Source organism: Calypte anna, chromosome 3 (genome assembly GCF_003957555.1).
Source record: "Calypte anna isolate BGI_N300 chromosome 3, bCalAnn1_v1.p, whole genome shotgun sequence".
Lineage (NCBI taxonomy): Eukaryota > Metazoa > Chordata > Aves > Apodiformes > Trochilidae > Calypte > Calypte anna.
Window position 1 is genome coordinate 54,691,426 of NC_044246.1, and position 112,485 is coordinate 54,803,910.

General features: G+C 43.4%; 1 protein-coding gene across 3 annotated transcripts; it reads left to right on the forward strand.

Moving 5' to 3' along the window:
• Positions 1–9,271: 9,271 nt before the first annotated feature.
• Positions 9,272–60,979, forward strand: TP53BP2 (tumor protein p53 binding protein 2). Of its 3 annotated transcripts, none has more exons than XM_030447314.1 (18): positions 9,272–9,288; positions 30,432–30,579; positions 34,784–34,897; positions 36,657–36,736; positions 38,828–38,929; positions 43,021–43,195; positions 44,607–44,788; positions 45,183–45,347; positions 45,760–45,997; positions 47,417–47,545; positions 47,949–48,085; positions 48,868–49,357; positions 49,681–50,462; positions 52,230–52,367; positions 52,901–53,034; positions 54,076–54,242; positions 57,244–57,443; positions 59,948–60,979. In XM_030447314.1, the coding sequence occupies exons 2-18, from the start codon at positions 30,432–30,434 to the stop codon at positions 59,987–59,989; spliced, it is 3,423 nt and encodes a 1,140-aa protein (XP_030303174.1). In that variant the 5' UTR covers positions 9,272–9,288; the 3' UTR covers positions 59,990–60,979. The 3 variants fall into 3 exon arrangements, with proteins under 3 accessions (XP_030303174.1, XP_030303172.1, XP_030303175.1); XM_030447312.1 differs by lacking the exon at positions 9,272–9,288 and adding an exon at positions 9,389–9,635; XM_030447315.1 differs by lacking the exons at positions 9,272–9,288; positions 30,432–30,579 and adding an exon at positions 9,389–9,635.
• The last annotated feature ends 51,506 nt before the right edge of the window (positions 60,980–112,485 follow it).

Genomic DNA, 112,485 nt, shown 5'->3' on the forward strand with positions numbered 1-112,485 from the left:
TTGAAAAGCACAAATGCGCTTATTTGCTCAGAAATATGTTAGCAGGTAAAATTTCCTAATGGAGACATAACAAAATTGTGCATATTTCGCCTGATGTGAACCTGTTTGTTGATTCCCATGCATAAAGCTTTGGCTTTAACAACTGTCACATTGTGCTTTTCACACTTCCTATTCAAAACAGGACAGACCCAACAAGCTACCCAGCCACCTGCTGGTTATTCAGGATGCCAGAAAATCAATCTGTGTATATTAAAAAAAATATTATAGTTCATTAAATAGTTTTTTAATTGTCATCTGGACATGGAGTAAGATTTTCCAGGATTAGGAGCAGGACAAAAATAATATGCTTTTTGCTCAGTACCGGGTGCCGTAGGATCTGATATTGGTATCAATTTACATAAGGGGGTTATAAAATCTGGATCCCCTTGTGTTACCTGTGAACTTTTCAAGTTATGTCAGGGACCATTCAAACGGTTGGTGGTGTTCATTTCCAAAACTTCGGCCAGCAGGATTGAAGTGATCAAGGTAATTAATATTAGGTTCCCCATTATATGTCCAAGCCTCACTCCATGAAGAACAACTTGAAAGTTAAACAATAGAATCATAGAATGGGTTTGGGTAGGAAGGGACCTTTAAAAGTCGTCTAGTCCAATCCCCCTGCAGTGAGCAGGGACATCTTCAAGTTGAGCAAGTTGCTCAGAGCCCCATCCGACCTGAACTTGAATGTTTCCAGGGATGGGGCATCTACCACCTCTCAGGGCAACCTTTTCCAGTGTCTCACCACCCTCATTGTAAAAAAATTCTTCCTAATATTTAGTCTGTATCTACTCTCTTTTAGTTTGAAAACATTACTTCTTGTCCCACTGCAACAGGCGCTACTAAAAATCTGTGCTTTTCTTATAAGCCCCCTTTAAGTACTGGAAACCTGCAATAAGGTCTTCTTGGAGCCTTCTTCTGTCCAGGCTGAACAACCCCAACTCATTCTGGCTGTGTTCCAGATGCCTGATCATTTTTATGGCCCTCTGGACCTGCTCCAACAGGTCCATGACTTTCCCATGCTGAGAACTCTAGGGCTGGATGCAGTACTTCAGGTGGAGTCTCATTAAAGGGGAGAATCACCTCCCTCCACCAGCTGGTCACATTTCTTCTGATGCAGCCCGCCGGGATATGTTTGGTTTTTTGGGCTGTGAATGCACATTCCTGGCTCTTGACCAGCTTTTCATGCACCATTACCCTCAGGTACTTCTCTACAGGGATGCTCTCAATCCCTTAACGCCTCAGCCATATAGATACAAGGGGGTTTCCCAGACACAGGTGCATGACCTTGCAGCATATATATGTACATATATGCAAATGTTTCTTTAACACTGACTGGCTTGGGGCTGTGACCCCTTCCAGGGGAAGCCCATTCCTGTGCCAGAACACCCTCTCCTTAACCTGAATTTCCCCAGAGACAGCTTTATGCCATCTCCTCCCCCCCTGTGGCTAGACAGGGTGGAGAGATCAGCACCTCGTTCTCCATGCCCCCTCCTAAGGAAACGGTGTGAGAATAACATGTAAAAACTCCATCACTGCTGTTGCTCAGGAGCAGTCTGGTTGAATTACAGTGGGGCAGCTACAGGGCGGAAACTTACCTCTGCAGCTTGTGAGGTGCCACTACCTACTTCTTAAAAATGTAATCCCAGCTTCCCTTCCCTTCCACTCCCCTCTCCCATTCCATTCCATTCCATTCCATTATGTGTAGATGGGTGAGCATCTCTTTATTGTGTCCAGCCTGAGGGGGACCTTACCAAGCTGGGTGAGCAGTGGGTGTGCAGGTCTGCTGTCAGCCTTTGGAAAAAACACAGCTGCCCACAAACCACTGTTTGGAATCAAATGTTATTGAGGAGGCAAAACACGCAGAATAAACTAAATTCTGCTCTTGCCCTTAATCCTATATATTCTGGATAATTCTTGTATGTAATAGCTGGGTCAGCAAAGGGATGGGACCAAGGTGTGTTTCTAGAACATTTATTTGTGGTTCTGAGCATGGTCACAGACACACTGTAGTTTCACAGTCATTTTACAGAACCTAGCGCAGCCATTGAAGAGTGTGGTGCCAGGCTCCTCTCTGCCTTCAGCTGCTGCCACTACTTTTTCACATCTGTTGTGTTGAGTGTGTGTGCTTGACTGAGAACCAGTGCTACCAAAGAGTGACTTACCAAAGAAAATAACTGGGCAAATACCTGAAGTGGCAGTAGCAAAGTGTGTGGGAACAAGCTGTAAAATGTTTTGGGAGAACAGCACCACTTGTTTAGGCACCCACACCAAGGGACTATAGCTTAATGTATTACAGGACTAAAGCTTTAGCTGCTGCAGCATTGCTGTATATTTTTTCCAGCCATTCTTCTTCTCTATTGAAAGTTCATCTTGACCCATTTCTCTCAAGTGCAACTTCCCCCTTTCCTTGGAAACCCACCTGCAACCTTCCCTCGCTCCTCAGCTCAGCAGTGTAGTTGGAAAATGATCTGGCTATCTTGGAACAAGGGTTTTATTGTGCATGATTTTAGGACCTGATCTTTCACATGCACACTCAGCAGTCTAAAATGGAGTCAGGAGATTTTTTTATAGGCCTATAACATGGTGGATGAAATTTGGTCTGGCAGTCCATTAATGCTTTAAAAGCAAGTGGTTAATTCATCCTACCTAAGTACATATAATTTAAGATAGTTTTAAGAACACTTTTCATAATATAATTTGAAAAAAATCGAGTTTTTAAGATACAGTTTTATGTTTACTAAATATAATCTTTTTATTCTTCATTTTTATTCTAAGTAGAATATATTAATATCCACAATATATATTTTATATTATTAACTACATCTATAGCTTTATAGTTAATAAGTCTACTACAGTAAGCAGACTCATTCTTCTGCCTTCCAGATTCTGAATCACATTCTTCCCCAATGTACCCTGTGTTATTTTTCTGAGCATGCACCAATTTTCAAAAACTATAAACTGCACAGTTTCACAAAATTATCACGACAGACTCTGTAGTGGCCTAGATTTCCAGTTACTTTAAGTTTCAGAATATTTGAAGCCAGATAACTAGATAATACTTCCTGAAAGGGATGAAATAGTTATGTAGAGTCTATTACATGTCAAGTAACATGCACACTCTGTTGCAAATACTTTCAGTGCAGGATAAATACCTAATTTGCCTTATTTGGGTTACTACTCATTCAGATTTCTGCAGTGCTTGTAAGGTTTAAAACAAATCTTGAAATAGCCTAGCCTCAAGACTGATCTTGAGTAGCTTTTGAGTGCTCAGCATGTTGCACAGTCAAACTTTCATTAAATATATTTTTCAGTTTCAAATTTAAATAAGCAATATTTAATAAAAGCATTTTCAACTCCACAAGACAGTAGGAGACACCTCCTCCATTTGGTTTTCTATTTTTTTGGTTTCTATTTCTATGTTGCACAGTCAAACTTTCATTAAATATATTTTTCAGGTTCAAATTTAAATAAGCAATATTTAACTAAAAGCATTTTCAACTCCACAAAACAGTAGGAGACACCTCCTCCATTTGGTTTTCTATTTTTTTGGTGTCCAAAGTGGGACACCAAGGAATTAGTTTCTGCCATACCCTAGGGGCTTGTTTTTCCTGCTGGTTACTTTGATGTTGAGTTCTAAGGAATTCCCTTGATTTTAGTATATTACCATATATTTACACTATGATAAAGAGAGCTTAGTGAAGATATTGGTAATGTCTCATCAGTTAAGCTCAGTGGAACACCACTGCAATGACAAATTTCACCAATAATGTTGACTTATAAGAAAAAGACAGTTCCCAAAGTGTCTGTTGTGCCTTACAGACCCTGTGCCTATGTCTGCCAGGGTTATCTAAAGCAGAGCTTAACTTACTGGACTATAGCCCTATGTAAGAATATCCACAGAAATCGGTACATTGACCAGGAGAATATGTCAACAAAGATGTGGTCTGTTCAGTCCTGCAGTCACTTAACAAAAAAAGAAATCACAAGGAGCTGATCTTGAAATACTTTTGCATTTTCTTAAATCCTAATGGTTTCATTCTCTCTTGCCTCCAGAGGGACAGCTAGCAAGAAGGCTGTCTTCTTGGCAGCTGAGAAACTGGGACAGGAAACAGTAAATTGGCACTGCTCATTTAACTCTCCACTTTTCTCTGAATGTCCAGCTGGGATGAAGGTTCAGCATCACAGTGTGACCTATCAAAGTCTTGATGTTTCTGGTAAAGAGTGGAATTGTGATCGCAGAATTCCTGCTTGCAAAATCTGAACGTATATGTGCTTAATGAGCATATGTTTTAGTTCCTTTCCTGTTAATCCTCACTGACCAACTCCTTTATGGGGCTACGTAAGTGGCTGCAGGCAGATATGGCTTTCTTGCATTGCTATTACTGCTAAACAGACATTCTGTTACAGAGGGCCTTCTATCAGAAAGTTTGCTGAGATAAAGTGACAGGGATTCAGAGTGAGTCTAGTGAATATAACTTCGTGATTGAAAAGAATGGCAGCTGTATATGATTCATACAAAACACTAATTTGTGACAGCCTACATTTTTTCAAAGATGCTTAGGACTAATGGAAGAGGAAGGTTATTTCTCTTTTAAAGACTCAGCGCAGACTTGCTCTAGCTGGCTGATTCTTAAATTATGTGTGGAAAAAAGTCTGAATTTAATTTACATTGGAAAAGAATTCTGAGTGAGGAAATTAGAATTTTCTTCTAGCAAGTAACTAGAGAAATTGGAGAAACTTTGTTTTTCTGTAGTTAAATAATTCCTGGTTGATCTGGAATAAGTGGAGTAAATGCTTTCACAAGGCAAGAGACTGGCATTCATGCCTCTAAGTGAGGGAAGTCCTTGTGTTAGGCAGGTTTAGTTGAGCTGTGTTTAGATTTTAAATTAGTATCCCCTGTTTGTGAATAAGGAAGTACATGCCACTGCCAAAATATATTTTGACACCAAAACGTACCTTTCCACAAAACACACACTGTTTAACGTATGGGACTGGTGATGTTGTTCATTAAGCAATGCACTTATGTGATAAACTCAGGAAAGTAGGTTGATCACAGATAAAGAGAGTAATTTCAGTTGCCAGGTTCACATGTTTTAGAAGGATGTAGATCATCACCAGAAGGAAGGTATGTCTGTTATAGCTCTCCTCAATGTGTAAGAAAACCTTTACACTTCAAAAATTGGACTTGACAGAAGTTGAGGCAAACCACTGTGTCTTTATTTAAAACTTGTATCTGCTACATGCTTCTTGATTTAGTCTTTTGAATGTGGTGTAGAGTAAAGGCTTTTGATTTGGAAGCAGCCACTGGGATAATATGGGATGTCCTAGCTGGTATGGTTAGCAGATTCCTTTAAGGATTAATGAATATCAGCTGCAGACTTTGGAACTAGTAAGCTTCTTTCTCCCATCTATGAGATGGACTTTGTTGTTGCTGCACATTTTCCCCAAGATGGTTTCCACTACAAAATCCATGATCACATTTAAAACAAATTAAATACTAAAATTGCAACATTAAATTTTGAAAATTAATTTTAACTACCATCAGAGGATAGTTGATGGATCAGTAGAACTGTATGTAGGTGCTGAATATATAAACCCCTCAGTTTGCTTCTATATAGCTACTTTTTTTCTTTGTGAGGAAATTTGACAGCACTGACTAGTGGAGACCTTAGCTTTGAATCACTCTCTGGAAAAGCCTTACCTTCAGCTGGAGAGTAGCTGTATAGATTTGGTACCAAAAATTGCTGGGAAGAATCCAATCTTGTGAAGCTGCTGTGCTATGCCTCAGCCCGCTGAGTTTAGGTGAGCAATTCTCTTGGCATGTTCTTTAGTTTTATTTTTGTTTCTTCTCCCCAGAAATCTCATTTCCAAAGGTTCCCCTCCTTTTTGCCCTTTTAAACTGCATCCCTCAGAAACACTACAGTTCAGAAGTTTTTTAACAGTAGGTGGCGGTGGACAGCAAATCTAAACCAGCTGACCTCCAGCTCCTCTGACATTGGTGTCGTTGTGTTGAGAAATGACTGCTTCAGAAACAGCGTAAGGATCAGGATTCACCATCTTTTTGCTGAAGAATTGAAAAGATTATTAAACTATAAACAACTTTCAGGAACAGTTTTTAAATAAAATTATTTCTAAGTATTGCAGAAGAGGTGCTGCTTGATAAGCCTTCTAATCATGGCAGGACAGTAAAAGAAGACTTGACACATCTGGAGTCTGCTTTATGCAGACTAATAGAAAATATGATAAGATACTATTCAAATTGCTTAAATACAGCACTGAAAGAATTATCTGAAGTTTTTGAGTTTTAAGTGTTCTGAAGGCATGAGATACAGCAGTATCTTCCCCGGCCCCAGCCTCCCAATTCTGAGTATGACAAGATTAATGACAAGAAAAGATGCTATTGATTTCTACTGACTATCTCTTGTTTGTTAAGTCTTTCTGCTACTGCATATTTCTGTGACTCAAAAAGTAGATCTTTCATGGACAGATGAAGAATAATTCTGCTAAATTTTAGTGTGGTTAATTTTTTCCCCCCCTTTCTTGAATGCATTTAAAGTAATTCCATGAGTATTAACTTCCCAGGGACCGTTGCTGTGACTACTTCTAGGGAACTCCATGTGGTCCTGGTCAGCTGGAGCATGCTCTGGACAAGCTGCCAAGAGTAGTGGGAACCAGGGAGGAGGTGCAGAACTTCAGCTATTTGTGCCATCGGCTTCAGGTCCTCTGCATCTCATCTCTTCCTTTTTGTGACAGCTCTGCATATGCAGCACTCAGAACTGTTTCCCTTTGCCAGTTCTCCTGTGCGTGACTCGGTTACCTCCAACTGTTGACACTCTGGAGATTGAACCCGTGGTCAGCAACTTTTATGTGTTTCTTCCTACTGGCGGGGGGGGGGTAGGAACAATCTACTCCCTGCTCATAAACCCAATCTTTCCTGTAATTAGTAACCTTGTGTGGGAAATTCATCTCATTCTTATCCAGTGAAGAATTGTCTGAATTGCTGTAAGAGGAAGAAATGTGGCATGCGATAGGGAAGGTGAGAAATGCTGCTGAGATATGCACAGGTACAAGAGGTTTTGACCTCACTTTATCTGCAGACTTGGTGTTTTCTCCTCACTTGGAGTGAAGCTGTGTTCTAAAGCGTGTGGCCAGATGGCATGGAGAGCCTTTGCCACAGTGTATGAGTCACAGAGCCTGGACAAAAACTGGAAAAAAATAGATGCACCCCTTGGAGCTTCATTTCCTTAGCAGGGATGGGGCTGTAGTTTTGTGCGGAAGATGTAAAAAATTGAAGTTTTGCCAACAGAGACTTCTGTGGATTAACCTGCAAGAGGCATGCACTAACAAAATAAAGGTACATACTCACATCTAAAACCTGCTTTTTAATGAAACATTTGCAGGCTTATTTTATAGGCTTAGAATGTGTATTTATTCTAATATTCCAATTATTGTTAGAAATAATTTGTACTTGGATTGGGAGCATACATTAAAAGATCAGACTCCTTATTTTATCTTTTACCAGCTAGATACTCCTAAAAATCCAACAGAGATTTGCAGAGGAATTTTAGCTCTCCAGTGCCATGTGTTTTGTCCTGAAACGTTTTTATCTTATAAAATAAGTAAACAATCTGAGTTTATAGAAAACTGCCAAATGAAAACTGGGATTATAAACCATCTGTACGTAGATTGATTAATTTATCAGGGAAGTGGACACGGTGACGCAGTAACGTTGTGCTTTGCACACAGTTTTGGGGGGCGTTTCCAGCCCTTCAAACAAGCGCGCGGATATAAATCGGCTCGGCTCGGCTCGGCTCGGGTGGCGGTGCCGTGACGCCACAGGCGTTGCTGGGAAACGTGGCTGTATTTTCGCCAGGTCCCCAATAGGCGCTGCGGTCGGTGATGTCATCCTCCGGCCGCGTCTTCTCATTGGTCAGTGCGGCAGAGAGGGCGGGGAGGCGGCGGCGGCGAAGAACCCCGCGCTGAGGGGGCGGCTGCGGGCGACAAGGAGTAGCCTGAGGTGCCGTGGACAGCGCCTCGAGTGGAAGGAAAATGCAGTGGGAGGCGCGGGGGAAATAAAAGTTGGTCAGAGCTGCGGTGAAACAGCCGGGCTCGAGCACCCAAACCCCCCGTCCCTCCTGTTTCTGAGGGTGGTTCTTCCGAATGTGCGCCCGTAGGTGTGAGGCGGCGCCGGACAGACTTCGTACAGCAGGTTTTCAGCTGCTGCGGGACACTTCTGGGACAGACTTTAAGTAGTTGTTGTATTTCAAAACGCTGTTGGGGGAAAAAAAAAAGTCTTTTGTTTTTCTTTGCTGTAATTCTGCAACTTCAGCTATAAAAATAGCTTTTTTGTTGTTGTTGTTGCTCTCCCCAGTTGCAACAGTGTTGTATTAAACAATGCATGATTATCGCAAAGGAGTTTCCGGGGTTTTAATCAATGCTTTTCAAGTTTCTTTACTGCTTTAGACAAAGATATATTTGTACACAAATTGGGTCTTCGGTTTTGTTCTGCCTTCATCTGGGAATTTATAATCCACTTCCCTTTTATCGTTTTTCATTACTGGAAAGATTCTAGTACAAGTAGAAAAAACAGATGCAGCTCGTTTTCCTGCAGAGAGAGCCCCGTAACAGCGTCGATGTAGCATGCTTTCCTTCCTTGAGCTTTTGGAGTGCTACTAGCTAAGTGCCTGAGTGTTTGAAACGTTTATCCCGCAATCTGGTTCAGGAAAGTGATTTTTTTCCCTTTCTTAAGTAGGTGTAAAAGGTACGTGATGATGTTTTTTTCGGACAGCCCAACCTTAACGTGGGTCTCTACGACTTTGGCAACTCAACGTTTTCCTGCGAGGTTTGACTAACTGGACGGCCAGGTCTAACCTAAAACTTGCAAATAAAGTAAAGCGTACTTTAAGCAGGAATGCTAAACTGGCCGCGTAGATAAGGAGCTAAAGGACATTACCGGTGGGACCACCCGTTTTGTGGGGGAGAAATGGCAGGGACTCGCAGACCAGATTGAGGGAGGCTCCAATTTTTGAGCCTGGCCTTGCCCGGTTTCTTCCGCCGCCGGGCCAGGAAGGCTCCGTGGGGAGGGGACTAGTGCTGTGTGTGGCCCTGTCCTCCATAGGCCAATGAGTTTCGGAGGGCTGTGCTGGACGAGGTGACTCCTGGGGACTCACGATTCTCGTACTGCCAGAACCCCTCAGGACTGACCCCTGCCGCACCGGCCGGGGGAGGCTGAGCTGACAGCAGGCCGAGGTGACGGTACCCCCTCCAGGCAACCGGGGCCGGGGCGGGCGAAGGAGGAGGCCCGTCCCCCGCGGGAGTCTCGCCGGCCCCTCCCGGGGGTGGGAGGCAGGCGGGGCGCGGCGGCTCCTCCTCTCCGGGCCGGGGTTAGTTTCGGAGCGGAGCCTGGGCCACGGCAGCGACAGTGGGAACAAAGCGGAGAGCGGGCGGCGAGGTCGGGTCGAGAGCCTCTCGCAACAGGTCTCTCTGCCCGCCCGAATCGGCGGCACTACAGGCCTCCTCAGGTCGCTGGTCTCCCGCTCCGGGCGGCGGGGCTGGCACCGTTCGCCCCCATGCGGTTCGGCTCTAAGATGATGCCGGTGAGTCCCGGGAAGGCAGGGCCCCGGGGGTCGGAGCGGAGCGGCGCGACGGAGGGCGGCCGGGGCCGTCCGAGGGGCGTGGAAAGTTGGAGCGGGGCAGTGAGAAGGAAAATGGATCCCGCGGACGTGGAGGGGGGGCGGGAAGGCGACTCATTCCTTTTTTCCTCCCTCCCTTCTCCCCCAACTCCGGCCTTCTCGCTCTCGTCCCAGGGCTCCGCAGCCGCGGTACGGCCGCGCGGGGACCTCCTCTCTCCCTCATAGGTCTTTTCCCCCTTACCTTTTCATTTTCTTCCTTTTTTCACTCCGAGATGAACTTGTTCGACGAACCCCCTGGAGCAGACACAGCGCGGGCGAAAGGGGAGCCCCGGGGCGGTGGCGAGGGGTTCGCAGCGCCCGGGAGCGTCCCCCTTCGTCCCACTCGTGGGAGGCACACAAAGCTGCCCTGCCGGGGCCGTTCGCTCCTCGCCCCGCGGGGTAAACGTGCACCTCCTCTGAATCCTGCTATTTTAATTTTCTTCAAATCATATTAACTACTTAAAGTTGGATTGAAAGGAGCCGTGCCTGCTCGTTGCTCTGGCGGGTGGTAGTTTTGGTTTGGAGTGCCGGGACTCGAGGAGGAAGATGGTGTCCATAGTGATTACGTTTCAGAGTCATTAGGAGCTTTCGGGGGTTGGTGTTCCCCTTCCCGGCTGGGAGAGTTTCAGGAGCTGTTCATGGCGGTGTGTGTTAAACCTGCTCTGCTCAGGGAGGCGTCTTTGTTCTGACGCTTTCTAAAGGGACAGAGAGGATCAACTCCTATCGGGCTTTTGACGTGGATTTTAGAATTACATCGTTTTTGTCAGCTGAAGTTGGATAAAAGCATAGCACAACAGCTTTGCTTAGTTTTCAGCACAAAAGGAGGATGACATAAAATAGTTTTCTTAAAAAGTACGCCTGACTGAATACTTGGTTTTGCCAGCAGCAGTGCCCCATGAAGTCCAGAATCTGTTGTTCCGAGAGACTGAAGTACGTACAGAAAATCTCAGCAAGTTTAATACCTACCTTGTCCGAGTTGAGGGTGCTTTAAAATGTTCTCTCTGTCATCCTCCCCGGTGTGACATGGCTTTACTTGCTGCTCTTGATACCTCTTGGTATACATAGGTCGTCCTTTAATCCTTCTATTAAAGATTATATCCAGTTTAACTGTGCCAGGAGGTGACTTATCAAGTGAGGAACTGTACTGGGAGGTGAAACTGGGAATCCGTGCTGGAAGGATGTGGGTGTTAGAGGGATGCTTATTTTGCTATTTGTGTGTTCTTCCTCTGCATTAGGAGGAAATAATGACTGATAGTTTTATCTCGCAGAACACTAGAGAAGGCTGGGTGGCTATTGCTCTTACTGATGAGAGACAAACAGAATATGAGCCTAGCTCATATAACCAATGTGTTATGCAACTGTGGTGTTGTCTGCTTATGAAAAACTAAGAAAAACAAGCAGTAAATATAATGTGTTAATTCACCCCATGTCAAAACTGAGTTAGGTAAGCACCCTCGCATAACAGAAAAATCTCCAAGATTCTTCAGGACTGCTATTCCTGACCAGTTGCCTTGTCACTGGGTTCAAATAACAGAGAAAAAACCCCAGGAACAGTCTTATAATGTAATCATGTGTGAGTTGTGGTGTATGCATTTTCCTGGTGGTTCAGACTTTTCTTTGGTTGATGACTCAACTCATTAGTGATTCTGTTTTTTAACCTATAAATAAAGGGATAGGTACAGCCTTTCGTTATTCAGACCGTGAAAGTTTTGTGAGGACTGAATGTGCCTAAAGTAAGTTAAAATATAAGCATTAGGCGTACTAGAACTTTAATTCGCAACTCTGAGTTCTAGTATAATTGAGGAATAAGATGTCCAACAGTTATATTAAACAGTGGAAAAGGATGTTAAAGTGCTGTGGCCCATTGGCTGATGGGCAAATAAACAGCCACTTGATGCCACTTTGAAAACATTTTACAGTAATGTGAATCTGACAGTGTGGAAAAAACAATGTCAAAATAAATTCTTACTCTTTATATTTTTGTAAGTATTTTTACCAGTTTCCCTCATATTTTTCTTCCCCTAAACTAATTCTCATTTTTCTTTATAGAGATTAAATGAGTTTTGGATGGGAAGAGGAGGGAGCAGGACATCTGAGTGCCCTTTTATTTGTGTACTATTGAGGTGATCATGGACTTGAGTATCTTTAGCTGCCTTGTTTGAATGAGAAGTAGTAGCAGGTCCTAAACCATCTGTGAAATATTTTGGGTTTTAGTGTGCCTTTTTCTTTCCCACCCTCTAAATAAGATTTTTCTGTGTAAGATTTTAAGTCGCTGCCATGGGTCCAGCTCTCCTCTGTTCCAGAAGGTAGCATGGACAAGAGATTAAGCAGCACAGGAGGAGGTCTCATGAGCACAAATGGGAAATACAGCAAACATGAGCCCAGTGAAAAGCCTGGAAACTGCTGAAGCAGCAAAACTACTTGAGCTCTTGGGAAACTACCCTGAAACGGTGTTTTCCTTGTGGTGATGACAGGTGCTAAACTGCTGCCATATGTGTGTAACCATATGTGATTAAAAGTCTGCATAAGGGTGTATTATGAAGTAAGTTGTGTGTAGCTGTTCTGATGAAGGTAATAACAGGATTAATGCTGTTGAGTTGTGTGAAGTTGTCTCACTTTTCATCTGGTAAGGCTTGTGTGACTGGAGTGTGACTGGTACTGTTAAGGAGTTAAAGGAACTGGAAACGCTTTCAAAAATAGCATCTTTTTCTGCAGCATTAGTGGTCTCTCCAGCTTCTTTTACATTATTACCCTAAGGATTTGCATGTATTGAGAAATTATTTGTGTCATTATGCACGCTGGATAACTGACTTTTCAAAAACAGTAGCAGATAATACATTGACCTGTTCTTTAAAGACCAGTGAAATTTTTGGATCAAAACCCTTTGATGGTCTAGCTAAGGGTCCATTTTGCAATTTCTTATGTGTTACTGGGAGCCTCCTTGAAATCGGGTTGGATTCAGACATGCAGATACATTGCTAGGGTTAGAGACTGACTTGGCGAATTGGAAAATGCTTACATGCCTAAATTAGTTTTGTCTTCTGTTGTCAGAAGTGGCTTAAATTTCTGAAACTGTTTTCCCCAATAATCGTGTGTTATTTTCTAATGAAATTAAGCAACACTTTAAGTGTAAGGCTGTGATGTTGATACCATAAGGAGTTGTGGTTTCCTCCTAAGCTCTGCTGAATGCCTTTCTAAGCTGTAGGCATTGGACTTAAAGAATATATGTTTTCAATGCAGAATACTCCCTACTTTTTAGATGTATTTAAAAAAAAATAAAATCTATTTTTAACCTTTAAAAGCCTTATGGTGTTCTTTTGCTTGTCCCATTAGGCATTTAATTTGAATTGCCATATGGATTCTGAATTACTGAAATAGTGTAGTAGTAACCCATCTTAGGCAATTTTCTTGGAAAACACCTCATGCTGCTTAAAGAAACTTTAACATAAATAAATCTCATGTGCTTTGTAAGAGCAGTTTGTAAGATTATACAGAAACTCTCTCCTTCCCTACATTCATATTGTTACAAGATTGATTTGTTTTGTCTCACAAATAGTCCCATTTTATTCCTGAAATAGTTTTAAATGCGTTTAACTTCTGAGATGGCTTTTGTAATACATTAGCCCCCCATCTGCAATTTATGTTATATTGTGCTGCACTACATTAAATATCTTGGCTTCTTGGGTGGCTTTTATCAGAAACGGGGTAAGGCCGATATTATGAATTCCTACCAGATCATGCTGGGGCCATGGGAGCAGCTAATTATGCTGCTTCTGATCTATTCAACCATTCAGGTTGTTAGTGCCTTGTGGGGCCCTTGCATTTAGTTTGTCAATGGCTTGGATGCAGCAATGGAGTTTAGAATGGTTGGATAATTCACAGGATTTCCTTTTCCTCCCCCTCTTCTCCCCCCCCCCCTGATTGTGGCCAGACAAGATCTCCGCTTTATTAGCAAGCAGGTCTGCTTTGGAAGATTAATTTATATGCAAGTCAGTTGGACTTCAAAAGACATAGATAGAAAGGTTATTTCAGCAGAATAAACTAGCAGAATGGCAATGTGCCTAGCATTCCATTCAAATTATTGATTAAGAAACTGTCTTGAAAATGCTCCATTTGTCTAGCCGCTGTCCTCGTTAGTGGTCTGCTCCAGGTCTCTCCTTTCTCTTCCACTGTGAATGTTACTGACCTTGTTTAACTACAAGGCAGAGTTTTGCTTTACTGCTATACCATTTCTCTGAAGGGGGTGCTGGGTAACTCCAAGAACACGACTTAAGATGCCTCCCATGGCTTGGTGGCTCAGCTGCAGGAGGACTTCTCTGCCTTCTGGCAAAGGAATCCCCAGATCCTTTTAATCCATAGGCTGTTGACTTCCTGTGAAGTGTAAAAACTTATTTAATGCTCTGGAAACTGGAAAGTGGTCATATTCATGAAGTAATGAGCAGATAAAACCTTTTGCTTCTCTCCTAGTTTTATAGTTTTATTATCTTTATGCCTGGTTTCTCTCAGCTTAGTGAGACTGACTGGTGAGTCAGTCAGTTTCTTTTTAATCTTCAGTTCTCACAGTTGGATAGATACTGTGTATAAAGGTCACTAGAAATCCTGGACATCGTGTGAAGTACACTTAATTAACTTAGTCACTGTTGCTTAACTGTTTTGGGCTTGGCTGTGGAACATGAAAGACCTGAAACATTGTTTGAAACGTTGTTTGATAACTATTGCTGTAGTTTGGGATAAATGTTCATGGAGAATGAACTGTAAGCGAATCAGAGAAAGAACAGCAATCGTGTCACTGGAGATATTAAAAGGCAGAAACCAGTCTCCTGCTTGGTTTTGCTATTTGCTTTTTGTTAATCATTAATATTCTGGATCTTGTTGCTGGTGTTTAGAGTTTATCATCAGTTGTTTCTCTGCAGCAGTGGCATTATTTGGATGTTTAATGCTGTTGTGTATAAAAGAAGAGCCATTTGTTTTTTGTTGCTGTGGCATTATTATCAAGAATTTTATTACCAAGGTGCTAATGTAATTTCTGTATCTATTTCTTCAATGCTGCAGTGATGCTTCCAGATCTGAAGATGATATCTTTTGGTAGATGGCTGTGTGCAGTGCCCTAGCTTTTATTTGCATTTATTTTAAAAAAGAGGATTAGGGGAACACTTTTTGCCTTTTCCTTGATTTTTTTTTTTAAATTTTTTTCTTTAGTCCTCTTATATCTTTATTTTATCCATTTACAAAGTAAAGCATATACATTTTAAAATCAAGATCCCTTGTTCTGCATGGTTCTCTTGATTATCTGCAGTATGACTGGTTTGTAGTTATAGACCAAAACTCAAGTGAAAACATGGACACTTAACATTGCTGTATTGAAAGCTTCTGACATTATTTTGTGTTATTAAATATCAAACATCTGATTTGTAAAATAACTGCCATAGATCCAAGTATTTAATACTGTGAGCAGAAGTTACAGGAAGTTAAGCTACTTGTTAAAAATCATGCAGTGAGTTCATCCTGGGATTTGGGAGACTGATAGAGACAAACCAACGGGCACATACATTGTGGTGCTGCTGCAATAAAAGTCTGTCATATCTAATGTTAAGTATTAAATGGTATTACTTAATTTCATCACCTGCATCCATACATCTGTGGGGTGAATTGTGAATGGGGAGAGAAGTGTGATGGTAGTTTATTCTGTTCTACACTTGAGGAGAGTCCCTGAAAATGATGCTTGTTCATAAATCATTTATGTGTGTGTAAAGTGAATATTCCTTTATCACTGTTTAAGGAATATCTTGGATATCATCATCATCATCATCATGGGGGTTTTATTTTGTTGTGGTTTTGGTTTGGTTTTTTTCTTTTTAAATTAAGATATTATATTTGTCTCTTGATATTATTATTTTGTGAGGCTTAACTGCTTAAGGAACAATTTAGATCCGAGATTAGTTTACTATTTTTCCTTTCTGTTGAAACAGAGTGTTAAAATCCATTGTTTCTTTAATTTAAAGCTAAGGGAGAGTGTGTGTCTTTATTACCTTCAGTTTTCTTTTGTTCTTTAAGTGAGGAAAATCAGTCTCTTCTTCAGTGGATTCTTGTTGTAATGCTGCTCTTGTTATCCCATTTTAACTCTATTCTGCACCAAAGCACCTGTGTGCTCTGGTACTTCAGTAGTGCAGCAGCCTGCAGGTCTGTGAACCTGATGCAGCTTTAATGGGTGTGAATAAGGAGATGGAAGACAACACTGGTGTAGAATTGACTCCTTGCATTCTTAAGGTTTGGAGGCTTGGCCTTCTGCAAAGTGACTGTCCCCTTCTTGGTTTTCAGTAGCCATGAGCCTTTACAGCAATACCTACAAGTATCTTGCCCCCATATTTTTAGTTTTTCTGGGCAAAGTTGAAATTGTGCAGATTGGCTGGGCTAGCAAATCACAGAGAAATGTACAGGAAAGCTCTGACTCCATGCAGCTGAAACTCATTTAGTTTTTTCTGTCATACCTGTGCACAGCATACCTCTGTGGCGATTTCCTTGCTGCTTGAGAGGAGTGGCTTGTCTAGTGTGCTTTTCTTTTTTCCATTAAAGTGCATGTAAACACTTTTTTCACCCTGGTCTTATCCTACATAACTATATGCTGCCCTGAATGCAGAACTTCACCCAGATCAGTATCTGGGCCATGCAAAACAGTGATTGATGTCTCCTGCCCTGGATATCTGGAAAATGAAACCCATTCTCACCATCTTTGGGCATCCCAGGGCCAGGAGGAGCCTCCAAATTATGGTATTCCTGGAATTTGTTAGAGGTTCTCTGATCTCTGCTGTAGTAAGGCTCTGTGTGTGTCTCAACATACTGAAAAGTTCAGGAAAAGCTGATATAGCAGGGAATGTGACTGATTCCTGACTGAAAAAGAGGGAGGGAGGTGTTGTTGATTTGTGAAAGGCAGGATGTGTAGGGACTAGGCAAAAAGTACTCCAGACCTCCTTGGAGAATGCCATAAAGCTCTTGTGAAATACCAAAAATGACAAAGTGACTGCCATGGATCACGGATGAGCTGTGTGTTTGCCTGCTTGTCATGCTATGCTATAGCCACTTTATTAACAATAGCCACCCTGTGTATTCCAGACTTTTCAGAACAAGTCTTACTACACATAAAAAGGTTTGTGGGGAGAAGCTGTGGAAGTGGCACTATCAGCTTCTTCCTCTGTATGCAGGTCTTGCCTACTTAGTTTTTCTGACAAAATTAAGGTAATTTAGAGTGCTTCTTTTGCAAATAGCAGTGAGATGGGGTTAGAGAAGTTTTCTACCTCCAGGAAAGCTAAATGAGTGGCCAAATAGAGGGTGGCTGAGAGGGATTTTTTAATTTCCCCCCCCCCCCCCCAGTTCTTGGGGCAAAAAAAGTCTCTTTAGGGGCCCAGCACAATACAAATGTTGATTTGATTAAACTAGTCTCTGTTTAATTAATTTAAAATGGCTGTCACATCACCTCAGTGACCATCATTTCATATAAGGTCACCTACAAAGGTCACTATCATGACTTTGCTGGTGACAAGTAGAGCCACCCAGCAAGCCTGCTGCCTTGCTCTGATCAGCTGCTCTCCTTTCCTTCACTTCTCAGCTGGTGTGTCTTTGTAGAGCCTGGTGTTGCCTAGAAAGCTCTGGAAAGTGAGTGGCACTTAAATAGAACCTGTCAGACAGTTACCAACTGTTCAACCTTCCACTCTTCTGCAGGTTCTGTTCTAGTAGCTGAGTGTTTCCTGATGCAAGTTAAAGTATGTAGAGCTCCCCCTTACAGGAGCAAAGGTAAGATTAAGTGGGGTGCTTGGTGGGCTAATGGCTGACTGCTGGGCAAGCTTTCTCCTGCTCAGTTCTGCTGTAACTGTACACATCCTATTATAATGTAGTTGACCAGAACATCTGACTATCCATACTTTCCAGTGTCGAATAGCCCAACTGGTCCATTTTAACTTGCAAAATAACAAGATCCGTCTGTTTTGATGCAAAAGCTCTATGTGTCTTCTGTGCCAGTTGAATGCACACTGCTGTAGTGTTACATTCTTAGTTATCTGCACAGTTACTGATGACCTCCTGTGTGCTTGCAGCCCATAAGTGGCAGGACAGAAACCTTTCTTTAGGGCTTTGAATAATATCTATTTGACAACAGCTGAAGTTATGATCACCAAGTGATGGCATTTCATGGTGGTTATCTTTGGCACTGATGGTGGCTGTGCTGGTTGTCTGCATTGCTGTGCACAGTGACAGCTTACTCACAGTCAATCTGGGTCTGACAAGCAAAAGCATACTTCAAGGTATACTTTGATTGCAACAGGACCCACCTACGACTGGTGGTGAATCGGAAAGAGGCACCCTTCTTCAAAGGTATGGTGTGATGTTATACCTAATTAATTTAATGGGATGCTGCTCAAATGTCTTGTTCCTTTGGTTTCCACCCCTGCCTGTTTGTCTTTTGTATCTTCCCCTGGAGTTTAGTAAGGAGTTGAGTGATGGGAGGAAATGCTACCTGCTCTGAAAGCAAAAAGTAACAGAAAGGCTGATATTGTTGAAGTGATTTGCCATGTGGCTGCATAATCAGACATAATGGGGGAGGGGTTTGAGTAAAGCATGGCTTGCCTCCATTAGCCCACTATTTAGGTCAGCTAAGATGTAGCAGTTGGATGATACCTTCTGCTTCCCTTAACCTCCCTGTTGTCTTTAGAGATGGTGATAGAGGGGAATTCTCACTCACTGTGAGAGTTGGAGTAACAAAACCATATTTATCTTGGTGGAATTGAGAAACCTGTATAGCCTCTGCTTCCTAGAGGCAAGCATATAGGAAGCTAGAGCTGACCTTGAAAGAAGTGAAGCGCACAGACCTGTGCTATGAAATTTCTGGTGGGGATTAGTTTCCATTTTGCTTGTCCAGAAGGTTGATGGCTGAACAGCTTAATGAAGATATTGCCCTCTGGTGTGGTAGAGTGCCCCTGAAAGTCACATTGTAGAAATGTACTTCAGAACACCAAACTGCTCAGTAGCCAGTGCCACAGAACAGCCCAGCAGAAGATTGTGTGACTTCCCCTGTGCTGCAATTACACACGTGGTTAAATGTGTCATTGTTTGCACTGGCAGAAATGGTGTGTCCTCTGACCTACCTGCGCATGTCATGAGTCTCTTGGTTGGTCATAGTTCTGTTTCATGGAGGTGGGACACAGATTTTGGCACAGATTTTCCTGGAGGAGTGAGTAGCATTATGTAAGGAATAGAGTTTTCAAAAGCGTGACACTGAGCTCGGTGAAATCTCTGGGACTGGAGTATACTCGGGTTCTACACTTCTTTTTTTTTCTAACTTGCTACATGATTTGTTTTGTGTTGTTATTAAATTACAAAACTTCTGCTCTCTTGTTCTTTCCTGTATATTTATTTTTTAAACTGTTTGAGATGAATGTTGACTCACAAAAAAACCAAACCAAAACAAAAAAATATCCTCTTTTCTGCCCCCTCCATGATTGCTCCTAGGAGCACAGATCCCTGTTGCCAGTAAATTGAAGGTTTACTTTGTGTAGTGAGGTACTTGTTGCTTGATAAACCTGAATTTGACTGGCAGTTCTGGTGGGATGAGGTCAAATGCTTCCTAGTGTGAATGTTGATTGTCTTTTTATTGGTGAGAGTCTTATATGTTGGCTGGGAAAGCCCAGAATGAATATTTTTAAACCCAGTAAAGAGCTGGTGTCTTAGGGAGTGGGTGGTGTGGTATGGGTTGTATAGGTGCCAATTAACTGTGGTAGCTCATTTTATTTAGGTGTAGGTTGTGTTAAATGTTCTTTCATAGAATCATAGAAAGTTAGGGGTTGCCAGGGACCTCTAGAGATCACCTAGTCCAACCCCCCCCTGCCAAAGCAGGGTCACCTGTGGGTCACACAGGAACACATCCAGGTGGGCTTTGGATGTCTCCAGGTGGGCTTTGGATGTCTCCTATATTTGGATGTCTACCTGCAACCTCCCTGGGCAGCCTGGACCAGTGCCCTGTCACCCTCATAGTGAAAAAAAATACTTCCTAGTATTTATACAGAGATGCCTATGCTCCAGTTTATAACCATTGCCCCTTGTCCTATTGTTAGTCACCCCGAGAAAAGCTTGGCTCCATCCTCCTGGCACTTGCCCCTTACATATTTATAAACATTAATGAGGTTGCCCCTCATTCTCCAAGCTGAAGAGCCCCAGCTCCCTAAGCCTTTCCTCATAAGGGAGGTTTTCCACTCCCTTCATCATCTTGGTTGCTCTGTGCTGGACTCTCTCAAGCAGTTCCCAGTTCTTCTGGAATTGAGGGGCCCAGAACTGGACACAATATTCCAGGTGTGGCCTCACCGGGGCAGAGAAGACGGAGAGAAGAACCTCTCTTGACCTACTAAGCACTTCCTTTCTAATGCAACCCAGGATGCCATTGGCCTTCTTGGCCACAAGGACACATTGTTGGCTCATGATCATCCTTCCATCCACCAGCACCTCACATCCTTTACTCCCTGATATGGATCCCTTTGCTTTTCTCTGTGAAGGGTCCTGGCTTGTACAAGATTGTTTTTGAGGAAAAATATGAGTCTTTCTTTTAATTGTAAGAATATACATGCATCTTAAGTGGGAGGTGTAATTCTCAAGTGTCCTGACAGGCAGCATTTAAGACTCTGGCTGTATAGGAAGCTAGGAGAGCAGTAACACTTATTTCCCAATGGAGGGGATGCACAGCCAAAAGCAGCAAGAATAGCTTAGTTTCTTTTTTCTTTACTTTTATTTAGTTCCTTTTTTTTTTTTTTTTTTTTTTTAAAAGTACAGTAGCTGCCTACCTGCTTGATATAAGTGTAAAAAATTCAGATTTTGGCTTAAGTTTGAGTTCATAACCCCACTTATTATATTTGGATGTTGCCTTGGCTTCAGGCTCTTGTTATGTGCCCTGAAAATAAGTTTGTTTTTTTGTCTCTTGTGCACCAAGTGTTTGTAACTCAATGTTGGATGCAGAAGATGAAGCAATCTGTCTGCCTGGACAGGTAAGCCTCCAAAGACCCACCCAGGAGGTGGAGAAGCAAAGTCCAAGTAGAACGCCAACAGTGCAAGTTATGTATAGGTTTGCTTTCAATGGTGGGTTTTGGTGAAGTGTCCAGCAGAGCAAAAGATGGTTCTAAGTAGCCATGAATAAAGATTTGCAGAGAAAATGGAAGAGTACTTGGGCCAGGGGGGGAATGGAGGTTAGTGTGTGGAAGAGTGGAACTTCACAGGTGGCAATGGGAAGAGATATGTGAACATGCTGCTGTGTGGTACAATATGAAGACTGTATTTAGGTTTGTTTACTCTGAATTCCTGCATTTGTTTAACTAAACTCTTGAAAATTCAAGTGTGGATTCGGGCCTGAGCAGACTGAGCTGTACATGATGTGTTGGCAAATGTGGGTGTGCAGTAAAAGGCTGTGGTTTTCTACATGTGTTACTGATGAAACCAATTTAGTTTATTTATCTTAAAAAACAACCCAACATCTTTTAGAATATTTTCTTTTACATAATGCTGATATCCTCAGTGCAAAATTGTAAGTAATTTGAGACATTCTTGTCTTCAGTACTATGTAGCAAAGCAAAGAAGCATGAAGTATATTGCTGCTTTGCTTACCATTAATCCAAAGTAGTGAAATCCATTGGCATGGACCTTTCTCTTTTAGATGTCTAGATTATGGGAGGACTTTTGCTCTTATATAATATAACAGAATGATTGAAGAAAAACACAGTGAGAAAAAGTAACTTGGATTTGAAGTGGAAGTAATGATGATGATGATCATTTTCTGTAACGTTTGACAGGAAGATTGCATCTTTTTAATTTTTAAGTCTGAACTGAAGCATTGAGTTCTGCCTTTGATGTTGCAATCCAATAAGTAGGAGGATTGTGGACCTACAGCCATTAATTTCAGATGACAAGAATGGCCAGAAATCTGGACTGTTTTCCTTGAAGCTCTGCAGTTTCCCTTGATGATCATTCAGATACATGCCTGATAGTGAAATGTAATTTGGCGTTTGTTCTATAGTGTTTGCCCAGTTTAACTAATATTTACCAAAAGCAGATGATTTTCATTCTCTTCTCTCTACAGTAGGGAAAAGAAGAATAAAGAAAGGAAGGGTAGGGAAAGACTTCCTTTTTGCCATTTCCAGCTCTTTTTCCACATCCCCCCCCCAGAGATGTGGGTAAATATAGATTGTATTTTAAAATCTGGGGAAAAAAAAAAGATATTTTAAACAAGGTGAAATACAATTACATGATAAACTTATCTCCAAAATAATCTATATAAGTATGAACTACCATGCCTTTGAAAGTAAAGGCACAGCCTTGTTTCCTCCAGTGGTGCAACTGAAAGGGAAAAGGGCTGAGCTTTATACAGACTAGGAATAATCTGAACAATGCCATAATGCTTCCTACTGTACTCCACCTACCTTGCATCATAACTTCCTTTCTCGCTTTTATGGCCAGAAACCAGTACAATTTAAATGGGATAGTGTGTGCCGTGGGTGAGATGGCAAGACTCTAACTCCATGCATTTGGGCATAGCTATAGGCAAATATCAAATCTTGCATTTCTGTTGAACCTAGATTTACTGAACAGCTGAATATGAACAGGACTGGGGGTAGCAATCATCCCATGTGACTGTCTTCTAGTAAGTGTGTTACAGTCTTTTGTTTACCTTAATCTGAGGAATTTGCAAAAGAATTGCTGAATTGCTTTCTTATTGAAGTATTCTTTGCATTAAATGAAGAGCTATAACTGTGCACCAGCTCAGTATGCTGCTTATAAGAACAGGAAAATGTGCTGTTGTGCAGGCTGTCTTCTGTTGTTTAGAAAGTTACATCAAGTCAGCACAAATACCTATTTTAGCAGCTGATCTCTTTGCTGCTATCTGGGAAGGTGCAGACTCAGTGTTCCTGCTATGTAAGATGCAAGACTTTAATACTCTTTGTTTGGAATAATTCTGTATTTATCAGGAAAAACTCATTTGTGTTTAAAACTGTGGATACTTGATCTCTTGGTGGAAGCAGTTATTTCTCATTTCTGTCATCTGTACTTGAAATTTGATAGTCAATATATTATTTCTAAAAAAATTACATTCCTCTTTTCTCAGCTAAAATTAAATCTTAAAACTATATTTTAGTTCCAGTTGTAAATTATGTTATAATTAATTTCCACCCCATGCAGTGTTTAAAAAAAGCTATTTTTGATACTTGTGAAATTTGTTTTCTTTACTGATGTATATTGCTGCCATGTAACCACACTGTGTAGAAGAGTCATTGAAGGGAATGCTGTGAGTTCCTTTTTGGAGGCTTGTTTATACAGCACTTCAGGGGTGCATGCTCTGCGTATTTTAGGAAGATAAATTGTCAGTTGAAACATTTCAGTGTAATAGAATATGTGTAAGTCAGATAACAGTGAGAATATTACTGAAAAGCATTGCATCGTTAACCTTAAGAGTGACTTTTAGTGCCTCTTTGAAAATGAGAGCCAAGAATACTTTTTTGCAAGCAGACCATTACTTAGCTGTGTTATGGAAATACAGCAACTCCCAACTACTGTTATGTAGGTCAAAGATATTAGGTTTCAGTCTAAAATGCAGAGAATGTGGTACAGAATTACGTTTTTTCTTCTAATGCAAGGTAATGAAATAATGATTTCCAGAGACAGTATGTGTGTTTGGCTACCAGTTTATGTTCTTGTCTCTGTCTTTGCCTTTTCATATGCCCCAGTTACTCTGCTTGTAAAGCAGGAAACTGCTTGCTTGTGTTAAAATTTCCTGATCATAAGATGCTTTGAAGATGAAAAATGCTATGTGAATACACACTCCAGTTTCTGTTGCTATGTAGGTAGACTGCATCAAGTCACGAATTCAACAGATAGTGAAAACCATGGTTAAGTTACTTTTTTTTCTTGTGGTTGGCTTTTTTTTTTATCTTTGTTTTACAAGACTTTATTAGGGACCAAGGACTGGATTTTAGTTTGGAAGGTAATTGTTGTTGAAAATTTCATGGTCTAAATTACATCTTTCACTAGAAACTGTTGGAGGAAAAAATATGTTCGTTCTTTTAACTCCTGGTGGTTTCAGCAATCAGCAAAGTCTTTGTATTTCACTTGCATCATGCACAATAATAGAATTTTCCCCTGGATACTTACCTCCTGAGTAATTTGAATATTATTAGTATATTGATTAGAAAATGTACAATTTAAATGTCTTTTAATACCCAAGGTGTACGATGCCAGTTTTATAGGAAGTATGGAGTAAGAGAAGTTTGAGCCTTACAGAAACAACATCAAAGCTGAAAAATAAAATTGCATTTCTCTTTATCTTTCCTCCCCTTAATCAATTGACATCTTCTGATCTTAGGAGAAGATTGATATGAAGTCTTTGTTATGAAACAATATCTTGGATGGATGTAAAATTTAAGGCATGTGTTTGCTCAGGTTTGTATTCCAAACAGGTTTAGAAGCTGGTTTTAGTTGTGTGGGGTTTTTTGGGTTTTGTTTGTTTGTTTGTTTTTTTATGCCCAAAATGTAGCCTAGCACTTCTGTAGAGCTAGCTATACTTAAGTATTTTACTTTCAATTAAAAACTTACAGATGTCAAGACCTGTTATGCCATATTAAATATCAGAGCAACTGTATGAAATTATCCTTTTGATGAGCTTAACAACAAATGAATCACATTTGTGGGCAAATACAAGACTATTTGGGACTGATGTGTGAGAGGGAGATGGAGGATTATAAAGTGGGGTGTGACTTGCTTTTGTCTATTCCCTCTTCTGCCCACATTTGGTTGCTTTTCTAGCTATGTTCTTTTCCTGCTCCTGGACAGATTACAGCCCAGACTGAATGGGCTGTAGGTATTTGGAGGTGATGTGCTAGTAATATGGGTTGAAATAAAATGATATATTTCATGCTGAGAGGACTCGAAGTAGTAACGCATACCTATTTTTTAGACAGGCTTTTTTGAGACAAAGATCTTTATTTTCAGTTATGCAGTTGTTTGCAAGTCATATGTCATTGTCAGTCCTTGCAAAAACACTCTTGCTTTAACTCTGGTGTCCTTGTGGTCATATATATGACAGCCTTGGTGTGTCCAATTGAACTGCCTCAGTTGGTGGCTCCAAAACTGCAAAATTTCATTTTCTAAGCTGTAGCAGAGTCAGCTGAAATCTGTGATGTGATTTTTAAAAGGAACTGCTTCAGTAGTTAGCCTTGCTTGAAACTGATTTTTTACATGTTGTTGGTTTTTTTTTTTTCTTTTCCTTTTTTCCTTCTGTCTTAATTCCTGGATGCCTATGTGTAACTGTCTTAATATCTTCAATTTTAAGTAGGAGCCAGAAACTGTACGTTACAGTCAAGCTTGATGCAATCTACAGGATTCAAAGTTCTGAACAAGGAAGGTGTCTTGAGTATTCTTGTTTCTTTTTCACTGCCAGGCAGTGATCAAATATCAATATAAGCTGTCTGGTAGGGTTGTTTAGTAACCACTGGATTGTTCCCAGGTGGTGCAAGCCACAGTAGCCACCAAGGGTTACAAGAAGTGCCAAGAAGCCGTAGCTGTTTTGGTTTTTTTTCCACACCAGCTTCTTGACATTTTCCACTCCTCTCTGGGGAGAAAACACATCTCTGTGATGAAACCTCTCTGCTCAGTGCTTGCCTTAGGCTTCAGTGTGGCCAGACAGAGAGTAGGCTACCCCAGGAGGCTTTGCAGATGTGTAGGCAATAGGAGCAGGCAGGGCTAGCTCCTTGCTTCTCCTCTTCAAGGTGGTAAGTTACAGCCATTTGGATGGGAGAGAGGAGACACAGCTACTTACAGAACTTCTCAATCATCTCGTCGTTGTCCATCTAGCTAAAGTGAAGTAGGATTAGGAAGCTGCAAAGGTTGTGTCAATCTTGTACCCTTTCAGTTGCTTTAGAGTCTTAAGTCTTTGAAGTTTGGTTTTAGGGAATTTGAAGTTGCTTTTTTTCCCTTCCAGTTCCTAGAATAGGCGGGGTAGAGGATAATCCAGGCACTACTAGGTCTCAGAAATGGCTTGCACACAGCAGGTTGAGTGCTTTTGGCTTAATGTATTAGTAATTATCCTGAGCATTGTGCTTAGAAATGGAAACGTGATCCTTCCTGCATAGTTGTCTGTATTGGCAAATCTTAGGGATTGACAGCTGGATATAATCAGGCACACTGAAGAGCCTGCTAGGGTCAAATTAGGTCTGCTTTGTGTATAATACCATGGGTTTAATAATCTTCTTTTAATTCCATCTGTTTGCTCATCTTTTAAAGCTAAAAAATATTACAGCAGATACACGGCCTTTGTGATATAGTGTTCTGAATACAAGGTTATGTAGTATTAAATGTGAAGTGTTGATGTGTTTTATTTACCTATGTAACACTTAAATAGTTAACACTGTAAAGCTATTTGTGAGCCTCTATTTTATCCTTTTCTGCACAAATTTTTCTCGTTAAATGGTATTCTTACCCGGTTGTACATGGCATCCCCCACTGTAGGCCTTCTCTAGAAACACTATAGCTGAAAGACAGCATGTTAAGTGACCGAAGATAAAAAGATGAGTATCAGAGTTCCTGCTTGGGGAGCTTTGTCTCTTGGATTTAGGTCACTACTTCTGTGATGTAAACAGCACAAGGGTTGCTCCCATCTTTGCTATATAAGTGTCTCTGGTAAGCTGATACTGTCTGACTGCCTGTCATGCAGTTCTGGCTCACACAAAGCTTACCAGAGAGGGATAAGCATTAAAACAAATTCACTGCCACCTGTGGGTGAGCATCTGTGACCCTGGCTGACAGGTGGGATGCTCTGCTCCAGGATAAGAAAAGAGTAAGCAGCATCTTTGATTCTCCTCCTTGATCTCGTGAGACCTCACCTGGAGTGCTGTGTGCAGTTCTGGAGCCCTCAACACAGGGGACACATGGATCTCTTGGAGCAAGACCAGAGGGAGGCCACAAAGATGATCAGAGGGATGGAACACCTCTCCTATAGGAACACAGGCTGAAAGGTTGGGGTTGTTCAGCCTGGAGAAGAGAAGGCTCTTGGGGCAGCTTTCCGGTATTGCTGCCTTCCATTGGTCTGTAAGAGGAATCTTGGTGCTGCCTTTGCATTTTCCACACTTTGTCTCCTAATTCCTCTCCTTACAAGCCACAAGTGTGTGTTTGTCTTTGCCATGTGACAAGGAAATGGCTGGGGGGCTCTGAACATTTTCTAAGGATTACAGGCAGTTCTGAGCTCTCTTTTAGCAGTTGTTTTTTTTCTGCTCAGTGAATATTTGTAAGAAGGTCTTCAGGAATTTATCAGAAACTGCTGTCTCAATGAGCTGGGCCAAACCAGAGATCAGAAACTCTGCATGCTTTTGGTGCTAAATCTGGTGTAGTGCCAGGGCCCAAAATACTGTTTGCAAGTGTTTATACTGCCACACGTGGGATAAGTATTTACACTAAATAACAAGACATATTGAGTGTGGAGTACTTTCACAGAAGATTTCAAAAGAATAAAGGCAGCTTCTCTCCTAGGGTTTGAAGGGATCTTGGCATTTGAAAGAGCCCTGGAAAGGCTTTGGACATATCAGGGATGCGCACGTGCATTGGTTATATTCTGGGAGAATCCCTAAGAAGGGGTTCTAAAAACTGTGAAGAAGATGAGGCTAAATTTCATTTTGTAGTGGCATCAAAAATACCTGTAATACTTGTTCTAGAGTATTCACTCTAAAGTCACTGAAATAGTACTTGCGTTATTGCTGGTTCTGGGTTTTTTGGGGGGTTGTTTTTTTGGTTTGGTTGGTTGGGTTTTTTTCGTTATATTTAAGGATTATATATTTAAAGCTCTCTCTTGCATTGCTTGATTTGGCAGTGTGGTGGTTTTTTTCATGTTTGTTTTTTGGGTTTTTTTAAGTTTTGGCCTTTTATCTGTAAGGATGTATATGCCTTTTACTTTCTAAAAATGAGGACAGGCAAGGATTTGTGTCTTTTCCTGCAAGAATGTTTTTTTCTGCTGTGTGAATATAGACTTTTTCATGTAGCCAGTGTTTCTATTGCTTGAAATTCTTAGTTGAGTAATTGCTTTCTGGAGACATTTGAATGATTTTCTGTGTTGCTGGAAGTTGTGCAACAACCAGCCAGCAGATAATAGGTCTTAGAAGGGAATTAAGATTAATTTTTGACTAGCAACTAAACTTTCATAGCAAATATCAAGGCATAGAGTGAGGTGGTGTTCAGCGGCAATAATCATAATATTTTCTGTGATTTTTAAAATGTGTGCTTTATGGTTGTGGCAGGAAAGACAAAAGCAAGAATAACATCTAGCTGTGTGGTGTGTTTATACAGATTAACAAAAGATCAAGGATACTTCTACAGCAGTGAAGAAGAAGCAAAGTAAAATATTCTTATTTTCCTATGAATGGTGGGGAGGACCTTGTATTCAGAGGCTAAGGATGCAGCAAGTTAATGTGTTTCTAAGAAACCTCAAGGTGAAGGGTGTTGTAAAAATGCAAAGTATGTTTCTACTTCACTGCCTGTGTAGTATAGTATATGTAGCCATATGTATGTCTTCCCTACAGATGTAATTGTCATAATTTTTCCCTATAAAGAGTATCTGTAAGCTCTAGATGGCTGTCTCCTGCTGCATCAAGTAGGAGCAGTATGTATGTGTAGTAATGTGGGAGGAGTTCTGAAACACCACCTTCAAAGAGAAGGAAGGAGCAGTAAGTCCAAATTTAAAACCAAATCATCCCTCATCCTACCACTATAGGCTCTTGCAAACAGGTAATTTTAGTGTGGTCCCTTCAGATACTGGAAGGTTGCTATTAGGTCTGCCCAGAGCCTTCTTTTCTCCAGCCTGAACAATCCCCAGCTCCCTCAGCCTGTCTTCATAAGAGATGTTTCAGCTCCCTGATCATTTTTGTAGCCTTCCTCTGGACCTGCTCTATCAGGTCCATGTCTTGCCTGTATTGAGGGCTCCAGAGCTGGATGCAGTACTCCCGGTGAGGTCTTACCAGAGCAGAGTAAAGTGGCAGAATCACCTCTCGATTTGCTGACCACACTTTGGTGCAGCCCAGGATGTGATTTGCCTTCCAAGTTGCAAACTTGCAGTGTTGGCTTGTGTACAGCTTTTCATCCACCAGCATCCCCAAGTCCTTTTCTCTTGGGCTGCTTTCTAAAGCCTCATCCCCAAGCCTCTACTGATTGTGCAGATTGTTCTGACCCAGGTGCAGGACCCTGCACTTGGTCTTGTTGAAGCTCATGAGCTTCACCTGGGCCCACCTTTCCAGTTTGTCCAGGTCCTTCTGGATGATATCCTCTCCCTCTGGCTTATTGATAGCACCACTCAGCTTGGTTTCATCTGCAGTCTTGCCGATGGTGCACTTGATCCCACTGTCTATATCATTGATGAAAACATTAAACAGTACAGATCACAGTATGGAACCCTGAGGGACACCACTTGTCACTGATATCCATCTGGACTTTGAGCTGGAGACCACTATCCTCTGGATGCAACCATTCAGCTAGTTCCTTATCCACTGAACAGTTCACCCATCACCCATCAAATCCATATTTCTCCAACTTGATGAGTAGGATATTGTGGGGGACTGTGTCAGAGGGCTTGCAGAAATCCAAATAGATCATGTTGATAGTTATTCCTTGTGCACTGATGTAGGTACCCTATCATAAAAACCCACTAGGTTCTTCAGGCAGGATTTGCCCTTTGTGTAGCCATGCTGGCTGTCTTGGATCACCTACCTGTCCTTCATGTGCCTTATCAGACCTTCTAGGAGGATCTGTTCCATGATCTTCCCAGGCACAGAGGTAAAGCTGACAGGTTGGTAGTACCCAGGGTCCTCCTTACCACCATTTTTAAAAATGGGTATGATGTGTCCCTTCTTCCAGTCACCAGGGACTTCACCTGACTGCCATGATTTCTCAAATATCACAGAGGGGGGCTTGGTGACCACATCCACCAATCCTCCCAAGGCTCTGGGATGCATCTCATCAAGTCCCATAGACTTATGTATGTTCAAGCTCCTCAGGGGGCACAGACTTGATCTTCACATACAATAGGAGGGACTCCAATGCCCTTGTCCCCTCCTTGTGCTTTATTATTTTGGGAGAGAGGTTGCCAGCGAAGACTGAGGAAAAAAAAGTTGTTGAGAACCTGAGCCTTTTCCTTGTCTGTTGTTACTAGCTGGACAGACTTTCTCTTTGGGGTGTGTGTGTGTGTGTGTATGTTTTCTTTAATGTTCCTTTTTTCATTGATGTAGTTGTAGAATCCCTTCTTGTTATTCTACACATCCCTTGCCAGGTTCAGCTCCAGCCATGCCCTGGCTTTCCTGGCCTCATCTCTACACAAGCGGGCAGTATCTCTGTACTCTTCCCCATATACCTGTTCCTGCTTGAACTGCCTGTGCAGTTTCCTCTTGCCTTTTAGTTTGAACAGCAGGTCATGGCTCAGCTACTCTCGTTTCTTCCCTTCCTTACTAGATTATTTACACCTGGGGATCAAGATCTCTTGTATTCTACGGACAGTGTCCCTGAAGATCTGCCAGCTCTGTTCTGCTCCCTTATCCCCAAGGACATTTTTTTATCATGTCATTTTGAGTAAACTTGAAGCAGAGAATTACTTTGGTTGTGTCTCACTTGCTTGTACCTTAAAAAGCAATGTGGTTTTGTTTTGAAATTCTTTGCCTTTACCTTTTCCAGATGTTTCTGACTGTGTACCTCAGTAACAATGAGCAGCACTTCACTGAGGTGCCAGTCACACCTGAAACAACCTGCAGAGATGTGGTGGAGCTGTGCAAAGAGCCTGGTGAGAGCGAGTGCCACCTGGCTGAAGTATGGTGTGGCTCAGGTAGGTTCACCTTCATTTTTTAATTGCAGGATGTTTGCCATTCCTAACAAGGCAGTGCAGGAAGACCTGATAGATGTGGTCCTGTCCCAGTGGGTTTCTCCTTTGCAGTTTTGTTAATCTCTTCATCAGACCTGCTGTATGATAATGTATCTACAGAAAGGCTCACACATGCAGAAATTAGTTACAAGCAAAAGGAGACTCCAGCATGCATATGCTTTTTGTGTGAAACCCTTCTCTGACTCAAATGAGTCTTTAAGGGGGGTGGTGGACTTGTTTTCTCTTGCTGGTTCTGCCCACAATGGGATCCCAGTGGCCTTTGAAGTAGTGGGGTTTTTGAAGTAGTGTGAACAGTTCTGTGACCCAGTTATTTCTTTAACCCCATAGTCATCTTCACTTGTAGTGACAAAGCAAGACTTCTTTATGACACCTTCATTGTTCCTGATTGCATTAATCGAGTTTGAAGCTCTCTAAAGAAGGTGGGTGGGAGAGAGGACATAGAAATGATTTTGCCCTGTCCTGTTAAACCTGGGGAAGAGGGTTTTATTTATGTTGTTGGTTGCAGCTTTTTTTTTTTTTTTTTTTTCTTCTCTTTTCTTCTTCTGTGTTCTTGATGATTTTTGCCATGGAAGTTCAAATCTCCCCAACTTGCAGTATTCCACTGGAACTGGAGAACTTGTCAACAAACAAATGCAAACAAATGAAAACCTGAAGTATGGCTAACTTTTTAAGGCTTAAATGGTAAAGGCTATCTCAGGTCTCTGTGATACTTGTTAGATACTGGTAGCCATTCAGATGTGCAACATAGATGAATCATAGTGAGGATTGAATAATGAAAAATAATGGTATTTGAGCCAGTGTTTTGAGATGTTTCAAGAAGTTTCAAGAAAATTACAAAGGAATTGGATGATAAGGACTTATGTCTGGTTGTTTTGTGGTTGTTTGCATTTTTGGTTTCTTTTGCTTTGGTTTTGTTTGTTGTTGTTGTTGTTTTTTCTGTTAACTCACCTCATACCTTTTCAAAGAAAGAAAGAAATCTTTGGTGAGCTGAATATTTATTTAATAGCATGAAATACCTGAACTATCTTTAGATTTTTAGCCCTTTCTGAGAGTTGTAATGATTCTGTTATTTTTAAGTTTTTCAAAAAATGCAACAGAAATTGTTTTCTTCTCCTTAGTAAAGAATGATTCTTTATAAATGATAATAACATAAAATCAACAATCCAGCACGCAAAAAGATCTTTCAGGAAAGTCTTACTGTTTTTTTTGGGTTTTTTTGGTCCAAATCTGTCTAAATCAACACAATATCAAAGTCTACCATGAAAGACAAGTAAAATAGAGGTTTTTGTAAGATGTCTGAATTTACAGTTAGCCTTAACCTCACACCCTGTTAAAGAGCATGCATGGTGGTGGTGAGGGACAGGGTTTTCTTGTCACCAAAGATGGAGCCCTGGTAGTATGGGCAGTTCTTCTTGTATTTTCAGAACCTGTATTCTTGATTGACTTTTTATATATTGATGTAGAATATGCTAGAAAGGCAGCTGAGATTATCCTGAAGTTGAGGGAAAGCACCTATACCAAGAGGCAAGTGAAATCTCTCAGTATTTCATTCCAAATGGTCTTGTTACACTGAAAAGATAATTTCTCAGTGAGTGGGACAATATAATAATTGGAGGTTTACTTGTAAAATGAGTTTGTCAGCCTCTCTGGTACTCAAGGAGATGTAAGAAAATAATCTGGATGCAGAAACAAGGTGAAGCAGAGTATTTTTTCTGGGATTAGTCTTTGCAGAGACCTTGTGAGATATCTAAGAAGAACAATCAAGAATCTAAGTGTTACTTGTACATCTATTGTCATAAGACAAAAAAAAATTAATCTATTTATACAGTGAAAACTTTGGGTATTGTTTCAGAAGCTAGATTATTCTTGTCCCTTTACTGGTCCTGTCATATTTACTAATTTTTACTTCTATACACAAACACTGATTTGTGTGTATAAACTGTACAGAGTTTCAAATTGTACTTGGTAACAAAAAATGCAGTAGTCTTAAATCATGTAACATTAAAAGACTTGAGCCTTGGATGCATGTTGTTTCCAATAATATATGCACTTTGTTAAGCATCTCTTATAGCATCCAGTAGCAATCATTTGCCAGGTATGTTTTCATGTATCTCTTGGATCTTTTTTGAGGGGCAAAGGCCGGGGTGGGGGAGAAATACTTACCGCTTTTACCTAATCTCATTTTAGATGTCAGCAAAGTTTGCTATCTTGTTATTCCAAGATAAGTCATGACTTATTTTGTTTGCATTTTACAAATTAACAAAATAAACTTTATTTTTAGAATAAACATGGCAAACAGCAGCTAGCCCTGTGGGGTAGAAACAAAAGATTTAGTTTGGAAAATAACTTCTCAGAGTTCAATTACTGGCATCCTTCTTAGATCACTTGTTTCTCTAGATCTTTTTCTTGCTTGCTCAGAAATTCTAGCTTCTGTTGTCATACCTTATTAAGCCTGCTTTGAAAGATTGCTCCAAGTGCGCTTGAGGCATTCTGCTCCCTGAATGGGGCAAGTTTACTACGTTCCCTATCCTCTTGGTTTTTGCTTGAAATCTGATTATTATTCAGGCAAACTTTATTGATCTTTCCACTATTGCCAAAATTCTGCTTCCAATTATTGCCAGAATTTTGTTAGGTGACTACCTTTGCCACTGTGGAAAGCAGTCAAAAGGTGTGTGCATGTATAAAGATTTTTTCCTATGAGGCAGGGAATACCAAAAAGTCTGGTTGTTTGTCCTTTCCTCTTGAGCTTCCCAAATGTAGTTTTGTTTGGTATCTGAAAAATCTCTTTCACATTCCTTTGAAATCACTGAGTGGTATTGATAGAATCCTTGTGTAAAGGGCATTTCCCTTGATTGTAGAGTTTCAGTTGAAGTATTGCCATGCTGCTAGAAATCTCTCCTAAGCCTGCTGTATATTCTTTCAGATGGAAATGTGACAGTGGCACTGTTTTTTTTCTTTGTTTTTGTTTTTTTTTCTTGAATTAAGGTTTAACAGATGAAGAGCTTTTTTAGTTGTCTGGACAAGTAACTGCCAAGAGACAGCTTTTTCTGTAACAGTGACCTACTTGCTTATTCTGTAAAGTTAATCTCTCTTGACAGTGACTCTAGAAATTTTCTTTCCTAGAACGCTTGAGCACAGCTGCAGCATTTTCATTTAAAGAAGCACTTATATGTTGAAAGGAGCTTTTCACACACTGAAAACATGTTCATAGCTTCTCTTTTTATTAAACTAAAAACATTTATGCTTAGCATCAACAATTTTTTCTTCTGAAATAATATTTTCATGTTAACATAGAGACTTTGAAGCACTGAATGTGAACTACTCTCAGATTTGTTCATCCCTCCCCCTTTTTTTTTTTTCCCTTGAGCTGTCACTCCCAAGTAGTTTAGCTTTTCCAGTTTTATCAGGAATGGGGCTTTCAAAATATGTAATCTGAACTTTGAAATTTGCTGTTCTGTGGCTGACAGGCGCTGTAGAGAAACACTTGAAAGTGACAGGAGCTGTAGTGGTTTGCTGAGGACCAGGCCCATGGGTACTGTTCAGAAGCTTTTTCAGGCTTGGGTGCTTCTGCCTGACCTTGAACACAAGGGCTGGAGTCCAGCATTTGATTGCAATCTTTAGGAAGCGATAAGAGAAGAATTATCTGAGTTGCGTCCCTCTTAATTCTCATCTGAATAGGAAATAAATGAGTCCCTCTAGGTACTGGGGCAGAGGATGGGGAAAATGACTGAGAAATAAGTTTGTCTGAAGTACCACAGAAGTGGAGCAGGAGGTACACCAGCACATTCCCTGTGGTGGTAAGTAAGTTGATTTCCACAAAGCAATGGTACTAGACCTGAAAGCTCTAAATTGCCTTTTTTGCTTCCCTTTGGACTATGATGGTACCTCAGCTTCTCCCTTCAGGGGTAGGCTTTTAAAGGGCTGTATCTGCTTTTTAGAGGTGTTGATTTACTTTCAGAAGCAGGGAGTGGTACAATGCCTTCCTAAGGGAAAGGTAAAAATGCCTTGGCTGAAGGCAAGGTTCAGGTGCACACAATGTACTTGAGTCATAACAGGTGTTCAAGTGGAAGATGATGGACAGATACTTTTGTTTTGGTATGTGCCCAAGGTGCCTAGGTATGTAACAGCTGCCTTTTTACCTTTTCAGAGCGTCCCATAGCAGATAATGAACGAATGCTGGAAATTCTGCAGAACTTTGGGATGCAGAGAAGTGAGGTTCGTTTCTTTCTTCGACATGAATGCTTTCCCTGCCAGGAAGCAGGTAGGTGTTCACCTTGCCCAGTTCATTTGTCTGAGTTGCATTGAAGTTCTCAAGGTTAAGAAAACAGCTTGCATGTGTTATTTATTCATGTTGGTTGTCAGTATGGCATTACAGCCTTTTTTTATATGACTGCTAGTGTCTAGTAATGGAAAACTTGTTTGTTTTGTTGGTTTTGTTTTGTTTTTTTAGTAAATACTTCATCCTGCCTTGCCAAATCTGGGAACATTAAATCCAAATTGAAATTTTTGCAGGTTTTCTAGAGTTGGGCTTTACCAAAGCATCCAAATGCATTCTATGTTAAATGTATTAGCCACAGCTAAGTATCCAGAGATCTGCGGTAGTCTCTTAACCCTAGTAAGCAAGCTGTTGTTCAGTAGTGTAATTTATTATTTGGGCTTAGGCTGTTTCACATAGATAATACCAGGGTGATAAACTTAGAATTCTTGGAGGATAAAGTTTATATATGTTTCTCCCACAATCTACACATTTGTATTAGTTTCAGGGATAGCATTAAATGAACTGCCTAGTCAAGTTCTTTGAGAATGTAATATCTGTGCTTTGTAAATCTAAATGTCAAACTTATAAAGAAAATGACTTTTTTGCTTTTCAAGGTTTTTCTGTACACCCCATATTAATCTCTCCAGTAAAATCCTTAATATTTTTACCTTTAAGTCAGTCTACTGGATTCTTCTTCCTCTTCTTTTTCTGTTTTCATCTTTGGTAATCTTTCTTCATGTTAGAAATACTGCATTTGTGTTGACTGGCATGGTACCCAGCATATTTTAGCATGGCTAAATGTGTCTTGATGTTTGAAATGTATGTTGATGATAGAATGAGTAACTGAGAAGTTAAACCTGTGCTATTTCTATCTTCTAAGGATCTTACAGTGCAGTTTAGTTGTCAGGAGGTAATTTTTCAAGTCCAGGGTGGTCATAGTATTTGGATTATTGGCATTTTATTGACTACAGCATTGCTGCAGAGTATGTTTGAGGAAGTTAGAAGCTCTGCAGTTAGTCTTGCAGGAATGTGATCTTGTAAAGCTAACAGGCATGGCTTCATCCTGTAGTACATGTATGTCCTAGAGGGAAATGAGTGAGGTTGGTATTTGGTGTGTGAACACAGTTAGTACATAATTTGATGGAAACATTAAAGGAGGATTCTAATTAAGTATCATATTTACTGTCACTATGACTGCCGGGAAGAAGAAAAAAAAGCTTTTAAACTTTGTTACGGGCAGATAACCAGCTGTAGATTAAATGGCATGTCTTTCATGATAGGAGACTAACCCTAATTGTTGTTATTCATGTTCTCTGAGGCAATTGAGGAAGGCATAGCAGAACATCTAGATACTAGCTTTAGAACACGGGTGCAAATGCCTCTCTGTGAGCTAACCAATTAGTTCAAAGGGAACACCTTTTTTTGATTGCATCTGTAATGCAGACTGAGTAGAGGCCAACTGCTTGTTGACTGTGGAAAAAATATTGAAATAGCATACTGTTGGTTAAGCTTTTTTTGATTGTCTGTTTGAAACAGTTCTATATTAAAATAAATGTTGACATTTAACAGCAACCTCTTTATAGAAAGTCTTGTGTCATAAGTTTATCTTAATGGTAAGCACTTGGGAAGAAGGGGTTTTCAGATTATAAAACAAAATGATTGTGTACCTTTTCTCCTTTTATATTAAATGTTATGTCTAAAGGAGTAAAAAAAATCTGGAAGTACTTTATCCATCTTTGACTATTCCTGTATTTCTTTCTAGGCACTGGACAAAGGTCTCAAGATGCAGCCTTAGAAAGAAATGATGTGAAAGTGTCTGGTGATCAAAGAATAGAGAATGGAGTAAGTGCTTGATGCAATGGCCATTATAGTAAAAATGAAGGCTTTCCGTCTTTCGAGTTACAAGTGCAAATTTTAACCTGAAAACTAAGAAACTGGTCTGGAGAGGTTGATAACGACTCCTTTAAAACAGGCATAAATCCTTTAGCAATTATCAACCTTGCTTACAGTTAAGATGTCTCTGAGATTGGTTGGCTGCAGTTTCTGTGTACAGGTGCACTCATGAGAGCAGCAAATTCAGCATCTTTTCCCTAATTTTCTCTCTTTTCCTTCACTTCTGTCATGGCTTGGCACTTTGGGCAGACTCCAAACCCAAGAGCAGAAATCCTCTCTTTCCCCCTCCTCCACACACAGAAGGAACATAAAAGGGGAATAAAGTCAGGAGATTTTAAGTTGGAAACTGAAAACAATTGGATACAGATTTATTGACACAGGGGAAAGGTAATATAAGGGATACATAAGGGTAACATAAGGGATAAAGTAACAAAGAATACAAATATATACACTGCAGCACAGCCAGCAGCAAGCAGAAAGAAAAAGAGGAGGAGCTGCTGGCATTCCTGAACTTTAGAGTATGGTCAGGAAATAGGAGGGAATAGACCCTTCTGTGTTCCACCCCTCTCAGAGTCTGAAAGCCCTCCTGCTTTGGTTCGGCCTGTTCAAACGGTGACATTCCACCTCTTATTCCATTCCATTTCTCTTCATACTCATTCACTTGGCAATGCTCTGTCTTTTAAACAAGACTTTTTATTAATTCCAGGCTGCAGGTGCTCATCATGGCAGCTTCTCAAAGCGAGACAGATGGTACAGGGTCTGCAGGGTTCATGCCCTCACATGCTGCAAACTCTTCCTGAGACTCTTGGACACCACTGCATTATTCTGGGGAAAAAACACTTAATACAACTAATTACTGTTGTAAAACAATTAAAACTATACAAAGTGAAACTAGATGCTCTCAGCTAGAATTAAGTTCCCCTATGGTGTATAATGGACTTGCCCATCCTGCTGCATAAGCCACCAAGTGTGCCCTGGACCTTGAGCAGAAACAACCCCATGGACAGGTTTGTCTTGGCCCAAAGCTGGATAGACCCAAACAGTTTTTCCCAACAGGTTATATTCACACAACAACAGGGACTTTATCCACAGTATGTAAAAGGTCTGAAAGAGCAGGACTGTCTTGATTGATAGATCCCCCAGCATTAACTAGCCAGGTGGCTTCTGTGAAATGCATATTCCAATTGTTTGAAATTCCCACCACCCATTGCTTTCAGGGTGGTTTTCAGCAAGCTATTGTAGCATTACATTTTTCCAGATGCTGGTCTGTGTTAGGGGATATGGTATATCCACTCTACACTATGCTCTTTAGCCCAATTGTTTAACATAAGGGTTAAAGTAACAAAGAATATAAATATGTATATATACAGCACAGTAGATATTGGCTCTGATAAGCATGCGGTGAACTGGTGGTAAAGAAGTGCAGGGTAACAGCAACACAGCCAGCAGCAAGCAGAAGGAAAAAGGGGAGGGGCTGCTGGCATTCCTGATCTTTTTATTGAGTATGGGAAGGAAATGAGAGGTAATTGACCCCTCCTTTGCTGTTTTGCCCATTAGAGTCAAAGTTCCTCATGTTCAAATGATTATGACTTCTTTCCTTTTTTTCACTATGTCTAAACTTTCAAGTTTTTACAACCTACATTGAAGTGTTTTGAATTGTAACAATACACCTATGACCACAGATCTGTGTGATGTTTGTTGATCATTTTTGGCTCAGTCAGAGAAAGCTGATTCATGCTGATCGTAATGATAAAGGGCTTTGAAAGACCTTTTTAAAATGCTGCTGGGATTTTGCTAGAAATATTAATGTTTAAAGAGATGCACCTTATGCATTGCTGGATTGGGTTACTCGTGTATTTGAGGGTACAACTATTTCATTACCATAGAAATGCACCATTTCTTTCTATTTATTGGATACTCAGTTGTTGTTACTATTGTTTTAAAAACCTTAATCATACTTTTCTGCAGTAGCTCTACTTAGTTACACACTAGTCAAATTGAAAATTCTATACTTATCAGTCTTTGGTTTATCTTTGACAGGTCACTGCTCCAAGGATGGATATGACACTGGCTGAACTTCAAGAAATGGCATCACGCCAGCAGCAACAAATTGAGGCTCAACAGCTAATGCTGGCTAACAAGGTGAGTTAGGAATGAGACTGTTTACAGTTAGGAGCAAAGGTTGTAATATTCAGATGAGGTGGAGGGAGGGTTGGCAATTTTAATTTGTTTTTTTTTTTTTCACCTCTTTTAAACAGAGGGCTCCCTTTCTTTAGCTCTCTTTCTTTAAATTTGAAAGTCAACCTATGGAAATATCGAGTAGTAAAGCATAAAATAATGTCAGTGATCACTATATCGATAGAGCACACAGACTGTCATTTGTTCTTGTGGTTCTGCCAGCTCTGTTTGTGTTCTGTGTGGTTTCCAGCCAGTCACCTGTTTGACCACTGAATGACGCTTTTGTCTCTGGATATAATGCTGTCCTGTAATAGTATCTTGCTTTTTCCTGATACAGTTCAATGTGCCTGGTTTCCTGGGGCACCTGTCTGGAAAGATGGCATGTATGTGATGAAAGTAGCTAGGAGGATGATTTACAAAATACTTGCTGAATAATAATGGAAAAGCTAATCGAAGTACACAAGGTGCTCCTGAATCACACAGGAGAAAAAAATAGTCTGAATGACTCTGCAGAATGGTGGCATAGATTTCATATTTTACTTAAGTGTTGTTGGTACACACTGCTCTTGAAAGTACAATGGAAAGCCCTGCTTTTGGTGGGGAATTGTTAAATGTGAGCCCTTCCTGAAGAGCACTTGATTGTAAGCTCCATCTCCTTCTCCTTCTGAGATCTGCTGGGTCATGTTGTGCCCCTGTCCCCTCTGTCCTCCTTCACAATGTGTTTAAGTATCTTGTTCAGTTCCCTTGGCTTTCAATAATTGTACTTCTGTGGAGTGCTTCAAACTTTGGCTTTCTAATGGCTCTGTAGCACTTGCAAAGTAATACTATAGCCTGTAAAAGTAGTCATTAAACTATATTTCTATTTTACAGTAAGAAGAGATATGAAGAAGGTGAAACTATAAATATAAGAAATCAGTGAATCAACCAAGTGATTAGTTTTGACTGTAAGATTAACAGCACAGCTAATACCTATTATGCCCTAATTTGACAAAGCAAAATGTTCCAACTGAGATGTGTTAAATATGAGAGAAGCCTAAATGTTCATAACTTTTGCCTGTTTCACTCATAGGTGATGGTAATAGATATAGTTTTATAAATAACACTGTAATCACTAAATATATGATATCAGAAATAGGAAATTTATGTATATTTGCTGTAAAGGGAGTTCTAAAAGATTTAAAAATAAAAAATTATGGTTTGAGTCTGAGTAGCTATTCATCACGTAAGTATCTGCTGCCTACACTTTGAAGAACAACAGCCTTACTGGTGTCCCACAAGGAGAATTTTTAATTTAAATGTGCCTCTCTGGATCAGATCAGCTCTCCTAGAAACCCTCTCAAAATGAGTCTTTTCATTGCTTCTTTCCTACCTTCTGAAATCACATGCAGTATTAAAAATAGACTCTCAGTGCAAAAAATGCACTTTCTTTTTAGACATGAGCTGTAAGATCTATTTTTGACATTTTTCTGTGTGGGATTGACTAAATGAGTGCATATACACTGTAGGTGTTACCTGTTTTTTTCTGGAAGGCAAGCTCACATTTTCTTCTTCCCTTTGTATTCAAAGTGCACAAGAATCCCTGTTTCTAAATGAGTGATGCTGCTTCTTTTTTTTTTTTTAAGAAGAGTTGAGTACAACTGTTAGTTATTAAGCAGTGTGCCATGGTTTGACCAGGAAACACTAAAGCAGGAGGGTTTTGGGACTCTTGAGAGGGGTGGAATGCAAAGGGAGGGATCTGTTCCCTCCCATTTCCTTCCCTTCCCATGCCATACTATATAAAAACCTTGGAAGTCAGCAGCTCTGCCCTCTTTTCTTTCCACTTCCAGCTGGCTGTGCTGCTGTTTGTTAGTACCAGCTGGCCACCTGCTATCTATGAGGTTGTGTGTGTGTGTATATACATATATATATGTGTGTGTGTGTATTTGTATATATTTGCATATATTTGTATTCTTTGTTGCTTTTTCCCCTATGTTTTTACCTTTCCACTGTGTTAGTAAATCTGTATTAATTTGTTTTCTGTTTCCAACTTAAAATCTCTGGTCTTTGTTCCCCTTTTATCTTCCCTTTGTGTGTGGGGGGAATAGTGAGTAAAACTTAGGTTTGTGGTCCACCTGAACACAGTGGTAGACATGGCTTTTAGTGTGTTCTAGGGAAAGTCTTCCTACCACTGGAACAACCTGTCATCTCCAGAACTGGAAGACATGTAATTGGCAGCAAATTAAAGGAAGATTATATAGGTGACCTAGTGGTTCCTTTTAGCTCTAAACAATAACCATCTGTATATGGAGACTGATAGCACACCCTTTTGCTCTTATACTCTTGGAGTGATGGATCTTCTCCACTGAGACAATATCTGTTGTATAAATGGGGGACAGGTTACTTTAAAGGTTTTCATACAATCACAGAATGATTCAGGTTGAAAGGGACCTTAGAGATTATCAATCTCCAACAAATATTTTTGATGCCACTACAAAATGAAATTTAGCCTCATCTTCTTCACAGTTTTTAGAACCCCTTCTTAGGGATTCTCCCAGAATATAACCAATGCACGTGCGCATCCCTGATATGTCCAAAGCCTTTCCAGGGCTCTTTCAAATGCCAAGATCCCTTCAAACCCTAGGAGAGAAGCTGCCTTTATTCTTTTGAAATCTTCTGTGAAAGTACTCCACACTCAATATGTCTTGTTATTTAGTGTAAATACTTATCCCACGTGTGGCAGTATAAACACTTGCAAACAGTATTTTGGGCCCTGGCACTACACCAGATTTAGCACCAAAAGCATGCAGAGTTTCTGATCTCTGGTTTGGCCCAGCTCATTGAGACAGCAGTTTCTGATAAATTCCTGAAGACCTTCTTACAAATATTCACTGAGCAGAAAAAAAACAACTGCTAAAAGAGAGCTCAGAACTGCCTGTAATCCTTAGAAAATGTTCAGAGCCCCCCAGCCATTTCCTTGTCACATGGCAAAGACAAACACACACTTGTGGCTTGTAAGGAGAGGAATTAGGAGACAAAGTGTGGAAAATGCAAAGGCAGCACCAAGATTCCTCTTACAGACCAATGGAAGGCAGCAATACTGGAAAGCTGCCCCAAGAGCCTTCTCTTCTCCAGGCTGAACAACCCCAACCTTTCAGCCTGTGTTCCTATAGGAGAGGTGTTCCATCCCTCTGATCATCTTTGTGGCCTCCCTCTGGTCTTGCTCCAAGAGATCCATGTGTCCCCTGTGTTGAGGGCTCCAGAACTGCACACAGTACTCCAGGTGAGGTTGGGGTAGGAGAGTATCACCAACCTTGGCCTTCTGGCTCTGCTTCTGTTGATGTGGCATGATACAGTTGGCATTTTTCCTGTGTCTTGAGTAATCCTGTGCCATGATAGCAGTGATCATTTTCAGGAAATTGTAGATTTTCAGAGCTTTGGTGTGTGCCATGATCCCTCGTCTCAAGGAGGTTCTAGCAGAGCTAGTGAAAGTACAGAAAAGTGATGAAAATTGTCAGCAGTTTATGGATTGCCTTCTACATAAAGAACATCTGATATTCTCCTGCATAACATAGATGTTTAAAAAGTGACATGATAGAGATCTGTAAAGTACGAGCAGTTATGAAGAAAGTAGAGGGTAAATAATCATTAGCTTTTGCAACTTGAGAGGAAAGTAGTGAGTAAATAAAATTAGAAAATGGCACGGAACATAAATGCTAACATTTTTCTTAGACTTCAAAGGGTTTTGATATTTTTCATGGAAGAAGGATTTACCAAGGGCTCTTAGGGATACCATGTCTGTTTCAGTCGGTGCTTGTGCCACAGAATGGTTGTACCTGGAGGGTTGCATTGGAACAGTATCAATATGTGCTTGCTCTTTTCTCTCAAACCTCCTTCAACACTCTTAAGAAGTCAGCGTACTGGGTACTGGGTTCATCTAAGATGCTGTGGTTTTCATTTTTAAGTTTTGAGAATTTCTGTCAGTATCATACCATCACCTAATTTAAAAAAAACAACTGAATAAGCAAACAAGCAAAACAACAAAAAACCCACAACTACTTCTGTTGTCTTGTCTGTAGGAACAGCGTCTGAAATTCCTCAAACAACAGGATCAGCGACAGCTGCAGCAAGCTGCTGAGCAAGAAAAACTGAAACGCCTGAAGGAAATTGCTGAGAATCAGGAAGCCAAACTTAAGAAAGTGAGAGCACTGAAAGGCCATGTAGAGCAAAAGAGGCTCAGCAATGGGAAACTGGGTGAGTTGCTGCTCGGGGAATTGGTCTGTGATTTTTCATGAAACATGATTCTTGGAACTCTAAAATTTCTGGTGATTTCAGTGATTCAGAGGAGGTATTTCCAGTATAAATTTGACAATCTCGCATCTTGTAATTATCAAGAAAACTTCTGAATGATCTAGAACAACATATATTTTTGTACTGTCTTTTAAAATATCCCAAAAGGGCACCCTGTGTTTTGAGTGTGGCATATCTGCTCTTTAATTACAGCATAGGTTTTTTTCCTTACTTGAATACTTTTGTGTACCACATTTAGTTTTTCCATCCTTGATGTTTGCGCCTCACATATTTGGAGCTTATTTTCTTTTTGGGTTGTAGCAAAGCTTGGCATGATACTCATGTTGCCTCTTAAGCAAGAGGTAACTTAATAGCCAGAGAGGCTGAATATTTACTTTTTAATTATGTAAATCCAGATAGTTTTCAATAGTACTACAACATTTGCTTGCAATTCAACATGTTGATGCAACATTGAGTATTTTATTTCAGGCTTCATATCAACACACATTTTTCTGCCTCCCTTTTCATTCTCCCTCTATACATACTGTAAAGAACCATTTCCACATGGACTCAAATGAAAATATATTGGTTTATTAAGGCAAAATAGAATTATATGGTTTTATGCAGAATCATGGTGCTTTTCAGATAAAGCAAAAAGTGGTTTCTATGGGGAGTTCTGCTCTGTTTGTGTTCTGTTGCACAAAATAAGCATCAGTTTAAAGGAACAGAAGGATGGTAGAGTAATACAAGATCTTGCAGCATGTGTATCTGTTTCCTTGTACCTTCCCCAGTTGATCTTGGTATCTGATTGAACTCTAACCGATTCCTTAAGCTTTGTTTTATAATGCAACAGTTTTTGCACTGGGAGCAGCTGAAGAGAGCTGTTTCTTATAGACCCTAATATGCCCTCTGAGTTTTTTTTAGTATAGCAGCTGGAGTGTTCTGCCATTGAGTTTCTATGACCTAAATTCAGAGTTTTGAATATCATAAAAATGCCTTGTGGCTGAGTAAGTGTCTTCCTGCAGAATTCAGCATTAAATGAATTTAGGCTTCTGTAGATGAATCTCAGTCTGGTAATGTGGTTTTGTTTGTTTCCATACTTAAGAAAGTAAAAAATATTATTTTCCCCTCCCCATCAGTGCTCAAAGCAGAATGAATTTACATAATCTTGCTCTTAGTACATTTGTTTTTGCAAATGCCCGGAGAAGAGCTGGTTTGGCAGGGAGCACGACTTTGCAGCCGCTGACCACAGGCTCTATGCAGTGCTGCTCTGGAGGCTGGCAGGGCACTCTCTGTCCCCTTAACCACCACCTTGGAAGCAACCCATGCTTGGGTGTGTCCCACAGCAGCTATGGTGCTCTCTCATCCTCTCCAGTGGAAGAGATTGAACAGATAAGCAGCTTGTTCCAGCAAAAGCAGCGTGAGCTGGTCCTGGCAGTGTCAAAGGTAGAGGAACTCACCAGGCAACTGGAGATGCTGAAGAACGGACGGATTGATGGTTACCATGACAACCAGTCAGCTGTAGCTGAGCTTGACCGATTGTACAAGGAGCTGCAGGTAATGCAAAGCTGTCTTGTGAACCAAAACTCTTTAAGAGCTGTAAGTTGGTTGTTGGGTTGTTTCTCGCTTCATCTGAATGAAATACATTGTTCCTGTTCCTGAAACAGCTGGCTCCCTGCATGCTGAGGATGTAGGGTTAGTTGTACTCTCTTTAAGGTAAACAGGGCAAGGAGCACTCAGTGTATTTACCTTTCCTTTCTGTAAAATTTGGAGACCAATCAACATTTTTTTTCAGAGAAAATAATCTGAGTTTGACATGATGACTTGAGGTTTTAGAAGGCTTTGCTTTTTGTAACTGTTTCCTGTCCCCTATCCTGAAAGTTAATTTGTTTTGATTTTTGTTGTTTTCCCCTCCTCCCCCACCTTGTCCTGGCTTTGTGAATTGATTCAGCTGAGGAACAAACTGAACCAGGAGCAGAATGCCAAGCTGCAGCAACAGAGGGAGTGTTTGAACAAGCGTAACTCAGAGGTGGCAGTCATGGACAAGCGTGTTAATGAGCTGCGAGAGCGCCTGTGGAAGAAAAAGGCAGCTCTGCAACAGAAAGAGAATTTACCAGTAAGTGAGGGATGTTTAATAACAGAAAAATTGTTTTAATTTGTGGCCCGTACAGTCTGAAGGAAAATCTTGCTTGTGGGGAGCGCGGCTTAGATGCTAGACTTGTATTTATCCATACATGGTGGAAGTCTTGTATTACTAAAATACTTTTCATGGTACATTGGTGTTAACCTACTTACTCTTTATGAACAAGAGCTCTTTTTGTCTGGTCATGAAATTTTTTAGGTAATTTTTTTTGGCAATTACTACTTAATATTTATATCTCTTAAAGATTTTCTAAAAAAAGCATTTTCAATACTGGAGTATAATTTTTCTACTGGTTTTATCCTTTTTAACTTCTGTTTCAGACTGATAGATGATGCTGCAGCATAATATTGTTTTTTTTTTTAATTGATTTTTTCCCCCCCTAAAGGTTTCTTCAGATGGAAATTTACTCCAGCCTGTGGTTTCTGCCCCAAGCAGAGTGGCAGCAGTTGGTCCTTATATCCAGTCCTCTACCATTCCACGTATTGCTTCCAGACCCGAACTTTTGGTGAAACCAGCATTTTCAGATGGAATGCAAGCCTTCCAGATAACTGATGGTCCACTAAAAACACAGACTCTACCAAACATGAGAACTGGGAGCAGTTCACAAGCTAAAGCTCCTGCAGGTAAATAACTTGCAATTAATGTATCTTCTACAGAAATGTTTTGTTTTCTTATCTACCAGCTGTCATTCTTACTACTTGCAATTTTCCTGCCCCAGTGAATGTATTTTATAAGCACTGAGGCTATGCTATTCCATGTGTTATAAATTTAGTCCCCTTAGTGAGCAATTTGAGTGGTTATATAGTATAGATCATAGGAGGATTTTTCTGTAAACTAGTAATTTATTAAAAAAAAAAAAAAAAGTTCCTAAAACTGTACAACAGCGTGTGAGTTTCTAGAAGCAGTTTTAGCACATACATGGTCACAGCCTGGTGTCTGGACTTAAAAATTAGCAAAGCCAAGTTTTCTGATCATGCGTTTTGGAAATGACACATGTGAAGGATTAACTAATATTACAGGCAGTTTTGTAAAAGGAGGCAGTTTTGTGTAGCACAGATGTAACAATAAGCTTGCTGACATGTTGATGGTGTAGGGATGCAGAGAGATGCAAGTCCAACACCTGACATAAGGCTTCACCTCTCTTACTTGGAGTGTTAATGAAGATTTGCCTGGCTTCTCTTGATGGCATTGTCCAATGAGCTGCAGTTCAACTCCATGACAATGAAGTCTAGAGACACTGGCGAGTTGCAAATATCTATTCTGTGCTGTCTTGGGGGGGAAATACTTATTTTTCAACTGGGAAAGGAGAGAAACTCTGAACTTCCCCAGAAAAAAAAAAAGAAATTTAGGCTGAGGTTGTAGAAGTTCTGCTTGTTTTTTATCTCTCTCCCTCCATCTCTGGACATTAATAGAGTAGCCATGGCACAAAACCAATCCAAGTGTCTCTTGCTGTCCTGGAGAATGGGGAACTGTTGCAGTTTATGATTTGCAGATCCTAAAACTAAAGTGGAATTTTAGCTCTGTTCCATACAAAATATGAATGTTTGCTAAAGGGATGTGTGGTGGTGTGTCTGTATGCACATGAATAAACACTTGATTTTTCTATGGTTTTGGATAGGTGGGATTTATTTCTGCTTTAATGTTTCACATTTTTCTTCAATGAACAAAATATCTTTCTCATAACTTCTTACCATCCTGTCACTTTTAACTTCCTGTAAATATCCAAAGAAAGTTTCTTATTAACTGGAAAGAAGCCAGTCTAGAAGTTTCCTTTCTGAATGCCAGTAAGTGCAGGCACATATTAGAGCAAATAGTTTTGCTGCTGCTTTGGTAGCTTGTTCTGATCTTAGTTTTGCATTCTCTTTATCAAACAAACAAATTAACAAAAACTTTAAGTGATGGGATTTGTAGCTCTTAAACTGGATATGGTACTTGTACACTGTCTAGACCTGGCTCTTACAAAAAAACCCAAACTTGCCTCCAATAAATAAGCCAATAGATACATCATTTTAGCTTAAGGTATTTCACTTGTTCTCTCATAGGTTCTGTTGTTCCCAGTGCAAAACCTTCCTCATCTGCCACTGACTGGAGTAGCTCCAATGCAGACAATCATATTAGTCAAGGAACAGCCTTGACTTCAGGAAAAGAAATAGTGAATAGTGAAGGACAAGGTATGTACTTAGCTGACCTTGAAATAAGTGAATCTAGTTAAAAATATTTCTCTTCTAGATACTTTAGTAAATATGTAAAATTCATTCGAGAGCATAAAAAATAATCAAAAACTGTTGCCATATGAGCATTTATGGTGTTGCAAGGATTTTTTTAAAAAAAGAAACTAACAAACGAAACCAAACCCTCCCTCATTTTGGGTGGTGAAGTAGATACGAATGCCCTCATAGATGCTTCTGTTTGATTTGCAAAATGCAGTGTTTGGCAGGCCCTTGAGTCTTTAGTGTGGGTCTGGATACAAAAAAGCATCCCTTGCATGTACCGTCCAGAATATTTCTCAGAACAGCATTCTTAAAAGGGACAACAAAATTGTCGAAATAAAAGTCTTCCTCTCTCTAACAACAGCTGAAGGAGAAACTTTTTTACGAGATAAAGAGAAGAAAGTGCGTCCATTCTCAATGTTTGATTCTGTGGACCAGTCAGCTGGGCTCGGCACACTGAGGAAGAACCAGAGCAGTGAAGATCTCCTGCGAGATGCACAGGTATGCAGGAAACCTGAACTACTTCATTCTTTCTGATAGGGTTTAATACACAGCTTTTCAAGTACTGCTCTCAGGAAACTCTTTAACGAATACCTAGATCTTCTTTTAAAAGACTGCTTCTAAGGAAAAAAGTCTTTTAGGCTTTTAATTGCAGTTAATAGCTCAAAATTGTTCCATAGAGTCACTGTGATGAAAATGTGCATTTTGACTGAATATGTAAAAATGGCTGTTACTTGTACTAGTGTGTATATGTATGGTTTTTTCCCTAAGGACTATATGCACAAAGTCATTTGCTTGTGTTTTTAAAAATAATCTACATTTTTCACTGTTTCTATGAAGCAGTGTCCTTTAGATGTTTGATTGCAGCAAGATTTCCCACCTAAATCTCGGCACAAGGACACCATTTGGTCAGGTAGAGGTGAAGTAGCAGAAGAATTGAGAATGACAAGCTCTCTGTTGGAAAACAAGTTTCTTGCCTACAGATGCTACTATGTGCCTCTGAAATCTCTGGAGAAATTACTGTGCCCTGCCATTGCTTGGTGTTTTAAACATACCTGTTACAGGGGGAATTAAAGAGAATATGTTCAAAGTTTAAACAATTATGATGATAGAATGATTCAGGAAGGCTCTTTGTGTTTCCAATGATGTTTTAAACAATATTGCAGCAACAGTAGAATACTTAGTTACTGTGTCATTCTTTGAGGATCTTTTCTCATTCATTGCAGAACTCCTAAAACATGTTTTGCTTTTTAATCTTAATTAACTTCTTTTTTGTCTTCCAGACTGCCAATAAAAATGTCACAAAGGTACCACCACCTGTCCCCACTAAACCGAAACAGATAAATTTGCCTTATTTTGGGCAAGCCAGTCATCTCCAACCTTCTGATACTAAGGTGGATGGAAACCTGCAGAAGCAGCCTTTGACTGTTGTAACTATGGGGAACAAACAAAAAACAGTGACACAGCAGCCTTCCCATCCTTCCCAGCAGATACAGCAAAGAATTTCTGTGTTGCCTGCAGGTCCCTCCTCCAGCCAGGACCTAATTCTTCCCTCTTCCAAACAGGAGAGTCCCCCAGCAGCAGCTGTGAGACCTTTTACCCCTCAGCCTCCCAAAGAGGCCTCACTCCCACCATTTCGAAAGCCTCAAACTGTGGCTGCAAGTTCAATTTATAGCATGTACACTCAGCAGCAGACTCCTGGGAAGAACTTCCAGCAGGCAGTGCAGAGTGCTTTGACGAGGGCACAGACTAGAGGACCTCACTTCCCAAGTGGTAAGCATGTGGCTGTCTGCCTTTTCATAAACCTCAGATACAGGTACTTCCCATGTCATCTGTGGTATGAAGCTCTTCCTCAGGGGAATTAAGCAGATTAGTACAGTTGTAAGAATTTTAGGTGGATCTTATGTGCTGTTAATGAGAATTAACTAAAAGTGCAGAACATCTGTCTTGGTTTTGCAGATAAATGATGGTAAACCTGGCTACCGGATTAATTCTGTTCAGTTGATTGTATTATTCTGCTTATTTGCCCTAGGTAGGTGAATTGGGTTTGCTCATTCATACTTGTTTTTCCCTGCCCCTCTCTGATTGCTCCACAGTGTATGGCAAGCCTGTGATGGCGGGAGCTGGTGTACAAAATCAGCTGCTGCAGACAGAGAATGTCTACTCAAATCTCCAAGGCAAACCTGGAAGTCTGGAGCCTGAGATGGAAACAACAGCCTCTGCTCATGAGAACCATGAAACTGAGCGAATACCCCGTCCCCTCAGTCCAACCAAATTGCTGCCTTTCTTATCAAATCCATACCGCAACCAGAGTGATGCTGATCTGGAAGCACTAAGGAAAAAGCTCTCCAATGCACCCAGACCACTGAAGAAACGTAGCTCCATCACTGAGCCAGAAGGACCTAATGGCCCCAATATCCAGAAGCTCTTGTATCAGAGGACAACTCTGGCTGCAATGGAGACTATCTCAGCTCCATCACATTCCTCCAAACAGACAGCATCCGCTGCCAGTCCTGAAAGCCGTACAGAAGTCCCAAATCCTTATCTAAGTGCAGAATCAGAAAAAGAAACAGCTGCTTCTATGGCAGAACCAAACATGGCTGAGAAAGCAGAAAACACACCAGCAGATCAGAGTGAAGCTGTTCTTCCTTCTATAGCTTTGGACACTGTACCTGAGGCAGTATCAGATAGTGATGAACTCACGCAGCCAAAAATGGAAGAAACAAGCAGAGAAGCTTCACTGCCACTGGAGGTGTACATGGAAGAATATCCTCCATACCCACCACCTCCTTATCCATCAGGGGAACCAGAGAGTTTGGGAGAGGACTCAATGAATATGAGGCCTCCTGAAGTTACTGGACAGTTTTCTTTGCCTCCTGTAAGTATTAGCTTATAACTTAGGTGCCCTGTCAACAAGTCATCTCAGCCTCTGCCATAAATTCTGTGCATTGTATTTCAGAGCTTAATTAGATGTGGAAGAACAGTCACACAAAGAGGCTAGAAACCTCCTTGTGGGTATCTGTTCTATTTGTGTGATGTTCTCATCTCCAGAGTGAATGACATCAATGAAAAGTGTCTGTTGTTTCTAGAATTAATGACATGCTGAAGTTTCAAGTGGAATTTGATGCACAAATAGTAAAACTCTTTGGGACTGTAAAGAACATTTCATAGAGCAGTCTGCCTAATGTATCCAAGTTATACTTTCTTTTTAAGAGAAATTAAAGTTGTGGGTTTTTTTGAGACACATACAGATTTGACAAGCATTTCTCAAGATTGCTGATATGAGATGGAAACTAATTATTTTTTTTAATCCTGGATTGCATTTGTTTATCTAACAATGACTTGCTTGAAAAAATATGGAGAAACAGACTTAGTTTCTGCTTTAAAAGCCAATTTGTAAATGTCAAGAACTTGTATAGAAATGTTTTCTGAATTTTTCATGGAACCTGATTTATTATCAATCAGTTCTCAAACTGCATCAAAATGGAGACTCTTTAGGCTAAGTGTAGGCATCATTTTACCTTCTTGTGTGATTTCAAAGTTTGTGTGTGTGTGTGTGTGTGTGTGTGTGTGTGAGAGATATGGTCTTATCTCACTGTTGTAGAACAGAAATGCTTACTGCTTTCATTTCTTCAAAGATTCTCTTTAAAAACCTATAGTTAATAGAATTTTAATAACTTGAAGGTGTTTTTTCCTCCATCACTTCAGAGGAGTCAAGGGCTTTAAATGTTTTTTTTAAGTTTGTAATTTCTGCATGGAATATTCATTGCATGTTTTCATGCTTTAAAGCCTTTTTCGTTTCTCCCTTTTACAAAGAAACTTGAGTGGTAGGATTTCCTAAATTTTAAGAGCTTGTTTCTGTTCAGGTTTGTAATAATTCAGCAATGATGAGAAGAAACTCGCCCAGTAAATACTTGTGTTGTGCTGACACATTTATATATCAACAGGGAAAGGAGGATCTTCTGAGAATCTCTTCTTATATATCTTCTCATGTTTTCTCTTGGAAAGCATGAGTAATTTCTACTAATCTTTGTACAGCTGTAAGAATTGTACATACCCTTATGAACAGTGTTCACTGCTGCTGCACAGCCAGATGGGGAGAGCACAAGGCTAATGCATGTGTATTCCCTTAAGGAAAGAGTACAAACTCAGCTACAGAATTGCTTGGTTTTTAGTGTCACTGGGAGCATGTAAGCATTTCTACACTAGGTTCTATATACTTTCCTAAACCATTTTTAAAAAATGTGTTTGTTCCTGCTAACCTTTGCTAAGCTTAGGAAGATGTTATGAAGAAAATGTTGACATCAGTGCTTAAAAAGTAATGTGCTTCGTGGAGTGTACTACTTGGTTTGTGCAATTACTTTGAGAGCTAATGTGAAAATCATCTGAATAATCAGAAGAAATATAATGCTTTTTTTACCCTTAATGAGGTGCTTTCTGTATTTGAGTTGTCTAGAAAGGCAGTGATTGTTCATAACATGCCTAAACTACAATATTTGTAATATGTCAGGGAACTGGTAGAAAAAAGTCTGAATTTAATATTAAACACTGCCTTAACTAGTAATTTTTGCTGTTATTCCCAAATAAGCAGTTCCATATTCTTCTCAGGAAAAAAATGCCTAAAACCTGTGTTAAATTTTTGCAGGGGAAGAGGACAAACCTGCGTAAAACTGGCTCTGAGAGGATTGGGCATGGAATGAGAGTGAAATTCAATCCCCTTGCATTGCTTCTGGATTCATCTCTGGAGGGGGAGTTTGACCTCGTGCAGAGAATTATTTATGAGGTATAAGTGGTGACTTGTAAGAGAAGGAATAGCAGTCTTGGTTCCAACTGGGATGGAAGCTGCAGCTTTTCCAGACTGGGGAAGCTAAAATAATAGTGCACACCCAGACCTGTTGTTCCACTTGGAATCTGGTTTTAACAGTGTTAAAGTGGGTATTAAGCATAAAGACTGTAAATTTGCACAGCTTTTTCCTTGATAGTTACCTAGTTTTTCATCCACTGTCTGGCACATTATCAGAATAATTTTAAGCAAAATCAATATGAATTTTTTTACAGATAAACAAGCAAATGCCAGAAATTTGTTATAAATAATTTTACTAAGTTATCTGTTTCTCAGAACCATTTTTGGTTCCCACTATTAAAAGGGGGCTGCAAGCTTGTGTGTGAGTTTTCTTGTGAGATCAGTTACTGCTGGAATTTTCTGAATGTTGCTCACATCCTTCAAAAAAATATGCCTCAAAGTCATGTTTCACAAAAAGTCAACTCATTTTTCTATGTGAAGAAATGTGAATGGGTCCTTTTCTGGCTGAATAGGTTGAAGATCCCAGTATGCCCAATGATGAGGGGATTACGGCACTGCACAACGCTGTGTGTGCTGGGCACACGGAAATTGTGAAGTTCCTGGTGCAGTTTGGTGTGAATGTGAATGCTGCAGATAGTGATGGATGGTAAGGCTTTCTTTAAGTGGTACCTTGCAGATGATCTTCCATAAGCAAGCTAAGACTTGGGGGGCTGCTGCAGCTCTCTCAGAAGATCCCTCGCTTCGCTCCTGTAAATCTAGCGTAACTTTTCCACACTAAGGCAACAACAGCTCTCTTTGGGCATCATGAGAATGCACAGAGGAGAACATAGGCAAACTAAACTAATGTTCCCTGGGTGAAAAAATGTGTGTCAGAGGCCCCACCCCATAGGGTGAATACATTTGTCAGGAAATTGCTGTCTTTCTTTGAGATATTGAAGACATCTTATGAATAATGAGCCATTTGCTGAAATTCCCATGTCTTCTCTGTGAGACAGCCTATAACATACACGTGCTCTGGGCGGTGTCTACCCCTGAAAACTCTCCGTAATTTTTTGACCAATACTCTTGAGAACTTAAAACCAAAACAAAGCAGAAACCCACAACCTACGAACTAGGATTGCAACTGATAATGGGTTAGAAATCCTTCTTACATGTAGCTAGGGAGCTTATTTACAAAAGGCTAGGGTGAGGCGGAGTGTTTTTTTATTATTTCTGCCTGTAACAAAGTGTCTTAAGGGTCAAGACTGAATAATGATGTTTGTGGACTCTCAATCTCAGTAGTTCTCCCAGTCACCTGCACTTGTTACCATGTCAAGCCTTGAAGTAATTGTTTAGAGTGCAAGGGGCATGCCAGGAAGATTTGAGTTTTTTTCTAATTATTATTATTTTTTTTAATTTCTATTGCCTTAATGAATGTTAAAATTTTAATGGATTATAAGAAGGTAGTATAACTTGAAAGCCATATGGAAACTCAGCTTTAGGGCTATAGCATCTCTTTGTAACTCCTGTTATCTGTGAAAAGCAGTTTCTCTTGACATCCTGGGTTGAGTGCTTCTGGTGGGAAGCCTTCAGCAGTGCTGTACTCATTGCTGGAGGTCATGCATGAAAGTGGTTTGTACCCAGGAGCCTGTAAATACTTCCATGACCAATAAAAGTAATGTGTCATCCTTTTCTTCTTGGCCTGCAGGACCCCATTACACTGTGCAGCTTCTTGCAATAATGTGCAGGTGTGCAAGTTCCTGGTGGAGTCAGGAGCAGCTGTATTTGCAATGACCTACAGTGATATGCAGACAGCTGCAGACAAGTGCGAGGAGATGGAGGAAGGTTACACACAGTGCTCCCAGTTCTTATATGGTAGGTGATGACCACTGAGTTCTGGAGTGTGCTAAGTACTTCTCAGGTTATTTTTGGATGGAAAGTGGTAAGTTGCACACTTAGATCATGTGCCCATGCGTTGGATCCCTCTTGGAAAGAGAGATGTTTTAACGAGCTGCTTGTCACAGAATAGGTCCATCAAAACTAACTTCATCAAATTCAATCTGTAAAGATGATCCGAGTACCATTAAAAACCTTGAAATGAGTTAAGTGCATGCCTTGACAGATAGATTAGTGTGAGGTGACAATTAGGTGAATCTTACCACATAAGAACTTTTTTTACATAAAACTAAAAGTGGGATGGATTGCTCAATTGGCAGTTCATATCTGCTACCTGCTTCCTTTAAAATAAGGAATATTTCCTAATGTACACTTTAGAACCAAGGAAAATATTGTTAGGTTTAGGCTCTAATGGAGGATAACAAGCACTGCATTTGATTTTATCTTTCTGACCCTTTTTTTTTCCCCCTCTGGCATTTAAAAACATAATATCATATTAAATTTAGATTTTATTAAAACAGTAAGACTAAGACTGTAGGGATGCTGTCTTCAAATGGAGATAATTAATTCCCCCTAGGGTGTGATGAGTATTTGTCAATGAGTTTTTAAATAATTGTATCTTTTGTATATAATAAGGTTTTAAATTACTTTTTCTTATGTTTTGTATGTAATTCTTGTCCCCGAGGCACTTACCAGCTAGTCATCTATCTGTAAAAGGTTAGAGTAATAGCAGTGTAATGCAGTTTAAAAAGCTGTAATACAGCCTTTCTGGTTTTGTGGAACATGTGAGGTCTGAGTTTCTTTAAGCTGCTTAGCCAGCATATTTCAAAACAGGCTGTTAAGCTGTTGTTACTAATCTTGAAAATCGTATCTGGTACCAAGTATATAGGTTTTCCTATGAAGGGAGGGAAGAAGCCTATTTAACTAATGTTGAACTCTGTGGGCTAAGCAAAATTCCATTTTGTTCTCTATCCTGACTCAAATGATGGTCATCAACAGCAAATACCCAAGGAAAATTGTAGTAGAAGAGTAATAAGAATACTTGTCCAATATTTTTTATTGCTTTTAACGCTTACCAGTTAAAAGTAATACCTTTGTATTGAATTCTTGAGAGAGTTCTTTAGGACTTTGTCTACTTTTTAAATTCAGGTAAACACCCCACAAGATTGTGTGGGAAGGAAATCCATGGCTTTATTTTATACAGCATGAGGAAATGCATTCTTTTTGTTTATGGGTTGTTTTTTGGACCTACCATCTGGTGATCTCACTTTATACTTTGTTTTTTGTTGTGTTTGGGATTGTTTTGGTGTGTTATGAGATACTTTTCAGTGGGTCCTGAAAGGACTGTAAGGCTTTGGCTTATTGCTAGCTGTTCCAAATAGAAACCACTGAAACTAAGGTGTTTCTTAGTTTGGCTGTTCAACTATCAATTTTCCATATTGTTCCATCAGGAATTAGTTCATTGCTAAGACTGATTCTGATTGCCTATATTTATAGTAGGAAGTTCATTCACTAGCTAAATCTGTTTCTTGCTGTAAAAGAAGTATAGGGATTTGTATCTTCCTGTTTCTAGAGCAGATACCACATTAAAACCTGGCCCTCTAAACTCATCTGTAAGGTGAGAAATCTTGATGCAGTTCACTGATTCACCTAATCCCTTTTTGTTGTAAAGAATAAGCAAGTACATACAGGTTTAAATAAAATCTTAGCATTGATTAAATGACATCTTAGGATTGATTAAATGGTAAGACATTTGTCACTTTCTAAGATTCAAAGCCTGCGCTGTAGCTACAGCATGTTGGCCCAGATGCCCTGGTATGACCCTTAACAAGAAGACAAGATCCATCACATGGATCTTTTTTTTGTCTGCTTTGGTGTTCAGTCTTACCTTCCTCATGGTTGCAGAACACAGCTTTTGCCAAACCTTCAGTTTTACCAGATGCAAAACAAGGTAACAGTTCCGTGGAGCAAAACTAAGCACGCAGTGGTATTAATTTTACATGATGAGTTGGTAAGCAGAAATGAGAAACTTGATTTGAATAGAAACTTCCTTTATCAGACATAGGTAAGAATCCTGTATGATAGGTTGTAATAGGTAGGAGATGGAAAGAGAAATTTTTTGGAAAGAGAAGTTTTGTGATGTGATGTGCTCCTGGAAATACCACAACCAAATACCATAACAAAAAAGAAAACCGAGCAGAATTCAAGAATTAAATCAATAGAGTTAAATTAATTTTTACCTAAGGAAAGTTTTTATTATAATTGATTGAGATACCTTTTCTAAGTTTACTGCTTAGAAACTGAGGAATATGTACAGAAATTACAGTGTTTCATATTTGGCTACAGCTGTAAAATGAGCAACAACTTAACAGCACAATGTTTATGAAACCAGTGTTTAAAAGTAATTAAAATAGTGGCAGAAATTAAGAACTTCTGAGATAAAGTGTTTGAGTTAACCAAAAGCAGCTGGTGGGTAGCATACAAACCTTTCAGGTATGGATCTGAGGTGCAACTTGTTTTACATTTATGAAATAAAGCCACACAGGTGTCAAATGAGGTATCAAGCATCAAAATGACAGTGTCTGTCAACATGAGCAAGTGTTGCTATCTCCCTTTGGCAGAAAGAGAGTACTGATGCACTAAGAGTGGAAACAAGTGTTTTCCTGCTCATTGCTTAAACGTAGGAAGTGTGAACAGTAGCAGGAAACAACAGCCTCTTATCAGTCATTGCTCCTCTCCCCATTTACCTTGTGTTCTTTCAATGTGTGTAACGAAGGAATGTGTCTGCTGCATGCAGGGGCTAAATTCACAATGCCACCTGTTCCACAACTGACTTTCAGCAAGCTGATGTCAACAAGGTGGTGTGAGAGCAATGGAGGTTGCTTTTTTGGGTTTGTGGTAGTTTTTTTTGTTTGTTTGTTTGTTTTTTCCCTTCTTTTTGAAACTCTTATTGACCTGTTCTGTGTTTTTAATGTTGCAGGGGTCCAGGAGAAAATGGGAATAATGAACAAAGGAGTGATTTATGGACTCTGGGATTATGAGGCTCAGAATGACGATGAGCTCTCAATGAAAGAGGGAGACTGCATGACAATCCTGCGCCGAGAAGATGCAGATGAAATTGAGTGGTGGTGGGCACGACTGAATGACAAGGAAGGCTACGTTCCCCGCAACCTCCTGGGGGTGAGTCCTTGATACTTCCAGAGTCAAAAAATCCCCCACCTTACCTTGTGGAGTACACACAACATTATTCTTTTGCATCGAGGTTAGGTGCAATTTCAAAATTCAAGAGGAAGGAGATAATGTTCTCTTTATTCATCTGAGGAGTTGAATACCATGGCAGAATGGATTAACACCCTCTGTTTATATGCCTAGCAGATTATATTAATGGGTGCATAAAAGAACATCTGTCACCACCCTCCTATACACAACAGGTTTTAATACTAACCTTGTCTTCACCAGCCTAGATAAAATCTTCTATCTGAACATGATGCATGTGAAAGATTTTTTTTTTTCCCAGTGTTGGAAGAGATCACATTGCCAAATAAAGGCATATCTTTTTCTTCCCATCTGTTTTTGTAATATTTAACCATATGGTAAAGGCCTTAAATGAACGGCCTTTCCTTCCCTCATCACCTTCTGTACTATCTTTTTTATTAAAAATAACTGTGTATAATTAATGGGTATTTTCAGTATGTCACCATATTTCTCCTCATGGCTGAATTGCTAGAACACTATATCAGATGGACACATATAAAAATTCCATCAAGCTTTTTTCTACATATCTAGTTGTCCTGTTACTGGAGATAAGAGGTTCTGCCAATGCTACAGATTAACCACTGTGATTTTTAGCTGATTGTCATGCAGATAATCCTCATTTTTAAACTGGTTAGATTTTCCAGAGTAACTATTTCTAATGCAAAATCAGTTTTCCTTTCTGTATCATTTTACACCTTGGCCTACCACAGTGTTACTGTAAAATTCTTCCTAACGTAGTATTTCTCCTTAAGTTTTTTTTCTCTTGAAAAGTAAACATTTCTAAATTGAGAGCAGCCATCAGCCCTGCACAATAAGGTCAGGAATGTCAGAAAGAAGGATTTTTTTTTTCCTGCACCAGGGTGAGTTGTGCATGTGCTACTTTTTTGTAAACTTATGTGGTCAGCCTGAGCACAGGTATAAGAACACAAGAAATATCTGTGCTTCTTTAATAAAAAGCATCAGGCAACAAAGATGAAACTGAAGATCATGACTTGTGCTTCTAAGCACAACACAATCTGAAGAGAATCTACCCAAGTGCAGTACTAACTGTTACACTTGTTGTCTGTTCAGTCATGCTAGTGCTGCTATTGAAGTATTCTGTGGTTATTCACAAAAGCAATTACTGAACTCTTAATATGGCAGCTGAAATCTAGGCTAAGATGCTTAGCACACAGGAAAATGTTTGGTAGTTTAATATATTCTTATATTAAGTTATTTGTTACAGCTGCTATACCTTTCTGCATTTATGTGCACTGAAGAAAACTAAGGATGAAGTTACCTCTGTCAGTACCCTTCTTAGTGACTCATAGCTCTCTAAGCTGTGTGAGTGCTCTAAAACTGAATGCAAATAAGATAATACTGTCAAAATACTGACTTTTTAATATGAAATTAAGTATCTTTAATTATCAGGTGTTATTCTACTGTCACTGAATGATTTAATCTCTTCTAGTGGTGCAGTTGTAGTGAGCTGAAAAAAGCCTTTTGGGTGAAGCTGTTGATTGTGTTTTAAACCATTAGCTGACTGTGAAAAAGAAGAAAGCTAGGGTCTGGTTGAAGAGAGAACAGGGCATCTTTAAGGAGAGCTTTAGCTGAAACACCGCAGGATGTAATGTACACATACATTGGTATTTAGAGCATGGAGGATTCATGTTTCCTAATTTCACGAAGTCTATCCTTCTATTGTTATATCCCAGTAGCAATGCTTTGCACAACAGTAATTGTTCCCAAAGCCCTTAGTGAGTGTGAGCCAAGAGTTTAGCAAGTATCTTGGCACTGCTCCTTTCTGTGTTGAGCTGTGTCCCATCAGTCCTCACCATGAAACTCAGGTAGTCCCGTGTACCTCTGTAAGTAGTCAATGTGCAACTAGCACATAGCTCAAAGGCCACAGCTACTGTGGCAGCTACTGATTTACTGCCAAGTGTTTAAATGAGTTTAGCTGGCTGCCTACTACCCACTAACTAAAGCACAGCTCCTATAAGTTTCACAGTCCTTATGCAGCCCGATGTTTCCAGCTTGCCCGATGTGTAAAGTCTGACAGGCACTGAGAGAAAGCAAGCAAAACAGATTTTAACACCTCTCTATTTCCATTTATAAAACAAGGGAAAGTGCTGGAGTTCACTGCAGGCAAGTTTCCTTTTTTCTTTCTTACAAAACCACTGGGTAGAGCTGAAAGTACTGAATTAAGTGCTGTTCAATGACTTCCTCTTCTACTGACGTGGTTAGTGTGTTTTAAGCTTGTTTAAGAATGCTAAATTTATACTGGTTAGTTCTCTGGGTTCTTTTTATAACCATACTTCTGCTACTAGAGATTACATTACATTACAATTGTAGCACCAAAGAGAGTACTTACTTTTTTTTTTTTTTTTTTTAAGAAAAGGTAACCTTTTAGAACATTAACATTTAAAATCTCATTTCTGTTTTACCCTCAGCTGTATCCAAGGATTAAACCTAGACAAAGAAGCTTGGCATGAAATAGTACAGAAGCCAGACTCTTGAAGTACTAGTCATGGATACCTTGCAAAAAAAAATTCATTTTATGTTTGTTCTAATATGATGAGACCTACTTCAATGACAATGTAATTTGAAAGCTATGAAGAATGTTCTTTGAAAACAAATGAAGGATTAAGGCATTAGCAAATGGATGAGGGCATTCTACAAGATGAAATAATGCTTACAAGCAAATGAAATTCTGCTTTCTTTGGTCTAAGCAAGCCATTAAGTTCAAATTCCCACTATGAGTTCTTGAAACATGGCAGAAAAGAATTCCATTTTTCTGCATTAAATACAAGGACCTTTTCAACTTACTGCTGAAGGAATCATCATGAAACAGACACTGTCACTTTGTCCAAGTTAATCCTGAAGCTTTTCCCAGGTGGGGGAAATTAAAATAGTTTGCACAGCACCCAAATGCTTATTTCTGGAAGCAGAGCATTTGTTAAAGAAGCTAAACTGAAGTGCATTTGAACAGTGACAACCACATGACCAATCCATTAAGCAATAACTTCTAAAAAATGTTGTAGCATCTTAGGAATTCCATGTATTAAAAAAATTATGTGCTGTAACAGTTTTAGATTCTGCTTTTTATGAAGACCCTCATGTATTTATTGTATTTTGTACTTTGGAAACTAAGTGTAGAAACTTTCTATAGTCCTTGACAACTTACTTGTTTTCACTTGACTGTGATACCATTAAACTTTTGTCTCCTTCTAAGATTTAATTCTGCATTTTATTGTCAAGTTTTAATTATCTGAAAATGCTAACAGTAAGACAGACTGCTGTTCCACATTACACTAACATTCAAATACTTCCTGTATTAAACTGAACCCTTCCTCCCTAGTTTGTTCAAGACTGTCTTTTTGCTTCTAAAATTAAGCCAAATCTGTTAGTTGCATGTAACTTTTGTTAACCTTGGAAGCTAAGAGAAAAACTTGGTACAAGTATTTTCCAAATAAAGCCTTTTCCATAGAAGTATCCTTTATATCTATTTGGGAATAATTGGTTGGTAATGAACAATCACAGAATCACAGAATCCTAGGGGTTGGAAGGGACCTCGAAAGATCATCTAGTCCAACCCCCCCCTGCCAGAGCAGGGCCACCTAGAGTACATCACATAGGAACGTGTCCAGACGGGTTTTGAATGTCTCCAGTGAAGGAGACTCCACAACCTCCCTGGGCAGCCTGTTCCAGGGCTCTGTCACCCTTACAGTAAAAAAATTTTTTCGAATATTCAACTTGAACGTCCTATGCTCCAATTTACACCCATTACCCCTTGTCCTATCACTGGTCACCACTGAGAAGAGCCTAACTCCATCTCCCTGACACTCACCCCTTACATATTTGAAAACATTGATGAGGTCACCCCTCAGTCTCCTTTTCTCCAAACTAAAGAGACCCAGCTCCCTCAGCCTTTCCTCATAAGGGAGATGTTCCACTCCCTTAATCATCTTAGTAGCTCTGCGCTGCACTCTTTCAAGCACTTCCCTGTCCTTCTTGAACTGAGGGGCCCAGAACTGGACACAATACTCCAGGTGCGGCCTCACCAATGCAGAATAGAGGGGGAGGAGAACCTCTCTTGACCTACTAACCACACCCTTTCTAATGCACCCCAGGATGCCATTGGCCTTCTTGGCCACAAGGGCACATTGCTGGCTCATGGTCATCTTCTTGTCAACCAGGACCCCCAGGTCTCTTTCACCTACACTGCTCCCCAGCAGGTCAGCCCCCAACCTATACTGGGACATCGGGTTGTTCTTCCCCAAATGCAAGACTCTACACTTCCCCTTGTTGAATTTCATCATGTTTCTCCCTGCCCAACTCTCCAGCCTGTCCAAGTCTCTCTGAATGGCAGCACAGCCCTCTGGTGTGTCAGCCACTCCTCCCAGCTTAGTGTCATCAGCAAACTTGCTGAGGGTACATTCTATACCCTCATCCAAGTCATTGATGAAGATATTAAACAACACCGGTCCCAGCACCGACCCCTGAGGGACTCCACTAGTCACACACCTCCAACCAGATTCTGCCGCATTGACTACAACTCTCTGACTCCTTCCTTTCAACCAGTTCCTGATCCACCTCACTACCTGATCACCAAACCCATAACTGATCAACTTATCTACAAGGATGCTGTGAGAGACGATGTCAAATGCTTTACTGAAATCAAGATAAACCACATCTACTGCTCTTCCATCATCTATCCACCTAGTAATTTCCTCATAGAAGGCTATGAGGTTAGTCAAACATGATTTACCCTTGATAAAACCATGCTGACTGCTCTTGATGACTCCCATGTCCTTGATATGCCTGGAGATAGTGACAAGAACAAGTTGTTCCATCACCTTTCCAGGGATGGAGGTGAGGCTGACCGGTCTATATCTTTCCTTAAGGGTGTTTATGAAGTGTCTCACCTTCAGGCTCATGTTTTGCCATTAGGTGAGTCCTTAGGGCTTTCTGAAAAGGTGTCCATAAATAGAAGAAATTATTTGTAGGAAGGAGGAGACAATTTCTCAGGTGGGCAGATATAAGGCAGCTGTAAAGAGAACTCTTGGAAGAAGCAATTTGCTCATGTTCACACTCATGATTTTAATAGGTGGGGTATGGGATATACAGCATCAGTTACCTTTCTTGAAACCTGTAGCTTTTTAAGTATAAATCTTCTAAAGTTTCACAAAGTATCCAACTATCTAACATTTCATTAACTGACACACAGCCAGAGTATCTGTCAGGGCTCAGTCAGCTCCAGAATGCTCTTTTCCCTTTGAAAGATAATACACTCTCTTTCTGATACCAAAAGCTCTGCATATGCTCTATAACCGTCTATCTCTGTGAAGAAAAAAAAAAACACCAAAAACCATGCTTATTTAAAAAAGTAATGAAAATTTTATTTTTTATTTTACATAAAGGGACCCAAGTCTTACCTTAACACCAGCAGCCAGAGGTGTCAATACACCATTTTACTTTTACAGAGATGCAGGGTGGAGGAGAGCTATTATTTGAAAAGTGCTTTTTAAACCAGACTGTCAAACAATAATGAGCTTTCATCCATAAGTCACATGGAACACCTTAAATACAAAGATACTTGCATAGCAATATTTTCAGAAGTAGCACTGAGGATTTATACTAAACTAAAGCTTTTGTATGGAGGATATAGAGTAGTAAAGACTGTCAGACTTTAAATTCTATAATTTAAAAATGAAGTTGCTGCTGCTTCTATTGTTGAAACAGACTGCATTCCTTATACCTCTGTGCACAATTTGCCATGCATAAGTTGAGGCACATTCACGTTAGGATAATACTGGTATGTCTGCTTGATTGTCTTCATCAGATCTTGCTCTTTTTGAGGTCTCCTGAGCTGTTCAAATGACAATAAAGCATAACCACTGTAATAAGAGAAGAAAACGTCCCAAGGTTAACTTTACTAAAGATACGTGTTGCAAGGGTGTATGTTCCTATTTCTAGCATGAAGAAGAAAGTGTATTGTTAGAGAAGTATCTTTAGGATCTTTCCTGAACTATATTTATATCTCATTTAAGTCAGAAGAGTTTTGGGATGTGTCCTCATTTAGGTCCAGAAATAAGTTATGTTCAGGTAATAAGCAAGGTGAACATGTGTAGGAGGGTGGTTTTCTCAAACTTAGTCCTTTCTGCAGGGCAGACATGGTCAATACCATGAGTCATTACCACACCTATATTTTACCTTGTTGCTAACAGAAGGCAGGGAAGAAGCCTGCATACGTATCAGCCAGAATTACTGCCAGTAAGGGAGAAGTGCCTTCTTGTTCAAGTAACCTTTTCTGCTAGAGAACACAATGTGATGTAAGTTGCTTTAAGAAAAAGAAAAAAAAGAGGTAACATTCCTTAAGTCTGCTTATTAATACAGCATATATGTGAACCCATACAACCAGTCACCAGTCAGACTGAAAAGTCTGGACTGTTAACCCATTGCACCATCCTAGACCCTTCCAAAAAAGATGACAACAAATGTTTTAAGGATAAATGAACTTACCTTAATGAGGTTCAATTCTATTGTTCTGTTTTTTTCAGGATCCAGTTTTCCAAACATTTCTGTGGTACAAGAGAGATGACAGACAAGTTTAAATACAGCAATCCTTCCTCATGATTCAGGATCAAAAAGGAATTTAGTCCCACAGTCAGAAACTTGCAACAATGGCCTATACCCCAAAGCAGAAAGTACCACAAAATGTGCTCATGTGGAAGAATGACACTGAATATTTTTAATGGTTCAGTCTGTGACATTAACACTATTTGTCAGTCTACATGTTTAGATTTCTTTTTTATTATCAACATTTACTTGTTTGCATGGGAGGGACTGTCTGGCTCTCGTTCAGCAGTATGGCCTAGCAGGCTGGTTACTAGATCTAGGCAGAGCATGCAGGCTGGCTCAGCTTCGAAGTCACTTTGGTTCCCGTACAAAGTTTTTTTAATAAGTTGTCCTGGACTTTAAAACGTAAAGCCCCTGTAGTCATTAAGCATGTACTCACTGAACAATGTTTCCAGATGAATCAAATACCAGACAAAGCTATCGAAGTCAATGACGAGGTCTTCATTAGCAAAATGAGCCTCAATGATTTGGTGTAACTGGCAGTTCAATTTGAACCCTAAAATTACAATCTTAAGGATTTAAAAAGAAGAGGGGAAAAAAAAGCTTCAGCCCACAGGAAAACCCAAACTTATGTACAGCCAGAAATTAGATTAGCTACTTCTGGATAAATTATAAAATTTTATGAGTGTTTACTCCATTTAGGAAGTTATCAACTACCCCTTCTGTACTTGGAGTGATTTAGAGCAACAACTTACGTCACTTAGCTACATATGCTTCCACACCTGTACTCCTGTTTCTCAAGGGACTTAGAAGTTGCTCCCACTCATGATCCTCCCCTGGGTGATGAAGCAGCTGCCAGGCTTGGCCTGCTGACACCTGAGACTAAGCAGTGGCTTTCTGTGAGCAAATAAGTCTCTGTTTCCAAAGAGCATCTAAACTTTGGGACAAAAAGAAATGCTGCTTCATCTGGAATGGAAAGGCTCAAGAGAGCCAGGAAGATCTGGTCTCAGAAGATCAGTAAATTAATTTGAGATAGCGTGGCTCTGTGATAGGCTCCCCTCAGTCACTGTCATTACTTAAATGTGCTTTTCAATGGTTTCAGCAGTAGCAAACTGCCCCTTCTTCTGATACTCTTAGTCAGGCCACTTCAGTTCCCTGAGTCACAGTATCCCTGTTTACTGGTTTATGCCAAACCCATATATACTCAGAGGGGCTCATTGAAAACCAATGGGCTGCTGTTACAAGACCAGATTGTTGCAGCTATTTATGCTTCAAAAGCTCACTACAGAAAGTGACTGCAGACCCATCACTATTTTGGAATGCTTTTGGTGTGCCTGTGTGGCAAGACTGCTACACAAAGACAAGAGGTCATGCTGAGGATAAATGGCAACACAGAATTTTTCAGCTTACAAGTGAGAATAGTGAGCTTCTATCAACTCAGGTCAAAACTGATCTAATCCTAAAAAGAGAACAATACAACTACCTGCTGTTTCTAGCACTCTTCTCATCTCATGAATTCATGGTACTGGATTGATCCACATCATTTCCCTGTGAATTTTCTGCAGAACACAACACAAAACCCAAAGTCAAAACTTGTCAATAATTCATACCATTTTTTGGCTTTAGTCAGAATTCAAACATTTTTAAATTCATACTGCATGCTGCACAGGCCTGTTCTGCAACATTTGTCTGACAGACTAGGAACAAATCCCTGAAGTTCATTGAAAAGAGACTTTGCAAGGCCTGTTTGATGCAGCAGTCAGAGCAGATGAAGACTCTTGAGAACTTGAATGGCTATGCAAAAGGGCACTATCACTTCCAAAGAAAGCAGCAAGACTGAGGCTACATTCACACTGTGAAGTGGGAAGGCTAAACATTTGGATATGAGTTAAACAAACCAGAAACCTCTCACAGCAGGAAGAGAGACAGCCTCTCCCCTCCAACCTTGGGCTGAAGCCATCAGCCCCCTGGGCTCCAAGAAACAAAACCTGGGAATCAAGGAACACAAATGCATCATAAACTGAAGCAAGAGTCCCTGCTTTGGGAAGTGTGACTGTTCAAATTGTCCAAGGCAAATTGCTTGACAGCCACCTCTACACTTGATGGCATGATCTTCCAAACAGGTTGCATCCTACTTCTGAATCTTTGTCAAGAGGGTGTGGAAGTCCTTCAGTCCCAGTTTACCACTCCCATCATTCTACTTTGAGTTAAGGTAAGCTCCTTGGAAGGAAGAGTTTTCCCTCCCCTTGGTGGGTTTACTCACACCAACAGTTGTGATTTAAAAATACAGTATTGCACTTAAAGAAAGGACTCCAAAGGACTCTTTGCCCTGAATTCACAACCATTTTCCAAGAATTCTAGTCTTCCTAAATCAAAAATTTGATTGATTCATTTAAACCATGATCATTTCAAAAGCTCACTCTGCTCCTTCTATCTTTTCACCAGCTGCATCAAACAGCTGAGATGACATTTTGTTCTGCATCACTGGCTCAAACACCTGCAGTAACAGGAGCAGGAATATGAAGTCTGGATTATAAACAGGAAAGGCCACAGCCAAGTCTGCTATTTGGAGACCTTAAGTTCCTGCACAAACAGCTAACTAAAAAGCTTGTCATTGCATTGTTCCACTAAGGAGCCCTTAGGGACTGCCATGTTTTACAACAAATTATAGCAGAGGATCATTCTGTTTTGGTAATTTTTCCTTTTTCTGTCTATGCAATTCAACTCCCACTGCCCAGAGAAGTTGAACACAACTATTCTTAGACCTGAATCCTTCATCCTACACCTTTTCCTGCTGTATTCTTAGCAGCAGAAGCTCCTAAAAGCTAGCATACTCTCTGATTCTGTATGTGTTTGCATGACTTTCTAGTCACTAAATTCCCATGGCTCGATGGCCTTTTAAAACTGCTTGGAAGCTCTGTAACAAGCATATACACCTCAGCCCTTATTTGCTTCTTTGCTTTCCTTTGCAACTGTTTTTCAGTTTTGAAAAGATGAGTTTTTCATTTTGCTGTGGGTTTTTTGTTTTTACATCATGCATGCTTAGTGCTCTGCATTATTTGTGATCTATACCTGCAAGTTCCTCGATGGCAATGTGATACCTACTGCAAATCAGCTGTGTCACTGCCATAGACTGGTGCAGAGAAGTGCAAGGAGCAGCAGGGGATGTCTCCCTCCTGCTCTGGAAATTATTAATGTAATTCAAAGCCTTTGGGCTTTGGCAAGTACTTAATGTAATACAGGCCGTGGAGGATCTAGTGTCTGTAGAGTTGAAGTCAGTATACCTGCATACAGATAATCCTAGAATTCCTTCAAAAGCTGGATGGGAAATGGTAGCCTGATGTTGCTTAGGTAACGCCTCAGGATTGAACTATGGCTTCTGACAACTCCTTTGCATCTGGCAGAGTGGGAGACAATGCTAGCCCAGAGGTGGTCAGTGAGATCAGGACTTGTGAGCGATGAAGAGCTTCAGCTGGGAGGACACACCATCAAGAAATATAAATCTCTTGGCAAATGGATACTAATAAGCAGCCCTCTTTGATTTCCTCGTGAAGAGACTTAGGGGGAATGTCAGCTATAATGTTTCCTGAAGCAAAGAGCCCAGTTCGTTCTGTTTGAAGGTGTGCTACAGAAGCACGAGAAGATAAAGCTTTCCTGCCCTTATTGCCTGCCTGAAAAGACAAGGGTAAACACTTTCTTGAACAATGTGGACTCGTCTATGGATGTCAGCAGCTGGCAGCTTCATGCAAGGGAAGGACATAAATCAAGCTTGGTAACCAGCAATACACCACTGCTAACTGCCTTATGCACACAGACATACAACACAGTCCTGGCACCCTGGCTAGCATTTCACTTTGGAAATTAGGCACTCACCTCTCCAAGCACTGTTTAATAGAAAGGAAAATCATACAGAGCCAAGCTCTGCATCACTTCACAGAAAAAGAAGTCCAGATTGTCAGAGTTTCTTCTCCTCCTCAGAGACACTGCAGACCTTTGGCCCGGCTACTGTTTGAATCCCAGGTGGTAGCCATACATTCTCTGGACTATTATCAAGCATTAATCCCTCTGTCTTCCTGGCAGCCAAGTCCCAGTAGCAGTTGCTGGCATAAAAGGCTCCCACCATATGCACCCTGCCAAAACAGACATCCTGTGAAACACACTTTCAGTGCAGCCCCAGCCCCAACATTTCCACAGCCTTCAGAAGAAGCAGGGGCCAGCACATGGCTGTGGCCATGTCCACTTGAAGAGCCAAGCCTCAGGTCTTGGGCATAGCCCAGGGCTTCGTCTCTGCCCAGGTCAGCTGATTCAGGCACTAACAAGTTAAAATGAAGAAGGCCAAGTGAAGAAGGCCAGATGTAGAGATGCTATTACTCCACTCATATATCTTTGTCACAGATAACAGGAGCTAACAATGTTTAGATAAGCATTAAACAAGAACTACATTGTCTACCCCACAAGCAAAACCAGTAGAATCTAGTCTTTTGGTCTGGAGCCCTGCCAACTCAGTAAAGGCAAAAAGGATACCCCGAGGAAGAGTTGGAGCCTTCCTCCAAAAGACCCCTTCCCACAACCACTGGAGGAGAACGTGCATGTGAAGAAGCGTCGCCAGCAGGTCCAAGGAAGTGATTCTGCCCCTGTACTCAGCACTGGTGAGGCTACATCTCGAGTCCTGTGTCCAGTTCTGGGCCCCTCAGTTTAGGAAGGATATTGAGGTCCTGGAGCGGGTCCAAAGGAGGGCAACCAGGCTGGTGAAGGGACTCGAGCACAGACCCTATGAGGAGAGGCTGAGGGAGCTGGGGATGTTCAGCCTGGAGAAGAGGAGGCTCAGAAGAGACCTCATCACTCTCTACAACTCCCTGAAAGGAGGATGTAGCTAGGTGGGGGTCGGTCTGTTTTCCCAGGCAACTCTCAGCAAGACAAGAGGGCATGGTCTTAAGTTATGCAAGGGGAAGTTTATGTTGGACATTAGAAAGAATTTCTTTACCAAGAGGGTGATCAAGCATCGGAATGGGCTGCTCCGGGCAGTAATGGATTCTCCATCCCTGGAGATATTTAAAAAGAGACTGGATGTGGCACTCAGTGCCATGGTCTAGCAACCGCAATGGTGGTTCAAGGGTTGGACTCAATGATCTCTGAGGTCCCTTCCAACCCAGCCAATTCTATGATTCTATGATTCTATGATTCTATGATTCTGTGGTGGAAACTTATGTTAACAGCTGATTTGGATAACCTCGCTTCTTGTATCCATATGCATGCCTTTTGTAACACAACTCTGTGTAACCAATATCTGCCTGGGTGTGCAAGATAGGAGGAGAGATCCCCCTTGCATCCAGCACTGTAACAAACATACCTATTTTAAAACTTTTCATGGGTTCTAAAGTTTGTTTCCGCATGTCATAGGGGTGTGCTCTGTGCCCTCGTGCCATGCTGGAAACCTGATGGTGGTTACCTGAAGCTGCAGTTCAAGGCAGATACTTAGGTTTAGCCATGACTTTATTCAAGATGTTGTGCAGTTCAAAGGCGGAGATCTCTGCATCCTGCATAAAAGAGAAAACAAGTTCTTCACTGCGAGCTGTAGACACCATCTCATAAGCAGCCTCTGAGTCCTTTGGGTGAGCTGGCCAAGTTCAAATATTCCCTGGAGTTCAAATTTCCCTTGGATGGAAACCAAGTGGTAAGCTCTCTCCACCACACCACCAATTCCTGGGCATTGGCACCTGGCTTGTGAGGTCTGTCTGAGCCCTCGGGCAGGCAAGAGCAGCCTGGAGAGAAGGCCCAGCCCTAATCTTCTCCTAGAGGTATCCGTGTGCCTACATCAAATGCTGTGCCAGAAGGACAGATTTAGGGACCTGCAGGGCCTACAGTTCAGAGAGAACAGAGATTGCTTGCCAGGAGCACTCACAGTCAGCTGTGTAAGCAGTTTACACAGAGCTTTACATGCACTGTTATGCTCATGCTCAAGATTTGACTTAGCACAGGAATTAAACTCTACGTTGGGGAAAGTGTCCCTCTCACACACTCATGTGACCAGTGAGTCCTTAAAAAACCCACAGCAAAACACTCACAATTCCTGCTAGCTGTCCAAAAAGCTTTTTAAAGCTGGGTTTGATGTCGTCTTCATTGATCTTGGTTGAGAAGAGAGAAAAAGAAGGAAAGGAAAAGAAAAGAAAGGAAAAGAAGAGAAAAGAAAAGAAGAGAAAACTAAAGAAAAGAGAAAATTGAAACAAGAAACTCTTCTGCCTGAGAAGAACCCAATGCATTTCCCTGACCCTTGTAAAACACAATCTAAATGGCAAAGTTGAAGGTACAGACTGCTTTTTCTTATAGGCCCAAACTTGCTTATGATTTTCCATGTGCTAAATATTCAGTAATAGATATCAAAGTATCTGGTTCCAAAATGGGACAACACTTCTTCACAATGCCTTTAAAAAACCTCTGCTCTGAGCAGGGAACAGACACCCCAACCCCACTTAGTTACAGCAAAATAACCTCCATATAATACCTGTAAGTTACAGTATACTTCTTCAAAACTGGCCTCAATTTCATCATGTATAACCCTACAAAGATAAAGAAATCAATATTAAAACCAAAATAAGTAACTTTTCTGATGCCCTCCTTTCTTAGTAGAGAGAGTAGAGTAGAGTAGAGTAGAGTAGAGTAGAGTAGAGTAGAGTAGAGTAGAGTAGAGTAGAGAGAGAAATTATGGGAATAAAGGTGAGTTTTCAAGTGTTACTGAATTAATCAATAACAGTCCCTGCATACCACCAGTGAAAGCAGTATTTTGCCAGCTATGGCAAGAAGAATTTCAAAGCATATTATAAACTGCGACAGAGCCCCAGATAGGATTTTGGTTCAGATGTAACCCTTTGGGTCCCTTAGTGCCACTGCGTATAGACCTCAGCCTAGGATCATGAAGTCAGATGCCTCTCTACTATTTTTTTTTTTCTTTAAAGACAGCAAAAGTGACAGACTTAAATTAAGTCATATGTGATGGAGTGGGAGAAGTGCTTCACACTGCCTGTCAGCTGCTGTGGGAACATTACATATCAAAAGCTGATATGGGCCCCATCAAAACCTGGATCTACCTTCACATGACTGCTGTCCCAGTTTTCTCACTGCTACAGAATCATGCAACAGAACATTACAGAATAATAGAAAGATTTTTGTTTGGTTTTTAATTAGGGAACTCAATATGAAAGATCCCACACCCTTCCTCAAGACACAGAGGCACAGAGGTTCTTCAACATGTCTACATTTTTTCACACCTTCACAGCTAATGGTATGGCTTGAGCCACTTCCATTAAAGCTAATTTTAATTTTTTCAAAGGTACCAATTTGAAGTGTTTGAGTCACCGTCCCTGGAGGTATTTAAAAGACATGCAGCTGTGGTGCTTAGGGACATGGTTTTATGGTGGCCTTGGCATTGTGCTAGATTAATGGCTGTACTTGATGATGGCAGAATCACCACAGTTGGAAAAGACCTCTAAGATCATTGCATCCAACTGCCAACAACCCCCTCCCCTGAAGAAGATCCAGTAGTGCATCCCCCCTTCCCACTACTTGTGGGAAGCCGATGTATCCTTATACTTAGAAAAGTATATTTGGAATGTAACATCTTCCAGAACAAGATCTTCTGTGCAGAGTCTATCTCAAACAGTCTATCTCTGTTGGTGGGCTATCTCAGATCCAAAAGCAGACAACAAGAACATGCCTGGTTGAGAAAATTCCCTGCTCCAGCCCTCCCTAATATGTAAGAATGCAAAACCTGTCAGATCTGCTGCCATGGTGGGAGACAAAATTCTACCTCTGAGGGGAAGAAAAGTCATAGGACTGTTGGTAGAATCTCTTTTTTATGGAAATCAGTTTTTTTTGACCGCTAGGGTGAGAGCTGAACAGGTACAGCAGGCCATATAATGAGGTTAACAGGGCATTTCGCTCAACCCCATCTCTTCCTCTGAGAAGCAGCAGCTCAGATGCACCTGCAGACCCACCAAGGCATCTCAGTGCAGCATCCCTCTCTGATCCCCGGACCATGCCATTAACTACCTGCAGGTAGAAACAGAGAGAAATGAATAAAGACAGCACCTAGGGAAATGAAAATTAACACCTCCTTGGAATGTTAGTTGTGTGTCAAACATGAACTCTGTGCAAAACAGAGAATAGCAGCTGTGCTCTGGGCTAACAGGTGTGGCTCAGGGCTGGGAGCAGACTCATGATGAGTTTCTGCAGTACAGAGGGCTGTTAGCCCAACCCAAGATGCTCAAGGTCCCTTCCAGAATAAATGGCTCTGGCTTTAGACTCTGCACAGTCAATATTATCCTGCAGTGAAGAAGGATTCTCTGAACTGTTTCTTCCCACAAGACATTCAGCTTCAACTGTACCATACCCACCAGCTACTCCTCTGGGGGCACCTGCAAGGAGAAAAGGATAAAGTTAAATTTTGCTTGTTGCATAGCATTGGTTAATGGGTACAACCCTACTCTTGGGAAAAAACCCAAACAACAAATGGAGTCAGCTAAAGGGGGAAAGTGAGCACTGAAGACACACCACTCAACACTGGCAGCTGCACCCTGTGGGTGGGGAAGGCTCAGCTGGGGCAGTGTGGGCACAGCCTGACAAGGACACAACCAAGTTGGTTGTGAGTCTCTGCTGACCCTCAACCATGTGGTCCACTGTGATGTTTTTTATAGACCCAGTTTCCCTGCTACTTCTTCCCACCTACTCTTTCACCTCCCAGCCTCTCCACCATCAGGAGAGGAGGCAGGGCCTGAGCAAGATAATAATGCAGTTTTCTGTTTCCTTACAGGTTCAGGGCTTTTCTTGAAACCTTATTTGCCAAGGAGGATTAGATTCTTTGACAAGCTTTTGCAAAGCTGGGATACCATGAAAGCAAGAATTCACATTGCAGGCGAGACCATTAGTCCTATTTTGACTGAAAAGCGCTGAACAGAGCAGCTCAAACTTTTAATGAGCCCCATGCACCCAAGTTTGTCCAGGGAATGTTTGTAGCACACAAGTATACAGCATTATGAGTAACAAAAATGTCTGCTTTGTGCTGTTAAATAAAATTACTTTCGGTAAGATTTCAAACAAAGGGAACGTAAAGCTGCTACAGGACTGCCAAAAAGCAGGTGCAAAGGGATATTCCTATAAAGTTTGTCATTTATATATCAACTGCCTTTTCACAGTTAAATGTGTTTTTTTCCCTCCCTCCCTATATATAAGATGAGCCTGTTACAAGAGATGGGATACTCAGTCTGGCACAACCCCTTTGACCACATGAATGCCTCACATGGCACCCACATCAGCCTCTCCTTTCACTGTGCCAAGTGCTGGCTTCTTATCTGCTGATCTCTGTATGCAGAGACTCCAGGCCAAGCAAAGCTGTATGAGTTTCAGTGGGAACACCCAGTACTTTTAGAGAGCACAAAGCACTAATCTGAGGAAGGACCTGGCACACCTCTAGAGCCTGAAACCAAGAAAAATACAGAGCACCAGCAGCACAGTGTCCAGAAATTATGCTCCAGTACCCAAGGTTAACTATCTTTATGAAAACAGCACAGAACTCCAAAGGAAAAACCTAAGTAATGCTTGTTTGTGAATTAAGGTCAGACTCCCTGCTGCTTTTGCAGCAAGAGAAGGATCAAATGTCTGCACATAAACCTACAAATTAGCAGTGTCCATCTCAGTGCAGCATGTCAGTGGCCCTCTACACTTCACTGTAAAATTTCAGAAATTATTTCAGAAACGGTTGTAAGTGAAACAAATGGAAGTCCATTAGATACATGGAAGGGCACCAGGATCTGCTCCCTTTGTTTTTCACTTTTGCCTTCACTTGTCACCTGCTCTTGGACTGGCAACTTAAGTCCAAACACCATGCCCTGCCAGAAGGCACTGTTTGATAGCTACTTAAGGGAAAATAATATATGTATATATGCATATATATGTAATACATATGCTTGGTGCATGTCTCAGGCACATCTTGCTGAGCATTTAAGGTTTAGTGCAGGCTTCTACACAGAGACGTATTGAGGGGCCTCATCACCAGCACAGGGTAGCGTGCCCTCTGCACAGGGCTTCCCACAGCCACAGTGGCTAGAAAATTGCAATGCTAATGGCAAAAAAGGGGTTTTTGGTCAAAAACCTCAAGAAGTAAAGTTTGTGTTTAGCCAGAAACCAAACCAGCTAATTCAGTTTTTCTTCAGAAAGAAAGGGCACTAAACCTGGCTCAACAAAATGAGTGAGACTGGAGAACTGCAATGCTGAAGATGAATGTGTTGCTGCTGAGGTTCAAGCCATGAGCTGAGCTTGCTGCATTTCACCCTCCTGGAGCTCCTACCTCCTCTGCCCAAGTGACTGAGTTCCTGTGTCCCTTCACCAGCTTCTGGGGAGTCACTGCCTCTGTCTCCCCCACACAGGAAAAGTGGGGGGGGAGGAGCAGGAAAAGCAGGAAAAGTGGTGAGCATGGGATCCAACTGAGCAAAACTTCCCCTCCTAACAGAGCTTCAGTCTTGCTGGGAGGCTGCAGTGGTGGTTTAGCTGAGTCACCAGGAGGGATCTGTGTGACAGAGTGGGAAGAGGGGATAGCAACACATTTGGCAGTAGTGCAGGGTACATGCCCAAAGCCCTGTCTGTGCTGCAACAAAGGTCCCTGTGGGCTCCAGTACACCCAATGCTCTGCCTCAGTGGCAAAAAAAGACGACATTTTTTCTTCTCTGTGTGAATAACAACTACCAGGTTAGCTAGAAAGCCACATTGCACCTTGCTGCTGGAAGACACTCTGGAGCAGCTGGACCCAGACAGGGAGAAAAACAAAAGACTAATAGAGAAAAGTATTTTGCTAAGCTAGAAGTAACCCTGAGAAAGAAAAGGAAGTTGCGCTTAGCAATGAAGGACTGACAGTCCATCACTTTATCCTATGAAAGCCCAGTCCTACTCTTAAATGTGGAAGATCCTTACACACTTTCCCCATGGGGTGTGCTTGATATTCCTGCCTCAAGTGCAGATACTCACGTAGAAAGTGACTGCTTGACATCTTCCTCTAAAGATGTTCAAGCCTCTATGAAATGTATGCTTGCCGTTGCCTTCCTACCATTTCAGAATGTGTGTGGTCCTTAAACATATTTGCAACTTAAAAACCAGAGAGAGTGGAATCAAGTAGGCAGGATTCCTGTCAGTTCATGGCCTGTTACTGCCTGCAGTGTACTCTCTATGTAATGTTTAACCTCTGTGTCCCTGTTTCTCTCACATAAGAGAAGAAAAAATTTTGCAGGATTTTTGCAAAGGCTAAACCAATTAATGATTAGTTTGCAACATAGAATGTGTTAGCACTAACAAACAAATGAGTACATTTACTTCCCCTTTCCCCTGACAAGAGATTTCTTTCATTCTAGGTCATATGTCAGATTCTTATCTAAATGCAAACTTGTAAAACCAGCCTCAAAGGTGCTGTACAGTTGTATGCTGACATTAACCAAGTACTTTTCCTGCTGTGAAGCTTCCCTCTCCTATGACTCTGATAACGTAAAAACTTAAAAAATGGGAGGAAACACTTTACTTTACAAGGACTCTGTTCATAATATAAACAGTTTACTTTCCCTTACATCCTAAGATGTGATCTCCTTTGGAAGCAAAGTGATTATCATAACAGCAATACTTAGACCCATTTCAGTGAAGCTAAAAGTGACAATGAATCCTTGCAGGCAAGGCCAAAGCTTTTCTTTTCCTTTTGGTACAGGTTCAGCTTCCCACCTTATGTTTTCTTATAAAGCTTTTTAAAAGCCTGGCAAAGGTCCTAGACTCCCCACTCTAAGAAAAGTGTCCAGATTTTTTCAGAACATTTTGGTAAAATTTGTGCAAAAAAACCAGGCTATGGCAAGGATGGATATTGCCACATCTGAGCATCTGACTGCAGAAGCCATTAACAGTGGTTTTCTGTCCAAACCCACTCAGCCCGCACCAATCTGCAGTCAAGCCATGGACTTTCTTAAGGACAAAGCTATAGATCTGGTCCTCTAATGAGTTCCATATACCATTAATTACCACAAACCTATAAAACAGCTAAATCTGTGGGTCTTGAGGAAAAAAAGCAAGGCAGGCATTGAGCTTTTATACATGAAATCTACTTCAGCCTCTTTTGAGACATAGTCCCCCAGAGATGCATATACCTGTGTCACCTTTTGGGTTAAAAGTAGAGCAGAGAACCATAGGCAGAGGGGACCAGCATCCTTTGTGCACCTCCTGTGCACCACCATCCCCTAGCTACCTGCATGCACAAGTGCTGAGCACCCAGCAATAAGCCCACTAATGTCAATGGAGCAGACAAGGGAAGAACCTTTCTGAAGTGCCTTCTGGATGATTTTGAAGAGGTTGGGTGGTGTCTTCTGCAGCTCATACCATTCTGCAGTTCCACTGGTGAAGTCCTCAAAGCCTTCTCACCCGGCATGAAAGGGTCCCTTTTTTATCTTCTCAAACACACAGCCCTATGCTTCTCTTCTTCAGTTCAGTTGTATCGATGACAAAAATAATGAACACTACTTGAAGAAAAAATATAGTTAAAAATCAAGACCAAATAATTTGCCTCTCTAGTTCTACAGAGTCTTTTAACCCCTTTTACAATTATGAGTCTGATTTTCAGCTGATCTAAAATGACTCAATATCTTAAACCAATTGAAAACAGTGATGCTAGATGGCAGAATTCCTCCCTGGCCATCCCCAAACAGGAAATTAAGATTTGGATGTCTTCATCTTGAACAGAGACCTGGGCATATGGAATTGCATGCTTTGCACGGTGAAGTGCTGCTACTGCAAGACCCCACAGCTGCGTAGACAATGTGAAACCAACCTTCCCAGGCCTTTATGACAGGAGAGAGCACTCTAGGAATAGCCTTGCCCTAAGATGCAAGAGCTATTTTTCCTGGCTAGTAGCAAAATCAGTACCATCAGCTACTTGTCATAAGCACCTGATGGCAAAGCAGCCATAGTAGCCAAAGTCATACCGTAGAAGTTTTAAAGGACAATAATTAGGCTAACATTTTTAACACATAGTATCTATGCACCTGAGGATGATATGATGAGATAGAAGCAGGTGATTTGAATACAATAAAAGCCATCTCCCTTACCCTGGCCTCAACTCACTTGGCATAAGCCTTCTCCAGCAGCACATTCCAGAACTCGCTGCCCTCTGCTGAGCACACAAGATCAGCTCTCTCTTCTTGGTGGGCACCTGTCATCCACCACGACAGCCACCCACTCCACTTACTGCCACAACTGGAAAGAGAGCACAAACACCTTGTCACTACCCTGTGCTGTGCACTCAGGTCGCCAGGATGTTTACCTGCTAGAGGTTAGGGTTAGCGTCATTATTGTTAGGGTTAGTGTTATGGTTAGGGTTAAGGTTAGTGTAAGGGTTAGGGTTAGGGTTAGGTTTAGGGTTATGGTTAGTGTAAGGGTTAGGGTTCTTGTTTGGGGTTTTGGTTAGGGATATTAGGGTTAGTGTTTGGGTTAGGCTTTAGGTTTTGGTTTAGGTTTTGCATTAGGGCTTGTGGTTAGGGTTAGTTTTAGGGGATAGGGTTAAGGTTATGGTCATTAGGGTTAGGATTAGGGTTAGGGTCATTAAGTTTAGGGTTAGCATAAAACTCTCCCTCAACCATGTCTCTGGCTGCTTGTACTGCAATGGAGAAATAGTCATGTTGGAGAAGCTTTTCAATCAGGAAGGTCTCCTTTCCATTCTCCTTTCACAGATTATGAAGCAATGAGGATACTTCCTCCTTCCTCTGTGACAGCATATCCACTTCACCCTGCAAAATGTCAGCTCTTCTTTTACAGCTTCCTTCCCAGCTTCGAGACCCTCTTCCCAGGACTGGTGCACTTTCTGGTGCTGGGGTGGTTTCAGAGGAACCCACAAGCACGGCAAATGTGCTTGCTGGGGAAGAGACTGTAGTCAAAAGATACTGAGATGTTTCCACTGTGGATAATATACACTTAACAGTGTGACCCCCGCCCCCAGCCACCTGTGAGCTTTGGCAGTGACCCTTCACAGTAATTCTCCCTACAAAGGAGGATGTTAAAGAGATCTGCAAAAAAACCCTTAGAGCAAAAGGAAACAGATTCTCAGCTTCAATTGGTCTTAGATCTGTGCTTTTTTATAGACAGCTTGTCCACACAAAGTTATTTCTGTGGTTTTCTTTGTTTCTTTTTGACAAAGGAATCTTCAAACAAACCTGACAACATGGTAATCACTTCAGAGAGGCAGATCAGAGATCCCTCCTGAGAACCCTGTTTTTATCAAGTCTCCAGAACAGGTAGTTTCTGAACAAGAGTTGGGTTCTTTCAAGTCCAAGAGGCAACTCCCTGCTATAGAACAGCTCCAGTCCTACCACTTTAACTGGTGTTCTTCTGTGGTCAGGCTGATTTAATGCCATACTGCTTCTGAGTTAATATTATATTGTCTCCGCTCCTTCTCCCTTAACTTGTTTTTTACCCACTGGCGCTCATCACACAGCAAGTCAACTGATTAACCCTGATAAAAAAAGTCTTTTTGTCACCTTACTGAGTTAAAGGAAGCTTCAAGTTGTGAAAGGCCTCTTCAGGGTCAAGAGAGGAGTGTGCTGTTATGTATCTGACAGCAGAAATATTGTATGTCAGATTCATTGTGGAGGAAGGGGATGGATATAAATATACACATGCACTGGACCAGCACACACTGCAGGAGAAATGAACACTCTCCATCACTGTGCAGAAGTAGATAAACCTTGGCCTCACCCACAAATATTCATCATTTATCACCCAGGAGCCATTGGGTGTTGCAAAACAACAAAATTCTAAAAGAAAAAGAGCAGGGATCAAGATCTTCATTGTCCCTTCTGTGCCACTGTGCCACTTCCTGCTTCATCAGGAACAATCATTCACACCCGGGAAAAGTTATCAAACCTTAGTAAGACTTTTAACTTTCAACAAGGAGAAATATCGAAATATCCTGAGCACTGGGAACAGACATGGGGCAAGTTGCAAATACACAAACTGATAGGTTAACCTGTCTCATCACTGCACAGAGGCCGAATAACTGCTGACTCACAGAAAGGTGCCTATCTGAGCAGCAGGACAACCCCAGCACACATCCCAGGCTCGGCAAGGATAGTACAGACAGACAAACACAACCCAGAGGCAAAGTGAGTCTCTGTCACCTCAGACCTACAGCAGCAAGGCTAAAGCCAGCACAGGTATGCTGAGCTAGGATGGTTTCACATGGTTAGGCAGATGGCTGCTCTCATGCAGAACAAATCAGGCAAAGCCAGAAAGAGCAGCTCAGCCAGCTCAGCACAGCTGTGGTGGTCCTAAGGCACAGTTGGGTGAAACTGGCCTCTACAACCATAGCTGCAGGCAGAGCTGCAGGCACTTCAAGCATGCTGTGTTGGACGGGTGGAAACAACTTGAGGAATGTCCTATGCCCCTTGTACACAGTCAGATGTGGAAGTGTTCTTCCTCTCAATTGCTCAACCTGCAGCATAAACCAGAGTCCACATTGCATGGCCTTACTCAACAAGGCAAATATGACCACTCCAAAAGACCTCCAAAGCATTTGACACAGGTGTTGTTCAGAAAAACAGTGATGATTTAAATAAGTAGTAAGTTTGGCTCAGAGAACAGCTGTTCCATTACTCTCCCAAAGAAACATTAGCATTTCTATCCCCTAAACAAGACAGGGGCCGGCAGGCATAGAGCAGCACAGAAAGAATAAATTAACAACTTGATGTGACCACAGTAGCTCAGGCACCAAAGTTATAGGTATATACACTTTAATGTTATAATACATCTTGAGTCAGATAGATAAGAAGCCCTGAAGTTCAAGGAGGAGAAACTGACCCCAGAGGATCTCTGGACAGAGTTTATAAAGAATTCCATTTACTTTCTAGCTGTTCCATCAAGGCAGACATGAAGAGAAAGAAACAGCAGACTTTGTTCTAAAATCTGCTTTAAGGAGAATTAAGGAGTCAGAAAAACATAGGTCTTTACTCGTACAATTCTGGGCAAGGTTTTCTTAAGATTAAAAGGCAAATGCAGCATATATATCTGGAACACACACATAGTTTTGGTTTGCACATTTTAAAGTGCTCAACAGTCAGGATATAATCTCTCCCTTTCTGAACAGTCATCACTAAGATAGACTTAGTAATTCAAAGCCTGGATGAGAACAGATGTTGTCATAATACTTGAAGATTTAGCCTGCACTAAGTAAGCCTGGGTAGGGTTTTTACCAAATAGTCTTAACTATTAACTGGTACTTTTGTAAAGCTCTTGGCAGTGACTTGCTTTGGTAGAGAAGGAAAGTCCAAGAGGAAGCTAACAAGCCTTCTTTATATAAAGACTCTAAAGGTCTGTTAGCAAGGCTAGGTTAATCATGGAAATGCACATTATAACAGCATCCTGGTCTAGGCCAGGATAGAACTACTTTTCGGTCCTGCAATGTTACTTTCAGCTATGTCTCTTCTAAGTAGCTGTGCTTACTGAAAGTTACAGCAATTTTCTCAGTCAGTGTCTGCTTCTAGGACTGATAATGCTCGATGTTTATAGTTATGGCTAGAGGATGGTATCCAGAACAAAGGAGTTAAGGGGTCACACCTGCAACCCTCCTTTAGGGAGGAGCGGACAAGACAGGTGACCAAAATTGACCAAACGGAGTATTCTATCCCATATGCATCATACTTGGTATAAATTTTAAGGGATCATGAGTGTCAAGCTGCTTCCCTTTGGCCTTTCTTCACCTCTTCCTGCTTCCTTTGGCATCCTCGGAGGTTCTGTCTATTTGTCCTGATCCATGCCAGCCCATATCTGCCTCCAGTTCCTGACTGCTGCCAACTCCAGGAGTCCAGCCTGGACTTTCCCAGGGCTGCCCTGCAGCCTCCATGGTGATGTGAGAGTTACTGGGGGTAAAGAGGAGAGGAACGTGGTATCAATTTTCTGTATATTTGTATAAAAATAATTTTTTTTCCTTTTTATCATTACTTTTCATTAAAGCTGTGTAGTTTAGTTTCCAACCCATAAGTCTCTCTCCCATTTTCTCTCTCCTTTCTTTATCAGGGAGAGTGATTTATAGAGAGCATCTGCCATTTGGTTAATTGCTGGCCTATCGTTAAACCGTGACAAATATGCAGAACAAAGTTATTAGAAAAGGGGATGTTATAAGGCTGTGAGCTTATTTATATTAACAAGAAGCACTGTTTTTTTTCTGCTGTGCTTCCTTTTTGCTGTTATCAGTGTTTTATTTCCTATTTCTATTCATCCATATCTGAATTTACCTCATCTCCATCTGTAAACAAGAATGTTACCAAAAATGTAATAATAATGGCATAAAAAGCCATAAGGTCTTAGTACTGGCAACTCTGGAGAGCAAAGAAGTATCTGCATGAAGCCCTTGGTGCTGCAAGCATCAAGATCCTCAAGTCACTGCACAGCCCATATAAAAGTATTCTAAAGTAATGCACTCATAGCTACAGATTAACAACTACATCAATGGCTGAATTTATTTATATTAACACCATGGCACCCCAAGAAGTTGCCTGGTTAGAAACACAAAGCTTTGCTCACCCACTTACAGTACAGCAGCTGCCAGCATGGGAAAACCATCCATCTAATTTTCTAAGTTCATCCTACTCAATTCATTATTTTCCCACACATTCTTATGTAAGGAGAAGTCACCTGTGTCTAAACAGAAGATGAGAGATAGTACACTGTGTACACCCCAGTGTTGTGATACCATGGTGACATCACCTCCAAAGAAGGTGGGTAAGGGTGAATGAGCTCTAGACAGTGCTTTTGGTTCCTCCCCTCCACTGTCATAAGTCACCACATCCCCTGTGCTGCTGTTCTGGGCCAAATACCATAACTGACTTCAGATTCAATACTGCAGAACTAGCTCCAAGTATTCACCTTTAAAAGTTCCTTCTAAAAAGCAACAAAACCAGAAAAAAAGCCACAAAACCCCAAACCAGTAAGCCAAAGCCCAAGGGGCAGAACTTTGGAACGTAATGAACCTTGGTGAGGGGACAGACTTTTCTAGGCTGATGATCAGCTATGCCTTTTATGAATTGCAGCATTATATGCAATGCAAAACAATGAAACAAATGTAAAGGTTGCATCTGGCCCACAGACCAAGGACTCTTCATCTAAAAGGATCATCTCTACCACTGTTTAGCATTGCTCAGCTGTTCAGTTACGCATCCCCTGCCAAGAAGCAGTGATGGGAGTGTGTGCTTTGGATGCCTCATCTCTTCCCGTGTTACTCCAAGGTGCTCTGCATGGCTTAGCAACAATGATGAAACTCCATGTGAGTATAGGTCTGTTGCTTCATGATCAAGCCTTTTGTGTGCTAAACAGACGACAAAAAGTTCCTATGGGAAAAAATGGCATTAAAAAGTACAGGTCTCCAAGAGCACCTGATATCTTCCAGTGCAATCTTTGTCGCATCTTAAAATGTTTGTGTGTCAGCACACAAAAACGGAAGCTTGAGCAAAAGCTGAAAAAGCTGCCAGCCCACAGCTTGGACAGGGGCACTCTGCGCTGGGTTAGGAACTGGCTGGAGGGCTGGGCGCAGAGAGTGGTGCTGAACAGTGCTGAATCCAGTTGGAGGCCAGTCACTAGTGGTGTCCCCCAGGAATCAGTGTTGGGCCCAGTTCTGTTTAATATCTTCATTGATGATTTAGATGAGGGGATTGAGTCCATCATCAGCAAATTTGCAGATGACACTAAGCTGGGGGAAGTGTCTATCAGCTGGAAGGCAGGGGGGCTCTGCAGAGGACCTGGACAGACTGGAGAGTTGGGCTGATTCCAATGGGATGAGGTTCAACAAGGCCAAGTGCCGGGTCCTGCACTTTGGCCACAACAACCCCAAGCATCACTACAGGCTGAGGACAGAGTGGTTGGAGAGCAGCCAGGCAGAAAGGGACCTGGGAGTCTGGATTGACAGGAAGCTGAACATGAGCCAGCAGTGTGCCCAGGTAGCCAAGAAGGCCAATGGCATCCTGGCATGTATCAGAAATAGCGTCACCAGCAGGTCCAAGGAGGTGATTCTGCCCCTGTACTCAGCACTGGTGAGGCCACACCTCGAGTCCTGTGTCCAGTTCTGGGCTTCTCAGTTTAGGAAGGATATTGAGGTCCTGGAGCAGGTCCAAAGGAGGGCAACCAGGCTGGTGAAGGGACTCGAGCACAGACCCTATGAGGAGAGGCTGAGGGAGCTGGGGATGTTCAGCCTGGAGAAGAGGAGGCTCAGAAGAGACCTCATCACTCTCTACAACTCCCTGAAAGGAGGATGTAGCTAGGTGGGGGTCGGTCTGTTTTCCCAGGCAACTCTCAGCAAGACAAGAGGGCATGGTCTTAAGTTGTGCCAGGGGAGGTTTATGTTGGACATTAGAAAGAATTTCTTTACTAAGAGGGTGATCAAGCATTGGAATGGGCTGCTCCGGGCAGTAGTGGATTCTCCATCCCTGGAGATATTTAAAAAGAGACTGGATGTGGCACTCAGTGCCATGGTTTTGTAACTACAGTGGTAGTGGATCAAGGGTTGGACTTGATGATCTCTGAGGTCCCTTCCAACCCAGTAAATTCTATGATTCTATGAAATGTTTGACACAAATAGTGGTGTCAGATAAGGCAATGGCAAAAAGAAAAAACAAAAGAAGATTTTGTACAGCGTGTCTGCTAGCCTCATTGTCTGAAAAAGTAGAGATTAAATACAGACTCTTAGTAACTCAATGGCTAAACTGAAGAAAGATCAGCTGCATCTTATTTTCAATCAACCACTAAGCTGTCACACAAAACCAAAATCCTTCCCAGATTGGTAAAAAGATAGCAGGGTGTTACTGCAATACCTACTCATAGTGAAAACAGCAATACAAGCAAGAACACTAAGAAACTCTAATTATTGTTTCAGGAGGTAGACTTACACCAGCAGTGAGTCAATTTGTATCCTTTGGTGATACTGTCATCTCATGAGGACATGTGACTGCTGCAAAGACCATTAGACAACAGATGCCCTCCTTGATTTAAGACAACACTTGGCATTAGCAACAGAAACGCTACAACCTGATAACAAAGTTACAAACCTTTCATTACAATGTTTTTCCTGCCACAACATCTGGATAAAAAAGCTTGAACCTGCAGAAGGCAGAAAGCAACTAAGAGCCTTGAGAAAACAGCATCTGTTCAAAATGCCAGCTGTTGAAATGTCATTACCATAAACTCCAATTTCATGGTAGAAAACTCCTTAGCTGCTCAGTTTCATAATTTAAAAAAAAGGGCAAATATCCAGCATGTGTGCTAAGCACTGGGACAAGCTTTATGACAAAGTAATCATGATGTCAACCAGAGAGACCACCTGAAGGATGCTAAACAAGAGAAAGCTTGATCTTCTGACATAGTAATACTGGTGACATTCAGTACCAACCTGAATAAAAAGTACAAAAAATGTGAAATAAGCTTCTCTATCTATTTTATATCTATCTATCTATCTATCTATCTATCTATCTATCTATCTATCTTCTATATCTATTCTATATTTTTGGATGTGAAAACACTAATAGCAGCAGTGAAACTAGAAATTAAGAAGCCACAATGTAACCAACTCTGCTGCAGATGTACAACTCAAAGCACTCACTAGTCATGTTTCCCTGCACTAGGAGCCTACCCTCAACAATGCTCAGTCTAATCTAACCTCCCCCCTTCCCCCCAGAGTTATGAAATAAATAGGACCCTTATTACTTCTACTTCCGCTTATTTGCTCTTGCATTCCCACAGCCATACTCCACACCAGCCTCCATGCCTTTCCTCCCAGAAGGAAGAAAACATACTGAAAACCCCTTCTGTTGGGCAAAGCAGCGGAGAGGCTTCAAGACATAGCTTTGCACACACAGCCAGATAAAGCCACTCATTCCCCACCATCTTCCAAGGTTTCCTTGCTGTTCCTAGGGCTCCTCAGAATCAGCTGACCACAGCAAGACACCACAGAGATTAAATGTGTCAAGCACAAGACACCCTAAATGAAGTGAGGAAGGGCCCACCAAAGCTTGTGGGCAGTCATTTCACCTCACAGTATGTGCCAAGAGAAACCCTTTCATAGATGCGGGAAAATGGCCGCTTCGGGCTGGTAGATTCAAGGTTTGTGGTAAAACGCAAACCCATAGGCCGACTTCTGGTGGTGCTATGGGTAGGGTTCCATGTGAGGGTTAGGGCCAGCCAAAGGTTTCAGTGGACACTCTTTGCGTTTGTTTAGCAGTCCCAACCATTCAGACTTTTGGGACCCCATTCAGCCATCCGGAAATACGGCTGCTTCGGGCTGGTAGATTCAAGGTTTGTGGTAAAACGCAAACCCGTAGGCCAACTGTTGCTGGTGCTGTGGGTAGGGTTCCATGTGAGGTTTAGGGCCAGCCAAAGTTTTCAGTGGCCACTTATTGCGTTTGTTTGCCGGTACCGACCATTCGGACTTCTTGGACCCCATTCAGCCATCCGGGAAAATGGCAGCTTCGGTATGGTAGATTCAAGATTTGTGGTAAAACGCAAAGCCGTAGGCCGACTGTTGGTGGTGCTGTGGGTAGGGTTCCATGTGAGGGTTAGGGCCAGCAAAAGTTTCCAGTGGCCACTTTTTGAATTTGTTTGCCAGTCCCAACGGTTTGGACTTTCGGGACCCCATTCAGCCATCCAGAAAAACGGCCGCGTCAGGCTGCTAGATTCAAGGTTTGTGGTAAAATGCAAGCTCGTAGGCTGACTGTTGGTGGTGCTGTGGGTTCCATGTGAGGGTTAGGGCCAGCCAAAGTTTTCAGTGGCCAGTCTTTGCTTTTGTTTGCCAGTCCCGACCGTTCGGACTTTTGGGACCCCATTCAGCCATCCGGGAAAAGAGCCGCTTCAGGTTGGTAGATTGAAGGTTTGTAATAAAACGCAAACCCGTAGGCCGACTGCTGTTGGTGGTGCTGTGGGTACGGTTCCATGTGAGGGTTAGGGCCAGCCAAAGTTTTCAGTGGCCACTCTTTGCGTTTGTTTGCCAATCCTGATGGTTCAGACTTTTGGGATCCAATTAAGCCATCCTGGAAAACGGCCACGTCAGGCTGGTAGATTGAAGGTTTGTGGTAAAATTCAAGCTCGTATACTGACTGTTGGTGGTGCTGTGGGTAGGGTTTCATGTGAGGGTTAGGGCCAGCCAAAGTTTTCAGTGGCCACTCTTTGCCTTTGTTTGCCAGAACCGACCGTTCGTACTTCTGGGACCCCATTCAGCCATCCGGGAAAATTGCCGCTTCGGGCTGGTAGATTCAAGGTTTGTGGTAAAATGCAAACCCGTAGGCCGACTGTTGCTGGTGCTGTGGGTAGGGTTCCATGTGAGGGTTAGAGCCAGCCAAAGTTTTCAGTGGCCACTCTTTGTGTTTGTTTGCCAGTCCCGACCGTTAAGACTTTTGGGACCCCATTCAGCCATCCGGAAAAATGGCCGCGTCAGGCTGCTAGATTCAAGGTTTGTGGTAAAATGCAAGCTCGTAGGCTGACTGTTGGTGGTGCTGTGGGTTCCATGTGAGGGTTAGGGACAGCCAAAGTTTTCAGTGGCCAGTCCTTGCTTTTGTTTGCCAGTCCCGACCGTTCGGACTTTTGGGACCCCATTCAGCCGTCCGGGAAAACAGCCGCTTCAGGCTGGTAGATTGAAGGTTTGTAATAAAACGCAAACCCGTAGGCCGACTTTGTGTGGTGCTGTGGGTAGGGTTCCACGTGAGGGTTAGGGCCAGCCAAAGGTTTCAGTGGACACTCTTTGCGTTTGTTTAGCAGTCCCAACCATTCGGACTTTTGGGACCCCATTCGCCGATCCAGGAATACGGCCGTTTCGGGCTGATAGATTGAAGGTTTGTAGTAAAATGAAAACCCGTACGGCGACTGTTGGTGGTGCTGTGGGTAGGGTTCCATGTGAAAGTTAGGGCCAGCCAAAGTTTTCAGTGGCCACTCTTTGCGTTTTTTTGCCAGTACCGACCGTTCGTACTTCTGGGACCCCATTCAGCCATCCGGGAAAACGGCCGCGTCAGGCTGGTAGATTGAAGTTTTGTGGTAAAATGCAAGCTCGTATACTGACTGTTGGTGGTGCTGTGGATTTCATGTTAGGGCTAGGGCCAGCCAAAGTTTTCAGTGGCCACTCTTTGCGTTTGCTTGCCACTCTGGACCATTCGGACTTTTGGGACCCCATTCAGCCATCCTGGAAAACTGCCATTTCGGGCTGATAGATTGAAGGTTTGTAGCAAAACGCACACCCGTATGCCGACTGTTGGTGGTGCTGTGGGTAGGGTTCCATGTGAGGGTTAGGGCCAGCCAAAGGTTTCAGTGGACACTCATTGAGTTTGTTTGCCAGTCATGACCGTTCGGACGTTTCGGACCCAATTCAGCCATCCCGGAAAACGGCCATTTCGGGCTGGTATATTGAAGGTTTGTGGAAAAACGCAAACCCATAGGCAAAATGTTGGTGGTGCTGTGGGTAGGGTTCAATGTGAGAGTTCGGGCTAGCCAAAGTTTTCAGTGGCCACTCTTTAAGTTTGTTTGCCAGTGCAGACAATTCGAAGTTCTGGGACCTCATTCAGCCATAAGAGAAAACGGCCGCTTTGGGCTGGTAGGTTCAAGGTTTGCGGTAAAACGCAAACACGTAGGCCGAATTTTGGTGGTGCTGTGGGAAGCACTCCATATGAGGGCTTGGGCCAGCCAAAGTTTTCAGTGGCCACTCTTTGCGTTTGTTTGTCAATCCCGACCGTTCGGACTGTTGGGACCCTACTAATCCGTCAGGGATACGGCCGTTTCGGGCTGGTAGATTGAAGGTTTGTGGTAAAACGCAAACCCGTAGGCCGACTGTTGGTGGTTCTGTGGGTAGAGTTCCATGTGAGGGTTAAGGCCAGACAAAGTTTTCAGTGGCCACTCTTTGCATTTGTTTGCCAGTGCAGACCATTCGTACTTTTGGGACCTCATTCATCGATCCGGGAAAACGGCCACTTCGGGCTGGTAGATTCAAGGTTTGTGGTAAAACGCAAACGCGTAGGCCGACTGTTTATGGTGCTGTGGGTAGAGGTCCGTGTGAGGGTTAGGGCTAGCAAAAGTTTTCAGTGGCCACTTTTTGCGTTTGTTTGCATGTCCAGACCGTTCAGACTTTTGGGACCCCATTCAGCAATCCAGGAAAACAGCCACTTCGGGCTCCGATAGTCAAGTTTTGTTCTAAAACGGAAGCCCGTAGACCGACTGCTGGTGCTGCTGTGGGTAGGGCTCCATGTGAGGGTTTGGGCTAGCCAAAGTTTTCAGTGGCCACTCTTTGCGTATGTTTGCAAGTCCAGACTGTTCGGACTTTTGGGACCCCATTCAGCAATCCGGGAAAATGGCCACTTCGGGCTCATATATTTAAGGTTTGTGCGAAAACGGAAGCCTGTAGACCGACTGTTAGTGCTGCTGTGGGTAGGGTTCTATGTGAGGGTTAGGGCTAGAAAAAGTTTTCAGTGGCCACTCTTTGCGTATGTTTGCAAGTCCAGACTATTAGGACTTTTGGGACCCCATTCAGCAAACTCGGAAAATGGCCACTTCGGGCTGGTAGATTAAAGGTTTGTGGTAAAACGCAAACCCGTAGGCCGACTGTTGGTGGTGCTGTGGGTAGGGTTACATGTGAGGGTTAGGGCCAGCCAAAGTTTTCAGTGGCCACTCTTTGTGTTTCTTTTCCAGTCCCGACCGTTCATTCTTTTGGGACCCTATTCAGTCATCCGGGAAAACGGACGCTTCAGGCTAGTAGATTCAAGGTTTGTGGTAAAATGCAAACAAGTAGGACGACTGATGTTGGTTCTGTGGGTAGGGTTCCATGTGAGGGCTAGAGCCAGCCAAAGTTTTCAGTTGCCACTCTTTGCGTTTGTTTGCCAATCCCGACCGTTCGGACTTTTGGGACCCCATTCAGCCTTCCGGGAAAACGGCGACTTCGGGCTGGTTGATTCAAGGTTTGTGGTAAAACGTGATTCCGTAGGCCGACAGTTTAGGTGTCGTGGGTACGGTTTCATGTGAGGGTTCGGGTTAGCCAAAGTATTCAGTGGCCACTCTTTGCGTTTGTTTGCCAGTCCAGACCGTTCAAACTTCTGGGACCCCATTCAGCCATCCGGTAAAACGGCCACTTCGGGCTGGTAGTTTCAAGGTTTGTGGTAAAACGCAAACTCGTAGGCCGACTGTTGGTGCTCCTGTGTGTAGGGTTCCATGTGAGGGTTAGGGCCAGCCAAAGTTTTCAGTGGGCACTCTTTGCGTTTCTTTGCCAGTCCAGACCGTTCGGACTTCTGGGACCCCATACAGCGATGCGGGAATACGGCCACTTCAGGCTGGTAGATTGAAGGTTTGTGGTAAAACGCAAACCCGTAGGCCGACTGTTGCTGGTGCTGTGGGTAGGGTTCCATGTGAGGGTTAGGGCCAGCCAAAGTTTTCAGTGGCCACTCTTTGCGTATGTTTGCAAGTCCAGACTGTTCAGAATTTTCCCACCCCATTCAGCAATCCGGGAAAAAGGCCGATTCGGGCTTGTAGATTAAAAGTTTTTGGTAAAACGCAAACTGGTATGACGACTGTTTGTCGAGCTGTGAGTTGAGTTCTATGTGAGGGTTAGGGCCAGCCAAAGTTTTCAGTGGCCACTCTTTGCTTTTCTTTGCCAGTCGCGACGGCTCATTCTTTTGGGACCTTTTCAGCCATCCGGGAAAACAGCCGCTTCGGGCTGGTATATTCAAGGTTTGTGGTAAAACGCAAACCCGTAGGCCGACTGTTGGTGCTGCTGTGGGTAGGGTTCCATGTGAGGGTTAGGGCCAGCCAAAGTTTTCAGTGGCCACTCTTTGCGTTTGTTTGCCAGTCATGACCGTTCAGAGTTTTGGGACCCTATTCAGCCATCCGGGAAAACGGCCGCTTCGGTCTGGTAGATACAAGGTTTGTGGTAAAACGCAAAGCCGTAGGCCAACTGTTGGTGGTGCTGTGGGTAGGGTTCCATGTGAAGGTTAGGGTCAGCCAAAGTTCTCAGTGTCCACTCTTTGCGTTTGTTTGCCAGTCATGACCGTTCGGACTTCTGGGACCCCATACAGCGATGCGGGAAAACGTCCGCTTCAGGCTGGTAGATTCAAGGTTTGTAGTAAAACGCAAACCCGTAGGCCGACTGTTGCTGGTGCTGTGGGTAGGGTTCCGTGTGAGGGTTAGGGCAAGCCAAAGTTTTCAGTGGCCACTCTTTGCGTTTATTTGCCGGTCCCCACTGTTCAGAATTTTCCCACCCCATTCAGCAATCCGGGAAAAAGGCCGATTCGGGCTTGTAGATTAAAAGATTTTGGTAAAACGCAAACTGGTATGACGACTGTTTGTGGAGCTGTGAGTTGAGTTCTATGTGAGGGTTAGGGCCAGCCAAAGTTTTCAGTGGCCACTCTTTGCATTTGTTTGCCAGTCATGACCGTTTGGACTTTTGGGACCCCATTCAGCCATCCGGGAAAATGGCCGCTTCGGGCTGGTAGATTCAAGGTTTGTTGTAAAACGCAAACTCGTAGGCCGACTGTTGGTGGTGCTGTGGGTAGGGTTCCATGTGAGGGTTAGGGCCAGCCAAAATTTTCAATGGCCACTCTTTGCGTTTGTTTGCCAGTCATAACCGTTCAGAGTTTTGGGACCCTATTCAGCCATCCGGGAAAACGGCCGCTTCGGTCTGGTAGATACAAGGTTTGTGGTAAAACGCAAAGCCGTAGGCCAACTGTTGGTGGTGCTGTGGGTAGTGTTCCATGTGAAGGTTAGGGTCAGCCAAAGTTCTCAGTGTCCACTCTTTGCGTTTGTTTGCCAGTCATGACCGTTCGGACTTCTGGGACCCCATACAGCGATGTGGGAAAACGTCCGCTTCAGGCTGGTAGATTCAAGGTTTGTTGTAAAACGCAAACCCGTAGGCCGACTGTTGCTGGTGCTGTGGGTAGGGTTCCGTGTGAGGGTTAGGGCCAGCCAAAGTTTTCAGTTTCCACTCCTTGCATTTGATTGCCAGTCATGACCGTTCAGACTTCTGGGACTCCATTCACCCATCCGTGGAAACGGATACTTCAGGCTGGTAGATTGAAGGTTTGTGGTAAAACGCAATCCCGTAAGCCGACTGTTGTTGGTGCTGTGGGTAGGGTTCCATGTGAGGGTTAGAGCAGCCAAAGTTTCAGTGTCCACTCTTTGCGTTTGTTTGCCAGTCCATACCGTTCAGACTTTTGGGACCTCATTCAGCTATCCGGGAAAACTGCCGCCTCAGGTTGGTAGATTGAAGGTTTGTGGTAAATCGCAAACCCGTAGGACGACTGTTTTTGGTGCTGTGGGTAGGGTTCCATGTGAGGGTTAGGGCCAGCCAAAGTTTTCATTGGCCATTCTTTGTGTTTGTTTTCCAGTCCCGACCGTTCGAACTTCTGGGACCCCATACAGCGATCCGGGAAAACGGATACTTGGGGCTAGTAGATTGAAGGTTTTTGGTAAAACGCAAACCCGTAGGCCAAGTGTTGGTGCTGCTGTGGGTAAGGTTCCATGTGAGGGTTAGGGACAGCCAAAGTTTTCAGTGGCCACTCTTTGCGTTTGTTTGCTAGTCCCGACCGTTTGGACTTTTGCAACCTCTCTCAGCTATTGGGGAAAACGGCCACTGCGGGCTGGTATATTCAAGGTTTGTGGTAAAACGCAAACCCGTAGGCCGACTGTTGGTGCTGCTGTGGGTAGGGTTCCATGTGAGGGTTAGGGCCAGCCAAAGTTTTCAGTGGCCACTCTTTGCGTTTATTTGCCAGTCCCCACTGTTCAGAATTTTCCCACCCCATTCAGCAATCCGGGAAAAAGGCCGATTCGGGCTTGTAGATTAAAAGTTTTTGTTAAAACGCAAACTGGTATGACGACTGTTTGTGGAGCTGTGAGTTGAGTTCTATGTGAGGGCTAGGGCCAGCCAAAGTTTTCAGTGGCCACTCTTTGCTTTTCTTTGCCAGTCGCGACCGTTCATTCTTTTGGGACCTTTTCAGCCATCCAGGAAAACAGCCGCTTCGGGCTGGTATATTCAAGGTTTGTGGTAAAACGCAAACCCGTAGGCCGACTGTTGGTGGTGCTGTGGGTAGGGTTCCATGTGAGGTTTAGGGCCAGCCAAAGTTTTCAGTTGCCACTCTTTGCGTTTGTTTGCCAGTCATGACCGTTCACACTTTAGGGACCCCATACAGCGATGCGGGAAAACGTCCGCTTCAGGCTGGTAGATTCAAGGTTTGTGGTAAAACGCAAACCCGTAGGCCGACTGTTGCTGGTGCTGTGGGTAGGGTTCCATGTGAGGGTTAGGGCCAGCCAAAGTTTTCAGTTTCCACTCCTTGCATTTGATTGCCAGTCATGACCGTTCAGAGTTCTGGGACTCCATTCACCCATCCGTGAAAACGGATACTTCAGGCTGGTAGATTGAAGGTTTGTGGTAAAACGCAATCCCGTAAGCCGACTGTTGTTGGTGCTGTGGGTAGGGTTCCATGTGAGGGTTAGAGCAGCCAAAGTTTCAGTGGCCACTCTTTGCGTTTGTTTGCCAGTCCAGACCGTTCTGACTTCTGGGACCCTATTCATCGATTTGGGAAAACGGCGGCTTCGGGCCGGTAGATTCAAGGTTTGTGGTAAAACGCAAACCCATAGGCCGACTTCTGGTGGTGCTATGGGTAGGGTTCCATGTGAGGGTTAGGGCCAGCCAAAGGTTTCAGTGGACACTCTTTGCGTTTGTTTAGCAGTCCCAACCATTCAGACTTTTGGGACCCCATTCAGCCATCCGGAAATACGGCTGCTTCGGGCTGGTAGATTCAAGGTTTGTGGTAAAACGCAAACCCGTAGGCCGACTGTTGGTGGTGCTGTGGGAAGGGTTCCATGTGAGGGTTAGGGAGAGCCAAAGTTTTCAGTGGCCACTCTTTGTATTGGTTTGACTGTCCAGACCGCTAGGACTTCTGGGACCCATTTCATCGATCCGGGAAAACATCCGCTTTCGGCTGGTGTATTATAGGTTTGTGGTAAAGCGCAAACCCGTAGGCCGACTCTCGGTGGTGCTGCTGGTAGGGTTCATTGTGAGGGCTAGGGTCAGTGAAAGTTTTCAGTGGCCACTCTTTGCTTTTGTTGTCCATTCTCGACCGTTCGGACTTTTGGGACCCTATTCAGCCATCCGGGAAATGGCCGCTTCGGGCTGGTAGATTCAAGGTTTGTTGTAAAACGCAAACTCGTAGGCCGACTGTTGGTGGTGCTGTGGGAAGGGTTCCATGTGAGGGTTAGGGCCAGCCAAAATTTTCAATGGCCACTCTTTGCGTTTCTTTTCCTGCAGAGACCGTTAGGACTTCTGGGACCCCATTCAGCGATCCGGGAAAACCGCCGCTTCGGGCTGGTAGATTCAAGGTTTGTTGTAAAACGCAAACTCGTAGGCCGACTGTTGGTGGTGCTGTGGGTAGGGTTCCATGTGAGGCTTAGGGCCAGCCAAAGTTTTCAGTGGCCACTCTTTGCGTTTATTTGCCAGTCCCGACTGTTCAGAATTTTCCCACCCCATTCAGCAATCTGGGAAAAAGGCCGATTCGGGCTTGTAGATTAAAAGTTTTTGGTAAAACGCAAACTGGTATGACGACTGTTTGTCGAGCTGTGAGTTGAGTTCTATGTGAGGGTTAGGGCCAGCCAAAGTTTTCAGTGGCCACTCTTTTCTTTGCCAGTCGCGACCGTTCATTGTTTTGGGACTTTTTCTGCCATCCAGGAAAACAGCCGCTTCGGGCTGGTATATTCAAGGTTTGTGGTAAAACGCAAACCCGTAGGCCGACTGTTGGTGGTGCTGTGGGTAGGGTTCCATGTGAGGTTTAGGGCCAGCCAAAGTTTTCAGTGGCCACTCTTTGCGTTTGTTTGCCAGTCATAACCGTTCAGAGTTTTGGGACCCTATTCAGCCATCCGGGAAAACGGCCGCTTCGGTCTGGTAGATACAAGGTTTGTGGTAAAACGCAAAGCCGTAGGCCAACTGTTGGTGGTGCTGTGGGTAGTGTTCCATGTGAAGGTTAGGGTCAGCCAAAGTTCTCAGTGTCCACTCTTTGCGTTTGTTTGCCAGTCATGACCGTTCGGACTTCTGGGACCCCATACAGCGATGCGGGAAAACGTCCGCTTCAGGCTGGTAGATTCAAGGTTTGTAGTAAAACGCAAACCCGTAGGCCGACTGTTGCTGGTGCTGTGGGTAGGGTTCCATGTGAGGGTTAGGGTCAGCCAAAGTTTTCAGTTTCCACTCCTTGCATTTGATTGCCAGTCATGACCGTTCAGAGTTCTGGGACTCCATTCACCCATCCGTGAAAACGGATACTTCAGGCTGGTAGATTGAAGGTTTGTGGTAAAACGCAATCCCGTAAGCCGACTGTTGTTGGTGCTGTGGGTAGGGTTCCATGTGAGGGTTAGAGCAGCCAAAGTTTCAGTGGCCACTCTTTGCGTTTGTTTGCCAGTCCAGACCGTTCTGACTTCTGGGACCCTATTCATCGATTTGGGAAAACGGCGGCTTCGGGCCGGTAGATTCAAGGTTTGTGGTAAAACGCAAACTCGTAGGCCAACTGTTGGTGGTGCTGTGGGAAGGGTTCCATGTGAGGGTTAGGGAGAGCAAAGTTTTCAGTGGCCACTCTTTGTATTTGTTTGCCAGTCCAGACCGCTAGGACTTCTGGGACCCATTTCATCGATCCGTGAAAACATCCGCTTTCGGCTGGTTTATTATAGGTTTGTGGTAAAACGCAAACCCGTAGGCCGACTCTCGGTGGTGCTGCTGGTAGGGTTCATTGTGAGGGCTAGGGTCAGCGAAAGTTTTCAGTGGCCACTCTTTGCTTTTGTTGTCCATTCCCGACCGTTCGGACTTTTGGGACCCTATTCAGCCATCCGGGAAAAGGCCGCTTCGGGCTTGTAGATTGAAGGTTTGTGGTAAAACGCAAACCCATAGGCCGACTGTTGGTGGTGCTGTGGGTAAGGTTCCATGTTAAGGTTAGGGCCAGCGAAAGTTTTCAGTGGCCACTCTTTGCATTTGTTTGCCAGTCATGACCGTTAGGACTTTTGGGACCCCATTCAGCCATCCGGGAAAATGGCCGCTTCGGGCTGGTAGATTCAAGGTTTGTTGTAAAACGCAAACTCGTAGGCCGACTGTTGGTGGTGCTGTGGGAAGGGTTCCATGTGAGGGTTAGGGCCAGCCAAAATTTTCAATGGCTACTCTTTGCGTTTCTTTTCCTGCAGAGACCGTTAGGACTTCTGGGACCCCATTCAGCGATCCGGGAAAACGGACGCTTCGGGCTGGTAGAGTCAAGGTTTGTGGTAAAACGAAAACCCGTAGGCCGACTGTTGATGGTGCTGTGGGTAGATTTTGATGAGATGGTTAGGGCAACCCTAAGTTTTCAGTGGCCAGTCTTTGCGTTTGTTTGCCTGTCCAGACTGTTAGGACTTCTGGGACCCCATTCAGCGATCAGGGAAAACGGCCGCTTGGGGCTGGTAGATTCAAGGTTTGTGGTCAAACGCTAACATATAGGTTGACTGTTGGTGGTGCTGTGGGTAGGGTTCCATGTGAGGGCTAGGGCCAGCCTAAGTTTTCAGTGGTCACTCTTTTCTTTTGTTTTCCTGTCCAGACCGTTAGGACTTCTGAGACCCTATTGAGCAATCTGGGAAATGGCCGCTTCTGGATGGTGCATTCAAGGTTTGTGGTAAAACGCAAACCTGTAGGCCGACTCTTGGGGGTGCTGTGGGTAGGGTTCTATGTGAGGGTTAGGGCTAGCCAAAGTTTTCTGTGGCCACTCTTTGCGTTTGTTTGCCAGTCCCGACCATTCGGAATTTTGGGATCTCATTCAGCCATCCGGGAAAACGGGCGCTTAGGGCTGGTAGATTGAAGGTTTGTGGTAAAACGCAAACCGGTAGGCCAACTGTTGATCTTGCTATGGGAAGGGTTTTATGTTAGGGATAGGGCCACCCAAAATTTTTAATGGCCACTGTTTGCGTTTGTTTTCCTGCACAGACCGTTAGGACTTCTGGGACACCATTCAGCGATCCGGGAAAACGACCACTTCCGGCTGGTAGATTCAAGGTTTGTGGTAAAACGCAAACTTGTGGGAGAACTGTTGATGGTGCTGTGGGTAGGGTTCCATGTAAGGGTTAGGGCCAGCCAAAGTTTTCAGTGGCCACTCTTTGCGTTTTTTTTCCCTGTTCTGACCGTTCGGACGTTCGGGACCCCATTAACCGATTCAGGAAAATGGGCGCTTCGGGCTGGTATATTAAAGTGTTGTTGTAAAACGCAAACCCGTATGCTGACTGCTGGGTTGTGCTGTGGGTAGGTTTATATGTGAGGGTTAGGGCCAGCCAAAGTTTTCATTGGCCGCTCTGCGTTTGCTTGCCAGTCTAGACCGTACAGACTTTTGGGACCCTAAGGAGCGATCCGGGAAATTGCCGCTTCGGGCTGGTAGATTCAAGGTTTTTGGTAAAAAGGTAACCCGTAGGCCGACTGTTGGTGGTGCTGTGGGTAGGGTCCCATGTCAGGCTTAGGGCCAGCCAAAGTTTTTACTGGCCACTCTTTGCGTTTGTTTTTCAGTCCTGACCGTTCGCACTTTTTGGACTTCATTCAGAGATCTGGGAAAACGGCTGCTTCAGGCTGGTAAATTCAAGGTTTGTGGTAAAACTCAAACCCGTTGGCCGAGTCTTGGTGGTGCTGTGGGTACGGTTCCATGTCAGGGTTGGGGCCAGCCAAAGTTTTCAGTGGCCACTCTTTGCATTTTTTTTCCAGTTCCGACCTCGGACTTTTGGGACCCCATTCTGCCATCCGGGAAAATGGCCACTTCGGATGGTAGATTCAAGGTTTGTGGTAAAACGAAAGCCCGTAAGCTGACTGTTGGTGGTGCTGTTGGTAGGGTCCCATGTGAGGGTTAGATCTAGCCAGAGCTTTCAGTGGCCACTCTTTGTGTTTGTTTGCTACTCTGGACCATTCAGACTTTTGGGACCCCATTCAGCGATCTGGGAAAACGGCCGCTTCGGGCTGGTAGATTCAAGGTTTGTGGTAAAACGCAAGCCCGTAGGCTGACTGTTGGTGGTGCTGTAGGTAGGGTTCTATGTGAGGTTTAGGGCCAGGAAAGTTTTCAGTGGCCACTTGTAGCGGGAGGAGCCATTCTTGCTCCTGAAGCTCGACGAGCTGCTGGTGTCTTCCAGGACTCCAGCCACCACAAAGCGCTTCCAGGGTAGAAGTGTAGCAGGAAGAGCCTTTCTTGCTTCAGAGGCTCGATGAGCTGCTGGCCTCTCCATGCCTCACACCAGAGTGAGCTGAGGTCTCTCTGTGGGTGTGTGTCCCACCTTTATTGGGCCCCTGATCTTGCTCATGCCCAATAGGAGCCTGTCCTAATCAGGCACAGGTGGACACACACCCACTCACTGGCAATTCGAGGCACCTGGTTGAAAATGTTTCTCTACAGCCACTCTTTGCGTTTGTTTGCCAGTCACGACCGTTCGGACTTTTGGAACCCCATTCTGCCATCCGGGAAATGGCCGCTTCGAGCTGGTAGATTCAAGGTTTGTGGTAAAACGCAAACCCGTAGGCCTACTGTGGGTGGTGTTGTGGGTAGGGTCCCATGTGAGGGTAAGGGCCAGCCAAAGTTTTCAGTGGCCACTCTTTGCGTTTGTTTGCCAGTGCAGAGCATTCCGACTTCTGGGACCCCATTCTGCCGACCGGGAAAACGGCCGCTTCGGCTGGTAGATTGAAAGTTTGTGGTAAAAAGCAAACCCGTAGGCCGACTGTTGGTGGTGCTGTAGGTAGGGTTCCATGTGAGGGTTAGTGCCAGACAAAGTTTTCAGTGGCCACTCTTTGCGTTTCTTTACCAATCCAGACCGTTCGGACTTATGGGACCCCATTCATCGATCCGGGAAAACGGCCGCTTCGGGCTGGTAGATTCAAGGTTTGTGGTAAAATGCAAACGCGTAGGCCGACTACTGCTGGTGCTGTGGGTAAGATTCCATGTGAGGGTTAGGGCCAGACAAAGTTTTCAGTAGCCACTCTTCGCGTATTTTTGCGTGTTCTGACCGTTAGGACGCTGGGGACCCCATTCTGCTATCCAGGAAAACGGCCGATTCGGGCTGGTAGATTGAAGATTTGTGGTAAAAAAAATGCGGCCATTTCCCAGATTGCTGAATGGGGTCCTAAAAGACCGAACAGATTGGACTGGCAAACAAACGCAAAGAGTTGCCACTGAAAACTTTGGCTGGTTCTAACCCTCACATGGAACCCTACCCACAGCACCACCAACAGTCGGCATATGGGTTTGCATTTTACCACAAACCTTGAATCTACCAGCTTGAAGAGGCCGTTTTCCCGGATCTTTGAATGGGGTCCCTAAAGTGTGAACGGTCAGGACTGGCAAACAAACCCAAAGAGTGGCCACTGAAGACTTTGGTTGGCCCTAACCCTCACATGGGACCCTACCCACAGCACAGCCAACAGTCGGCCTACGAGTTTGTGTTTTACCACAGACCAGAAAACTATCAGCAGGTAACGGCCATTTCCCGGTTGGCTTCAAAGGGTCCAAAAAGGCCGAACGGTCTGGACTTGAAAGGAAACGCAAAGAGTGGCGACTGAAAACTTAGGCTGGCCCTAACCCTCACGTAGGACCTTACCCAGAGCACCGCCAAAAGTCGGCCTACCTGTTAGCGTTTAACCACAAACCTTCAATCTACGAGCCCGAAGCGGCCCTTTTTCCTGATCGCTGAATGGGGTCCCAAAAGTGCGAACGGTAAGGACTGAAAAAAAACCGCAAAGAGTGGCCACTGAAAACTTTGGCTGGCCTCAACCCTCACATGGAACCCTACACACAGCACCACAAATAGTCGGCCTACGGGTTTGCGTTTTACCACAAACCTTGAATCTACCAGCCCGAAGCGGCCGTTTTCCCGGATCGCTGATTGGGGTCCCAAAAGTCCGAACGGTCGGGACTGGCAAACAAACGCAAAGAGTGGCCACTGAAAACTTTGGCTGGCCCTAACCCTCACATTGAACCTTACCCAGAGCACCACCGAGAGTCGGCCTACGGGCTTCCGTTTTACCACAAACCTTGAATCTGCAAGCCCGAAGCGGCCGTTTTCCCGGATGGCTGAATAGGTTCGCAAAAGAATGAACGGTCGTGAGTGGCAAACAAAAGCAAAGAGTGGCCACTGAAAACTTTGGCTAGCCCTAACCCTCACATGGGACCCTACCAACAGCACAACCAACAGTCGGCCTACGGGTTTACGTTTTACCACAAACCTTGAATATACCAGTTCGAAACGGCCGTTTTTCCGGATCGCTGAATGGGGTACCAGAAGTCGGAATGGTCTGGACTGGCAAACAAACACAAAGAGTGGCCTCTGAAGACTTTGGTTGGCCCTAACCCTCACATGGGACCCTACCCACAGCACAACCAACAGTCGGCCTATGGGTTTGCATTTTACCACAAACCTTGAATCTACCAGCTTGAAGAGGCCGTTTTCCCGGAATGCTTAATGGGGTAGGAAAAATCTGAACAGTCGGGACTGGCAAACAAATGCAAAGTGTGGCTACTGAAAACTTTGGTTGGCCCTAACCCTCACATTAAAACCCGACTCACAGCACCATCAACAGTCGGCGTACCGGTTTGTGTCTTACCGCAAACCTTCAATCTACCAGCCCGAAATGGCCGATTTCCCGGATGGCTGAATGCAGTCCCAAAAGTCCGAACGGTTAGGACAGGCAAACAACCGCAAAGAGTGGAAACTGAAAACTTTGGCTGGCCCTAAACCTCACATGGAACCCTACCCACAGCACCAACAACAGTCGGCCTACGGGTTTGCGTTTTTCCACAAACTTTAATCTACCAGCCCGAAGCTGCCGTTTTCCCGGATCGCTGAATGGAGTCCCAGAAGTCTGAATGGTCAGGACAGGCAAACAAACGCAAAGAGTGGCCACTGAAAACTTTGGCTGGCCCTAACCCTCACATGGAACCCTACCCACAGCACCACCAACAGTCGGCCTACGGGTGTGCTTTTACCACAAACCTTGAATATACAAGCCTGAAGCGGCCGTTTTCCCAGATCGCTGTGTGGGGTCCCAGAAGTCCGAACGGTCTAGAATAGCAAACAAACGCAAAGAGTGGACACTGAAAACCTTGGCTGCCCTAACCCTAACATGGAACCCTACCCACAGCACCACCAACAGTCGGCCTACGGGTTTGCGTTTGACCACAAACCTTGAATCTACCAGCCCGAAGCGGCCGTTTTCCCGGATAGCTGAATGAGGTCCCAAAAGTCTGAACGGTCTGGACTGGCAAACAAACACAAAGAGTGGCCACTGAAAACTTTGGCTAGCCCTAACCCTCACATGGAACCCTAACCACAGCACCACCAACAGTCGGCCTACGGGATTGTGTTTTAACACAAACCTTGAATATACCAGTTCGAAACGGCCGTTTTTCCGGATCGCTGAATGGGGTCAAAAAGGTCTGAACAGTCGGGACTTGCAAACAAGCGCAAAGAGTGGCCACTGAAAACTTTGGCTGGCCCTAACCCTCACATGGAACCCTACCCACAGCACCATCAACTGTCGCCCTACGGGTTTGCGTTTTACCACAAACCTTGAATCTACCAGCCCGAAGCGGCCGTTTTCCCAGATGGCTGAATGGGGTCCCAAAATTCCGAACGGTCTGGACTGGCAAACAAACGCATAGAGTAGCCACTGAAAATTTTGGCTGGCCCTAACCGTTAAATGGAACCCTACCCACAGCACCACTAACAGTCGGCCTGCGGGCTTGCGTTTTACCAAAAACCTTCAATCTACCAGCCTGAAGCGGCCCTTTTCCTGGATCGATGAATGGGGTCCCAAATGTCCTAACTGTCTTAACTGGAAACAAACGCAAAGAGTGGCCACTGAAAACTTTGGCTGGCCCTTATCCTCACATGGAACCCTACCCATAGCACCATAAACAGTCGGACTACCGGTTTGCGTTTTACCAAAAATTTCAATCTACCAGACCGAGCAGCCATTTTCCTGGACGGCTGAATGAGGTCCCAGAAGTACGAACGGTCTGGACTGGCAAACAAACGCAAAGAGTGTCCACTGAAAACTTTGGCTGGCCCTAACCCTCACATGGAACCCTATCCACAGCACCACCAACAGTCGGCCTACGTGTTAACGTTTTACCACAAACATTGAATCTAGCAGCCTGAAGCGGCCGTTTTCCCGGATGGCTGAATGGGGTCCTAAAAGTCCCAACGGTCCGGACTGGCAAACAAAAGCAAAGAGTGGCCACTGAAAACTTTGGCTGGCCCTAACCCTCAAATCGAACCCTACCAACACTACCAACAACAGTCAGCCTACGTGTTAGCTTTTGACCACAAACCTTGAATGTACCAGACCGAAGCGGCCGTTTTCCCGGATTGCTGAATGGGTCCCAAAAGTCCGAACAATCTGGACTGAAAAGCAAACGCAAAGAGTGGCCACTTAAAATTTTAGCTAACCCGAGCCCTCACATGGAACCCTACCCACAGCACCACCAACAGTCGGCTTTCGGGCTTGCGTTTTACCACAATCCTTCAATCTACTAGCCCGAATCTGCCGTTATCCGGGATCGATGAATGGGGTGCCAAAAGTCCGAACGGTCGCGACTGGCAAACAAATGCAAAGTGTGGTCACTGAAAACTTTGGCTGGCCCTTACCCTCACATGGAACCCTACCCACAGCACCATCAACTGTCGCCCTACGGGTTTGCGTTTTACCACAAACCTTGAATCTACCAGCCCGAAGCAGCCGTTTTCCCGGATGGCTGAATGGGGTCCCAAAATTCCGAACGGTCTGGACTGGCAAACAAACGCATAGAGTGGCCACTGAAAATTTTGGCTGGCCCTAACCGTTAAATGGAACCCTACCCACAGCACCACTAACAGTCGGCCTGCGGGCTTGCGTTTTACCAAAAACCTTCAATCTACCAGCCTGAAGCGGCCCTTTTCCTGGATCGATGAATGGGGTCCCAAAAGTCCGAACTGTCTTAACTGGAAACAAACGCAAAGAGTGGCCACTGAAAACTTTGGCTGGCCCTAACCCTCACATGGGACCCTACCCACAGCACCAGCAACAGTCGGCCTACGGGTTTGTTTTTTACCACAAACCTTGAATCTACCAACCCGAAGCGGCCATTCCCTGGATCGCTGAATGGGGTCCCAAATGTCTGAACGGTCCGGAGTGGCAAACAAACGCAAAGAGTGTGCACTGATATCTTTGACTGGCCCTAACCCTCACACGGAACCCTACCCACAGCACCACCAAAAGTCAGCCTACAGGCTTTCATTTTACCACAAACCTTGAATCTCCAAGCTCGAAGCAGCCATTTTCCCGGATGCCAGAATGGGGTCCAAAATCCAAGGTCGGGACTGTCAAGCAAACGCATAGAGTGGCCACTGAAAACTTTGGCTGGCCCTAACCCTCACATGGAACCCTACCTACAGAACAACCAACAGTCGTCCTACGGGTTTGCATTTTACCACAAATCTTGAATCTACCAGCCCGAAGCGGCCATTTTCCCGGATGGCTGAATGGGGTCCCAGAAATAAGAATGGTCGTGACTGGCAAAAAAACGCAAAGAGTGGCCACTGAAAACTTTGGCTCTCCCTAATCCTCACATGGAACTTTATCCACAGCACCGCTAACAGTCGGCCTACGGGTTTGCGTTTTACCACAAACCTTGAATCTACCAGCCTGAAGCGTCCGTTCTCCTGGATCGATGAATGTGGTCCCAAAATTCCGAACGATCCGGACTGGCAAAAAAACGCATAGAGTTTAGCCACTGGAAACTTTGGGTTGCCCTAACCCTCACATGGAACCCTACCCACAGCACCACATCCAGTCGGTCTACAGGTTTGCGTTTTACACAAACCTTGAATCTACTATCCTGAAGTGGCTGTTTTCCCTGATGGCTGAATGGGGTCCCAGAAGTCCGAACGGTCTGGACTGGCAAACAAACTCAAAGAGTGGCCACTGAAAACTTTGGCTGGCCCTTATCCTCACATGGAACCCTACCCATAGCACCATAAACAGTCGGACTACCGGTTTGCGTTTTACCAAAAATTTCAATCTACCAGACCGAGCAGCCATTTTCCTGGACGGCTGAATGGGGTCCCAGAAGTACGAACGGTCTGGACTGGCAAACAAACGCAAAGAGTGTCCACTGAAAACTTTGGCTGGCCCTAACCCTCACATGGAACCCTATCCACAGCACCACCAACAGTCGGCCTACGTGTTAACGTTTTACCACAAACATTGAATCTAGCAGCCTGAAGCGGCCGTTTTCCCGGATGGCTGAATGGGGTCCTAAAAGTCCCAACGGTCCGGACTGGCAAACAAAAGCAAAGAGTGGCCACTGAAAACTTTGGCTGGCCCTAACCCTCAAATCGAACCCTACCAACACTACCAACAACAGTCAGCCTACGTGTTAGCGTTTGACCACAAACCTTGAATGTACCAGACCGAAGCGGCCGTTTTCCCGGATTGCTGAATGGGTCCCAAAAGTCCGAACAATCTGGACTGAAAAGCAAACGCAAAGAGTGGCCACTTAAAATTTTGGCTAACCCGAGCCCTCACATGGAACCCTACCCACAGCACCACCAACAGTCGGCTTTCGGGCTTGCGTTTTACCACAATCCTTCAATCTACTAGCCCGAATCTGCCGTTATCCGGGATCGATGAATGGGGTCCCAAAAGTCCGAACGGTCGCGACTGGCAAACAAATGCAAAGTGTGGTCACTGAAAACTTTGGCTGGCCCTTACCCTCACATGGAACCCTACAACAGCACCACCAACAGTAGGCCTACGGGTTTGCGTTTTATCACAAACCTCTAATATACCAGCCCGAAGTGGCCGGTTTCCCGTATCGCTGAATGGGGTCCCAAAAGTGCGAACGGTCGAGACTAGCAAAGAAACGCAAATAGTGGCCACTGAAAACTTTGGCTGGCCCTTACCCTAACTTGGAACTCTACCCACAGCGCCTCCAACAGTCGGCCTACGCATTTGCTTTTGCCACAAACCTTGATCTACCTGCCCGAAGCGGACATTTTCCTAGAGAGATGAATGGGGTCCCAGAAGTGCGAACGGTTGGGACAGGCAAAAAAATTCAGAGTGGCCACTGAAAACTTTGGCTGGCCCTAACCCTCACATGGAACCCTTCCCACAGCACCACCAACAATCGGCCTATGCATTTGCATTTTTCCACAAACCTTGAATCTACCAGCCCAAAGCAGCCATTTCCCGGATGGCTGAATAGGGTCCCAGAAGTCCGAATGGTCGGGAGTGGCAAACAAATGCAAAGAGTGGCCACTGAAAACTTTGGCTGGCCCTAACCCTCAGATGCAACCCTACCCACAGAACCACCAACAGTCGGCTTTCGGGCTTCCGTTTTACCACAATCCTTCAATCTACCAGCCTGAAGCTGCCGTTATCCGGGATCGATGAATGGGGTCCCAAAACTCCGAACGGTCTGGACTGAAAAGCAAACGCAAAGAGTGGCCACTAAAAACTTTGCCTGGCCCTAACCCTTACATGGAACCCTACCTGCAGCACTAACAACAGTCGGCCTACGGGTTTGCGTTTTACCACAAACCTTGAATCTACTAGCCCGAAGCGGCCTTTTTCCCGGAAGGCTTAATGGGGTCCCGAAAGTCCGAACGGTCCAGACTGGCAAACAAACGCAAAGAGTGGCCACTGAAGACTTTGGCTGGCCCTATCCCTCACATGGAACCCTACCCACAGAACCACCAACAGTCAGCCTATGTGTTAGCGTTTTACAAAATACCTTGACTCTACCAGCCCAAAGCAGCCGTTTTCCTGGATGGCTGAATGGGGTCCCAGAAGTACGAACGGTCGGGACTGGCAAACAAACGCAAAGAGTGTCCACTGAAAACTTTGGCTGGCCCTAACCCTCACATGGAACCCTATCCAGAGCACCACCAACAGTCGGCCTACGTGTTAACGTTTTACCACAAACCTTGAATCTAGCAGCCTGAAGCGGCCGTTTTCCCAGATGGCTGAATGGGGTCCCAAAAGTCCGAACGGTCCGGACTGGCAAACAAACGCAAAGAGTGGCCACTTAAAACTTTGACTTGCCCAAGCCCTCACATGGAACCCTACCTACAGCACCACCAACAGTCAGCCCAGGGGTTTGCGTTTTACCACAAATCTTGACCATACCAGCTCGAAGCACTCGTTTTCCCGGATCGCAGAATCGGGTCCCAGAAGTGTAGTGAGACAGGACCAGGTGCCCTGAGTTATTGATGAGTGGGTGTGGGTTCTCCTGTGTCTGGCCTCCCTCCTGAGCTTGTGCAGGAGCAGGGGACAATAAGAGAGCAGCTGACACCCACGGAGAGAGCTCTCACTCTTCAGTGAGGATGGAGAAGGCCACAGCTCGAGGAGCCCCAGGAGCAGGGAAGAAGGGGTAGATCCCGGAGCCCCAGGAACAGCCCTAGGACATCGTCCAGGAATGGGCTAAACCCCGAGGCCTCAGGATCAGCCCAAGGAGCAAGAAGGGCTCCTCCCGCTACACAGAATTCCGAATGGTTCGGAATGCAAACAAACGCAAAGAGTGGCCACTGAAAACTTTGGCTCGGTCTAACCCTCACATGGAACTCTACCCACAGCACCACCAACAGTCGGCCTACGCATTTGCGTTTTACCACAAACCTTGAATCTACCAGCCCAAAGCGGCCGTTTTCCTGATGGCTGAATGGGGTCCCAGAAGTCGGAATGCTCTGCACTGGCAAACAAACACAAAGAGTGGCCACTGAAAACTTTGACTGCCTCTAACCCTCACATGGAACCCTATCCACAGCACCACTAACAGTCGGCCTACATTTTTACGTTTTACCACAAACCTTGAATCTACCAGCCCGGAGAGGCCGTTTTCCTGGATCGTTGAATGGGGTCCCAGAAGTCCAAACGGTCGTGAGTGGCAAGCAAATGCAAAGAGTGGCCACTGAAAACTTTGGCTGGCCCTAACCCTCACATGGAACCCTACCCACAGCACCACCAACAGTCGGCCTACCGGTTTGCGTTTTACCAAAAACCTTGAAGCTACCAGCCCGAAGCAGCCATTTCCCGGATGGCTGAATGGGGTCCCAGAAGTCCGAATGGTTCGGAATGCAAACAAACGCAAAGAGTGGCTACTGAAAACTTTGTCTGGCCCTAACCCTCACATGGAACCCTACCCACAGAACCACCAACAGTCAGCCTACGGGTTTGCCTTTTACCACAAACATTGAATCTACCAGCCCGAAGTGGCCGTTTTCCCGGATTGCTGAATGATGTCACAAAGGTCTGAACGGTCGGGACTGGCAAAAAAATGCAAAGAGTGGCCACTGAAAACTTTTGCTGGCCCTAACCCTCACATGGAATCTTTGCTTTTTACCACAAACTTTGAATCTACCAGCCAAAGCGGCCGTTTTCCCGGATGGCTGAATGGGGTCCCAGAAGCGCGGACGGTCCAGATTGGCAAACAAACGCAAAGAGATTGGTCACTGAATACTTTCGTTGGCCTTAACCCTCACATGGAACTCTACCTACAGCACCACCAACAGTCGGCCTACGCATTTGCGTTTATCCACAAACCTTGAATCTACCAGCCCGAAGCAGCCATTTCCGCGATGGCTGAATGGGGTCCCAGAAGTCCGAACGTTCGGGAGTGGAAAACAAACGAAAAGAGTGGCCACTGAAAACTTTGGCTGGCCCTAAGCCTCACATGGAACCCTACGCAAAGCACCACCAACAGTCGGCCTATGGGCTTACGTTTTACCACAATCCTTGAATCTACCAGTCTGAAGCTGCCGTTATCTGGGATCGATGAATGGGGTCCCAAAAGTCCGAACGGAAAAGACTGGCAAACAGACTCAAAAAGTGGCCACTGAAAACTTTGGCTGGCCCTTACCCTCACATGGAACTCTACCCACAGCACCACTAACAGTCGGCCTACGCTTTTGCGTTTTACCACAAACCTTGAATATACCATCCTGAAGCCGCCGTTTTCCTTGATAGATGAATGGGGTCCCATAAGTCCGAACGGAAAAGACTGGCAAACAGACTCAAAAAGTGGCCACTGAAAACTTTGGCTGGCCCTTACCCTCACATGGAACTCTACCCACAGCACCACTAACAGTCGGCCTACGCTTTTGCATTTTACCACAAACCTTGAATCTACCATCCTGAAGCCGCCATTTTCCTTGATAGATGAATGGGGTCCCATAAGTCCGAACAGTCGGGACTGGCAAAAAAATTCAAAGAGTGGCCACTGAAAACTTAGGGTGGCCCTAGCCCTCACATGAAACCCTACCCACAGCACCAACAACAGTTGACATACGCGTTTGCGTTTTAACACAAACCTTGAATATACCAGCCCGACGTGGCCATTTTCCCGGATGGCTTAATGGGGTCCCAGAAGTTCGAACTGTCTGGAGGACTGGAAAATAAACTCAAAGAGTGGCCACTGAAAACTTTGGCTGGCCCGTCCCCTCACATGGAGCCCTACCCACAGAACCACCAAGAGTTGGGCTACGGGTTTGCGTTTTAACACAAACCTTGAATCTACCAGCCCGAAGCGTCCGTTTTCCTGCATGGCTGAATGGGGTCCCCAAAGTCCGAATGGTCCTGACTGGAAAACAAACGCAAAGAGTGGCCACTGAAAACTTTGGCTGGCCCTAGCCCTCACATGGAATCCTACTTACAGCACTACCAAGAGTCAGCTTACTCGTTTGCGTTTTACCACAGACCTTGACCCTACCAGCCCGAAGCAGTCGTTTTCCCAGGTAGCAGAATGGGGTCCCAGAAGTCCGAATGGTTCGGAATGCAAAAAAACGCAAAGAGTGGCCACTGAAAACTTTGGCTGGCCCTTACTCTCACATGGAACCCTACCCACAGCACCACCAACAGTCAGCTTACGGGTTTGCGTTTTACCACACGCCTTGAATCTACCACCCTGAAGCAGCCGTTTTCCCGGATCTCTGAATTTGGTCCCAAAAGTAAGAGTACTCGTGACTGGCAAACAAATGCAAAGAGATTGGACACTGAAAACTTTGGCTGGCTCTAACCCTCACATGGAACCCTACCCACAGCACCAGCAACAGTCGGCCTACGTGTTAACGTTTGACCACAAACCTTGAATCTAACAGACTGAAGCGTCAATTTCCAGGATGACTGAATGGACTCCCAAAACTCCGAACGATCAGGACAGGCAAAGAAACGCACAGAGTGGCCACTGAAAACTTTGGCTGGCCCTAACTCTCACATGGAACTCTACCCACAACACCACCAATATTTGGCCTACGTGTTAACGTTTTACTACAAACCTTGAATCTACCAGCCCGAAGCAGCCGTTTTCCCGGATGGCTGAATTGGGTCCCAAAAGTCCAATTACTCGGGACTGGCAAAAAAACACAAAGAGATTGGAGAATGAAAGCTTTGGCTGGCTGTAACCCTCACATGGAACCCTGCCCACAGCAACACAAACAGTTGGCCTACGCTTTCGCGTTTTACCACAATCCGTTAATCTACAAGCCCGAAGCGGCCGTTTTCCTGGATCGCTGAATGGGGTCCCAGAGGTCCAAAGGGTCAGACATGGCAAACAAATGCAAAGAGTGGCCACTGAAAACTTTGTCTGGCCCTAACCCTAACATGGAACTCTACCCACAGCACCACTAACAGTCAGCCTACGGGTTTGCTTTTTTTCAAAAACCTTGAATCTACCAGCCCAAAGCAGCCATTTCCCGGATGGCTGAATGGGGTCCCAGAAGTTCGAACGTTCGGGAGTGGCAAACAAACGCAAAGAGTGGCCCCTGAAAACTTTGGCTGGCCCTAACCCTCACATGGAACTCTACCCACAGCACTACCAACAGTCGGCCTACGGGCTTGCATTTTACCACAATCCTTCAATCTACCAGCCCGAAGCTGCCATTATCCGGGATCGATGAAAGCGGTCCCAAAAGTCTGAATGGTTGCGAGTGGCAAAAAAACGCAAAGAGTAGCCACTGAAAACTTTGGCTGGCCCTAACCCTCACATGGAACCCTACCCACAAAAGTAGCCATCAAAAAGTCAGCCTACGGTCTTGCGTTTTGCCACAAGCTTGACCCTACCGGCCCGAAGCGGCCTGTTTGCCCGGGACGGCTGAATTAGGTCCCAAAAGTAAGAATGGTCGGGAATGGCAAAAAAATTCAAAGAGTGGCCACTGAAAACTTTGGGTGGCCGTAACCCTCACATGGAAACCTACCCACAGCACCACCACATTTGGCCTACGGGTTTCCGTTTTACCACAAACCTTGAATCTACCAGCCCGAAGCGTCCGTTTTCCCGGATGGCTGAATGGGGTCCCCAAAGTCCGAATGGTCCTGACTGGAAAACAAACGCAAAGAGAGGCCACTGTAAACTTTGGCTGGCCCTAGCCCTCACATGGAACCCTACCCACAGCACCACCAACAGTTGGCCTACGTGTTTCTGTTTTACCACAAACCTTGAATCTACGAGCCCGAAGTGGCCGTTTTCCCGGATCGCTGAATGGGGTCCCAAAAGTCCAAATGGTCTGGACTGGCAAACAAACACAAAGAGATTGGCCAATGAAAATTTTGGCTGGCCCTAACCCTCACATGGAACCCTACCCACAGCACCACCAACAGTCTGACTACGGGTTTGCCTTTTACCACAAACCGTCAATCTACCAGCCCGAAGCAGCCCATATCCAGTATCAATGAATGGAGTCCCAAATGTCCGAACATTCGGGACTGGTAAACAAACGCAAAGAATGGCCACTGAAAACTTTGGCTGGCCCTAACCGTCACATGGAACCCTACCGACAACAACACCAAGAGTCCGCCTACGTATTAGACTTTGACCAAAAATCTTTAATCTACCAGCCCGAAGTGGCCGTTTTCCCGGATTGCTTAATGGGGTTCGAAAATTCTGAACATTCGGGACTGGCAAACAAACGCAAAGAGTGTACACGGAAAACTTTGGCTGGCCCTAACCCTCACATGGAACCCTACCAACAGCACCACCAACAGTCAGCATACGGGTTTGTGTTTTTCCACAAACCTTGGCCCTACCATACCGAAGCTGCCATTTTCCCGGATGGCTGAATGGGGTTCCAAAAGTCCAAACAGTCCTAACTGGTAAAAAATTTCAAAGAGTGGCCACTGAAAACTTTGGCTGGCCCTAACCCTCACATGGAACCTTACCCACACCACTACAAACAGTCGGCCTACGGGCTCCCGTTTTACCACAAACCTAGAATCTACCAGCCCGAAGCTGCCATTATCCGGGATCGATGAAAGCGGTCCCAAAAGTCTGAATGGTTGCGAGTGGCAAAAAAACGCAAAGAGTAGCCACTGAAAACTTTGGCTGGCCCTAACCCTCACATGGAACCCTACCCACAAAAGTAGCCATCAAAAAGTCAGCCTACGGTCTTGCGTTTTGCCACAAAGCTTGACCCTACCGGCCCGAAGCGGCTGTTTGCCCGGACGGCTGAATTAGGTCCCAAAAGTAAGAATGGTCGGGAATGGCAAAAAAATTCAAAGAGTGGCCACTGAAAACTTTGGGTGGCCGTAACCCTCACATGGAAACCTACCCACAGCACCACCAACATTTGGCCTACGGGTTTCCGTTTTACCACAAACCTTGAATCTACCAGCCCGAAGCGTCCGTTTTCCCGGATGGCTGAATGGGGTCCCCAAAGTCCGAATGGTCCTGACTGGAAAACAAACGCAAAGAGAGGCCACTGAAAACTTTGGCTGGCCCTAGCCCTCACATGGAACCCTACCCACAGCACCACTGACAGCCGGCCTACGGGCATCTCTTTTACCACAAACCTTGAATCTACCAGCCCGAAGTGGCCGTTTTCCCGGATCGCTGAATGGGGTCCCAAAAGTCCAAACCGTCTGGACTGGCAAACAAACGCAAAGAGATTGGCCAATGAAAATTTTGGCTGGCCCTAACCCTCACATGGAACCCTACCACAGCACCACCAACAGTCTGACTACGGGTTTGCCTTTTACCACAAACCGTCAATCTACCAGCCCGAAGCAGCCCATATCCAGTATCAATGAATGGAGTCCCAAATGTCCGAACATTCGGGACTGGTAAACAAACGCAAAGAATGGCCACTGAAAACTTTGGCTGGCCCTAACCGTCACATGGAACCCTACCGACAACAACACCAAGAGTCCGCCTACGTATTAGACTTTGACCAAAAATCTTTAATCTACCAGCCCGAAGTGGCCGTTTTCCCGGATTGCTTAATGGGGTTCGAAAATTCTGAACATTCGGGACTGGCAAACAAACGCAAAGAGTGTACACGGAAAACTTTGGCTGGCCCTAACCCTCACATGGAACCCTACCAACAGCACCACCAACAGTCAGCATACGGGTTTGTGTTTTTCCACAAACCTTGGCCCTACCATACCGAAGCTGCCATTTTCCCGGATGGCTGAATGGGGTTCCAAAAGTCCAAACAGTCCTAACTGGTAAAAAATTTCAAAGAGTGGCCACTGAAAACTTTGGCTGGCCCTAACCCTCACATGGAACCTTACCCACACCACTACAAACAGTCGGCCTACGGGCTTGCATTTTACCACAATCCTTCAATCTACCTGCCCGAAGCTGCCATTATCCGGGATCGATGAAAGCGGTCCCAAAAGTCTGAATGGTTGCGAGTGGCAAAAAAACGCAAAGAGTAGCCACTGAAAACTTTGGCTGGCCCTAACCCTCACATGGAACCCTACCCACAAAAGTAGCCATCAAAAAGTCAGCCTACGGTCTTGCGTTTTGCCACAAAGCTTGACCCTACCGGCCCGAAGCGGCTGTTTGCCCGGACGGCTGAATTAGGTCCCAAAAGTAAGAATGGTCGGGAATGGCAAAAAAATTCAAAGAGTGGCCACTGAAAACTTTGGGTGGCCGTAACCCTCACATGGAAACCTACCCACAGCACCACCAACATTTGGCCTACGGGTTTCCGTTTTACCACAAACCTTGAATCTACCAGCCCGAAGCGTCCGTTTTCCCGGATGGCTGAATGGGGTCCCCAAAGTCCGAATGGTCCTGACTGGAAAACAAACGCAAAGAGAGGCCACTGTAAACTTTGGCTGGCCCTAGCCCTCACATGGAACCCTACCCACAGCACCACCAACAGTTGGCCTACGTGTTTCTGTTTTACCACAAACCTTGAATCTACGAGCCCGAAGTGGCCGTTTTCCCGGATCGCTGAATGGGGTCCCAAAAGTCCAAATGGTCTGGACTGGCAAACAAACACAAAGAGATTGGCCAATGAAAATTTTGGCTGGCCCTAACCCTCACATGGAACCCTACCCACAGCACCACCAACAGTCTGACTACGGGTTTGCCTTTTTACCACAAACCGTCAATCTACCAGC

What these genes read in the sequence shown, in the direction of transcription:
- TP53BP2 (XM_030447312.1), top strand. Translation starts at nt 9,609, where the DNA reads ATGCGGTTCGGCTCTAAGATGATGCCG. An exon ending in TCGGCTCTAAGATGATGCCG is followed by an intron (nt 9,636 to 30,431) that starts GTGAGTCCCGGG and finishes TACCTTTTCCAG; the next exon opens with ATGTTTCTGACTGTGTACCT. An exon ending in AGGACCTCACTTCCCAAGTG is followed by an intron (nt 49,358 to 49,680) that starts GTAAGCATGTGG and finishes ATTGCTCCACAG; the next exon opens with TGTATGGCAAGCCTGTGATG.